At 49.2% G+C, this 142,230-nt stretch overlaps 4 protein-coding genes across 13 annotated transcripts in view; 1 reads left to right on the top strand and 3 right to left on the bottom strand.

Moving 5' to 3' along the window:
• H2AZ2 (H2A.Z variant histone 2) overlaps positions 1-6,949 on the top strand; it is a 9,925-nt gene extending 2,976 nt beyond the window's left edge. Inside the window, exons 2-5 of the mRNA XM_082632856.1 lie at positions 920-997; positions 3,160-3,273; positions 5,353-5,482; positions 6,617-6,949. Coding sequence (XP_082488982.1) covers positions 920-997; positions 3,160-3,273; positions 5,353-5,482; positions 6,617-6,678 — 384 coding nt within the window. The 3' untranslated portion in view covers positions 6,679-6,949. The remainder of the gene's footprint in view (positions 1-919; positions 998-3,159; positions 3,274-5,352; positions 5,483-6,616) is intronic.
• Positions 6,950-15,675: 8,726 nt separating this feature from the next.
• On the bottom strand, positions 15,676-19,503 carry PPIA (peptidylprolyl isomerase A). The gene is made up of 5 exons (XM_082632855.1): positions 19,373-19,503; positions 17,262-17,292; positions 17,083-17,171; positions 16,547-16,719; positions 15,676-16,018 (listed from the first exon to the last, which is right to left on the bottom strand). The coding sequence occupies exons 1-5, from the start codon at positions 19,439-19,441 to the stop codon at positions 15,886-15,888; spliced, it is 495 nt and encodes a 164-aa protein (XP_082488981.1). The 5' UTR covers positions 19,442-19,503; the 3' UTR covers positions 15,676-15,885.
• Positions 19,504-34,702: 15,199 nt separating this feature from the next.
• ZMIZ2 (zinc finger MIZ-type containing 2) lies at positions 34,703-50,905 on the bottom strand. 10 transcript variants are annotated; one of them, XM_082631650.1, is made up of 19 exons: positions 50,465-50,594; positions 44,308-44,442; positions 44,034-44,148; positions 43,513-43,715; positions 43,047-43,272; positions 42,549-42,812; positions 42,217-42,393; positions 41,472-41,549; positions 41,106-41,274; positions 40,339-40,483; positions 40,053-40,263; positions 39,305-39,410; positions 38,954-39,111; positions 38,224-38,291; positions 37,907-37,975; positions 37,401-37,645; positions 36,722-36,891; positions 36,398-36,637; positions 34,703-35,687 (listed from the first exon to the last, which is right to left on the bottom strand). In XM_082631650.1, exons 2-19 carry the CDS (start codon positions 44,355-44,357, stop codon positions 35,580-35,582), a joined length of 2,802 nt encoding a protein of 933 aa, XP_082487776.1. In that variant the 5' UTR covers positions 44,358-44,442; positions 50,465-50,594; the 3' UTR covers positions 34,703-35,579. The 10 variants fall into 10 exon arrangements, with proteins under 10 accessions (XP_082487776.1, XP_082487778.1, XP_082487772.1 ...); XM_082631652.1 differs by having other exon boundaries at positions 43,080-43,272; XM_082631646.1 differs by lacking the exon at positions 41,472-41,549 and having other exon boundaries at positions 43,080-43,272.
• An 11,076-nt stretch (positions 50,906-61,981) lies between these two features.
• Positions 61,982-136,753, bottom strand: OGDH (oxoglutarate dehydrogenase). Its single transcript, XM_082632844.1, has 23 exons — positions 136,656-136,753; positions 121,889-122,137; positions 106,803-106,994; positions 104,924-105,026; positions 89,970-90,085; positions 86,654-86,808; positions 86,368-86,514; positions 85,751-85,841; positions 85,195-85,374; positions 80,909-81,037; positions 72,008-72,187; positions 71,516-71,668; positions 70,686-70,788; positions 70,383-70,511; positions 69,884-70,034; positions 69,516-69,643; positions 69,169-69,347; positions 68,625-68,696; positions 67,910-68,038; positions 67,228-67,300; positions 63,528-63,691; positions 63,175-63,329; positions 61,982-63,077 (listed from the first exon to the last, which is right to left on the bottom strand). The coding sequence occupies exons 2-23, from the start codon at positions 122,108-122,110 to the stop codon at positions 62,957-62,959; spliced, it is 3,072 nt and encodes a 1,023-aa protein (XP_082488970.1). The 5' UTR covers positions 122,111-122,137; positions 136,656-136,753; the 3' UTR covers positions 61,982-62,956.
• Between the last annotated feature and the right edge of the window lie 5,477 nt (positions 136,754-142,230).

Here is a 142,230-nt window from a genome sequence, read left to right as displayed (position 1 = left end):
TAATTGCTAGATCATAGAGTAATTCTCTGTTTAATTTTTTTAAGATGCTTTTTTTCTCCCCATAGAGCTAAGTTCTGAATATTTCTGTGGAAATGATACACACTGACATTTTTTAAAATTATTTTATTATGAAATACTTCTAGCATGAGTTATATTGACTTGATGAAGATTCTTCAGTCTGAAATTTGAAAAATATGTTCAAATTTTTAGAAATCTCATTTTTAAAAAGAATTTAAGGTTTGACCTTGTCTCTTTATAAATTAATAAATGGTGGACTTCCCTGATGGTCCAGTGGTTAAGACTCCCCGCTTCCACTGCAGGGGGTGCAGGTTCAATCCCTGGTCGAGGAAGTTCCACATGCCGCAAGGTGCAGCCCAAAAAAAAATGAACATCATCAGTTGTGGGACAAATAAAATTATTTAAAAATAAAATAAATGGTGATATAAATCAACACATGTATATTTAAAATTGAAGATCACCTAGATTTTTTAACTACCTAAAGTAAAATTAGAAGAAATTTTATTTCCTAAGTTTAATTTTTTTTAAAATTTTTATTGGGGTATAGTTGATTTACAATGTTGTGTTAGTTTCAGGTGTACAGCAAAGTGAATCTGCTATTCATATACATATATCCACTCTTTTTTAGATTGTTTTCCCATATAGGCCATTACAGAGTACTGAGTAGAGTTTTCTGTGCTATATAGTAGGTCCTTATTAATTCTCTGTTTTATATATAATAGTGTGTATATGTCAATCCCAATCCTCCAATTTATCCCTCCCCCCGCCTTACCCCCTGGGACCATAAGTTTATTTTCTACATCTGTAACTCTACTTCTGTTTTGTAGGTAAGTTTATTTGTAGTCCTATTAGTTTTGAAATAGCATTTTCGATTCTTCATCTGGAACTTTTTTCCACGTAGGCTGGAGGCAAAGCTGGAAAGGACAGTGGGAAGGCCAAGGCTAAGGCAGTGTCTCGCTCACAGAGAGCTGGGTTACAGGTAACATCCATGCTGTTGTAATTCATTATTATTTTCTTTACTGTTATAATTCATGACTCATAGATGTTTCTTTAATTACAAAAGTGTACTTGTACTACTGACCTTTGATAATGAGATTAATTGGTCAAAATATAAACCACAAAGCAACTGCCTTATTTATTTGTTTGTTTGTTTGGCTGCTCTGGGTCTTAGTTGCGGCACACGGGATCTTTTTTAGTTGTGGTATGCAAACTCTTAGTTGCCGCATGTGGGATCCAGTATGTGGGATCCAGTTCCCTGACGAAGGATTGAACCCCGGGCCCCCTGCATTGAGAGTGCAGAGCCTTAGCCACTGGACCACCAGGGAAGTCCTGCAACTCCCTTTTATATAATTTGTATTCTCTTCTTCTAAACAAGGACAAGTTATGAAAAGATCTTAAATGAATTTGGTGATTTTGCTCTCTTAAAATCTATTATTTCTAGATTATAATTATGTTCCTAGTTCTTTTATAAATTGTATCAGATTGAAGTGAGTATGCTGTGGCTTTTATTTTAAAGAGTGTTTGTCGTGGTACATCGGCTTTCAGGATGAGAGAATAATGAACTGTCCACTAGTCCTGTGAATCTTTCCCCGATACCTTCAAGTGTAGACTCAGTGATATACTCAAAGGCCTAAATGGTTTCAAATTTCGTATATTTAAATTGTTGCAGCTTTAATCCACAAACTCAAAATTTTCTGGATGAGTAAGAATTATTCCCTACATTTAAGAGATACTTTTTAAACAGGAAAGTTTGAAGTCCAGACTGTAAGGTTAGGATTTTTATCTTCTTGGCAGTAGTGAGCCATTGAAAGTTTTCGAGGAAGAGGATGACATGATCTGGATGGTACTGAAGGAAGGGGGGGCGAGAACTTGTATTTGGTGGGTACGTTCTGTATTTTAGTACATCATGCAAATCTCAATTAGAATTTATTTGAAGTGTCCTTACCTTGAAGTGGGAGATGGAAGACAGATACAGGCTATTGCAGTGGTTTAGGAATAAGGTAATAACATACTTGAACTTGAGTGGGATGGAAAAGAATAGAAGGCTTGTGTATGCTCCCCCAAAATGGGAGGAGGGGTATGGGATTGAGAGGATGGTCAAAGAGAAGTTTCTCTAAGGCTTAGACCCTCAGGAGCAGAAGAGTTTGTAGTAGGGGCAAGTTATCAAATAATAAATTTAAGTGCAGCCGTTTTGAAGTTCCACCAAAACATCCATATGAAAATGTCCAAAAGTTGTAGATCTGAGTCTAGCTTTCCAAGAGAGGTGATCAAAAGAATTAGAAATTTAAGGTCACTTACGTAAAATTGGTAGCTTGTGCTGTGGGTAAGTTTCCTAAGTAGAGCATGAGAAAGATCAAAAGGGCATTGGTGGACCCCTCACCATATTTGATATGGTATTTGAGTCAAAGAATGAAAAGACTGAGGAGTAGTCAGAGTTCGTATTAGAACTATGTAATTGCTTCAGCCTAAGAAGAAATGGTTTTTGAGGTCCTCTGTATCAGATGACATAACATGCCGGTTACTGAGGATGCAAAAGGGTGTAAGACATGGATCCTGGTCTCAGGGAGCTTAGAATTAGGGAAGGATGTAAACAAAACAATCATGCCTTTTCTCTTTAAGGATGCAATCTGGAAGTGGCTAGTAGATTTTGGTAGTTAAAATGTTACTGCTCGTCTTTCAGAATGGTGTTTAACAGAAGCCAAGGTTGGATTGGGAGAAAATGGGTGACAAGAAAGGGGTTTCAGGGTTTGCTTTTAAATCTTGCCTTTGGAAAGGAGACGTCTAGACTGTAACTGGAGGCAGTTGCTGTAGACACGTGGAGAAGTTTTAAGTGAAGTGTGCAGAAGGAAAGGAGCCAGCAAAAAGGAAGCAATTGGAGCTGTTGAATGATGGAGCAGTAACAGGGTAAGGAAGGTCCTTAAGAAAGTTGGGAGTGGGGTTAGTCAGAGGCACAGACAAGTGGGATTCGGGAACTTTGCAGATAAGAAAGTGCCTATTCTCAGAAAGTAGAAAGAAAGGGTCACAGTGAGAGAATGGTGTTTGTTTTTAGTTCATGCTTTACTCATATTATGCAGCCTTTGATTACATTCAGTAGTGTGATGTTAAGACTTCAGTGCTTCCCATTTGGATGGTCTCTTTCAGTTTCCCGTGGGCCGTATCCACAGACATTTGAAGACTCGCACCACAAGTCACGGAAGGGTCGGTGCCACTGCTGCAGTGTACAGTGCCGCAATTCTGGAGTACCTCACTGCTGAGGTTAGTGGGGGAAATGTGTTATATATGGGAATCCTAGAGGTGTCCTGGACATAAATGGCTAAAACCCATGGAATATTGGTTTGAAATAAAAAAGACACACTCCTGTTAGTTTATTTTAATAACGGTTTTAGATGTATCTTACCAGCCTATTACCTAGTACCAGTGTGAAATAGAACTTTGGTGTGCTCTTTTTTAAAGTTAAGTAAGGGTCAATAATCCATATTTTTAAGTGACATGACAAACAAGTGTAAAATAATTTAAATACCATACTACTAATTAAATGAACTCTGAAATACGTATATAATCGACAGGTGATATTCATGAAGTTACCGCATAACTTTTTTTTTTTTTTTTTTTTTTACAGCATAACTCTTAGTTAATAAAGATTTGAAGTGGGGCAAAGTCTTGGCAGTGTGATGATACATATTTTTTAAATATCACAACTATATTATGATGATAACAAAATTTGGTAAAAGACCTAAGCAACCTTCTGGTTCTGTGCATGGTTGTATGCATAAAATGCTGTATCTTACTCAGTTTAACTTTTCAGGAAGATAAGTTAATTGGGCAAGAGTTCTTAATTCTTAGGTCATGGACTACCACTTCCTCCATTCTAATCCCTCCTAAGGAAAACAAAAGGGAAGCCATGAAACTCCTTCAACTACATTCCAAGCAAGGGAAGTAAGTTGAGTAGCAAGCAAGTCAACTGATAGAGATAGCCAATCTAATAGAAACGGGGAAGCTTCCTACTTGGCAAAGATGTGGTTGGGAGCTAGGTTGTAAGATTTAGCTTTAACCTGTGTGTTAATTATCACTGCTGTCATTTCATTAACCTTACCAAGTCATTTATTTTCCTATTGGAGATTTAACATTGATAGTTTCAACTTCACTGTCACAAGCAGGGATTTTGTGTTGGTAATGTTTTTGTATTGGTGCTAGTTAAGAGCCTTTCTGCTTTATCACTCTTATACCAGTTTTTATTTGTTTACCTGCAGACTTTTCAGAAAGGTATGCATTTTGTTCACTCATGTAGAGGCATAGGCTTCTGGTTCAGAATTTCCAAGTCCCATCTAAACTCCCATTATCTTTATTCTTAGGAACTTTATGGTTTTTTAGTTTAAGATTAAATAATCATATACATACATACATACATATGCAGTCAATGTGTATTTTCCAAATATTTAATTTTGGGGTTTTAGTCAATAATAGAGGTAAAGAAATACTGAAATCTAAGTTTAGGGGTAATCACTTTTCAACGTTGGCTTCACACTAGGATCACTTATGAAGCTTTCAAAAGATACTGGTGCCAGGCCTCACCCCAGACCAGTGAAGGTTGCAAGGGAGAATGGAGTAGAGAGTACTGGTGGTTTTTAAAGCACGCTGATTGCTTCGATGTACACTGAGGCTTTCCACCACTCTGTTTAAGTGAGGAGGTTCTGTGGAGTTATTTTTACGTTACTTCCATCAAAGGTTTTATAATGCCAGTACAGTCTATGGAGGCAAAAAAAAAAAAAAAGAAAAATGCAATTTTATGGCCAACTGGGACTTTGAAATTTCTCTAGTTGAAAATTGCCCTTATAGAATAAAGGGCTTCTGGCTTATAGCCTACAGATTATAGGGCCCAGTGATGTTTAAAACTCTGAATAAGAAATTATTTTTAATTATATTTTAAAATTTTTCTACAAGTGCTAAGCAATAAATTTCAGCTGTTAAGGGCCATGAAAAAAATAGACTACATGTGTATATTAAAATATATTTCTAGATGTTCACATTTATTGAATAGATTCTTGGCTAAGGGATATTATCCCTTGTCTTTATTTCTTTCTATAGGAGTAGATTTTTGCTCAAGTTTCTAGTTCTCTTGCAGAGAATGAATATAAAAGGACCAAATGGAGTAATAAGAGTTCTATAAAAGCATTATAGAAATTTGGAAAAAATTTAGTGTTGGTTTATATATGTATCTTGTGTGTTTTGTGTGTAGATGCTGTAGTGATCTTTTTAGCTATAATTGCAGACCTAAACTGAATCCTTAAACACTTCACCCTTGTTTGATGTGCTATCTCAACGGATGCTTTGTAGGTGCTGGAGCTGGCAGGTAATGCTTCCAAGGATCTCAAAGTTAAGCGGATCACTCCGCGCCACTTGCAACTTGCAATCCGTGGTGATGAAGAGTTGGATTCTCTTATCAAGGCTACCATAGCTGGGGGTGGTATGTATTATTTCCTCTTCAGCCTAGATTGTTAACTGGCCTAACTAATAGATAATTCAGATAGATGATCCAATACATTTGTATCACCAACTAGAGAACATAGAAACTTAAGTTCCAAAAGTGTTAAGTCTGACAATTCTAGACTTCTTCTCATTATGATCTGAATAAATATTTCTTCTCCTTGTAGCCATATACAATGCTATTTTTATTTTAGCAAGTTCTTCATCTAAATTTCATATGTGAGACTTAAAACCTGGTGTTTAAAATATTTCGCATATCCTTTAAACTGTGTTTGAGAAATTGCTTAATATGATGCTCTTGAAAGTCAGGGCTGAGATAATTGAATGAGTCAGGATCAGTGACAGTGAGATATAAATTGGTGGTTCTTAATACTTTTTGGATCACATTTGGAGAACCTCTTGAAAGCTGTGGTTACTCTTCTCTAAAAAAAGCACATAAAATCACACCATTTTACGTACAGTTTTAGAGGGAGGTTCCCAGACCCCAAGATGGGGACCCCTTGGTATAGATACTTTAACAGAATCAGAATGTGAAAGGGGACTTAAGTAAATTTCATTCTTTTTTAAAAGCCTTTTTGTTTGTTTGTTTTTTTAATTAATTAATTAATTTTTGGCTGCATTTAGTCTTTGTTGCTGCTTGTGGGCTTTCTCTAGTTGCAGCAAGCGGGGGCTACTCTTCGTTGCGGTGCGCAGGCTTCTCATTGCAGTGGCTTCTCTTGTTGCGGAGCACAGGCTCTAGGGTGCAGGCTCAGTAGTTGTGGTGCACGGGCTTAGTTGCTCTGCGGCATGTGGGATCTTCCCAGATCAGGGCTTGAACCCGTGTCCCCTGCATTGGCAGGCGGATGCTTAACCACTGTGCCACCAGGGAAGTCCTCATTCTTTATATAATTGCTTTTTGGGGTTGAAGCCCTAAAGTGGTAAGATATAGCCAGTTTAGGGACTTCTCTGGCAGTCCAGTGGTTAAGACTCCACGCTTCCAGGGGGCACGGGTTCAATCCCTGCTTGGGGAACTAAAGATCCCATGTGCCTCTCAGCACAGCCAAAAATATATATATATATATATAGCCAGCTTAAAGTTTTTCTACTAATGCTGTTTCTTTTCATTTCATTCTAGGTGTGATCCCTCACATCCACAAGTCTCTGATTGGAAAGAAGGGACAGCAGAAAACTGCTTAGAGACTTGTTCTAACCAAGCCTCTTCCTCCCCGTCATTGTACTGTAACTGGGACAGAAGAAATAATGGGGATATGTGGAATTTTTAAAACAGTTAAGTGGAAAAGCATAGACAATTGCTGTAGACATGAAAAAGAAACATTTGTATGTTCTTAGACTCGAAGTTGGATAAAAATATCTTTTCATGTGGCAACAGTTGTGTGTTGATTGGCTAGGTTTCTCCCATGTGTTTTATACAAAAATGGAATTGATAAACCATTTTTTAAAAAAATAATTTGTCTCAAAACCGTTCTGTTTGTGCTGTGTTGAAAATATTTTGCTCATACTTCAAAATTTTTTAAATTTCAAATTGGTTATATATTCAGAAAAATCTTAAAACAGAAATTGGGAATCTACTTCTATCATGATTGATACCATATTATATTGAATCTTAGCTGCTACCTGTTAGTAGTAGGCACCAATTATTTTACATACCACTAAAGAAAAACACTGCCAATTAAACCATAATATGCCATCAATTATGAGATGCATCCCAATTTCAGAGATGTTAAGAGTATGAAAACATGCATTTAGAATTGATGAAATAGGATAGTGGAATTATTTGAATTATTAATGAGCACTTACTATGTGGCGAGCCCTGTACTAAGCGCTTTATTGATGAAGAAATTTTATTACCCCCATTTTAAAGATGTAGAACCTGAGGCTCACAGAAATTAAATGGCTTGCCAGAAAACATTTATCTAATAGATAGAAAAGGGCAGAACTAGGATATAAACCTAGATTTGGCTGACTCCAGAGCCCACACCCTTACCTAGAATTGAAGTTAAGGTTATCAAAGTTGTCTGCTTTTGGCTTAAAATTCCAGCTTTTAGTGATCTTTTATTGATACAGTAACATTCAGTAATTTGTACAATATTTTAAAAATTATTTTTCTTTGTCAGTTTCTAAGTAACTTGTAAGATTTAAGTTAATGTATCAGTTAACAGTCCATCAGAAAATTATATTTTTCTGGAAGTCTGGAAGTCTTCATTAAAAATGGAAATTCTTTAATGTTTTATAATACAACAGTATCAAAACAAAACTCTCATTTTTAAAAACTTATTTTATTATGGAAATTTTCAAAAATAAAGAGAATAGTATAATGAACCCCTGTGTACTCATCCTGCAACTTCAGCAGTTATCCTGTGGTCAGTTTTGTTTTACCTGTATCCCCAACCTGAACCCTCATCCCAGTTGATTGGTTTGAATCCCATTCCAGGCATGATTTATTTTCATGTCCACATACTTAAGCATGTGTCTCTAAAGATGGGGTACTTTTTAGACCATAACCACAATACCATTGTCTTAAGACAGCTAACACATTTTATAATAACAGATATCCAGTCAGTATTCAGATTTCTCTGATTGTTTCATAATTTTACAGTTGGTTTGTTTGAATCAGGATCCAGCCACTATGTCTTACATTTTACTGATAGCTCTTAAATTTCTTTTTAATCTGTAGGTTTCTTTATTATTATTATTATTATTTAATTTTTGAAGAAACTGAGTTGTTTGTCCTATAGGATTGTCTCTAAGTATGGATTTTACTGAATCTTGGCACATATTTTGAAGAAGCTTCTATATTGAAAGGATCTACAATTATCCATGTGTGAAGTTTTAGTAGTTTTTAGAAACCAAAGAAGCAATAGAAAAGAAGGCAAAATAACCTCTCAGAGAATAGGGTCTTTTACTAGAGTTTTCTAGATAATTGCTTCAAATATCTGTTTCCTTTTGGTAGTGTAATTATTTGCTTCCTACTGTGTTCCCAGGATTGTATTTTTGTTTTCTGATGGAAAAAAAATAGAACAACTGGGCCATGTGCTCTGAGGCCTCACCTCCACATTTGGTCGACCTTGCTTCACCTATACACCCCTTCCTCCCGCTGGCTTTTTTTAAAGCATGTCCCAGCCGTCATATTGCACCTGTAATACCTTAATAGGTAACTCTAAAAGAAAGCTTTAAAAAGAAGACGTTTTATATTTTTAAAAAGACAGTACCTCATTGTGGTTTTGACCTGCATTTCCCTGATGATTAGTGATGTTGAGCATCATTCCATGTACCTGTTGTCCATCTGTATGTCTTTGAACAAATGTCTATTCAGATCCTCTGTCCATTTTTTTTTTTATAAATTTATTTACTTATTTTTGGCTGCGTTGGGTCTTCGTTGCTGCGCGCGGGCTTTCTCTAGTTACGGTGAGCGGGGTGCTACTCTTCTCTGCGGTGCACAGGCTTCTCATTGCGGTGACTTCTTTTGTTACGGAGCACGTGCTCTAGGCACTTAGGCTTCAGTAGTTGTGGTGCACAAGCTTAGTTGCTCCGCGGCATGTGGGATCTTCCCAGACCAGGGCTCGAAGCCATGTCTCCTGCGTTGGCAGGCGGATTCTTAACCACTGCACCACCAGGGAAGCCCTCTGTCCATTTTTAATTGGGTTCTTTTTTTGCTACTGAGTCATATGAGTTATTTTTTTATATTTTGGATATTAACCCCCTATGAGATACATGATTTTCAAATATTTTCTCCCACTCCGTAGGTTGCCTTTTTTTCTTCTTTTTTAGTTATTTGTTTGGCTTCATCAGGTCTGTTTTTTTTTTTAAAGATTTTGTATTTTATTTTATTTATGTATTTATTCATTTATTTATTCGGCTGCGTTGGGTCTTCGTTGCTACACACGGGCTTTCTCTAGTTCCAGCGAGCAGGGGCTACTCTTCGTTGTGGTGCACGGGCTTCTCATTGTGGCGGCTTCTCTTGTTGCGGAGCACGGGCTCTAGGCGCGCGGGCTTCAGTAGTTGTGGCACACAGGCTCAGTAGTTGTGGCTCGCGGGCTCTAGAGCACAGGCTCAGTAGTTGTGGCGCACGGGCTTAGTTGCTCCACGACATGTGGGATCTTCCCGGACCAGGGCTCGAACCCGTGTCCCCTGCATTAGCAGGCGGATTCTTAACCACTGCACCACGAGGGAAGCCCACAAATTCCTTTTTAAGAAATGAGTTGCTGAGGCAGCTATAAAACATCTGGCAGAAGGTAGTTAGTATTCTGCATTATATGAAAGGCAACCCGGACATGAAGGAGACATGGTCTTACAAGAAAACAATAGACAAATCAGAGAGTCTTTTCTAAGGGAAAATAATACGCTTGAGATATATATGTGTCAGAATTATTTTTTTAATATTTATTTATATTTATATTTATTTATTTACTTACTTATTTATTTTGGCTGTGCCAGGTCTTAGTTGTAGCACTCGGGATCTTAGCTGAAGCATGGGGACTTCTTAGTTGCAGCATGCGAACTCAGTTGCAGCATGCATGCGGGATCTAGTTCCCAGACCAGGGATCGAAACTGGGCTCCCTGCATGGGGGGCACAGAGTCTCTTACCCACTGGATCACCAGGGAAGTCCCCCAGATTATTTTTAACCAATACTTTTCAATTCATCACCTTCAATCCTGACTGCCAGGAGAGACTTCTGCTGTATAAACGGGTAGACAGTCACCCCTCTGCAGACAACTTAACATCTGATTGAAAGGTTGACCAACATGAACAAGAAGGTAAATGAAGGGAATTGCCTGGCAGTCCAGTGGTTAGGACTCCGCGCTTCTACTGCAGGGTGCACGCGTTCAATCTGAATCCTGCAGGCCACGCAGTGCTGCCAAAAGAAAAAAAAGTATGTCTTATTTTACCCACATAATCAGGAAAGATTTCTAGCTTTTGTTTTAGAAAAAGTCTAATTTTTTGAGCAATATTGTTATTTTTTATTGTATTTTGTTATTCTCTACTAAATTTTATATATTTTAAATTTTTATTGAAATATTGTTGATTTACAATTTTGTGTCAGTTTCAGGTTTACAGAAAAGAGATTGTTATTTATATATATATATATATATGTATTTTTTTTTAAGATTCTTTTCCATTATAAATTATTACAAGATATTGGAAACAGTAAGTTCTTGTTGGTTATCTACTCCATATATAGTAGTGTGTATATTACAATCCCAAACTCCTAATTTATCCCTCTCCTACCCTTTCCCCTTCCGTAACCAGAAGTTTGTTTTCTATGTCTGTGAGTCTATTTCTGTTTTGTAAATAAGTTCATTTGTATCCGTTTTTACATTCTACATATAAGTGATATCATGTGATATCTTTCTTTCTCTGACTTACTTCACTCCATATGATCATCTATAGGTCCATCCACGTTGCTGCAAATGGCATTATTTCATTCTTTTTATGGCTGAGTAGTATTCCACTGTGTATATTATACCACATCTTCTTTATATATTAATCTGTCGATGGACACTTAGGTACTATCTTTTTTCTTTTAAAGTAAAGTGTTTTATTTTATTTATTCATTTTTTTGGCCGCACCGTGCAGCATGCGGGACGTTAGTTCCCTGACCAGGGATCGAACCCATGCACCCTGCATTGGGAGCATGGAGTCTTAACCACTGGACCGCCAGGGAAGTCCCAATATCTTTCTTATATTAAGCATTTTGAAGTGAGCCAAATACAGTCATCCCTCAGAATCCATGGGGGATTTGTTCCAGGACCCCTTGGATACCCAAATCCGCAGGGTGCTCAGGTCCTTTGTACAAAATGGTGTAGCATTTGCACACAACTTTGGAACATACTCCCAGATACTTTAACTCATCTCTATATTACTTATGATACATTATACAATGTAAATGCTATGTATATAGCTGCAGAAACAATGTAAATGCTGTGTGAATAGTTGCCCGTGCATGGCAAATTCAAGTTTTGCTTTCCGGAAATTTCTGGAATTTTTTTTCCCCAGTTTTTTTTTTTTTTTTTTTTTTTTTTTTGCGGTAGGCGGGCCTCTCACTGTTGTGGTCTCTCCCCTTGCGGAGCACAGGCTCCGGACGCGCAGGCTCAGCGGCCATGGCTCACGGGCCTAGCCGCTCTGCAGCATGTGGGATCTTCCCAGACCGGGGCACGAACCCGTGTCCCCTGCATCGGCAGGCGGACTCTCAACCACTGCGCCATCAGGGAAGCCCTCCCCAGTATTTTTGATCCATGGTTGGCTGAATCTGTGGAGGCAGAACCTGTGGATATGGAGGACCAACTGTACCATTGATTCATTTTAGAATGTATGTTTTTGAAATTTTAAATATTTAATACAGGTAAAAAGGACGTGTGGTGACAAAGTCCTCTCCGTCCACAGGCCTTCATCCCTCTACCCAGAGACACCCACTGGGAAACGTTTCTCTGTATCCTTCCAAGGGCATGTACAAGCACAAAGATACATTTCATTCTGCTTTTTACAAAAACTGTAGCATGTGTTACGTTGTGTTCTACTGCTCTTTGTTGTTTTCACATAAAAGTCTAGCTGAGGCTATTTTGGAGATGCACTACCTTGTTCTTTTAAATTTATTTATTTATTTATTTTCGGCTACATTGAGTCTTCGTTGCTGCGCGCGGGCTTTCTCTAGCTGCGGCGAGTGGGGGCCACTCTTCGTTGCAGTGCACGGGCTTCTCATTGCCGTGGCTTCTCTTGTTGCAGAGCACAGGCTCTGGGCTCAGGGACTTCAGTAGTTGTGGCACGCAGGCTCAGTAGTTGTGAGGGGGGGGCCCAGGTTCGATCCCTGGTCTGGGAACTAGATCCCGCATGCATGCTGCTACTGAGTTCGCATGCTGCAACTAATTAGTCCCCATGCTTCAGCTAAGATCCCGAGTGCTGCAACTAAGACCCGGCACAGCCAAAATAAATAAATAAATAAATATTAAAAAAAATAATTCTGACACATATATATCTTAAGCATATTACTATCCCTTAGAAAAGACTCTCCGATTTGTCTATTGTTTTCCTGTAAGGCCATGTCTCCTTCATGTCTGAGTTGGCTTTCACATAATGCAGAATACTACCTTCTGCCAGATGTTTTATAGCTGCCTCAGCAACTCATTTTTTAATTTCTTCCCACTGTGCCACCAGGAAACTCCCTACTTTGTTCTTTTAACAGCTGCATCCTATCTCATTACGTCAGTGACTTTTAGCCAGGAGGCACTTTGGAAATTTGTGGGCCTCTGATGGGGGCAATGCTGGACATATTATAATGCCTGAGACTGCCCCACTGACTTCCAAACGTCTGGCCAGATGTTAGTGTATGTGAAAAACTCATTTTTAATTATGTAAGTCTAAACTCCATTTTACATATTAACATGAAGGGTTTGGTTTTGGGTTGCTGAAAAATTTGAATATCCCTGGCACTTCCGAGGCCTCCAACTGCTGTGTAATGGAAGGGAAGCATGAACTTCAGAAGGGCTTAAAGCCTACTGGAATCATGTCAAAGAGCCACAGAGATCAACTTAGAGGGGCTTGTACTAGCCAAATTTGGGATGATTTGAGCATCAAAAAAAATGAGTGCAGGGACTTCCCTGGTGGTCCAGTGATTAAGACTACAAGCTCCCAATGCAGGGGGCCCGGGTTCGATCCCTGGTCAGGGAGCTAGATCCCACATGCTGCAACTAAGACCCAGCACAGCCAAATAAATAAATATAAAAAATAATGAGTGCAATTGTTTGTAACACGTTTAATGAAAATCCATGAGTCCATAGTGGTAGGAGGAGGGAGAGAGAGATTAGAAGATTACTCGTTTTCGAGACTACAGAATAACTGACTCAGGGCAATTCCCTGGTGGTCCAGTGGTTAGGACTCCTCACTCACGGGTTCAGTCCTTGATCAAGGAACTTGGATCCTGTAAGCCACGTGGCATGGCCAAAATAATTTTTAAATAATTGATTCAGGTGAAGATCATTAATTGATGCTAAAAGAAAACAATCAGGTGAAAGGTCTGGGAGCAGGGTCTTCACACAAAGGCAAAGTATCATCCCACAGGTAACCTACTCAGCAGAAAGAATCAAAGTACCTTTCCAGTGGGGCAGTCTGAGATCATATGCTATCTGACAGGAGGCAGGATTAAGTGCATATAGCCATCACCTACAATGCCTTCCTGCATAAAATGTTGAACATGTGTCCATTCAAGCTTCTCTGCCTAATTCCCAGTTTACAGAAAACACAAGAGCCAGAGGAACAAGCAAGTAACACGAAATGGAGACCTTAGGCAGCTCCAAAATCAGGGACATTCGACGAAGTCAATGTCCTGGACTGTTTGAGTTGTCCAAAAAAAAAAAAAAAAAAAAGCAAGAGGCCAAGACCACACAGTGTAGGACTCAATTTATATGAAATGTCCAGAAAAGGTAAATCTAGAGACAGAAAGCCAACTTGTAATTGCCAGGGGCTGGGAGTGAAAGCAGGAGGGACTGCAAATGGGCACAGGGTCTTCCTGGTGTGGTGGATTATGGTGATGGTTGCACAACTCAGTAAATTCACTGAAATTATTGTACTCTTAAAATGGGTGAATTTTATGGTGTATAAATTATCTCAATAGGCTTTTTAACATTAATAAATAGAAATTACAGTATGTTAAAAAGTGGAAGGACTGTTCTAGATTGAAAGAGACAAAAAGAGACCTAACAAAGTGTGAACCTAGGTTGGATCCTTGGGGGCGGTGGGGTGTGCATGTGGGCGGGAGAGAACGTTATTAAACACATCAATTGTATGTAAATTATACCTTAATAAAGCTGATTTTAAAAACACCTCTAGGGACTTCCCTGGTGGCACAGCGGTTAAGAATCTGCCTGCCAATGCAGGGGGCCACGGGTCTGAGCCCTGGGCCGGTAAGATCCCACATGCCACGGAGCAGCTAAGCCCGCGCACCTAGAGCCCATGCTCCACAAGAGAGGCCACTGCAATGAGAAGCCTGTGCACACTGCAAGATCCAACGCAGCCAAAAATAAAACCGCCTCCAGAACCAGTGGGGGAAATCTGAATAAGGACCATACACTGCAGGTTGTATGGATTTTTCTTGTTTTCTGAGGTGTGCTAAAGGAACTTGGTGAGCCCTACCTTATTGGATGAATGGCTGGCCGACTTCTCTGGAAGTAGCAGCTCTTGTGCTCAGGGAAGCTGAAGCCACACTGTAATCGATTCTGCTCACTTTGCCTTGTCCTGGAGGCCTTCATAATGTAGCAGCCGCTTACCCTTTCAAAACTAAACAGTATGTTTTTAGGGACACACGTGATAGATTGATAAACACTAAATCAGGGTAACCTCAAAAAAAAAATTAATGGCCCTCTAGTGAGGGATAGAGTATGCAACTGGGGAGAACTCCCAAGGGGAGTTCTTGATCTTAAAGGAAACCATGTTCATGAACATAAAGGCCTCATCTGGACCAGATTATGGCTCAAGACTACCATTCCATTGTGCAACTCTGCACAATGGAATGAGTACAAGACCTCAAATGACCATGAGGGCCTCTACAACTAGCCAGGGAGAAGTTCCCTATAGTTACCTGGTCACCAATTGGTCTGGGGCAAGCCAGAGCCAGATGCCTTCCGCAGGTAGACTGCACCACACCCCGTCTGCCTGCCTTTCTCTAGCAGACTGAACTTCACAATTGAGCTGTCATAAACCCTGTACTCTGCATTTACATTCTCAAACAGCTACAGATATCCCAAGAACATGGTCCAAAGACGCTTCCCCACAGAGGCTAAAGCTTAACATATTTCCCTCAAGGAGGGCCACCACAGAAAAAGCTCACATTAAGCTTTGTTACAGTTAGCTATGATTTTCAATGTTATAGTAATTTTGATGGATAACCCTAAATGTGCCAAGTGAGAATTTTCCACTGTCACCCTTAAAGGAGTACTGCTCCAACATGGTCACAATCTTGAAGTTCCACCTTGTTTTTTCCCTGCCCGAGCCTACATCTTCATTATTCCAGTCACAGCTTGCCCTTGGGATACTCAATCAGCAAAACTTAATTCTTGGATCAGGGAAGCAAAAAACAAAGATACTCTTTCAAACAAACACAGCAACTATTGTCTTAGAAGTAACGTGTTGCTGCTTAAAATGAAATCTACATCAATACCCTAACCCAAACAAGGACAGACAACAGTTGTTTAGTTTTTATTTCATAACCATAAACTTAACTTTGCAATTCAGCTAAACTTGGAGGGGAATAAGGAAAATATGGAACCCAAAGAAGTGCAATGAGAGCACAAAGATTATAGTATATTTTCAGCAGATGGGGATGAAGGGGTGCTCTCCTGAGCTACAGAAGGAATGGTCTGGTGGTTAAGATAAAACACAAGTCAAATTTATTATTAGATTTGTCCACAGTCAGCAATGGTGATCTTCTTGCTGGTCTTGCCATTCCTGGACCCAAAGCGCTCCATGGCTTCCACAATATTCATGCCCTCTTTCACCTTGCCAAAGACCACATGCTTGCCATCCAACCTGGAAACAGAAGAATAAACATTACGACCTGCGACCTGCAGGTAGTAATGAAATAAGAGAGAAATAAGCAGCCTGCATTGTGCATTGAGATAAGAACAGTGGCCCACAAATCAATATAGCATACCCAAGCAAGAGAAGACCAGAAGAGTGGTTTGTCCAGCTTTTAGTACTAGCTAATGTCGACTAGTTAAATACCGGTAACATTTTATCCTTTTACCTAAAAAAAAAAAAGTGTCAACACCAGATTTCTTTAAGCCAGTCTAAAAAAGGTGGTCTCCAAGAGTCTCTAATCACTGTTAAGAATCCTAATTTTAGAATGGACCCCTAAAAAAGAGCCAACAAATCACATGCTAATTAGATGAAAGCACCACTCTTAAATTCAACTACTCAACAAAGTGCCCTGTTTTGCCATTAGAGTATCTCACTTTCTATAGCGCACTATCTAAACTTGTGACTATTCATGCCCTTCTACTACTTTAGAGCAGGAAACAGCAGGGAAAGGTTGCCTTTGCTATGCTCTGCTCTTACCACTCAGTCTTGGCAGTGCAGATGAAAAACTGGGAACCGTTTGTGTTGGGGCCAGCGTTTGCCATGGACAAGATGCCAGGACCCGTATGCTTCAGGAGGAAATTCTCATCATCAAATTTCTCCCCATAAATGGACTTGCCACCAGTGCCATTATGGCGTGTGAAGTCACCACCCTGTGAACATAAAAGAGGAACCTGTCACTTTTGGCAACACAGTTGGAAAACATGCCAAGTCTGCAAGGTTCAAACTTTAAAACTCAAGTTTAAACTAATTAAAAGGGTCAAGTGGAACCAAAATGGTAGAATTAACATTTTAGTTCATATATGCACTTAAAAAAAAAAAAGAACATTTATTACAGACCACAGCAATTTAGATGGCATGGTATCAGTGCAAAATTGTCAAACAGACAAATATAACAGAAAACAAAGTATAAAAGTAGACGCACCAATGCAGACAGACCATATGTGCACATTCTGAAGTGTTCTGGCTCAATCCCAAATTAAGAGAACCCAAATCAGTATCAGTAAACTTCATACCTGGCACATAAATCCCGGAATTATTCTGTGAAAGCAGGAACCTTTATAACCAAAGCCTTTCTCCCCAGTGCTCAGAGCACGGAAGTTTTCTGTTAAAATAAAGTGTATATGTATATAGACACAACAGTTAAAATCAGAATACCTTTGTTAAACATTTAAAAGATAAATAAAAAACTAACCTGCTGTCTTTGGAACTTTGTCTGCAAACAGCTGTAAGAGAAAATGACAGTTAATGAAAAACATCTGCTTACATATTTTGTTGCTTAGTACCCTTGTCTTTAGGGGCCTCTGAATCATAAATTCATTTTCTCACTAGAAGAGAATGCTTCTTCAGTAATTACTTTGAATCCCAAATAAGAACGGCTCCTGACAGCCTTAAGGTCCTGCGGGGTTGGGTTAGCAACATGACACCCAAAGACATGCCAAAACTCCAGAACCAGGAATGACTCAGAAAGTGTGAGGCTTCTCAAAAGTGACTTAGAACTTTTATGTGTATCACACCTATTCTGAACAGATATATGGTCTCTCAAAGGTACATCACCCCCCCCAACTTCAACTTGAACCTAAAGACAAGGACTTTCAAGAATAGCAAGTACTCCTGCACGATCAGGGAGTCAATGGCTGTAATTTTAGTCACTGGTAATGAAAATGCTACTACCTCCAATCTGTTAACATAGCTTTATGGACTGGATGAGCAGTCACTTCTTGGTTTCCAGGTCCCTTACCTAGTAGTGGGGTAAAAAATAAAGATTGGTTTCTAGTACAACTGCTTCGAACCTTTCCTGCATATATCAAACATTTTGGCTAAAAAAGCTTAAATACCATAGAAAACGCAAGCCCTTGCATAAAGACAGTTTAAAGTACTGAATGAACTATTCCACAGACCTGTGACTTAAATCATCTACTGAAATCCCTGGATGTTTCTTAGAAGACTTGCTAGCTAGCTTCCATGTACTGTACATAAAACGTACGGTTTTAAGTATTAACGTGTCTCCAACCCTTGTACTAACTCGTTTCCCTTTTAGACCTTTACTAAAGTTAAAGCTCGCGGTGGCACTTCCACCTCCGTTCTCACCAAGGGATCTGTCAGAGCGCCTATCTCATTTCCATTAAGCCCTCTGGCTAACCTGAGACACACAAGCTACAAAGGGTTAGGCTCACGCCAAGTTTCCACGTGGCCCCTGGCCAATTATCAGCTGACTTCAGATAAAGGTGGAGTATACATCTACTGGATGTAATATTTCTCCCGAGTTTTTACGTCAGCGCAAGTTTCCACATGGGCCCTTATCAATTCTTAGCTCTGACTACAGTGAGAGTGGGCTACAGACTGATCTGCATGGGGGCGCTATCTAAACTTGGACTAAGATCCTACAACCTGATCACTGGCGGCTCTTTGAGAAGTGGTAAAAGAGGATAAAACCACTTAGGGCTACACCCCAAGACCTACCATGTTGGGTTAACTGGAACGGAATCCCATTTACCGTTTGAAGAGCCCGCCCAGTTACTTAGCTACCCTGCTGTGATTACCAACTGATTAAGAAGTACCCATAACACGCCTGAACTAATTAGGAAACCACCGGAGAAGGCCTGCCGCGCTGCCGGTCTCGACTAGCCCGTTCTGCGCGGGGACAACCGGGAGGGGCCCGGGCGCCTCCCACCCGCCGTCACCGCAGCGGAAGGCGGGCCTCGGCGCCAGCGGAGGGAAGGCGGCCGGCACATTTCCGCTCGGGGTGGGGGCGGGGAGGGGCCTCTTTCTACATCAACCTCGCAATTTTAAGACACCCGGGGAAGCCCTCGAGCCGGCCGACCCCGCACCCTTGTAACCCAACCCTGAACTAGCAAGCGTTCTTCGGGACAAGGGATGGGCTGCTATCCCCACCGGCCCTTGGCGCGCCCGGCGCGGGAAAAGGCAGCCTTCAGGTGCGGCCGCCGCGTCGGCTCGAAGGAAGCGGCTTCCGAGTCCTCGAGGGCGGCCCCGGGAAGGTCGCGGCTGGCCGGGGCCGGCGCCCGCCTTCCGCTTGGGGCGTTGCCGACCCTCAGGGCCCCGCGGTCCCACGCGGCGGCCAACGGCTCGCGGCCCGAGCACGTGCGCGGCCGGAAGGGCGCGGCCGCGCCTCCCCCGCCCGCCCCGCCTTTGTCTGCCCGCCGCCCCCAGCCTCCCAAAATGGCCCCTCGTCAGGAAATGGCGCCGCGCCGCCCGCGTTCCTCAGGCGGGGCGCCCGCACCCAGCCCCTCGGCCTCCCCCCGCCGCCCGCTCAGGCCCACCCGGCGCGCCGCCGCCCGCCCCAACCTCGAAGGAGACGCGGCCCAAGGGCTCGCCGTCGACGGCGATGTCAAAGAACACGGTAGGGTTGACCATGGTTGAGCTGGGCGGGAGATCCCGATGTGGCGGCGTCTGCAAAGCAGCACGAGCCCCACCGCCCGCCTCTTTTATAGCCGGTTCAGGCCCCGCCCATGGCCGGTCGCGCGCCTCATCTCTGGCCAATCGCGACCACGGGTCAGTCGAAGTGACGGTGTGCCTGGGCCTATGGGTGGAGATGGCGCCGGAGAGGAGGGACGGAAGACGCGCGTGCGCGCTGGCAGATGCAGCCAGGTTCCCGCCCGCCGCTTCGGTCTCCGCGTTGCGGTGCGGGGTCGCGCGCAGGCGACTGGGTTGGGGATGGGGCTTGAAGACCGCCCTGGTGGGCCGGTTGGGTCGGTGGGAGCCCGAGAGACATGCACCTGCCTGGGCCCGCGGCCAGGACGTCTTCCCATCGCGCAGAGGGGCAACTGAGGCAAACGCAGGCCTCAAGGTCGCGCCGCCCGCCAAGGTCGCTCGGGGTCCAGGGCCCGTGCCGCTCTGGGAGGCCAGGTGGCTTTGGGCATCACCATTTTCCCACTGCAGATGAGGATGAGGCGCAGCCGCCGCCCTCTCTCCCTTCCCCCTTTCTCCCCTAGTCTGAAAGGTTATGAAATGCTTCCAAAATACCCTACTTTCCGAAAATATCTTGCACACTCTGCTTGAATTTTCTCCAGGAGGAAGACGTTAAAACAAGAGCCTGTCACTTCCCTGGTAGCGCAGTGGTTAAGAATCGCCTGCCAATGTGGCGACATGGGTTTGAGCCCTGGTCCGGGACGATCCCACATGCTGTGGAGCACCTAAGCCCTTGCGCCACAACTACTGAGCCTGTGCTCTAGAGCCCACGAGCCACAACTACTGAGCCAGCATGCCACAACTACTGAAGCCCGGGTGCCTAGAGCCCGTGCTCCGCAGCAAGAGAAGCCACTGCAATGAGAAGCCCGCGCGCTGCATCAAAGACCCAACGCAGCCAAAAATAAATACATTTATTTAAAAAAGAAAAGAAAAGCGAATTCCCTTAGGCAAATATATTAATAATACTTTTATTACTAGTACTAAATGCACTTATATGGCCCTGGTCTTTTGTTCGGAAAACCTTGAAAAGAAAATTTATATATCCTCTGACATTCAGAATGTTACTTAGTATCTCCAAAACCAGGATAGGGTTGTGAGAAGCAAATGAGAGTCCTTATGAAAGATGAAATCCAGTGTCTGGCATCATGCCATCGTTATTAATAATGGCATTGTGAGCCTACATCTGCTCAGAATTTATAGAGAGTGCGGTTTTGTTCTCACAACCACCCCAGAATCCCCATTTACAGATGCGGAAAGTGAGCATCCTTCATGTTAAGTAGCTTGCTCAGAGTAACCAACATAGGAGTATTAGCGAAGCCAGAACTGGCAACTGCGTTTTTGCCCATTCCCCAGCACCGGTGCTTTGTGACCTTGAGGAAGCTGCTTGTCCTTATCTGACACTGAAAAAATGACCCGAGGCCCTCAGGCATAAACTCCCTCACCTTCTCTCTCCTCCACCCTGAACCTTAAAGCAGTTAGGAACCCCTCCTAAGAAATAAATGAATGGATAATAAGGTCATCACTTATGACTTCCCTCACTTTACTATTCAGAGCCCTCCCTTCTCTTCACCCATCATCATAGTCCTCTCACTTACTTCTTCTACCAAGAACTCAGAGGGGAACCCTCCACCTGCGAGGGCTAGAGGCAGTGAGGGGAAGCCAGGCTGTGTCCTGTGCAGGCCCCAAAGACGGGGGTCTCTGTGGCAGGCACACAGGCGTGGCCAAAAGGATCTTGTCTGCAGCCAGGCCAGCCTGGGCATTACTGACCTGAGTTAGGTGGTAAAATGTGCAGTAGTTTTTTGTTTTGTTTTGTTTTTCTCTCTCTCTGTCTCTTTGACTTATGTATGCATTTCTTTTTCTTGCTGCACTGTGCGGCATGCGGGGATCTTAGTTCCCCAAACAGGGATCGAACCCTCGTCCTAGGCAGTGAAAACATGGAGCCCTTAACTACTGGACTGCCAGGGAATTCCCTGCATTTTCTTTTTTAACAGCTTTTAACAAGTGAATTTCATGGTATGGAAGCTTTATTGAGATGTAGTTTACATACCATGAAATTCACTTGTTTTTTTTGTTTTTTTTTTTTTTTGCGATACGTGGGCCTCTCACTGTTGTGGCCTCTCCCACTGCGGAGCACAGGCTCCAGATGCGCAGGCTCAGCGGCCATGGCTCACGGGCCCAGCCTCTCCGCGGCATGTGGGATCTTCCCAGACTGGGGCACGAACCCGTGTCCCCTGCATCGGCAGGCGGACTCTCAACCACTGCGCCACCAGGGAAGCCCAAAATTCACTTGTTTTAAGCATACAATTCAGTGACTTTTTAGCAAATTCAGAGCAGAGCAGATATCACCACAATCTAATTTTGGAACATTTCCCTCACCCAGAAAGAACTTTGTGCCCATTTTTAGTAACTCCCTGTTTCCACCCAATAACTGCTTTTAAAATTGTGTAGTTAAAAATTGATTTAGACTTGCGGTTTCAACTGGAAATATTAAAGTTTATATATTGCATTTTTTTTTCTTTTTGGCTGCATTGGGTCTTCATTGCTGCACGCAGGTTTTCTCTAGTTGTGGCGAGCGGGGGCTACTCTTCGTTGTGGTGCATGGGCTTCTCATTGTGGTGGCTTCTCTTGTTGCAGAGCATGGGCACTAGGCGCATGGGCTTCAGTAGTTGTGGCACAAGGGCTCAGTAGTTGTGGCTCATAGGTCCTAGAGTGCAGGCTCAGTAGTTGTGGCACACAGGCTTAGTTGCTCTGCAGCATGTGGGATCTTCTCGGACCAGGGATCCAACCCATCTCCCCTGCATTGGCAGACGGATCCTTAACCACTGGGCCACCAGGGAAGTCCCTACATATTGCATTTTAACATTTAAGAGAACTTTAGGTTCAACCTATTTAAAAGTTTATCAGAATTGTTTAATGCCCAGGGAGGTTTTTTCATTGTTAATTTGGACAATGAAGTACATTAAAAGGAAACCAAATGTCTTACATCTATAAATGCAGTTTAAATGTTTGAAGATATATTAAAAGAGTTCAAATCTGCCATACCTATAAAGAGACAAATATGATGTGTAAGCTGAAGAACTATGTTTTAAATTGTAGTTTAATAATTTAAATATCAGTTGTTAAAATATAACAAAATAACTCCTGAGTAGTCTTGCTACATAAGAAAAGATGCAGGACTCCAATTCTCACGTCAGGGAACCCAGGGGACTTTACTCCTCACCCCACCACCCCGTCCTCAGCTCCAGCCCCATCACTTCACAGCTTCACAGGTGCCACCACCTCCCTTCCCCTCCTGCATCCCCCAAGTTCATGTTCAAGATCGTCTGGCTGCCGCAAAGACTAAGGAAGGGGGAGAAAAGGAAAAGGGCAGAAGGCTCGGGAGTGGTGCCATCACGGTCTTGTTTGCAAAGCTTTCCCAGGAGCCCCACCCAGCGGCTTTCACCCTTGGCAGCAGGAATCCAGGAAGATGAATATTTTGATCTGGGCACATTGCCACCTGAGCCACCCGGCTTCTGATAGTAAGGAGGAAGGCAAGATGGCTGCTTTGGGAAGACAGCAGGCAGCATCCGAGGCAACAACTATCGCTGACCCAGCAGAAAAGGGATGGACTGGGAGGGACCGGGAGTTCTCAGCCCTTAGGAAACCTGCACATCAGGGCACAGGGAGAAACCCACCTCAGCCTGGCCTGGGGGAGGACCCCCCCCCAAACGTTGGATTTGATGGCAGGGCGGGACCGGGGTGGGGCTGCATCTGCTTAGTGAAGCCCAGATCATTCCTGATCTCCCTGGATCACCCCCAGATCACCAGAGGCTGGGAAAGGTGGTGTCTGGTGTTCTCACATAGGGTGGGGAATTTCCCTAACACAGAAAGGGGCACAGTAACCAAAAAAGGGGGAAATGAGGCCTAAGTTAGTTAATTCAAGATTCCAGAAAATATCGGGTGCCATTATTACGATCATTATTTAATTCTCATAGCAGTCCTTTGAAGTAGATACTATTATTTTGGGGTTTTTTTTTTTTTTTTTTTGGCAGCGCTGAACGGCCCAGCATGCAGGAATCCTGACCAGGGATGGAATCCGTGCCCCCTGCAGTGGAAGCATGGAGTCCTAACCACTGGACCGCCAGGGAATTCCCTATTTTTCCTATTTTTCACAAGAGGAGACAGAAGCTCAGAGAAGTTGAGTAACTTCCTCAAGGTCACACAGCAGCTAAGAGGTAGAGCCAGATGTCCACTCTACCTGGTTTTGGGCCCTGTGTTCCTCACCACTATGCCACATCCTGAAATTTTTTAAAATTATGGTAAAATATACATAACATAAAGTTTACCATTTTCACTATCAAGTGTACCATTCACAGGCATTAAGTACATTCCTATTATTGTGCAGCATTCCCACCATCCATTCCAGAACTTTTTCATCTTCCCAAACTGAAACTCTGTCCCCACTGAACACTAACTCCCCATCCCCTCCCCCAGCTCCTGACACCCACCATTCTTCTGCTTTCTGTCTCTACAAATTTGCTTGTTCTAGGAACTCCATGTGAGTGGAATCATACAATATTTGTCCTTCTGTGACTGGCTTATTTCACTTAGCATAATGTCCTCAAGGTCCATCCATGTTGTAGCATGTGTCAAAATTTCCTTTCTTTTTGTAGCAGAATAATATTCCATTGTTTATCCATCCTTCCATCAATGGACACTTGGGTTGCCTCCATCTTTTGGCCATCACGACAAATGCTGCCGTGAACATGGGTGAGTCCTTTCTTTCAATCTTTTTGTGTATATACTGTGAAGTGGAATTGCTGAATCAGGCAATAATATTGTTTTGATTTTTTAAAGAACTGCCATACTGTTTTTTAAATTTATTTATTTATTTTTGGCTGCATTGGGTCTTTGTTGCTGTGCGTGGGCTTTCTCTAGTTGCGGTGAGTGGGGGCTACTCTTCTTTGCGGTGCAAGGGCTTCTCATTGCGGTGGCTTCTTTTGTTGCGGAGCACGGGCTCTAGGTGCGTGGACTTCAGTAGTTGCGGCACACGAGCTCAGTAGTTGTGGCTCATGGGCTCTAGAGCGCAGGCTCAGTAGTTGTGTTACACGGGCTTAGTTGCTCCGCGACATGTGGGATCTTCCTGGACCAGGGCTCGAACCCGTGTCCCCTGCCTTGGCAGGCAGATTCTTAACCACTGAGCCACCAGGGAAGCCTGCCATACTGTTTTTCACAGCAGCGGCACCATTTTACATTCATACCAGCCATGCACAACGGTTCCAGTTTCTCCACATCCTCACCAACACATGTTATATTTTCTGTTTGTTTGTTTTTATAATAGCCGTCCTAATGGGTGTGAGGCAGTACTTCATTGTGGTTTTGACTTGCGTTTCCCTAATGATTAGTGATGCTAAGCATCTTTTCTTGTGTTTTTGGCCATTTGTGTGTCTTCTTTGAACAGAGAAACATCTATTCAAGTCTTACCTATTTTTCAATTGGGTTGTTGGCTTTTTGTTGTTGAGTTTTAGGAATACTTTACATATTCTTGATATTAATCCCTTACCGTATATATGATTTGCATATATGTTCTCCCATTCGGTGGGTTGCCTTTTCATTCTGTTGATAGTGTCATGATTTTTTTTTTTTGAGTGCCCAGGTTGTATCCATTGGCTGGATCTCAGCTTTGGCTACATGATAACTCACACTCAGTTTTGACGTGTGTATGGGTCCGACCACCAAGGGAAGGTCAATATTACTCACAAAGCTCAGTTCTCCAAATTCCTGGGGAGATTTCAGCAAAGTTCCTGTGGTGACCATCCTGGCCTCCTCCTCTAATGCTGAAGGTGGAACTACAGCAGGTGAAGACAGAGCCAGGAGGGGAAACTGAGGCAGGGACCATTCAGTCCTCTGTCCAAGATCAGCTACATCATGTATAGAGCCCATAGCAAAATGAAATGTGGGGCCCCTTATTCAAAAATGGTCAAGGATGGCAGAGCATTAAACCAAGCACAGGGCCCTTCTGAGCATGGAGCCCTGTGTGGCTGCATGGGTCACATGCCCCTGATGCTGGCCCTGCCACTGCCTTTGGTGGCAAACCGTCAATCCCTGGGAGCCCTAGACACAGGGGACTTTACACACACACCCCTGGCTCTTTTCCAAGAGTCATCACCAAGTGCTCATGAGGAAGACGGGAGGCTGGTCCAGGAGATGGAGAAGACTCGCTGAGGCTCTGGGGGAGGAGCAGGGGTCCTGAGAGACCCTCCAAGGACAGGGGCTCTGCAGTAAGCACCTGGGAGTGACTGTCTGCCCTGGGGGATCATGAGTAAGACCTGGCCCTGAGGGTCAGGCACGTGGCGCTACTGGAGGCTGAGGGTGGATGTGCCAGGCCCTACACCATGTACCAGTGGGAGTGTGTCAGGAGAGCTGAGACCTCCTGAAGGACAGGCACATGGGGCCTCTGAGAGCAGGGGTGTCAAGAGAAACACTACAGGTGTCCCCAGGCCACACCGACTGCCAGGCAATGGCCGTCTACCACTGAGGAGGTGAAAGAGCAGAGTGAGACCACCCGCCAAGGTGCAGGGGCACAGGGCCTGCTGCAACAGACCCCCACACACTCAGATGCCAGCGCTGCCAAAGGAAGGTCTGAACCTGCTGCCTGTGGTGAGCTGAACCTAAAGCAGCAACAAAGTCCAGACTCAGCTCACCCACAGGCCAGATGGGCTGAGCCCCGCACCAACAGCCAACACAGAAGGATGTGCCGTTTCCTGGGCATCCAACTCTTTACTTCAGCCTCTGCTGTTCTTTACAGACATTGTGCTTGGTATTCAGTGACAAACCCCTCCTGCCTGCCTGCCTTTGAACTGCGGCACTGGCTCTTTCCTGTCTTTGGACTGGAACTTACACCATTGGTCCTCCTGGGTCTTCAGCTTGCTGACTCACCCCACAGATCTTGGGGCTTGTCAGCCTCCATAATCAGGTGAGCTAATTCCTCATAATAAACAAACAAACAAACACATATATCTCCTATTGGTTCTGTTTCTCTGGAGAACTCTGACTAAATGTAGACACCAAAAACAAAAACAAAAACAAACTCCAAGATAACGTGACCCATCATCTAGAAAGGCAACAATCAATAGAACCAGACCCAGAGATAGCCTGTGTTATAAGACAAGAGACTCTAACCATGGTAAATGTGTAACAGGATATACTGCAAAGGGTGGATGATGTCACGACAGGTGGGATTTTCAACAGAGAGATAGAAACAATAAAGAAGCACCAGGGCTTCCCTGGTGGCGCAGTGGTTGAGAGTCCGCCTGCCGATGCGGGGGGCACGGGTTCGTGCCCCGGTCCAGGAGGATCCCACATGCCGCGGAGCGGCTGGGCCCGTGAGCCATGGCCACTGAGCCTGCGCGTCCAGAGCCTGGAGAAGGAGAAGCCTTCAACAGTGAGGAGAAGCCTGACTGAGGAGAAGCCACAACAGTGAGAGGCCCGCGTACAAAAAAAAAAAAAAAAAAAAAATCATGTTGTGTGTACAATCTTATTGCCTAGCTTTCAACTTAATCCTATAACGTGAGCATTTAGTTTGGTTCCAACCTCCTCAATATGCCTTATCCAATGTTGGGCAAAGTTCCATGCAGTGGAAGTTCCATAATCTGCTTCGCTCCTTTATTACTAAGCACTTCTCTCTCCTGAGCTCTTTTTTATCGTTATAATAAGTATGTGGTTTTCCCATGCAAGGAAACCAGGGACCACTGGGAAAATGCCCGACCAAAGGTCAGAGGCAGGGAGAGGGCTGAGCCCTGAACAGCTTGGGCCAGAAAGCAAGAGCATTCAAGTCCAAATGGGTCGAGGAACCAGGGTATCACCTGTCAAACTCGGGTCAATTTAAGTATCAAGAAGAATAATGACAGTAGGTACGACACATTGGACAGAAACAAATCCAAGTCCACAGTGATTCTAAATAACAAAAGTGTATGTATGGGGGGGTCACTCTTCTTCACAGAATTCCAGGCAATGCATATAGAAGGAAAGATCAAAGGAGGAAAATCACCTTGCAGTGCAATCATGGGCATCGTCAAGGACCCTCAGTGGAGGCTAAAACCATGTTGAAATGATGCTGAATGTCCTTACTCTGCAGGCCACTTACAAATACAGTAGGGGAGAGGCCCCTTCACCAAGGGAGGCTGCTGGTTACCACTGAAAATAGCCAGTGATGAGACAGCTGACCTTACAATGCAACGAGGCCACTTGGGCAGGACTCCAGACTCTGAGGGGCCCTAGACACAGCAGATGTCTTCCTGGACTCCATGCACACAGAGGACTTCTGACAGACCGTATAGGGGTCCTTCCTGCTTTCAACCTGTTTAGGCTGTTTGTTTCTTTTAAAGTCAGTAACAATAATTAAGAATCGTATTTACAAATAATGTGTAAGATACCAATTGTTTAACAGACTTTTTAAAAAGAAACTTTTTTAAGAACAGTTTTAGGCTCGTAGGGAAATTGAGGAGAAAGTACAGATATTTCCCATATATCCCCTGTTCCCCACCCCAGCCCCTGGCCAACCTCCCCCATTATCATCATCCCCCACCAGAGTGGTGCATTTGTTACAATCGATGAAACGACGCTGACACATTATAGCCACCCAAACCCGCCGTTTACATTAGGGTTCTCTCTCAGTGTTGTATTGATACATTCTATAGGTTTTGACAAATGTATAATGACATGTACCCACCATTACAGTATCACACAGAGTATTTTCACTGCCCTAAAAATCCTTTGTGCTCCACCCGTTATCTTTCAGCCCCCAACTCCTGGCAACCACTGATCTTTTTACTGTCTCCATAGTTTTGCCTTTTCCAGAATGTCATATAGTTAGAATTATACAGTATGTATTCTTTTCAGATTGGCTTCTTTCACCTAGTACTATGCATTTAAGGTTCCTCTATGTCTTTTTAAGTTTTTTTATTGAAGCATAATTGATGTACAATATAACAAAAGTTACTGGTGTACAACAGACAGCTCATTTCTTTTTAGTGCTGAATAATATTACATTGTCTGGTTGTACCAGTTTATTTATCTCTTCACCTATTGAAGGGCATCTTGGTGGCTTCCAGATTTTGGCAATTATAAATAAAGCTGCTATAAACATCTGTGTGCAGATTTTTGTGTGGACATAAATTTTCCACTCCTTTGTGTAAATACCAAGGAGCCCGGTGTCTTCCTTGGCAGTCCAATGGTTAAGACTCCGTGCTTCCACTGCAGGGGGCACAGGTTCAATCCCTGGTTGGGGAACTAAGATCCCATGTGCCATGTGGCCAAAAAATTAAAAAAAAACAACAACAGGGAGCCCAGCTGCTGGATTGTATGGTAAGAGTATGTTGAGTTTTATAAGAAACCACCAAACTGTCTTCCAGAGTGGATGGACCATTTTGCATTCGCACCAGCAATGAATGAGGGTTCCTGTCGCTTTCGTGTTTTATTTTTTTATCATGAGTGTGTATTGACTGTACAAAAGCAGTGTTTCCTGCTCATGTTGCAAGGAAGTCAAGCAGACGGTGACACTGTTGGCAGGTGACGGCTGCTCCACCGAGGCCTCTGCTGTCTTGGGCTCCTGCGGAGAGGGTGGGGGAGAAAAGAGCAGACACCAGCCGCCAGAAACCTCGGGCTCTGTGGTCCTGTGCGGGCTCAGTCAGGAGTTTTGGCTACAGACAGAAAATACCACACAACGCTGGCTCCGGCCACATGGACCTGCTTTGACATCAGCAGGGTTGGTTCTCCAGTCCAGCTGGCGTTACCAGAGCTTGCTCCACCCCGCTCCACCTCGTGGTCAAATCCTGACCGCCATCCACATCCAGCCACAGGAAGGAAGAGCAGTATGGAGAAGGTGGCCCCCTCGCAGCCACCCAGTGTCCCAGCACCCAAAGGGGGCCACGAGGAGCTGCAGAGGAGCTGGGAAGGGAGCCGCTTCTGGGGGCGGGGCAGGGGTCCAGCTAGAAAGCAGGGTCACTGTGCCCGGGTCTCACTCCGCCACCAGCCATCGAAGCAGATGGCCGAACTCTTCCTCAGTCAAACCAATAAATGCTCCCTGGACACCTGCTGAGTGTCCTAGAGTGGCCCTGCAGGGCACAGTCCCTAGCAGGGGACAGTCACAGGCTGAGTGGAGAAGATGCCAGCAGGAGCTCTGCGTGCTTGCGAGGCGCTTGGCGGTGGGCAGACGCGGCGGCCCTCGGGGAGAATGGGCCAGGCCGCATGCACCTCCGGAAGACAGCTTTGCATCCACCCCATTCGTTCCTGCCTTAATCTCTTCGACAAATGTTTTGGGCACCGGAATAATCCAGGACACAGGAGAGATCTGCTCCCTGTCCTCATGGAGTTCACTGTCTCATGGGGAAAACAGATTAAAAAATTATATGATCTCCTCTGACCAAGAATGTTTAACCACGCTCTAGACTTCCCTTGTAGGTGACAGGACACACAGGGGATAAAGGAGAAAGTGAACAATGCCAGGAGGGAACAACCAGGTGAATGTGGGACATTCTATAAGGTGGCTTGACTGAATTGTTAAAAAAAAAAAAAAAGAAAATCAATGTAAGGGGGAAAAAAAGGCCAAAGACTGTTCTAGATTGAATGAGATGAATAACCAGTTGCAAAAGTGAACCTTGATTGAATCCCAGTTTGCAAAAAAAAAAAAAAAAAAAAAAAAAGTGATAAAAGGCATTTTAGGACAAATGGGACCTTTGAATATAATAGGTAAAGCTATGGAATTACTGTTCGTTTTCTTAGGTGTGATAATGGTAACGTGTTTATAACAGAGAACGGTCTTGTTTTTCCAAGATGTGTGCTGAAGTATTTAGAGATGAAGTGTGGGGACTTCCCTGGTGGTCCACTGGTTAGGACTCTGTGCTTCCACTGCAGGGGCCGTGGGTTTGATCTCTGGTAGGGGAACTAAGATCCTGCATGCTGCATGATGCGGTCAAAAAAAAAAAAAGTAGGGGGCTTCCCTGGTGGCGCAGTGGTTGAGAGTCCGCCTGCCGATGCAGGGGACACAGGTTCGTGCCCCGGTCCGGGAAGATCCCACATGCCGCGGAGTGGCTGGGCCCGTGAGCCATGGCCGCTGAGCCTGCGCGTCCGGAGCCTGTGCCCCGCAACGGGAGAGGCCACAGCAGTGAGAGGCCCGTGTACTGTAAAAAAAAAAAAAAAAAAGTAGGGATGAAGTGTCTCTCTGCAACTTACTTTCTGAAGCTGGCAACAAAAAAAGCGAGTGTGTGTATTAAAAAATACAGATATATGGAGGGAGGGAGAACAGTAAAGCAACAGGGCAAAATGTTGACAGTTGGTGAATCCAAAGGTTGTGTGGATGTTCACTGTACTATTTTTTAACTTCACAAAGATAAACTATTTGTCTGTAATTGATCAGCTACAATGGGGACCATGACAGCAACCCACAGGTGAACCATGGCCAGAGCAAGAGGCTCCGACTCATTCTGGAAACAGAGAGCTCCCTGTGGAAGGGGCAGTTAAACCAAAGCCTGAGCTAGGGTAAGACACTGAGAAACCTGGAAATCTTCAGACGGGGTGGGGTGTGGGGAGGCAGAGGTGCTGGTCTCTGTGGCTGGGAAGCCTGGCTGGAGGAGGTGAGGCCAGGCTGGGCTGGCTTTGGGCTAAGGAATGTGGACCTCATCCTGGGGCGTCTGGGGGCCACCTGCACCCCCTTCTGAAAACTGACCCCTCTCTCAGGAAGCGCTCATGATCCCACTCTAGTCACAGGGGCCCCCCTAGCTGAGCGAACCAGAGCCAGACTGGAAAGCAAACAGACGGTCAGTGCCTTTCTGTGGTGAGTCAACTTGAGCCAGGCTTGGAAGCTCAGGTCTGGAGAACAAACCTTTCAGAAAGGGGAGAAATGCCATCCTGGGGTGTGCCTGCCCATGTCCAGCTGTCCCTGATACTGACCAGGGTTCTTGGCCTTCCCCAATTAATAGAAATTGACCAGAGGCCAGACAAGAAATTCAGGCAAAGCTTTACTGGGGCCCCTGCTGCAGCAGGGGGGAGAGAGAACAAGAGGTTCCCTTGCTTGCTCCCCCAGGCGGGGCCAAGCTGGTTCCTTATATGGGGTGAGGGTAGGGGTGTGTCCAGGGGTCAAGCTTAGGTGGTTTGCCCACCCCTTTGGTGGTGCTGTGCGCAGGGGGCGTGCACAGTACCCTGCTTTCGCTTCTGACACCGTTTTTGCTCCTGGCTCTTCAGAAGTGGCAGTTGGATTTTTTTTTGGTCTTTTTGTCCATAATTTGCCCCAAGATGGTTCCGAGTGGGTCATGGTCACTTTCAACCTGGGTCGTGGCTAACACCCCATGGAGAGGGTTTCAGTAGAGGAGCACCCTGGCCAGAAAGAGTTGGGTGTCGGAGGCTGGGGAGCAGTGTTAATCACTGTTAGTCGTAACTAGGAACAACTTACAGTTAAATGAAAATAAAAACATGAGCTTTAAGGGTCAGTTAACCAAGGGGTGCAGACCTATGATTCACTTATATCAGGTTCAAGACCAGGCTAAATTCATCTCTGGTGATAGGGGCCAGAACAGCAATAGCTGAGGGGGTGGGGGGAATGGTGGAAACAGCTGTCTTCACCTGGACAGTAGTTCCACAGGTGTATGACCTTAGAGAACTCAGTTCTGTATGTCAACTTAAAAAAAAGTGGATCAGGCCAGTGGCCAATGACTCCCAACACAAAAGGTAAACGGTAAAAAAAAGAAAAGAAAAAAGGCTTCAGCAGTCCCTGGGCCCATGAAACCCTCCCTTGATCCTGTCTAGAGACTTCTCCCTCCAACCATTGCCCTGACGTCCTTGCTTCTCTCGTAGAACCCGTGGCAGGCAGGATGAATGGTCTCAGGGGTCACCCAAGCTTGAAAGGTTAAGGAGGACAGGGCTGCAGGGGGTAGAGCTAAGGGGGCAGGGGTGGCAGCCCCTTGCTGCAGGGAGAGGACACAGGCCACCGAGCCTGGAGCGAGAGGCCAGGAACATGGCAGTGCTGCTGGCAGGGAACTGCCGAGAAGAAACACTCAGGAAGCATTCCCTCCTCTGCAGTGTTTACAAGGGCGGGATAAAGATTAGTATAAGCCTTTAAATGGTAGGATTCACCCATGAAGGCATCTGGACCCAGACTTTTCTGTGTTGGGGGAGGTTTGATTATTGATTCAATCTCCTTACTTGTAGGTCTGTTCATATTTTCCGTTTCTTGGTGGGTCAGTTTTGGTAATTTGTGTTTCTCGGAATTAGTCCATTTCACCTAAGTTATCTAATTTGTTGGTGCACGATTGTTCATAGTATTCTCTTATCCTTTTAAGGTAAGGTCAGTAGTAATTTCCCCAAGTTTCATTTCAGATTTTAGTCATTTGTTTCTTTTCCTTTAGTCAATCTAGCTAAAGGTTTGTTCATTCTGCTGCTTTTCAAAGAAAGAACTTTTGCTTACGTTGATTCTCTATTGTCTTCCTATTCCCTCTGTTCTAATAGTTATTTCTTTCCTTCTGCAAGCTCTCGATTTAGTTTCTTTTTTCTACTGCCTTCAGTCCTAGTTAGGTTAACTGAGTTCTTTTTTGTTTTTTTTGTAGTATTCATTCATTCGGCTGTGCTGGGTCTTAGTTGCCACATGCAGAATCTTTACTTGGGCATGTGAACTCCCAGCCACAGCACATGGGATCTAGTTCCCTGACCAGGGATCGAACCTGAGCCACCTGCACTGGGAGCATGGAGTCCTTGCCACTGGACCACCAGGGAAGTCCCTCTTTCTAAATGTAGACGTTTACAGCTATAAATTTCCCTCTTTACCACTGCTTTCATTGTGTTTTAGATTTTGGTGTGTAGTGTTTTATCTTGTAATTATTTGTGATTCTCCTTTGACCCTCTGACTGTTCAAGAGTGTTCATTTACACACATTTGTGAGTTTTCGTTTCCCTTCTCTTATCTAGCTTCATTCCACTGTGGTCAGAGTAGGTACTTTGTATGATTTCAACCTTTGTAATTTATTGAGGCTTGTTTTGCGGCCTAACGTGTGGTCTCTCCTGGAGAACGTCCCACGTACACTTAAAAATAACGTGTACTCTGCTGTTGTTGGGTGTTGTGTGTGTGTGTCAGGCCTAGTTAGCTTTTTAAGTTGCATATCTGGTACGTTCGTAAGGACATATAACACGAAGCATGAGGTGAAAACCCGTGAAACCACTGCTCCCCTTGAGGGTCAGAGCACCACTGACACTCTCCCCAGACGCACCCCTGTGCTATCCCCACAGGGAGCACTGTGGCCACACCGTGTTGACCGTCTTGCTCTCCTTCCTGTTGCACGTGTGCAGATCCCATGAAATGTAGACCTGGTGTCACGCTTTATAAAAACGGCATCACACTGCGTGAACTCCCACACCTTGCTTTCATCCCGTGCTGTTTGAGAAGAGGTGGCCATGGTGACGTCGGGGCTGGGGCGCCCCTCAGACCTTTCCCCACCTCTCTGTGGGTGGAGTCCGAGCAGCCCATCTCCCGATCTCTCCACTCCACCCAGCACGTCACAGGCCAAGGGTGCAGAGCTGCCCCCCCAACAGTGGGACAGCGCTTCCAGCTGTGCCTAATAATATCCCCCAGAAAGGAGCCCCCCACCCCCGGGGGTGGGCTCTGCTGGGTCCGGGCTTCTGGGCAAACCCCGGGGCCTCTTGGCTCCCTGCAGCACTGGGGCTGCTGGTCCCCTCTCAGCCTCTCCCCGCTTCCGTCCCCTCGGCCAGAAAAGCCAGAAGCAAGACTGCAGAGGGACAGGAAGGCCCACATCTGGGGTTCCAAAATGTCACCGGGCAACGTGAAGCCCGCCCACACCAGACGCTCCCCCCACGGCAGGTGTCCGGGGGCGCCCTCCCTCCTCCCCCACGGGACGCGTAAGCCTTTTCGGCTGGACAGGAAGGCCCTCGGGGAGGCGCGGGCAGCTAGCACCCAGACAAAGGCACTCGGTCCGGCCCCTCCTGAGGCCTCTGGCCCCATAGCTGGCTCCCTGCCTGAGGCAAGCCCACACAGTGACGTGGTGGCAGATGCGTCTCCCAGCCCTGGTGACACTTCACCAAACAGCTCTCCTGCCAAAGCCAACTTGGGAAATTCCAGGGACAAGGAAATTTACCCGGGGTTGCAAACAGCTGGGCCTTGGCTTGGAGCAGGGAGCCCCGCCCGGGCGCGGGACGCAGGTGGAGCAGGAAGGAGAGACTCGCCAGGTCCACCACGAGGGAGTCCTTTAATAGAGACGGGCGGACAGGGGACACAGCTCGGCCCTGCACCTGCAGTACGGTGGCTCCTCCCCAACCTGGCGTGGCCCCAGGGTGGACATGGCAGAGGTGTGGTTTTAAAAAACATAGCGAGACCAAAGAGAAGGGGAATGTGGGGGGGCCGAATCCGAGCCCCGCCTCCAGCAGGAGGGAGCTTGCTGCCGCCCACCCCTCCCCGTCTGCACACGGCGAGGGCAGGAGCCCCCGGCTGCAAAGGGGCCCAGCCACCCTACATCTGTCAGCGTTTCTACGCTATGTACGCTGTTGTGTAGAGGCCCCACCCCCAGCGTCAGCCTGAAGCCTCGGGTGGGAGGAGGGAACCCCCCCCCCCGGCCCCTGCCACAGGAGGCTGGGCGAGACGGAGCCCCGGGACAGAGCAGCCCCGCTCCTCACCGGCCCAGGGCCAAGGGGTCATTTAAGTACAAAGGTCAACGCTGGACAAGATGCAGGCTGGTGAGAGCAGGCAGGGGTCGGGGGGCCTGGGGCGAGGCTGAGGGGCCAGGGGCGGCAGGTGTGCATGAACCAGGCAGGGCTGGACAAGCATGGGTGGGGTGCCGATGGGGCCTGGGCAGGGACAAGGGTGGGGCTGGGGAATCTCATCAAAAACAGTTCTGCAGCTGCAAACTGGGCCAGCGAGCACCACCGGCCAGGGGTCCCCTCCCAGCCAGTGCAGGGCCGCCTCCAGCCTCCAGGGCCAGGCGTCGGGACGCGTCCCGGCTCCAGGTGTACGTGTGGGGAGGGCCGCTGGTGTCGGGGCGGGGCCGGGCTGGAGAGGAGGGTGTGTGACATCTGCAGGCATGTCCCCGTCGGCCAGGTGGTCGACAGGATCAGTTGTTCTCGAAGAGAGCGAGCAGGTCGTCATTGCTGTTTGAGGGGAGGTCGGGGGGGCCCAGGTAGGACAGCAGCTCGTCAGGGTTAGTCAGCTCTGGGAGCAGCTGAGGACAAAGCAAACCCACCAGCTTTGGGCCTGGGTCCCCAGCCGGGGCCCCGGGCCCAGCAGGGATGCGGAGCACCCCTCACCCCAACACAGGCTGGCACTGGAGCCCCTCAGCCTGCTCTGCACAGGGGCTCTTCCAGCAAACAACTGCTCTGTGACCAGGAATCACTTGTGACAAGCTGTCCAAGGACAACATGGGACACCCAGGACCGTCAGGGGTCCCTAACGTGAACAGGGCGAATGCAGAAGGTGGGATCCCGCTCCCTGGGATTTTCTGCTTTGAGCTGTGCTTTCTACATTTTTTCACGTTGAACTTTGTATTCATTTATCATGGTCAAGGGACAGTCACCTGTCTTTTATGCCCTGATTCTGGCTCACATACCACCTGTGAGTCAGACAGGTCAAATCAGACCCTAAGGCCAGGGTCACCAGCTACAAGCCAAGTCTTCTCGGGGACTCTGCCCATGCCACGGTGGCACCCAGGTCCCCAGGGCCAGATGTCTGGACACAATCACCCCACGGCTACTCTGGATACCTCACACTCGTCAACAAAAGCGCTGACATCACCCGACCAGCTCTCCCTGCGTCTGGAAGTCACGGTGGTATCACTGTCCTCCCTTCTAGGAAGCATGTGGACCCTGGGATGACAGATAAGCCACACCCCAGCCCCGGCTCCAAGTGCTCCCCAGCACGGGGCCCAGTACTCACGTCCAGGCCCGGTTCCGGGGCCTCCCCTGCCCCAGACACGGGGGGCCCCATCATGCCTGTGGCAGCACTGAAGGCCAGCTCACCGATGGGACCCGAATTCACTGGGCCCAGGGGCTGCCGGGATGCCGGGGGAGGGTTTGGATGGTGCAGCTGGGGCCCTGGGGGGCCTCCAAGGTTGGGGGCGTGCAGCCCCGGAGGCCCAGGGTTATGGGCCGGGTCCAGGTGACCCGCTGGTGCCATCTGAAGGAGGAGAGAAGAACCTAGTAAAATGGCCCAAGGGCTCTCTGGGTGTACAGCTCCTCAGCCCCCCGACTTGGCACTGACCTGGCCTGGGAGGCAGGGGGCAGATTTCTCCGGTGTCAGGAGGCTGCTGGGAATGTCGGATTGATAGGAGACAGGGGGTGGCCCCGGGGTGAACTCAGTAAGGGTCGGGGTGCTGGGTGTGGTGGGCGGGAAGGAGTCGGGGAACGTCCCGGGTCCCAGGAAGCTGGAACCTGAGAGAGGAGAGCCAGGTCCAGGTGAGGGCAGGGGGCTCATGTCGGTAGAGCACGGAAACAGGCCAGCCACAGCGTGGGCAGGACTCACTGAGCTCACCCAGATAACGTCTGACTTTATGGAAGTTGCTATTCGGCAAAGGGCATTTCTTCTCATTGCTGCTGGGGGAACTGGCTGATGACACTGCCAGGAGGCTGCGAGGGGACAGGAATGGGACCCACCACACCCAGACACTCCCACACGCGTGGTCGGACGGGGCCGGTCCATGGAAGTGTGCCGGCACAGACCTTTGTTCCAGACTACTGGGGAGGTGCGTGCAGCTGCAGCCAGAGGCCCTGCTGCCCACCCCCGCCGGCTCGGCCGAGGCTGCGCCTATGCCACCAAGTCCCCAACCAGGCCCCCAGGCTCGTGGCCCTCGGAGTGACACGTCACAGGCAGCAGACTGGTGGGAGAGGACGCATCATTTGCCCAGGGCCGTCTGTTTCTAGGGCGAGCACCCTGTACTCACCCTGGCTGGGGTAATCGCTGGCGGCCGGGGCTGAGGGGGGCTGGAGGGGGGCGAAGGGCGCGGCCCCAGGGCCCAGGGCAGCGATCATCTCCATCACGCTGGGCATGAGCACGTGGGCGGGGCTCACGGTGCGGCAGCGCTTCAGCGCCGGCCCGTCCGGCTCCTCCTTGACGTGCACGTCAGGCTTCACAGGCACCGGCTTCCAGCTGCACGTGGGGTCGATGGTGATCTCCTCATAGTCAGAGCTGGGCGGGGACATGCGGGGCTGGTCACCACCGGTCCCACTGCCTCTCCTGGCCCTGGGCCATTTTTAGGCAGACCTCCCGCTCAAATGCTCAAGGCCACCCAGCACGTTCCACGTGCAGGCCTGGGTTGGATGTGGATTCTGTCCACGGCCTGGAGCCGAGCCCCGCTCCACGCTGGATCAGCATGGGGTGTCTCCCCGCCTGTCCCAGGGCTGCCCTCTGCTGGCCAAAGACACTGGGGTTGCAGGAAAGGAGACTCACTTCTGAATGTAAGTGAGGATGCCCAGCATGTACTGGTCCACCTCCAGGCCCTCCAGCAATGCCGTCTTGCTGTAGAAAACCAAGGGGACACACAGTTCAGAGGACTGGCCCAACCTCCTCCCGGGCACAGGCCCTGTCACGTCTCAGCCCCCGGTGTGAGGTAACCCTGTGTGACGTCGCTGCCCTGAGCCACTCCATCCCTCCTAGCCTGTGCTGTGAGCCCCACACCTGGCTTGTGGAAGGAAACGCCCATTAACAGCCTCAGAGGAAGTGCCACCGGCTCCCAGAGCCGTGGGGACCGTCTCTGACACACTCACTTGCACACGGGGCACCTCCAGGTCCCTCGCTCACAGTTGAGCTGTAAATAGGACTCCAGGTCGAAGCACTGCAGAGAAAGGTCGAGACAGTTCCTCACACTGGGACTGGGGCAACCCGGCCATGCCCTGTGGTTTCAGGAACTTGGGGCTTATTTACTGCACGTGTGAGAAGGCTTGGCTCCCAGGCTTTTACCATGGCATCATCCTAACAGATGTAAGAGACGGGACAGCCTACGCAGCCCTCCCTGGGAACGACGTGTGGCCAAAGCAAGAACTGGGCAGCTGTGATGACAGGGAATGACCTCCAGGACGTGGTGTGGAGGAAAAACATGGCGCAGAGCGATGTTTACCGCTTATGTAACCAAAAGGTGGGCGGGGGTGGTGGTGGTGGTGGAGGGTGTGTGTGCACGTACTTGTCTGCACTCAGAGCATTTCTGCAGACAAACAAAGGCGCTGCTCCTGGGGGCAGGGCGGGGAGAGGACAGCACCCTGCATCCGGGATGCGTTTAAAATCGGAGCCCCGAGAACGCAGTAAAACGGCTATTATACTTAGAATAATATTAGAAGAAACAAAAGCTCAGTCTGAGGGGAGAAGGCAGGGGAGCCAGGCCACCTGCCCACTGGCCGGCCTGTCCTGTCACCTGCCAGCCAAGGTGCTCAGAGGCCACACCCGCTGAAGGCAGTTAAAGGGCAACGGAAGTTCTGGCAAAGCTCTGCAGTGGCCACCTACCTGAATGTGGCGACAGTCGTGGCCTCGGGCAGGGAGCTGGATCCTGCGGAAGGTGATGGGGCATTTGAGAGACACCTTGATGGCCGTCTGCTCCACCCCGTCCTCTCCGTTGGGCCCAGGGGTGCCAGGGATGGTGCCGCTGCTGAAGTTCCGCTTTACTGACATCGACAGGGGAAAGGAGGACGTGGGTGAGGGTCGCCAAGCGGGACCCGGCCACTGCTGTCTCGGCACCTCCGAGGGGCGTCCCAGGGCTGACTGCCGCTCCCTGCACGCAGCCCCCGCCCCAGAGGAGGCGGCCTTGTCTGTCACGGGGCCGGCTGCCTGGGGCCACGGAGAGCAAGGGCCACTTACTCTTGGTGATGCAGTGCTCGGCAGGCAGGAGGCGCTTCTTGAGGAGACCCTGCAGCACCGAGCGGACGGCCGGCCGGTGCACCAGCTGCAGCACGAAGAGGTGGGACTGCGACAGGCGGATGCGGTCAGCGGGGCGCGGCCGGGGAGGCGCCGCGCAGACCCGTTCTCCTCTTCCGGCTAATGCACAGGCAGGCCACCTGCTGCCCCTCCCCGGGGAGCCCAGGGGACGAGGCCCACACCTATCTGGAAAGCTCACCGTGTGTCTGCACCAACCACGGCCGCTCTGTCGAAACACAAGTACCTGAGAGGCCCCTGAATGTGCCCTGCCTACAGCATCCACCTTTGTCTACGCTGGTCCAAGTGAAAACATCCCAGAACTGCATCGGGGCTGCCCCACCTCTGCGCCCCCCAACCGGGCAGATGAGTGCTGTGCAGCTAAGTGCATCCTGCCTCTTCTAGTCCTGGATCCGGAGCCTGCTGGAACCTGAGTGACTCCTTAACAAAGACTCAGGGTCAGCTGGGATCAGGACCCTGTGAGCTTCCTCCAGGAAAGAGACAGGCTCAGCTAGTTTCTCTTACATAATTAACATGAGCATCAAATTTAGTCACTGAACCTAACCCGAAAGCGGCGAGGGCATTTCTTCTATTTGAGACCCTTTACTTACAAGGCCCAGGGTGGGAAGGAGGAGAGCAGTGCCTTTTTCTCTAGCCATGACGCCCCCAACCCAGCCCCGTGGAGGGCACTCACGCAGCAGCAGGCCGTGACGGTGATCTGGATGGTGTTGCGGCCCGGCTGGCACACGTGCTTCAGGTAGAGGGGCTTGTGGGAGGTCTTGTTGTCGCCGCGCTCGATGGTGAGCGGGGTGGCGTTGACGCTGACCTGCACCGAGGCCGGCCAGTTGGTGTTCATCTGCCGGTCCTCGTGGTGGTAGCACTTGAACTGCAGCTCCAGGTCCGGCCTACACGGGGAGGATGGATGCTGAGAGCGAGGGGGCGGTGCGAGGGGCTGCGAGCCGGGGCAGGCGCCCGCTCACCTCAGCATTAGGGTCTTGTAGACGGAGTCACGGAGCTGGAAGGCGTGATTGCTCACGGCCAGGTTGTGCTGCAGGCGGAAGGGCTCCAGGACCACCCCGTCCCGCACAGGGAAGGTCAGCCGCAGCTCGTCACAGGGGCCGCTGCCTGGAAGCAGGTCATGCCGGTGTGAGCAGGCCACCTGCGGGACGGCCACCGGGCCAAGTGGCCTGCCCCCGCCCCATCGCAGGGGCCATGGCCCCGCCTCCCCTTCCATGGGGCTGGGGCTTGGGCAGCATCTCTCCTGGGACCCTGGGCTCGGCCTCCACCTCCAACGGGAACAGATCTTGGTGTCCCGCCATCCTGTCCTGCTTCAGTAGGAGCCCCGAGAATGATCCCTGAATCGTGACCGGAGAACATGCCCCACCAACCCAGAAAGATGGCGCCTCTGGTGCTTTCAGAGGGGGTAGGAGGCAGAAGAGGTGTGAACGGGCCACCTCCCGTCACCCTAGTGCTCAAGCTAGGGTTTTAGGACCCCCAACTGCTGCTGCAGTGGTCTCCCGGAAAGCAGGAGTTCTTAACTAGTAGTGGGCTTCAGGGGGCCCCTGAAACCATACACAAAACTTTGTGCACATGGCTATTTTTCTACAGAGAAGATGGATGCCTCAAATGGATTTGCAAAGAGCTCCATTAATAGAAAATGAAGGTGAAGGCCCCCCACCCCTGGCCAAGGTCCCTGCAGGACTCTCTGGAGCCCTGCCCATCTGCCCTGAGAGCAGACCTCACTCACCGGGTGGTGACGGGTGCAAGCTGCTTACGCTGGGCTTGAGGTCGGGCAGGAAGGGCGACTTGACCTCCTGGCTGGTGGACATGTAGGGGATGCTGCTGCCGGGGGTCATGGGCGGCGTGGGGCTCCCTGGCAGTGGGGAGCTGGGGTAGCCGGGGATGGAACGGGCGGGCTGTGGGGTTGAGCAAACAGTCAAGGTGGAGTGGTGTAGGGGTGGAGTTTGTTCTTGGAGCGCCCAATGGGAACGGTCAGACCAGGAACGGGCAGGGAGTCCACGCTTCCTCCTGCCTGGGCGCCCTCTCTCCAGGCACCCACCCCATGAGTCTCCCGCCCGCCTGCCCGCCTGCCCGCCTGCCCCGCCGCCCATACCCCACTCAGGCTGGGCTGGCTGTAGCTGACGCTCCCCCCGTTGAAGCTGGCACCCTGCCCGCTGAACTGCTCTGCGGGCTGCAGGAGAGAAAACCGTGTGCCTGGGACTGCCGCCTGCCCCTGAGCCAGGGTCCTGGACTTGACCCTAGGAGAGGGCTGGGGACGGGGGGCCCACCACACGCACAGGTGTTGGCTTCTTTCTTCTTTATACACTTTTTGTGTCTTCTAAATAATCTCACAGGGAGCACGTGCTGATTTCATAATTTTAAGAATGACCACTACAGAAAAAGAGCTGACCCCACGCATCAGAGGGGTTTACGAGGAAGCCACAGAAAGGCCGAAAGGACACAGGTACACACACCTCTTCTCCGCCCTCCAGCGGCACTCTCATCGCTCGGGCCCCTCCCCTCATGAGCTCCTGGCCCCTCTGGCCTGTGCCCTCGCTGGGCTTCTCTGCAGCAAGCAGAGGGGATGGGGACATTGTCCCTAAAGGACACTCAGGTGGCATGGGTGCCTGCCTGCTGCTCCGTACACCGAATCTCACAGAGGGGCCTTTCGTACCTGGACTCCCCTCCTGGGAGCTGCCCTACGCTGATCAGGGCCCCCAGGAAGCTCCTGGCTGCTCGGCCACCCAAGCACACGCGAGCCCACTCGCCAGCCCCGGCTGCCTCAAGGTCTGCCTGTGTCCCGCAGGGCTTGGCGTGGGCCAACAGGGGCTGCAGAGGCCTGGGAGGAGCGGCCCTACCTTGTAGTGCAGTCCCGCGGGGCTGGGGGTGGACAGGGACTGGCCCGCACCCTGCTGCAGGGGCAGCCTGTGCCCAGGGTAGGAGGACGGGGCGGGTGGCTGCCCGGGGCCAGGTGCGTACTGGGTGGCGGCGGGCGTGTACTGGCCTCCTGGCAGGTACTGCTGCCCGGGATACACCTGAAGGAGGAAAGAGGCAAAATGGCCAGGAGAAGAGGCGTTGGGGAAGCCCATTCCCGGGGAGGGATGGCGGTACCCACGCTGTCAGGCACAGCCGGTTCTCCCTCCACACAACAGCTCTGAGGGCACTCGGGGTGGGGGGCCTGACCACTCACCTCACTGGAGTAGGCTCTCTTGACGCCCTGTCGGGGCAGGGGCTGGGCCTGGGGGGGCCCAGGGTACCCGTGCTGGGGCAGGCGCTGCCCTGCATACAGGGGTGCCAGACCCGCTGCCCGGGTGGGGTTCATGCCCATGGGGCTCATGCCGGAGGGGCCCATCAGCCCTCCCACGCTGGCAGGGTTCATGCTGCTGGGGACACTGGGCCCCCGGGGACCGCCATGCTGCAGGAACTGGCTGTTAAAAGACTGTCCGGCCCCCATCTGGGAAGAGAAGAGAGGAACCATCCAGGCCTTACCCACCGCTGTGGGCGCCAGCCTTGTGCCCATCCCCTGCAGGCAGGCTCCCCCTAGCCCCCCACCCCGGCCCGGGTCCTCTCCCCTCAGCTCCCCACTCCTTTCCCGCCTCATCTTCATCGGCCCCGGCACACAGAGTGCGTGTCCCCAAGGTCTCAATCCTGGCTGCCTGACAAGTCCCTGCCTTCTGGACCAACGCACACGGGCCACACAGGAGGAGCTGCGGGGCCTCACCGCTCCGTACTGGCTCAGCTCCTGGCTCTGCTTCTCCTGGAGGGCGGCCACGGTGGCCGTGGCCGTGGCCGTGGCCGTGGCGGCAGCAGCAGCCACGGCAGCAGCCGCTGCTGCTTGAGTGAAGTCGGTGGAGGGCCGTGCGGCGTGTGAGGGGAGGCCCAGGCCCCCCGGCCCCCCTGGGCCGCCCGCATACCTGTAACAGACAGACGGCTTGGCTCAGAGGCGCTCCCCTGCCATCTCCTGGGGGGTACACACCCGAGGGGAGCCCCATTCTTTCCCACACACCCCCCTCCTCAGCTCGGGAGCCGGCAGGAGCCGCAGAGATGCAACGTTCAACACATCAGTGTCACACAGCTCCCAGGCGCCCAGCAAGTTAGCAGCGTCGACCCCAGAGGGCTCCTAGCACGCCTGCCAGGGGAGGGGTCCTGCTTACCCAGTGGTGAAGCCAGGGCCCCCGGGGTAGCCCCCGCGGCCGTACACCCCTTGCTGCACGTAGCCCTTGTTGGCACCGCCCTCACCGAACGCCTGCTGTCCCAGGCACTGTGGGGAGTTCAGGGCAGAGCTGCCGCCTGCCATGCCGGGCATCATGGAGCTGCCGGGGGGGCTCCCTGCGGGGCCCATAGGGTTCCCCAAAACCTACAAGGAAGCAAGAATCACCAAAGGACACCATCCAAACAACTTGCTTCGTGCCGTGGTTCTAAAGTGCTGGAAAGGAGAAGCTGGGCAGGTGAGGAGGTGGAGGTGGGGGCAGAGGGGAGGGTGGTCCAATGGGGGGGCAGCTGCTCACAGGTGGGGTGTGGAGGCCAGGTGAAGACAGGAGGAGGAGATCCCACGCCACGTGTGGAAGAACTGGTCTCTGAGGACGTGGGAGACTCAGGAAGCCCTGGCTCCACTTCTCTGAGATCTGAGGGGGGCTCTGGTGCCCCTCAGGGCGGGGCCCAGGTGTGGGCTCACCTGGCTCTGCGCCGCGTTGCCGACTCCCCACACTGTTGTGACCACGGACAGCGATCCTGCTGGCTGAGTGGCACTCTGTTGCCAAGGCACCGCCTCATAAGCAAATGGACCATCACTGCAAGGACAGGGGCAGGCGGGGAGGCTCGGTCAGGAGGCCGCAGGTGCCTGGAACCCCGCCTGGGAAGAAGCAAGGGCTGGGAGCAGAGGGGTCCCACTCCACCCCCCACCCGTGTCCTGGGGCCCGAGAGGGGGGGCAGCAGGAGACCCCACTCACCCGGGTGGCGCGGGGGGCAGGGCAGGTTTCATGGGGTTCATGGGGTTCATTGGCTTGGGAGCAGCCTAAAGGCCAGGTCTGTGGGTGGCAGGAAGCAGCCCTCACTGGCGCTTATGTGGGACTCAGATGCTCTGGCTGCTGGGACAGGAGGGAAGGAAGTCAGTGGAGATGCCGCCGGGAGACCCCTATCAGCACCAAGCCCCGTCCTTCCTCTGCTCCAACAGATGAAGGGTAGGGCAGGTGAGACCGGGACCCAGGGGCCCGCTCAGGGGGCTCAGGGCAGCCCGGCATTGGCCCTACCCACACCGCCTACCCTGGCAGATCTCTGACCTCCCCAGCCCCAGCCCGGAAGCCAGCACTGACCCCTTCTGGCCGGGCCCTGCCACTTGGGGACCCCGGAACGGTTCTGGAAGCAGGCTTTCTGATCCCCCAAACTTTCCACATTCTCCCTCCCCCACACGAAAGCCTGGATACGCATAAAAGCTAAGGGACATCCAGGACCCAGCTGCCAGAATCCCCCGCCTCCACCCCACCTGAGGCCCTGGGGCGGAGGACAAGGCCAGAGGCCTACGGAGGGCCAGCCAGCAGGAGTCACCTGCTCAGGGTCTGGGGCCTGCCCACCATGGGGAGGGGCCTCTGCATGCGGTGGCGGGTAGGGGCGGGCAGGTCAGCTAACCTGCAGCCTGGGGCCGGGCGGGGGGTGCGGGACGCCTGCCGGAACTAGGTGTGGAGCCAGCAGCCCATCCCTGGCTGGCAGCCCCCCAGCCGCAGGGCTTCTCCCCAGGGCAACAGAAGGGCAGTGTGCGCATAGGGGCAAGGCGGGAAGACTGACCCCCACAGATCGCGGTGACACGCACGGTGAGCTCCCAACAAGGCGGGGACGCACACACAGCGCAAAGGGCGGAGGGTTGGTGGGCACCCAACGGACGTGGCAAGGGGCCAGTGGGGACACAGCAGCCGTGGCCGGGGGACACGCATGGAACCTGTGTGCCCGTGCTGGGATGGGGCACCGCTTCCTCCCATCCTGTGGGGCTGGCTCTCTTCCCCTTAGCACCTCAGCAAACGGGCGAGGCAGCGGCCAGCTGCTCCTCCCGGCTGCCAACGCCTCTGACGCCTCCACAAGCAAACCCTTCACCAACCAGGCCCAGGGCCCTTGCTGGCGCTACCAGGGCCACCTCTCACGCGCACCTGCACCCAGCCTAACCGCAGAGGCAGGCTGGCTGTGGTTCTCTGGGGGTCTCCGCGGAGGCCCCTGTCTGCCTTCTTTGGGTCGAGGTTCCACCCTAGAGCACCACTGCCTTTTAAGGGCTGCACGGCCTCACGCGCCCGCACACACCACCTGGGCAAGCTGACTTCTGGGGGCCCAATCCCGCTGCCTCGGCACTCACCCAACCCCAAGGCTCGCATTCCTGAGCGCTGACCGGGACCTCACCGTCAGGGCAGCCCAAGCGAGGCAGGATTATATCATCATGTCCTCTGCAAATACAGTCCTGAAGGCGGCCCGCGGGGGACGAGTCCCTGACTAGGGCCCCAGCGCAGGTGAGGGATACAGTGGGGCCCAAGGCCTCCAACAGAGCACTGGGGTGAGTGGTTGCCAGAATCGCAGCAGAGACAGGGCTGGGAGGGAAGGTGACGGACCGGTCAGACAAGAGGAGGAGTGAGGCAGCTGGCGTGCCTGCCCACCTCACGCCTGGCCCTGCTCTCCTTCCTGACGCCCCTCCCAGAGGAGTTGGGCCCCAGACCACATGCCAACCAGGAAGCAAAGGCCAAAAAAGCAGGAGGCCGGTGGCTCCAGAGGGCTCAGGGGCCCCTGGACTCAGCCCTCGGAGCCAGAATCACCGAGCCAGGCAAGGGAAGGCTGGCTGTCCCCAGCGAGGACAACCACCAGGATGGTGACACTGCAGTGGGAGGCTGGGGGCGGGGAGCACTGCCAACAGCCAGAAACGCCCCCTAAACCTGCTGAGTGGGGCCTGGAGCAACACGCAGCGTTTTCAGGACTTAGAATATAGGTGGGCTACTCTAGACTGTGGTATTGGCAGAGGGACAGACACATAGGTCAATGGGACAAACTACAGAACCCAAGACAGACCCAGACAGAGTTTCTGACAAAGGTGCAAAAAGTATGCACTGGGGGAAGGACAGCATTTTCACCAAATGTGCTGGAGCTATTGGACATTCACAAGCAAAAGACAAAAACAAAACAAAAACCCCCTAAACTTCACATCTTATACAGAAACTAACTCAAAGTGGGTCACAGATTTAAATGTACAGCACAAAACCATAAGAACTTTCTTAGATTTGACACCAAAAGCATGATCCATAAAAAGAAAAACTGAGAACTTTTGTTCTGTGAAAGACCCTGCTAAGAGGATGAAAAGACAAGCTACAGACTGGAAGAAATATCTGCAAGCCACATATCTGACAAAAGACTAGTATCTAGAGTATATAAAGAATTCTCAAAACGCGAAAGTTAAAAAAAATTAGAAAACAGGCAAAAGACACGAAAAGACATTTCACCAAAAAAGAAATACAGACGGCAAATAAGCACATGAAAAGATGTTCAATGTCACTGGCCATCAGAGAAACGCAAATTAAAACCACATCAAGGTATCACTACACACCTATCACTATGGCTAAAATAAGAAATAGTGAGATACCACCAAATGCTGGCTAGGAGAAATTGGATCTCTCATGCATGGCTGGCGGGAATATAAAATGGTACAACCACTCTGAAAAACGATTCGGTAGTTTCTTATAAAACTAAGCATGCAGCTACTATACAACCCAGCAACTGCACTTCGGAACATGTATCTCTGAGAAGTGTAAACTTATGTTCACATAAAAATCTGTATGTGAATGTTTACAGCAGATTTATTCCTAACAGCCAAGGAATGGAAACCCAGATGTCCCTCAGCGGTGAAGAGTTAACCAACTGTGAGCCTGGAGGCATAAAAAGGAAGAGCTACTGATACAGGCACCAACCTGCAGGAATCTCCAGAGAATCATGCTGTGTGGAAAAAGCCAGTCCCCAAAGGTTACACACTGTATGATTCCCTTTATATAACATCCTTGAAATGACGAAATTATAGAAATGAAGAGCACACTGGTAGTTGCCAGGGGTTAAACGTGGGGAGAAGGGAAGCGAGTGGGAATATAAGAAGGTGCGGATGGAAATACATGTATCTCAACTGTATTGATGGAGTTAGTACCCTCCTGTGATACTGTGGTACAGTTTTGCAAGATGTTACCACTAGGGAAAGCCAGTAAAGGATACAGAGCTCTCTGTGTTATTTCTTATAATTGCTTATAAATCTATAATTCTCTCAAAATAAAAATTTATTTAATGTACAACCATGACCAGCTCTCTCTCCCCACAGGGCAATCCTTTCCCAAAGCTGGTTGGATTGGCCAGGCCCACTCTGCTGTCCCAGAAGCAAAGGACAGGGAAAAGCAGGAGGAAGACGGGAAGACAGGCCCCCTGGCCTGGGTCAGAGCCTCAGGGCAGGTGGTGCAGCCGGAATCTGGGACTGCTCAGCCCCACTGTGAGTTCGCAGGGTGGGGTGGGGCCTAAGGCGCGCATTTCTAACAAGTCTGCAGATGCTGCCGCTGCTGGTACTGGGACCACAGTCTGAGAGCCCTGGGGAGCTGGGGAGGAGGGGGACAGGGCAGGTGCAGGGCAGGGGGGCCCCGTGGAGGGTGCTGGCCTGGGGCCCAGGGCAGCTTCCTACATCACGTGACTCTGGGGAATTCCACCCCCACGACTTCTCTGCTGTGGACGAGACCACAGACATTTCCAGTTCCTCCTGAGCTTTCTGTGCGGGGGCAGTGACTTCCTGACTTCCTGCCAAGCTCCTGAACCAAGTCTGGTCTCCTCCCTGAGAAGCCCCAAACTCCCCAGGTCAGGGACCCCGTGACCCTCTGCTCCTGACAAAGGGAGAGGCGTGCTGTGAGCACAGACCCTCCTCCCACCTCCTGGCCTCAGAGGCAGAGAGGTAAGAAAGAGCTTGGGTGTGTGTGCTTCCTGCCGGCTGGGGGCTCTCCCTGTACATGGACACTCGCTGGAAGCCAGGACCTCGGCAGAACGTCCTGGCTTGAGGTCAGTCTAGAAGGCCACAGGGTTTTCTGGGGGTCAGATTACATCTTCCTCCCGAAAAAGAGCTACAGACAGCTCACTACCCAGACCCTTCTTCCCCAGGACTTCATAGCGCCTGCACCGCAGTCTCCAAAGGCAGACATTAACATGGGTCCGCCCTCTTCTACCTCCGCTCCATTACCCCGGCCTAGTCACCCGGGAGCAGCAGGCCCCGCGACACACCACCCGACCCCAGGAGGGCAGGGACTCGCTGCCTCCCCGCGCGGCGGGGGGCCCACAGTTCCCAAGGTTCCAGTGACGGGCCCCAGCCAGAGGAACACCGGACACGCTCAGAGAATGGAGAATGACAGCTCGAGCATCGCAGGACACAAAGTGGGGGTTCACGTGCTCCAGTGGCTCAAAGTCCTGCCCCTCTACTTGGGAAGCCACACACTGACTGGCGTAAGTGTTAAGAGTTCATCCAGGGGCTTCCCTGGTGGCGCAGTGGTTGAGAATCCTCCTGTCAACGCAGGGGACACGGGTCGAGCCCTGGTCCGGGAAGATCCCACATGCCGCAGAGCAATGAAGCCCGTGCGCCACAACTACTGAGCCCGAATGTTGCAACTACTGAAGCTGGCGCACCTAGAGCCCGTGCTCCACAGCGAGAGAAGCCACCGCAATGAGAAGCCCGCATACTGCAATGAAGAGTAGCCCCCGCTTGCTACAACGAGAGAAAGCCCGTGCGCAGCAACGAAGACCCAACACAGCCAAAATAAATAAATTAAATAAATAAAATTTAAAAAAAGAGTTCATCCAAAATGCCCAGGAATGAGCATTTCTGAATGGCCCAGGTGTGGGTCATTTCCGAGAACAGTTGAAGGGTTGCACTCTTCTGGGCCTCAGTTTACAATGTGTAAAATAGGTACGTGGTGGCCACTCTAGGACTAGGAAAAGGGAGAACACGTGATCACCTTTAAGTCATCAGCCCCGGCTCCCATCCTGGACCCAAGCGCTAGTGGACACTCCACGGGGAGGCCTGGCTGCCCTTGGCGATCAATCCAATGCTCAGGAATCCTCCCCAGGCATACCCTACCAGTCTTTCACGAGTGGCTCTGAATCTGTCATTCATCATCTCACCTTTCTCTTCCCAGCCAGGAGCCACCCTCTGGGTGTGACAAGTCCCCAAGGCCAGTACTCACTGGGTGAGGCTGAGATTCCTTCACTTATCCTGTTACCTCTCTCAAGCTTCTTCAAGGGAAGCTCTCTGGTTCTAGTATGACAGGATTTGGTGGGTGAGTCTGTGTTCGCCCTATCAACTGTCTTACAGATCGAGTCACATGTTCTGTGTATTTCCCCGTGAAATCTTCTGAGATAATATTATACGAAGGACTTAAAGACATCACCATGGATATTCTGCAACTACCGGGAAGAGCGTATGGGGAGCAGGCTGTAGGGGAGCAGGTCAGGGGGGAGGTGGGGAAGGTCCGGAGGAGCAGGGCAGGGGTAGCAGGGTCGGGGGTACAGGGCAGCGGGGAACAGATGCGGGAGGCTAGGGCAAGACACGCCGGGGGGGCAGGACACCCTCCCGCCTGAGCTTCAATATGTCCTGTTGGGAACAGGGTTATCTCGACCAAAAGCACGGCTGGGGGCTGGAAGGTCAGGGTCGCCAGCCCCAGAGCATATCTCCGCGGACCTTACATCCGCGTGCCGGCGGCGCGCACGGCCCGGAGGGGCCCGAAAGGTGAGCCTTCAGGCCACAGCGCGGAGAAGAGACAGCGGGACCAGCTTGGGCGAGGGCCCGGGTCAGCCTCCTGCCCCAGACCCCTCGGGCGCTCGGCCGGATTCCGGCCAGCCCCAACAAAGGCTCAGGTGAAGGGTCGCCTCGGCGCGCACGGGGCCAGTCGGCCCAGGACCACGACGCACGCGCGGCAGGTGCGGCAGGTGGGCGGCAGGGCCGGCTCCAGCCCCGCCGGGGCCCCGCCGAGGCGCTGCAGAGCCGGGCCCGGGGACGCCGCACCTGCCGCCGCCCGCACCTGCCGCACCTGCCGCCTCCGCCGCCCGCACCTGCCCGCCCGGTCCGCTCACCTCCAAGCGGTCCGGCCCGGCCCCTCGCCGCCGCGGGCCCCGGTCCGCGCCGCTCCATGCGCTCAGCCCGCCCTCAGAGCCGCCCGCCGCCCCGGGGCCGCCGCGGTCCGCGCCATCTCGCCGCCGCCCGCTCCGAGGGCACAATGGAGCCGCCGCGCTGCTCATGCATATGCATGACGCCGCGCGCCGGCCCCGCCCCCAGGCCAGAGCAGTAGAGCCCCGAGCCAGCGCTCAGGAGCGAGTGGCCGCGGGCCTGCGCAGGCCAGGGCGGCGGGCCGGGCGGCGGGCCGGGCGGCGGGCCGGGCGGGGGCGGGGCGGGGAGGGAGGGCGGGTTGGGGGCGACCTGTGCTCCCCGCCCCCTTCACACCTTTCCAAACGCGGCGTCTGCAGAGTCACCCGCGCTTCCTCTTCGCTCTCCGCCGGGGCGGGGCGGAGGAGGCGGGTCCAGGAAGAGGGCGGGTCCAGGAGGAGGGGTGGGACGGGGCGGGGCCTAGAAGAGGGCGGAGCCTACGGAGGTGACCCGGTGTCAACCGGCCACTTCTGGGAGGGGTCTTGTAAGGAAAACCACGCGGAACCAAACAAGTCGCTTTCCTCGCTGTTCTTCCCTCTTCCCAGAGGGCGGCCCTGTTGAAGCATTCTTAAAGTCACTCGAGTTCTAGCCAGATGAAGCAACCTCTGATCAGTTGGCATCTTCATATGCTACTAGCAGCCTTTATTTGCAACTATTTTCTACCCTTCCTTTAGGAAGACCACATTCTCCCGATTACCCACAATTTTTTTATTGTGGTAAAATACAATATCAAAGTTTACCATCTTAACCAGTTTTAAGTGTACAGTGGCATTAAGCACATTTCCCACTGTTGTGTATCCATCACCACCATCCATCTCCATAGCTTTTTCATCTCCTAAAACTGACACTCTGTACTCATCAAACAATAATTCCTCATCCCCCTCCCACCCACAATTTTACTTTCTGTCTCTGAATTTGACTACTCTAGGGACCCGTTAGAAGTGGAATCATGCAATATTTGTTTGTGACTGGCTCATGCCCTGAAGTTTCATCCATGTTGCAGCTGGCATAATTTCCTTCCTTTTGAAGGCTGAATAATACTTCATTGTGTGTGTATACCACATTTTGTTTATCCATTCCTCTATCAATGGATGCCTCACAATTAACTTTTTAAAAAATTTTTATTTATTTGGCTGTGCCGCGTCTTAGTTGTGGCATATAGGATCTTTGTTGTGCTGTGGGGGAACTTTAGTTGAGGCATGTGGGATCTAGTTCCCTGACCAGGGATCCAACCCGGCCTCCTGCATTGGGAGTGCAGAGCCTTAGTTACTGAACCACCAAGGAAGTCCCACAATTAACTTTTTTTTTTTAAAACAATTCTTCATTTATTTATTTATTTATTTATTTAATTTGGCTGTGTTGGGTCTTTGTTGCTGAGCGGGGGCTTTCTCTACTTGCGGCCAGTGGGGGCTTCTCTTGTTGCGGAGCACGGGCTCTAGGCACGTGGGCTTCAGTAGTTGTGGCTTGTCCCACAATTAACTTTTAATATTGCTGAAATTTCTTCCCTCCAGGCTACCTGGACCCTGTGCTCTGTATCCTTTGAGAACCATTACTTCATTGAACAAATATGGCCGGCCTGCTGTGTGCCAGTCACTGGTCTGTGCTCTGAACGCCCCAGTGACCACGTTTGAAAGTCCTCTCTGGCCCCACTAGAAGGGACAAAGAGAAGGAAATGACTCACCAGGTAACAATGTTTCCATCAGGGCAAGGGTTAGGAAGAAAAATAAAGCAAGACCGGAGGATGGGAATGCTGGGAAATGGGAGGGGGGAATTCTCTAGAGAGCTGGCCCAGAGAAGAGACAGCGTGAAGGGGGAGGCAGGCCCCATGGAAACTGACCATCTTCTGCCTCCAAGAGGCTGTGAGTTTGGGGGAGTTGCAGGCAGGTTCCTGGAAGAGGCCAGCAGTGGCCACACCAGGGTGCTGCATTTGAGCTCTGCAGTCAGCTCTGTTACCTCCTGCCAGTGCCACCGGGAGATGCTGTTTGATGCTCACTCCCATCTTTGATTATGTGGATTGTTAGAAGAGTCTCCCTTAGGGGACTTCGCTGGAGGTCCAGTGGTTAAGACTCCACTCTTCCAGGACTTCCCTGTGGCGCAGTGATTAGAATTTGCCTGACAATGCAGGGGACACGGATTCGATCCCTGGGCCGGGAAGATCCGCGGAGCAACTAACCCTGTGCGCCACAACTACGGAGCCTGCGCTCTAGAGCCCGTGTGCCACAACTACGGAGCCCACGTACCACAACGACTGAAGCCCGCGCACCTAGAGCCCATGCTCTGCAACAAGAGAAGCCACTGCAATGAGAAGCCCGCGCACCGCAATGAAGAGTAGCCCCTGCTGGCCGCAACTAGAGAAAGCCTGCATGTAGCAACAAGACCCAACGCAGCCAAAAATAAATAATAAATAAATATGAAAGACTCTGCTCTTACACTGCAGGGGTCGCAGGTTCAATCCCTGGTCAGGGAACTAAGATCCTGAAAGCCATGCAGCCAAAAAAAAAAAAAAAAAAAAGTCTCCCCTAAAATCTCCCTTCTACAACTGTATAAAATGAGAATCCTCATTTTGGTATCTGACAGCTCTTCAGGTATTAGAAGAAACTTACTCCCTTGGAATCTGCTGTTGGAAGACAAACACGCCCAGTTCTTTAAGTGTTAACAGCCACAGGATTTCCAGACCCCATACGGATTAGCCACTCTCCTTCAACTGCACTCTCCTTCTAACTGCACCACAGTTAGATAGTATCCTTTTAAAAGTGACACCGAGGGACATCCCCTGTGGTCCAGTGGTAAAGAATCCACCTTCCGGGACATCCCTGGTGGTCCAGTGGCTAAGACTCCGCGCTCCCAATGCAGGAGGCCTGGGTTCGATCTTTGGTCAGGGAACTAGATTCCACATGCTGCAACTAAGAGTTCGCATGCTGCAACTAAGATCCGGCACAGCCAAATAAATACATAAATTAGAAAAAAAAAAAAAAAGAATCCACCTTCCAATGCAGGGGACGCAGGTTGGAACCCTGGTCGGGGAACTAAGATCCCACTAAGCTGGCGTGCCACAACTACTGAGCCCAAGCACTCTGGAGCCCGCCCGTCACAACTAGAGAGAGAAAAACCTACATGCCACAAGTAGAGAGAAGCCCACACACCACAACGAAGAGCCCACATGCTACAAAGAAAGAGCCTGCGTGCTGCAATGAAGGTCCCGCGTGCCACAACTAAGACCTAATGCAGCCAAAAATAATTTTAAAAAGTAAAAATTAAAAAAAAAAGACACCGAGAAGGGAACACAATATTCTAAATGTGGCCCGCCTAGCACAGCCTGGGGGCTTCTGGGGGCCTGCTCTTTCTTGCAGTTAATGTGGCCTAAACCTGAATTTGGTTTTTAACCAGGACCTTCAGTTATTATGAATGGCTCTTAAGCACAATAGTTTGATGTGTTCTCGGCTTGCAAAGCGAACTTTTATTTTTTTATTTTTTAAATTTTTTTTTGCGGTCGGACCCGCAGGCCCAGCAGCCATGGCTCACGGGCCCAGCCGCTCCGTGGCATGTGGGATTTTCCCGGCCCAGGGCATGAACCCACGTCCCCTGCATCAGCAGGCGGACTCTCAACCACTGCGCCACCGGGGAAGCCCCCAAAAGCGAACTTTTAAAAGAAAAAACTGCTACTTTTTTTGCAACATATTCTAATTGTAGAGAATACAGAAAAATGTTCATAACAAATCAAAACCTTCCACCGTCGAAATGTTGAGAGAGAATCCTTGTTATTTTGGTCTATTTTATCTCTGATGGTTCACTCTGCATATCTGTGTGGTTTGGAGATTATAGCCTTTATGTGGTTTTGCATACTTATTTTTTCACTCTATTAACAAACATTTCCCTTCTTATTATCATTATCTGTGATCCTCATAAAATAAACGCTGCAAAGATTTATATAAAAGGATGTTTGCTGTGGCATTATCTATGATATTGAAAAATTAGACACAAGCTGTATTCATTCATTCAACAAACTTTTGTTGAGCTTCTATTTGCCAGACACTGTTCTCATTGCTGGAAATGTGGCAGCTAGTAAAACAGACAAAAATCCCACTGTTGTGGAGCATTCATTAGTAAGCCAATAGTTCAATTCTCCTAGGTAATAGTTTAGTAAAACACCCCCATAGGCTGGAATTTATGCAGCACCCAAAATCACATTTTTGAAATATTTAAAGGTATGAGAGGGACTTCCCTGGTGGTCCGGTGGTTAAGACTCCACACTTCCACTGCAGGGGTCATGGGTTCTATCCCTGGTCAGGGAACTAAGATCCCACATGCCGTGGGATCATGGCCGAAAGAAAGAAAGAAGGAAAGAAAGAAAGAAAGAAAGAAAAGAAAAGAAAAATAGGATACAAAGTTGTAAGATGCTAGCTGATAAAAAAAATTTATGGAGCAGACAGTCTTCCACAAGCCACTAATCATTATGAGTAGAGAAAGGTACCTTTACAATAAAGACATGGATCAGACACTACCTTAACCAAGTCAGCATCACCAAGTATGGGACCAGCTGACATCCTATGCCCTTGGTGTGATGCTCGGTGTTGACACAGAAAACTGCATTTGGAAGTTCCAGCCAGAAAGGTTCAGCCTGAATTGAATCATGAGAAAACCACTGGTCTAGTCTGTACAGGGGTCAGCCTCCAGAACTGACCTGGACTCTTAAGAAATGTCAGGTCTGGAGAAATGGTCTAGGTCAGAGGATGTTGTTGAACCCAAGTTCTTGTGCCCAACGCACAGTGAGGCGGAACAAACCGAAAAGTCAGAGTTTGGAGCAAAGTTTATTGCAAAAAACATGCAAGCTGAGTTTTTCTAGGCAAAATTTGGGGGGGAGGGCTGAAGGGTGTGTGACTTTCTTCTAATTGGTTAGTGGTGAGGTAGCTGGGTGGTGTTCCAGGAATCTGAAACATCAGCCTTCTGGTTCCAACCAGTCTGGGGTCTATGTACTTGTGCTCAGCCTGAAGTTACCATCCTCCGCCAGGGTGTGGGCCCGAGCTCCAGTAGAAGAACTCAAGAGATTTGTATCAGATTGCTAGGCACATCGCCCCTCCCTCTACCCCAGGAGGAGCCGGGACTCTCCCCCATGGCTGCACTAGTTTTTCTTGACTGCTTTTCCTTTGTTTCTGCATTCATTCACTCCTGTAATTAGTAACTATTTGAATCTGCCCTTTGGAACTCAGGGAAGGTCTAGGAGGCTGAAGGCTTTTTCCTATAAATAAGAAACGGGGGACACGCAAAGGCTTTTGTACCCTAGAGGGCCCCACGGGGTCCTGTTCTATTTCAAGGACACCAGAAAGACCAAGAAGTAAAGGCAGTGCCATGATCCTTGATTGGACTCTGGATGGAGGAAAAAGACATTACTGGGGGGCTTCCCTGGTGGCACAGTGGTTAAGAATCCACCTGCCAATGCAGGGTACATGGGTTCGAGCCCTGGTCCGGGAAGATCCCACATGCCGCGGAGCAGCTAAGCCTGTGCACCACAACTACTGAACCTGTGCTCTAAACCCTGCGAGCCACAACTACTGGAGCCCGCGCACCTAGAGCCCGTGCTTCACAACAAGAGAAGCCACCGCAACGAGAAGCCTGTGCACCGCAACGAAGAGTAGCCCCTGCTCTCTGCAACTAGAGAAAGCCCACACGCAGCAACGAAGACCCAACACAGCCAAAAATAAATAGATTTTTAAAAAGAGAGAAAAGCGTAAAAAAAAAAAAAAGACATTATTGGGACAGTTAGGGAAATTTGAATAAGGGCCAGAGGTGAGATAATAGCAGTGAATGGATATGAAATTCCCCGAGAGCGATGGCTGCCTCGTGGGCCTGGAAAATGCCTTTCTTCTTAGGAGACTGTCAAGGAGAAATGTTTAAGGTGAAGGGTCATGAGGTCAGCAACCAAAGCTCACATGATTAAACCAAAACAGCTAAGCGTGTGTAGATAGAAATAAAGGAATGTGTCAAAGCCTTAGCTGGGAAATCTTAAAAAAGTATTTTTAAAGGCATTAAAAAATGATAGGGGGCTTCCCTGGGGGCACAGTGGTTGAGAGTCCGCCTGCCGATGCAGGGGACACGGGTTCGTGCCCCGGTCCGGGAAGATCCCACATGCCGCGGAGCGGCTGGGCCCGTGAGCCATGGCCGCTAAGCCTGAGCGTCTGGAGCCTGTGCTCCGCAACGGGAGAGGCCACAATAGTGAGAGGCCCACATACCGCAAAAAAAAAAAAAAAAAAAAAAATGATAGGAAGGAATGAGCCAAACTGTGAGTAAGGATGGATGCATTATTTGTAGATTTGGTAAAAACTATTGAAAATTCTTTAAAATACTCTTGATGGGGCTTCCCTGGTGGCGCAGTGGTTGAGAGTCCGCCTGCCGATGCAGGGGACACGGGTTCGTGCCCCGATCTGGGAGGATCCCACATGCCGCGGAGCGGCTGGGCCCGTGAGCCATGGCCGCTGGGCCTGCGCGTCCGGAGCCTGTGCTCCGCAACGGGAGAGGCCACAGCAGTGAGAGGCCCGCGTACCTCAAAATAAACAAAACAAAACAAAAAAAATACTCTTGATGACTGCCTACTTTATTTGATAGGCGTTTCATGATTTTCCTTATAGGCAATAGGAAAGTGAAACCAATCAAGCAGGATAGAGCACAAATATCGTGTTTTGAGAGTTCTGACTCATCGGTTGAGGGGAGACCACAGCCAGGATCTACTGTCAGACTCTCCACGTAAGCAGATAGGTTAGGGCGTCCCAGAGGAAGAGAACTAGGCACGGCTTTCTTTTTTTTGTGTGTGGTACGCGGACCTCTCACTGTTGTGGCCTCTCCCGTTGCGGAGCACAGGCTCCGGACGCGCAGGCTCAGCGGCCGCGGCTCACGGACCCAGCCGCTCCGCGGCATGTGGGATCTTCCCGGACCGGGGCACGAACCCGTGTCCCCTGCATCGGCAGGCGGACTCTCAACCACTGCGCCACCAGGGAAGCCCAGGCATGGCTTTCTTGACATAAGAGAAGACGTTTCTGGTCTAAGCCATTTTGTGATCTAAGCCAGACTAGAATGCTTGGTTTTGAACAGGTCTCAGTAATTAAAAATCTTAAGGATAGTGAGGGAGTGTAGGAACAAGGGAGAAGCAATCAAGAAACAATAGTTCAGTGATAAAAAACAAAGTCCTGGTTCCTCCTCAAGGAATATATATGTGGGGCTACATCCCACAGGCCTGCGAGGCCTGTACCTGTTCAGCTTCAAGACCTGAGAAAGGGCCCAGAGTCAGCCACAGAGACATCAATGGTTTAACGGACGGGGGAGCTTACAGTTCTAGAGCAAGGTCCTGGAGCGACTCCCCCCCTACCCCCGGGCCTGCTGGACTTGGCGGAAGTCGACGCTCTGGAGGTGGACGGGGGCGGGGGAGGTTGCCAGTTACAGGGGGAATTGATGAGTCAGATTGGCTCATCGGTTACCAGGGAAACCAGCAGAGGGGCACGCCCCTCACAGCCCCTTTGATTAGAACAATCATTAGCTGGGGTTTGGAGCAAGTAGGGTCAGTCCTGTAGCAGCATGTAGGTGAAGCAGGCACTGGTCGAGCAGCGGATGGACAGAGAGCAAGAGAACAGCCACCCTGAGTGGCTTGACCATACACAGTTTCTCCCCGAAAAGCAAAACTGGGGAAGTTTTAAGCGAAGAGTACATGCATGTTCATGTAGCGGCTTGGGTAGTGGAGAGAGTACAAGCTTTACTTGATTGAAGTCACGAGGGTCAGAAGACGTCAACGTCATCATTAACCTTAGGGTCCTGTTGATCTAGTGGTTGAGCACCTGAGGGGGGCTTAAATTCTGCAAAATGGCTCAAGAAGGGCTTCCCTGGTGGCGCAGTGGTTGAGAGTCTGCCTGCCGATGCGGGAGACACAGGTTCGTGCCCCGGTCCGGGAAGATCCCACATGCCGCGGAGCGGCTGGGCCCGTGAGCCATGGCCGCTGAGCCTGCGCGTCCGGAGCCTGTGCTCTGCAATGGGAGAGGCCACAACAGTGAGAGGCCCGCGTATCGCAAAAAAAAATTTAAAAATCCCAAAATGGCTCAAGAAGGTGCTTTAGGCCAGTCTTTACTAAAGAAGCAGAACCGGGAGTCTGGATAACAGGTGATTTGTTATCTTTGCTATTGTTACTTCTCTTGCCTGATAACAGTTTGATCTTTTTTTCCCTTAAGATCATTATTACTGAGAAGTGTTTAAGGGCAAGCTCTGTGGCCAGGCTTAGATCACAAAATGGCTAAAGTAAAAAAAATTGCTTCTCTTATGTCAAGAAAGCCATGCCTGGCTCTTTTTTTTTTTTTTTTTTAATGTTTAATGTATTTATTTATTTATTTTTGGCTGCATTGAGTCCTCATTGCTGCACGCGGGATTTCTCTAGTTGCAGCGAGCGGGGACTACTCTTCGGTGTGCTGCACAGACTTCTCATTGCGGTGGCCTCTCTTGTTGCGGAGCACGGACTCTAGGCATGTGGGCTTCAGTAATTGTGGCTCACGGCCTCAGTAGTTGTGGCTCACGGGCTCAGTAGTTGTGGCTCGCAGGCTCTAGAGCACAGGCTCAGTACTTGTGGCGCACGGGCTTAGTTGCTCCATGGCATGTGGGATCTTCCTGGACCAGGGCTCGAACCTTTGTCCCCGGCATCGGCAGGCGATTCTTAACCACTACGCCACCAGGGAAGTCCAATGCCTGGTTCTTTTTCTCCAGGACCCCCTACCTCATCTGCTTATCGTACCCCCTTCTTGTCCTTGGATGTAGCTCCATGCAGTGGGTGGAATGGTGGCCCCCAAAGACACGTCAACATCCTAGTCCCTGTGAATACCACCTCATATGGCAATAGGTGTAAGTTGCGAGAGAAGTATATCCTGCATTAGCCAGGTGATCCCTGAAAGCATCAGAGAGAGGCCGGGGGAGTTTAGAGACAGAGACACAGACAGCAATGTGACCACAGAGCTGAGACTGGAGTCATGAGGCCACCAACCTGGAAGCTGAAAATCTTGCCTTAGAGCCTCCAGAGGTAGTGCAGCCCTGCCAGCACATTGCTTTCAGACTTTGCCTTCCAGAATGTGAGACACTGAGCTCCTGTTTTTCCCTGCCCTGGTTTGTGGTACGATAAGTCCCCTACATACGAATGAGTTGTGTTCCAAGAGCACGTTTGTTAAGTCCAATCTGTTCGTAAGTCCAAGAAAGTTAGCCTAGGTACCCAACTAACACAATCGGCTATACAGTACTGTACTACGTTCATAATACTTTTCACACAAATTATATGTACATAAAAAACAAACAGGGGCTTCCCTGGTGGTGCAGTGGTTGAGAGTCTGCCTGCCGATGCAGGCGACATGGGTTCGTACCCCAGTCCGGGAAGATCCCACGTGCCGCGGAGCGGCTGGGCCCGTGAGCCATGGCCACTGAGCCTGCGCGTCTGGAGCCTGTGCTCCGCAGCGGGAGGGGCCACAACAGTGAGAGGCCCACGTACTGCAAAAAAAAAAAGGGCCAAGAGGGAGTTGAGATCCTGGGGGGAGGTGATGGGGCTGCGGGGAAGGGGTCTGCCCTGGTGGGAGTGAGGCTCTGGGGGAGGGTAGACTACAGTGCAGGGGTGAAGTCCTGGGGGTGAGGCTGCACGGGGAGGGGCAGAGCAGCCCTGCTGGAGGGGACCTGGACCCCATTCCTTTCGGGATGCCATGAGCTGGGTGTGGCAGCTGGGACTCCCAGGGCACAAGAGAGCTGGGGGAAATCTGAGAGGTGTGGTTAGCTCTGTAGTCTGGTCCCAGGTGAATACTACCCTACTGGGCAGCTCACTGCCCCACCTAATTGAGGGCAGAAATAGGTTTGACACTGATTCCAACTCCATTTCCACTGGAGATAAAATCACCCCAGTGGGTGGACACTTGCCACATCAAGGGTGAACTATGGGTAAGGCCTCAGCCTCACCTGTGCCTCATCCCGAGCCCCTCCTCCCCCCCCAGCACCCCCCAGGCCCACCTGTCCTGGGGGCTGCTCCCGGGGAGAGCCCCTCCTGTGCGGCAGGCTGACCCTCTTCCTACACTTTCACAGGTGCGGCTGTCAGATGGGCCTTTAATATCCAGAAAGGCCAGGAATCCACGTCAGGTGGCCCAGGCACTCTCGTGCACACACACACACACATGCACGCTCTCACACACTGGTCCAGGTCCTCTGGAAGTCTAAGCATATAGGCTGCTGTCCTAGACTGTGAGGCTTCTTCCTTCTCACCATTGCTCTTTTCCAGTTTTAGGAAAGGGGCGACTGAGAACCGTAGCAGAACAGAGCTGACCAGAGAAGCGTTTGTCTAGCGGGTGGCCCAGCGTGGCCTGACTGCCCCTCATCTGCAGACCCACGCAGAGCTGTGGGAGTGGGAGAGGCCCGAGTCCCTCGCCCTGTCCCTTGCCTCGGCTCCTGCAGATGGGCCAGTGGTGGTGGCTCCTGGGAGCCCTGGACTCCCTCAGGTACCCCACCAGGAAGTGCCCAGACCCCCCTGGGCTCTTGGCTCCCCTGTACCCACCGACCAGATTAGAAGCAGCAAGAGGCGAGGGCCCAGCTGCCATCTCGTGTCTCACCCCTCTGTGCTGTGCCTCGGGGTAGGAGTGGAAGCCTAACTCACCACACGGAGTGCAGGACGGGGACAGCTGCCCCCTTAGAGCACCAGCATTCTCTCCAGGGAAAGGGGCTCCTGACTCATTGTTTGCCTTTTAGCTCTAATCTGCCTGGCTGACCGCATCAGACACGGGGGACAGGGTGCTGGTTTTGGAGCACACACAGAAGCACAGGGGCAGGTGACAGCCTTTCCCCTGCCACTACCTGCCAAGGCATGCCAGGCCCGGAAGACTCTTGGGCAAGCCACAGGACAAAATGAAGACATTCTGAAAAGCCTTCAAGGACAAGGGACCCGGGTGTGGCCCAAAGGATGGGGTGAACAGCAGGGGGCCCCACTGCTGGAGGGTACCCCCATGTCCACACCCAGGCCTTTCCCTGAGCTCTTTTTCAGTGCTGGGACCTCTCCACGCCCCCAGAAAACCAAGGCTGGTGTGCTGTGGGCTGAAGGCAGTGGTGCTCTTGTCAAGAGGGGACACGGCCTCATAAGGGCTCAGCTGGCACGGCCGGCTCCCCTCCAGAGGTCCAATGAGCTGCTTGGGCTTCTGGAGGCTGCTAACAACGACCCAGGGCGAGCCCACCACGCACGCTGGCTGAAGCACAAACTGCACAGTACTTTTTTAGGTGGAGTGTTGGGGGACCTGGGAGCAGGGGACACTCAGAAACCAGGGTGTGTCCAACACAGTCTGCAACAATGATGACGGCGAGGCCAGGCCAGAGGGAGGACAGCGGCTCCGCCACCCCTGTGCTGCCCTGCGCACGCAGGGCGGAGACGCCTGGGGCGGAGCAGAAAGAATGACACCACACAGGCCCAAGGATAACTTAGTTTATGGGTCAAGCCAAATGCAATGCAGTTGTTTTCGTTATTTTTTTTTTAACCAAAATAAATAAATCAGATCTGTCCCTGTGACAGGTCAGGGGAGCTGGCCCCCCGCCCAGTGCCGCCCCTCACTCCTGCCCCTCCTCTCCCCCTTCGGACCAGCTTTGGCACAGCAGAGAGAAGGATGCTTCGGAGTCTCCATCGTGTAGAAGGAAAGAGGAAAGGAGGTGGAACTGGAGGTTAAGGGAGGGCAGGACCCAGATGAGCAGCCTGCGCCCTGGCCCTAGAGCCCCGAGTGGCGCTTCCCGCCACGCACACCCCACGGACCCGGGTGCCACCCAGCCCCAGGCGGGTGGAGTGTGCACGGCCCCTGTGCACGGCCAGGGACCCTCTCGCGGGGAGGAAGTAGACGCTGAAGAGAGCGGACCCGCCCTCTCTGTGCAGGTCAGTCTCGGGCCGTCTCCCACCAGCCAGCCCTCGGCAGCGCCCTCTGCTCACTGCACGGTGAGGGTCCTGACACAGCCCTCCCACCCCACAACGCCTCTGACAGTGGTGGCTCCTCCGAGGGGCCTGGGGCTCAGCCTGAAGAGAGGAAGCCACCCTGCTGGGTGACAAGGACTGCCAGCACAAGGGTGTGCCACATGGGGTGGGCCCTGGGGGTGATCCGGGGGGGAGGGCAGATGTGACCCTCCCAGGACTCCTGCAGGGGCTGCCTCTCCTCCCCCCACTCTCCACTGCCTCCCTGAAGGCTGCTCAGCTGGACAGAGGTCACAGAGCCTGGGGAGCACCTGGCCTGGGGGGCAGCTGAGCACGTGGTGGGGGGGAGCAGCCTAATTCCTACGTGAGCGAGGGGGCGTGTGTGGTGCAGGGACGAGCACTGGTGTGGGCAGCGCGGAGCACTATTCTTTAGTGGAGAAGCAAGGGGTGGTCGTGAGGTGGAGGGCGGCCTGAGCAGCCCAGGCAGCATCTACGAGAACTTCTTGAAGGCATCCAGGTCGAAGGCCGTGTCCAGGAGGCGCTGCAGCTCCGTGAGGTGGGTCTTCTTGTTGCCGGTGGCTGGAGCCGCCGCTGGGTCCCGGCCGGCGTACCTGAGGGGAGCGACAGTGAGCACTGATGGCGAAGGCCACCGAGGGGCCCGGGCCTCCCTGCCCTCCCCGGGCCCCCGCCGACTGCCCGCGGCCTTACCACACAGGCTTGGCGCGGTTGATGGTGGTCCGCAGCCTGGGCTTCACGTAGTCGTAGTAGCCTTGGTTCTTGTGCTCCTCCTGGCACCAGGCCAGCTCGGCGCTGGGGTACTTCTGCACCTCCTGCAGCAGGAGGTCGAAGGGGAAGGGCGACAGCTGGGGAGAGAGAGAGGCGCTCCCGTCAGGAGAAGGTGCTCAGAGTACCGGGCGAGGCTGGTGTCCTAGAGGGGCTGGTGTCCCAGGTGAGGAGCTCAGCGACCCCTAAAGGATGTTCTGGAAACTCTGGGAAAGCTCTGGGGTCCAGACACCCAGAGGAGGAACGCCAGGACCGGCCTGGGCACCACCTGCCCTCACCTGCTCGATCCTCGTGATGGCCACTTGCTCTGCCATATCCCGCGCTTTGCGCTCTCGGGTAAGATCATAGTACACTTTGCCAGTACAGAAGAGAAGTCTCTTGACGTTTTCTGGGTTTTGGGCTGCAGGGCCATCTTCTGGGATCACCCGCTGGAAGTGGGTACCTACAAGAGAATCCCCACAGCTGGGGGTTTGCTCAGGGCTTAGCTGAGGGTGTCCAGGGCCCTCCCTCCACGAGGTGGGGCTGTGCCACAACTGACACCAGAACATTTAGTTTCTGAGGGTTAGGGCTCTCCCCCTCTCGCCAGCCTGTGATGCCCTTGCATTCATCCACACTGAGAGAGCCTAAAAGGCACAGTAGGCAAGGCCAGCCTTGGAGAGCAAGTGACATCAGTTCATTCTTCAGAACGACCTGTCTCAGACTTCAGGGACAACTAGGTCTAGAAGACCATCCCATGACCACTCTGCTCAGACTCCTCATGAGTTTACAAATACTAAAACTTTCCACACTGGAAACTAGAGCAAATACTCAGATGCTCACGGCCGGAACCATTCCCCTGCGAACAAGGCCGACTTCAGGAACCCCTCATTCAAAATGAGGGGTTCCCTTAGTGACACATAAGCAACACACAACATGCTCACGTTCACGTACACACACAAATGCTAGGATTAGAAGGAAACTACCTTCACGTGAGAAAGGCCAGGTATGAGAAACCCACCGCGAACATCATACTCAATGGTGAAAGACCAAAAGCATTTTCCTAAGACACAAACAAGGCAAGGATGTCCGTTCTAACCACTTCTATTCAACATAGCACTGGAATTTCTAGCCAGAGCAATTAGGCAAAAAAAAAAACCAACAACAAAAAAACTAAGAAGTATCTAAATTGGAAAGGAACAAATAAAATAATCTGTTTGTTTTACATGTAGAAAACCCTAAAGATTCCACATACAAAAAAACCCTGTTATAACTAATAAATGAATTCAGCAAAGTTACAGGATAGAAAATCAACACTCAGAATTCAGTTGTATTTCTATGAACAATCTGAAAGTTAAGGAAAAAAAATCCCATTCAAAACAGCATCAAATAAATAAAATTACTTAGGAATAAACTTAACCAAGAAAATGAAAGACTTGTACACTGAAAACTACAGAACATTACTGAGAGAAATTAAAGAAGGTACCAATAAATGGAAAGTCATCCATGTTCATGGATTGGGAGACTTAATGTTGCCATGATGTTAACATCATCAAAGCAATCTACAGATTCAACGCAATCCTTACCAAAATCCCAATGACAGGGACTTCCCTGGTGGCACAGTGGCTAAGAATCTGCCTGCCAATGCAGGGGACAGGGGTTTGATCCCTGGAAGATTCCACATGCTGCGGACCAACTAAGCCCATGTGCCACAACTACTGAGCCTGCGCTCTAGAACCCGTGCGTCGCAACTATTAAGCCCATGCGCCACAACTACTGAAGCCCATGTACCTAAAGCCTGTGCTCTACAATAAGAGAAGCCACCACAATGAGAAGCCCACGCACCACAACGAAGAGTAGCCCCCGCTCGCTGCAACTAGAGAAAGTCTGCGCGCAGCAACGAAGACCCAATGCAGCCAAAACTAAATAAATAAATCAATTTATTAAAAAAAAAAAAAAAGCTTCATGACATTGAATTTGGCAGTGATTTCTTAGATGTGACTCCAAAGGCACAGACAACAACAAAAAAAAGAGAAAAAGTGGACTTCATGAAAATTTAAAAATTTTGTGCATCCAAAGAAAACACACAGGGACTTCCCTGGTGGTCCAGTGGTTAAGACTCCACACTCCCAATGCATGGGGCACGGGTTCGATCCCTGGTTGGGGAACCAGGATTCCACATGCCGTGCAGTGCAGCAAACAAATAAACAAACAAACAAACAGGCCTGGAAAAAAAAGACTATACACAGTTGGAAGAAAATAGTTGCAAGTCACATATCTGATAAGGTATCGATATCCAGTAAATAAGAGAGAAATCTTACAACCCAACAACAGAGCCAACAACCCAATTAAAAAATGGGCAAGGGCTTAAACATTTTTCCAAAGATAACATACAGATGGCCAATAAGCACATGAAAAGATGCTCAACATCACTAATCATTAGGTTAGCAAAAATCAAAACTGCGATGAGGGGCTTCCCTGGTGGTGCAGTGGTAGAGAGTCCGCCTGCCGATGCAGGGGACACTGGTTCATGCCCCGGTCCGGGAAGATCCTGCATGCCGCGGAGCGGCTGGGCCCGTGAGCCATGGCCGCTGAGCCTGTGCGTCCGGAGCCTGTGCTCCGCAACGGGAGAGGCCACAGCAGTGAGAGGCCCGCGTACCGCAAAAAAAAAAAAAAAAAAAAAAAAAAAAAGGAAAAAAAAAACTGCGATGAGATACTACTTCATGGTCACTAGGATGGCTATTATGAAACAAAAACAAAAACCAAGAAAACAAAAACAGAAAACAGTAGTGTTGGCAAGAATGTAGAGGAACTGGAACCCTTGTGTATTGCTGTGAACCACTATGGAAAATGGTATGGTATGCCTGAAGAATTACCATATGACCCAGCAATCTGCTTCTTGGTATATACCCAAAGGAATTGAAAGCAGGGTCTTGAAGAGAGATTTGTACACCCATGTTCATAGCAGCATTATTCCCAATGGCTAAAACGTGGAGGTAACCCAAGTGTCCACTGACAGATGAATAGATAAACAAAAAGTGGTATATAAATACAACAGAACATTATTCAGCCTTAGAAAAGAAGGAAATTCTGACACCTGCTACAACATGGATGAACCTTGAGGATACTGTGCTGAGTGAAATAAGCCTGTCACATAAAGACACATACTGTATGATCCCACTCACATGCAGTTCCTAGAGGAGCCAAACCCACAGAGACAGAAAGCAGAACGGTGGGTGCCAGGGGCTGGGGAAGGAGTGGTGATGGGGGAGTTCTTCAATGGGTGCAGAGTTTGTTTGGGAAGGTGAAAAAAGTTCTGGAGATGGATGGGGTTGATGGTTGCACAATGACGTGAATGTGTTTATTAATGCCACTGAACTGTACACTTAAAAATGGCTAAGATGGTAAATTTTATATTATGTATATTTCACCATAATAAAAAAATATGGGAAAAAAAACAAAGAAGGGATTTACCTTGACTGAAGATTAAAGGGGGCTCCATGGCTGGGAGCAAGTGGGCTCCCCTGGCCCTGTAAGCCCGGGGATGTGCGCGGCCACTGTGTGCTGTGTCAGCCACCTGATGTCTGCTGTCCAGAGGGAAATCTCAATGCTGTGGGCCTCACCTCACACCACTAAGCTGCCATGTTATGTGGCAGGCCCTACCCACCGCTGCTTCTCCTCTATTCCTGGCAGTGAGCTGCCATCAGCCCCCCAGGAACAGTGCCCAGGCAGCAGCATGAACTCTAACCTCAGACTCACTTCACTGCCTCTGAAAGAGTCCTGGGGGGGTGCACCCAGGCAGAGGCCACAGACCCAGTGGGACGCGAGACATGCTGTTTGACCAATTTGCACATGAGCTCTGACATCCAGGCTGTTGTGTTCAGTGGTCTTTACCCAACAACCAAAAAATGTGGCAAGGACCAGAGTGAGACTGACAAGTATAAGCCCCCCACAGAGTAGCAGTGAAGACCCCCTCCAAATGCCCACCCCCCTCAAGCCTACCTGGAAGCATCTCATCAAAGCTGGATCTGGCCTCAGGGTGCCGCAGCAGGGACTTGGGGGTGAAGATGATTAACTGAAACACAGAAGCACAGGCTCAGGTTCTAAGGATTCCAGAAGGAGGGCCGATAGCAAGGGGCTGCCCAGGCATCGTCTTCAGAACAGGCATCTAGTGCTGCCCTCCCAGCTCTACGGTCAGGGGGATCCGCAGGTTAGAGGTGAAAAGAGAAGGAAAACAGGATGATGCGGCTTCCCCTTGTCCCCTCTCCTCTGCCCTGAGACAATGGGCATCCACTCCTCCAGGGTCTGTCCCAGCCTGCTCGGAGCCCTGGGTGCCCCCTACGCTATACCTGGGGAAGACCCCTGAGCCTTTCCTGGACATCCTTGCCTGTGGCCAGGGCTGTCCTGTCCCGTGGGCCTGCCTGGCCCTGCACTGTGACCAGCAGCAGCAGGGGGCATTCTCCCCTTGGACCCTTCACTCACACTCCTACTCACCCTTCAATACCTCACCAAGGAGACTGCTTCTTGGGGACTCTCTGCTCCCTTGGCCCCTGCGGGGGCTCAGCTCTCCTCCAAGCTCAACGCACCATCTACGACCACCCGCCCACAAGTCCATCCTCCCACTGGGCTGGGGCCCTGGAGCTCTCAGGCCAGGCCTCTCTGAGCTGGGACACCCCCAACTGACCGGCTTCCGGAAGGGCAGGAGAATCTGGCGACGCAGCACATGGAAGAAGTTGCCAGGGGTGGAGCAGTTGACGACAACCCAGTTGCAATCATACAGCTGATTTATGTCAAAGTTGGTTTCCTTAAGGTCCTGGAGCAAGGAGGGAAAGGGCCAGAGGCCAGGTGGCACTGAGCACCCTGTCGCAGGGGGCATCAAGGCAGAGGGCCTCACGGCCGCAGCCTTAGGGTGCCACAGCTCCTCCAGAGATGCACACACAGGAGACACTGACGAGAGATCAGCCAGCCAGCCCCACGCTCTGAATGGGATTCTCAGTCCCATGTAATCCCTATTTCTCTGAAAACTACTGCCTGGCCTGGGACAGACACAGGTTCTACTGAAAACCAATTCTGATGTTCCTTAGAAACAGAACCCCCCAAATTTCCTTTTAGCTCTTAAAGTTTCACTAGAATCACCCCAGAGTTCTTTCCTCTCAACTGTTTGCCTGAATCAAAGTACAGGCAGTATCACTCCTAGAAGCTTCTGCTGTAGCTTTCAGCGCCTCTGCTTTCTACGGCAGCAGGGACAACAGGAGGCAGCCCAGCACTGTCTTCTGTGCTCTAAAAAGGCCTCTCACTTTGTGGAGACCAGCAGGCTCAGGGCCCACCTGCGACTCCTGAGAGGCACAGAGCAGTCGTGCCTTCAGAGTTGCCCACAGACGCCCAGGTGCGCCACTCACCGGCAGCACGTCTGGGTCATCATTGCACATCTGCAGGAACCGCTCCGGCCTGGCGGAGGAATGTTCCGGACCCTGGAACCAGACACACAAGTTACAGATCAGGAGCTTCCCCCATGCTGACCGTTGCATTCAGTACATCTCTTCCTTAACCAACTTGCTCATTTTGGTCTGAAAAACACCAAACTGTCTTTTACTGCTGGCAGTTTAATTCCTTCTCCTCCTGCACATGGAGCGTGGAGGGGGCATTTCCACATCAGGACAGGGCCCAGCACTCCTGGTTCCTCCTGGTTTCCAAACCCGATTCTTAAGCAAGCCCCCCACAGGGCCTGGCGGAGGAGGAGGGAAGAGAACAGGGAACACCGGAGCGTGGGAGGTCCCCGTCCGCACCGCCACTTCTCATCAGTAACGGAGCAGGACCTGCCTCTGGCCTTCCAAGGGAGATGGGGAACACCAGCAGAGCCCATACGGTGCCAATTTCGGGGTCAGGGTCCTAGGCAGGCCCTTCCCACGTTCTAGGTCTGCCGGGAAGGGGCAGGGGCCTCACCATGCCCTCCATGCCGTGGGGCAGCAGCAGCACGATGCCGTTCTGCCGCACCCACTTGGCTTGTCCCGGGCAGATGAACTGGTCGATGATGCACTGGGCCGTGTTGTGGAAGTCACCAAACTGGGCCTCCCAGAGGACCAGGGCGTTAGGACTGGCCATGGCAAAACCCAGCTCAAAGCCTGCAGGGCAGGAGGGAAGGAGAAGACCGGACAGGAGTCAGCTGGTGGGCAGGAAGGGGGCTGTGGGGGTCAGTGGGGGAGTGGGGCAGAGGGGAGGAGGGGGAAGGGGTGGCAGGGGAAGCAGGGGGAGGTGGCAGGGAGGAGGGCCTCGCAGGCTGGGGTGCTCACCCAGGACCCCGTACTCAGACAGCGAGCTGTTGCACACGGTGTAGGGGGCCTGGTTGGGCCAGAGGTGGTTCATGGGGATGCAGGTTCTCTTGTCCACATTCTGGTCATGCAGCACGTGGTGGCGATGGCTGAGGGAGAACAGCACAGATTAGCAGCAGAAGCCAGCCCCGTGCACTGCCGCGGGAGCACAAAGCCCCGTTCTTAACAGAAGCGTCTAATCAGAGCAGGGAAAGGGTGCTTCTGGGTCTGAGCAATGGGATCTAATGACTGTCTCCTGGCAGGGATTTTCTTCTGGGAGAGGAACTCCAGAGCCCTTCCTTTCCAACTCCCATGCTTTGAAGGGCCCACAAGAACACAGAGACCATTACCTAAAAGTGCCCCGCTCCACATCCTGGCCGCTCAGCCGGATATGGATGCCCTCCTTCAGGAGGGAGCCAAAAGCCATGTACTCTGCCAGAGCCCAGTCCACGGTCCTGTTCTTCACCAGCTCCCCACGGGTCTTCAGGATCCGGCTCAGCCCTGCAGAGACAGGGTGCTCACCAGCCGCCCAGCACACCCTCTCGGGCCAAGAGCTGAGCTTCCTTCGGTCCCAGCTTTTGGGAGTCCTGACTCACCGGGAGAGTGGGGAAGGGAGCTGAGTGGAGACCAGGTCAGAGAGGCTGTGACATCCCGTCCCTTCCTCCACTGCTCCGCTGGCTGAGGACCTCGCCAGGGCAGGGGTGAGGTGAGGCGAGGGCTTCCCTCATCCAGCCACCCCGGCCTTGAACTAAGCAGGGACCTAAGGTGGGCGAGGACTGGTCTCATGCTGGGACACAGTTGGCACTGGACTCGGCCCAACACTTCCAAAGGTCCGGGTGGCGCCCTTACCTCCGTGAATGGTGAAGTTCTCCACAGGCACGGAGCTGGCCACGTTCCCAATGTGCGTGAGAATATCCTCCGTCAGGCCCGTGGAGGGGCAGGTCATGCTCCTGGGCTGCCCGTCCAGGGTGAAGAAGCCTAGCAGAGAAGGGGCAAGCTGACACACAGGTGCCACTTCTTAAGGAGCCGTGGACAGGCGAGATGCTGTGGAGCGGTGGCCAGGACCGAGAGCCAAAGTCAGGGGTCTGAGTCCAGGGCCCACAGGGTATTGTGGAGTGGGGACGGGGCTCACTGGTGGCGTTCCTCACTCACCAGGCCAGGGGGAGTCCAGCCAGTGCTTGATGTGCAAGATCTTCTCGTCCTTGGACCTGGTGAAGGCCTCCTCACAGATCTTGTCATACTTGGAGATCTCCTCCTGGAGGGTCGGGCCCGACACAGCCATCAGGGCTGCTCTGCACAGGGCACGCCAGCCACACGGCCAGTGCGCGCCTGCGCTTCCTGAGTGCAGAGTCCCTCAGACTCCACTGGCCTCCAAGCCTTGTCCTCCCAACATGCATCAGCCCTGAGGTCCGCGGGAAGCTTCTGTTTTATTGTTTTCATTCCCGTAGCTGCTTCTCCACAGTTGCTGGCTGCAGATCCTGCTCTAAGTTGGAGCCCTGTCCCTGCCCACCCTCTCGCCATATTCTTTCTGACGAGCTCTCATGGCTCCGAGCACAGCCCCTGATCCTCCAATACTTCTGACTCAGCTTGCTCATACGCAGCCCTGCTCCGCTCTCTCCGTCACCCTGCACGGGCCTTCGCACTCATAACCAGCCAGAACTGACCAGGGCACAGCAGGCCCTTTATGAGTTGGATACCTCATCAGCCTCTCGTCCTCTCACCCCTGTGCACTGGACTCTGTAAGCCAAGGAGGCCACTGCCTTGTGCCAAAGTGCCCTCAGGTCCCACCTCCCTCACACAACTCCTCAGTAGCCTGGACTCTCCAAGAAGTTATGCACCGAAATGCTGTAGTTGTAAATATTTCACATGTTCTCACTTGGATCCTAATTACTCTGCAAAAGTGAGCATTTGCCCTGTGGTGGGCCTTCTCTATCCCTCCTTGGCTCTGGAAAGGCCCACTGGGACCAGAGCCGGGGACGCACCTCATACTCAGGCTGGTTGACCACACCCTGCGACACCAGCACCTCGGCATACTTCTGCAGCACAGGCTTTTGCTTGCGGATCTGCTTGTACATGAGCGGCTGTGTGAACATGGGCTCGTCCATCTCGTTGTGGCCATTGCGTCGGTAACACACCTGAACACAGCCAGAAGATGCCAGCATCACGGACCATGTTGGCCGGGACCCAGGACCCACGAGGACCTGCCCCATTTCTCCTCTGTGACACCTCAGTTTACCTCCTCTAGAATTAGGGTCCTGTCTCTCTCTCCTTCACTCGCTAGAATTGCATTGACTGTCACATGAGATGAAACGAGGGTGACCTGGGACTATCTCGGGACAGGATCCCAACTACCTTCTTCCCCAAGTCAGGTCACCCAGGCCGAAGATGCAGGAGCCCTCAGGAGGGGCAGTGAGGTGCCCTGGCTCTAGGGAGCCCTGAGCCCTCTCTTCAGGACACGGGCTAAGGTCACTCACCAGGTCCACCACCACGTCCTTGTGGAAGGTGCTCCTCCACTCGGCTGCCACCTTGCACACATACATGACTGCCTCCGGGTCATCCGCGTTCACGTGGAAAATGGGGGCATTCACGACTCGGGCCACATCGGTGGGGTAGGGTGAGGAGCGGGCCATGCGTGGGTCGGTGGTGAAGCCGATCTGCAAGGGACAGGCAGCTTGGCCAGGGGGCTTGGGCATGCTGCTGAGCATGGGCGGGGCAGAGTTGGGGCGGGCCAGAGCAGGCCCACCCTCCAGGCCAATGGGAGGGTGGAACCAGGACAGGGGGTGGAGCCGAGGGTGGGGCAGGAATGTATGTGTCTGAGGGTGAGGGCGGGGCTAGGCAGGCAGGGTGGAGCCTGAAGTCCACTTGCTGGAGGTCACTTGGCTGCCCTTGGCCTACTCTAAGACAGTTCCCAAAGGCTATTTTTTTTTAATTGTTTTTTTTTTCCTATTCTGGTAACAAAATTCATACATGTTCAACAGAGTTTGGAAGACAGTTTAATGAAAAATTAAACAAAGTCACTATATTCTACCAGGTTCAGTGTAAATATTTTGATGTTTTCCTTTCCAGATGATTTTCTTTGCATGCATACACATGAAATATAAATATAAAATTTCAGATCCTATCATTTCTGTAGTTTCGCACTTTGGTCACTTAACATTAGCATTTTTTTCTTTGAAAAGAAAATTTAAATGCCTCACCACTTAGATGTACTAAAACTTAATCATACATTCGTAATTTTATAACCTGCATTTAACATTTATTTTCCTGGGGACTTCCCTGGTGGTCCAGTGGTAAAGAATCCGCCTTCCAGTGCAGGGGATGCAGGTTCGTTCCCTGGTCGGGGAACTAAGATCCCATGTGCCACGGGGCAACTAAGCCCCCGAGCCACAACTACTGAGCTCGCGCGCCTCAGCGAGAGAGCCTGCGTGCCACAAACTACAGATCCCACGCGCCACAACTAGAGAGAGAAAACCCGCACGCCACAACTAGAGAGGGGCCTGCGTGCCACAATGAAGAGCCCACACACTGCAACAAAAGATCCCACATGCCACAGCTAAGACCTGACGCAACCAAAAAAATAAAAAAGAAAATAAAGAAAACAAATACCTAAAATTTATTTTTATGAACTACTTCAAACATATAGAAAGTATGATAATACTATAATGATCACCCATGAACTCACAAGCCAAAATGAGCAAATCTTAACAGTTTCAGGACTTTTTATACATTTCTGCTACAGCTGGCCCACACACAGGGAGCACGGCCCTGAAAGTGGAGGACATAGTTTCTACGTGTTGCAATATGTATTCCATGTGTCCATAAACAATATATAGTATCTTCTTAGGCTTACTGTTCACTAAAATTTTGATATCATTCAGATTTATGGAAAAGTTGAAAGCATACAGAGAACTCCCACACAGTCTTTACTCAGATTCACCAACTGTTGCCATTTTGCCCCTTTTCTTATTCATGCTCTTTCCATTACACACGCACGTACACACACACATTTTTCCTAAACCATTTGCAGGTAAGTAGGAGACGTCCCTATTCCCTAAAACATGGACATTTCATTACCAGCCAGAGTGCAGTTCTCGGCCCAAGCAATTTAATATTACAGAATACCATTATCTGACCCTCGGTAGACACATTCCACCAATTGTCCTAACGATATCTAGTCTTTCTTGCCTCAGTCCCGTATCCAATCCAGCACATCACCCTGCATTAGTTGTCACCTCTCTCTAGTCCCCTTTAATCTTGAAGGCTTCTTGCTTTTCTTGGTTTTTCATAGCACTGACATTTTGGAAGAGTATTTCCATGTCTTTTAAACCATAGAGATATATAGTCTATGCACCTTACATATGGTGTCATACTCTATATGCTGTGCAAATCCTTTGCAACTTGCTTTCTGTTCAGTATTTATATTCATGGTTCGTCCAGGTTGAAACATGTACCTCTACTTCCTGTAGTAGAGCTTAGTGAAATCTAAGTACTGAATAGTATATACCACAGTTCACTTATCCATTCTCCTGTTGTTGGACATTTAGTTGTTTCCAACTTGTGGTTAATACACTGTTACTGTACACATTCTTACAGAGGTTTTCTCCAGCAAGCACTGAGTTTCTCTGCAGTACTCCTAAGAAGGGGAAACTAAGCCACAGGGTCAGAACATTTCACCTAAATACCATCGAGTGCTCTCCAAAGTGGTTGTACCACTCACCCTCCTACTAGCAGCGTGAGTAACCTGCATTTCCACTCACCATGTTGCGATCATTTCCCCAGGATATTAAATATTTTAACGATTATATAATACTGCTTCCTACGGCTTTGCCAAAATTTATACGAAGACTCTCTGGTTTTGATAAACTTTTTTTTTTTCCTAAACATTTCCCTGAAAAATCTTTTCTTAAAAAAATAAATTTAGGGCTTCCCTGGTGGCGCAGTGGTTGAGAGTCCGCCTGCCGATGCAGGGGACGCGGGTTTGTGCCCCGGTCTGGGAAGATCCCACATGCCGTGGAGCGGCTGGGCCCGTGAGCCATGGCCGCTGGGCCTGCGCGTCCGGAGCCTGTGCTCCGCAACGGGAGAGGCCACAACAGTGAGAGGCCCGCGTACCACAAAAAAATAAATAAGTAAATAATAAATAAATAAATAAATTTATTTTTGGCTGCATCAGGTCTTCGTTGCTGTGCACAGGCTTCCTTTAGTTGCGTCGAGTAGGGGCTACCCTTCATTATACTGCACTGGCTTCTCATTGCGGCAGCTTCTCTTGTTGCAGAGCATGGGCTCTAGGTGCATGGGCTTCAGTAGTTGTGGCCCGTGGGCTCTAGAGCGCAGGCTCAGTAGTTGTGGCGCACGGGCTTAGTTGCTCTGTGGCATGTGGGATCTTCCCAGACCGGGGCTCCAACCTGTGTCCCCTGCATTGGCAGGCAGATTCTTAACCACTGTGCCACCAGGAAAGCCCGATAAACATTTTTTTTTTAGTAAGTTTTTTTGTTTTTTGTTTTTAAAATTTATTTTATGTATTTTTATTTTTGGCCGCGTTGGGTCTTCGTTGCTGCGTCCCGGCTTTCTTTAGTTGCGGTGAGTGGGGTCCACTCTTCATTGTGGTACGTAGGCTTTTTGTTGCGGTGGCTTATCTTGCTGTGGAGCACAGGCTCTAGGCACACGGGCTTCAGTAGTTGTGGCACACAGGCTCAGTAGTTGTGGCTCGTGGGCTCTAGAGCGCAGGCTCAGCAGTTGTTGCACACAGGCTTAGTTGCTCTGCGGCATGTGGGATCTTCCCGGACCAGGGCTTGAACCCACGTCCCCTGCATTGGCAGGCGGATTCTTAACCACTGCGCCACCAGGGAAGCCCCCCCACCGCGCCCATAAACATTCTTATACAAAAGCATTTAGCAACTGATGGCTTCCTTAGAAGAAAAATTCAGAAGAGGAAATCCTACATATGTCCTTAGAGAAACAAGAGCCTCAGCAAAGCACGTCTTTCCTTTCCTGCTACAGATCTTACTGGCCCCATGTCATGACTGATGTTATCAAAAACAGTAAAAAGATTTAAGAACACATTAGCAAAACTGTAGTTTTTACAGAAGTCTGAGAATTCTTTCTTTATTTATTTATGATGAATTGCTTTTACATAAACTCCTTTATTACAATGACTAAAGAAAAGATTAGAAATAGTCACAAACTGATGAGAACATTAAAAAAAGATGTACCAGGGAGAATTCTGATGAGCACTTACAGAGAACCTTGATCAATCCCATGGTCTTTCTGGGTCTGGGTCTCCCCATAGGGAAATGAGGGTAGGGACCAGGTAAGACAGTGACCATAATATGCACATTACAGCTAGAACATCACAGAAAGTGAATTGCTTCGAAGTTTTGAGACCTCAGTCCCCCAGCTGCCCTCCCCAATATCCACCACTGTTACTGACTTCATCTTTTTTATTATATTTTTTAAAAATATTTATTTATTTATTCGGCTGCGCCGGGTCTTAGTTGTGGCGTGCGGGATCTAGTTCCCTGACTAGGGATTGAACCTGGGCCCCCTGCACTGGGAGCTCGGAGTCTTAATCACTGGACCATCAAGGAAGTCCCTGACTTCTTCATCTTTAAACACACATGGTGGGTGTACGCATACCCACCCACTCACACACACACACGGAGATGGAGCTATACTCCACATTCTGCTCTGCACTTTTTTCCCCCACTTACTGTATCTTATAGTTCATTTCAACAGTATATATAGATCCTACTCTCTCAAATGGTTTTATTACACTGCGGTTGCAGTTAACTTACATTAGTGCTTATTTACGGGCCAGGCACTATTCTGAGCACTTTATGTATATTAATTTATATGTATTAATTCATTTAAGCCTTTTAACACGTGGATGGATATATCATAAATTATTTAACCAGCTCCCTACTGATGTAGGGGTAGAAATTCTGGTTTCTAGTATTGATGCAGCAGTGATAGCTTCCCCACAGTGCCCCTCCATATTTACTTATTTCAGCTTTGTACATTTATTTTTCCTTCCAGTTTTATTAAGATATTAATTGTGCAGCAGTGACATATATAATGTACATATAATATATATTATATATATATATGTATATATGTATATATATATATATATATATATATATATATATACATATATACATATATATATATATATATATTTGGCAGGGGGGGGCCACACTGCGTGTCTTGCAGGATCTTAGTTCCCTGACCAGGAATCAAACCCGGGCCCCGGCAGTGAAAGCACCGAGTCCTAACCACTGGACAGCCACGGAATTCCCCAAGTGATATCTTTAAAGAAATCTCTCAGTAGACATTTGGGAGTGAGTGTACTAGTAGGAAAACCCCACAAAGTGGAACTGCTGGGTTTGAAAGCCAGATGGGACCCTAGAGCCAAATGGTCTATCCTGGTTGGAGTCCTGTTTCCTTCAACCCTGCAGCTCTGTCCCTGGCTGCTCCCATCCACGCCATTACCCCTGCTCCCACATGGGCCGGGCGCTCTGCAGCTTTCAGGGCTACCGCATCAACCTGCAGATGCAGCTGGGTGGGCCTGAAGGCCCCAGATTCGGCTAACTAAGGCCCTCACCCAACCCGGACCCTGCACCTTCTTCCCTGTCTCCTGTTTTCAGTGTCTTCCCCACCCTATTAAATTTTATCCGGTGCAAAAAAAAAAAGGAACAGGGGGCTTCCCTGGTGGCGCAGTGGTTGAGAGTCCACCTGCCGATGCAGGGGACACGGGTTCGTGCCCCGGTCCGGGAAGGTCCCACATGCCGCGGAGCGGCTGGGCCCGTGAGCCATGGCCGCTGAGCCTGCGTGTCCAGAGCCTGTGCTCCACAACGGGAGAGGCCACAACAGTGAGAGGCCCGCGTACCGCAAAAAAAAAAAAAAAAAAAAAAAAAAAAGGAACAGGTCTGACTGTTGGAAGTTCTTTTCATTCAGCTGAAATCTGCTGCTTCCTGGTAATTGCTATGCATTGGTGCAGACTCTGCCCATTATATTCCTTGCTTTGTGAAGCATTCATTTATTTGAAAACAGCTCTTATGCTTCTAGGAGTCTTCCATCTTCTGGGCTATGTGGTCACGGCTTCCTTTTAGGGTAATTTTCCAGACACTATGCCATCCTAAGACTCTCTCCTCTGGACACAGTCTCACTTAAGTTCAACTAAAATGCTTAACCTTCTGTCATAAGAAGTTTGATAAACCAAAGGCTTACCTGTACTGTATTTGTGTAATGTGGTTCTTTTTTTTTCTTTTTTTGGTGGTACGCGGGCCTCTCACTGTTGTGCCCTCTCCTGTTGCGGAGCACAGGCTCTGGACACGCAGGCTCAGCAGGCTCAGCAGCCATGGCTCACAGACCCAGCTTGGGCTTGAACCCACGTCCCTTGCATCGGCAGGTGGACTCTCAACCACTGTGCCACCAGGGAAGCCCATGTAATGTGATTCTTAAATTGAAATACTGTTAAATGTTTATATTGCCAAGAAGGAAGGTTTCAAGTCAATAAATAAGACATAAGAAACTAGAAAGAGAAGACTAAATTAAACCCAAAGCAAGTAGAAGGAAAGAAATTACAAAGAGCAGAAACCAATGAAATAGAAAACAGGAAAACAACAGAGAAAATACAATGCAATCAAAGCTGTTCCTTTGACACCAACAACAAATCTATATAACCGAGAAAAAGAGAAAACATGCAAATTACCAATATTAGGAATGAAAGAAGGGATAAAACAACAGACCCTGATAGAGAACATTGCAAACTTTATGCTCATAAATCTTTCAACTTAAATGAAATGAAAAAATTCCATGGAAGACAGAAGTAACCAGAGCTCACTCAAGAAGAAACAGATAACCTGAATAGTCTTATATTTACTAAAGAAATGGAATTTACACTTTAAAAAAAGTGCTCATAGGGACTTCCACTTCTGGAAGATGGAGGAGATGTACCTCGCCCTCCTTCTCCTGCTAATAAGTACAATTAAAAACCCAAGGCATTATATATATAAAACAAACACTGAAGGTAGACAGAAGCAAGCAGATCAGCTGGGGACCTCAGGTCCCGAGGAATGACTTGTGATCATTCCCAGGGCTACCTTTTTGCCTCATATAGGCCAAATTTAGGGCTAGAGAAGCAGGCAACTCAGAAACGCCAACAGGCATAGCAAAAAGGAAGTTTCAAGGAAAGTGGCTCTCTCTGGCCAGAAGACCAGGAACAGGCCGCCTAGCAGTACAGAAGATTTTTAGACAATCACCACCCTGTTGCAGCCAACCCCACAGAAAACACTGTGGCCACCCCCACTTGCCCCAGCAAAGGCCCGGTGTCCCCAGCAGTCCCCCTAGGCTGTTGGTAATTAGGCAACCACTCCATCCCTGGTGTCAGTGGAGGCCACTTGGGAAGCAGTAACAAAGCACCCTTGTCCCACCCTCCGTCCCCTCCCTTCCCTGGGTATCAACAGACCTGGGGTGGGGAACCTGGACCTGTACCCCACCTGGCAGTAACAAGTGTCCCCCCACCCTGATCCGAAATGTCCAGAGGACACCTGCTATAACAGGAGATTTAAATAAGATTCTGAGTTTCATAACATATCCTCAAAATGTCTGGTTTCATCAGAAATCACTTGTTATACCAAAAACCAGAAAAATCTTAGCTTGAATGAGAAAAAGCAATCATTAAAAGCCAACACTGAGATGACGGATTTTAGAATTACCTGACAAAGACTTCATAAAATTAAAATTCATAAAATTCAAAGCAAACTTCATAAAAATACCTCAATAAAAATTATGGGGCTTCCCTGGTGGCGCAGTGGTTGAGAGTCCGCCTGCCGATGCAGGGGACACGGGTTCGTGCCCTGGTCTGGGAAGATCCCACGTGCTGCGGAGCGGCTGGGCCCGTGTGCCATGGCCGCTGAGCCTGCGCATCCGGAGCCTGTGCTCCGCAACGGGAGAGGCCACAACAGTGAGAGGCCCACGTACCACAAAAAAAAAAAAAAAAAAAAAAAAAAAAAAAAAAAATATGAACATGCCTGAAATACATGAAAAAATAGAAACTCAGCAAAGAAACAGAAGATACGAAAAGAACCAAGTGGAAACTTTAGAGTTGAATAAACAAAAACAAACAAACAAACAAAAGCCCCCGGGGGTGGGTGGAAATCAGGGAAAAAAACCCCAAACCTGAATGGAGGTGCTCTATAGCAGAATGGAAGGGAGAAAGGAAAGAGTCAGAGAACTTAAAGATGGAACAGAAATTACCCAATCTAAACAAATGGAGAGGGACTTCCCTCGTGGCGCAGCGGTTAAGAATCCGCCTGCCAATGCAAGGGACACAGGTTCGAGCCCTGGTCTGGGATGATGCCACATGCCACAGAGCAACTAAGCCCATGTGCCACAACTACTGAGCCTGCGCTCTAGAGTCCGCACGCCACAACTACTGAGCCCACATGCCACAACTACTGAAGCCCGTGCGCCTAGAGCCCGTGCTCCACAGCAAGAGCAGCCACTGCAATGAGAAGCCCATGCACCGCAACAAAGAGTAGCCCCAACTAGAGAAAGCCCACGCGCAGCAATGAAGACCCAACGCAGCCAAAAATAAATTAAAAAAAAAAAAAAAAAAAGAATAAATAATCAAAAAAAAAAAAAAAAACAACCCACCAAAAAAACCCAACCAATCAACCAAACAAAAAACTCCTGGGATGGAATTCACCTGACTCTGGAGACTACTCATGGAAAAACTTTCTTCTTTAAAAAAAAAAAAATCCCCCTGTGTTTTGGGCTTCCAATTCCTGTGAATGATCTTTGCTGTACTCTGTCCAGATTGAAGACCATTCCTGTTAGCATCTCAGCCCCTACCCAAAAAGCAGTAAAGACTCTCTGTGTTTGGTCATCTGTTTAAAACACAGTTCAGAGATAGGTTGTTTTTAGACATTTCTCTTTCCTTGGCACCTTTTCACTATCTATTTTATAAAACAACCTATAATGAATATTTCCATTAAAATTAATATTTTAAGAATATATAATGCCATGAGAAAATACTGTGGTAAAAAAGAAGTGGATATAAAACTGTGTGTATAGAACCCAGTTTCTTAAAAGAGGAAAGCCATCTATATGCTTGTGGGTATGGAAGAAAATATTCTGAAACAACACCATGATCTTAAACACTGTAATTAAAATCTCTCCACTTTAAAGAAAGTTTCCTGTTTGTCCAAGTTTATTAATCAGAAAACAACAAATGTATTAAATGATGAAAACATGTCATTCTAAGTAAGGCTGATGTGAGTGTAGAAGCCTCAGGAGAAAGTCTAATTGATGCTGTGGCCTCCACAGCCTTCTCTGCTGAAAAGACCCCAGAGCCCGCCTGGAGTCCAAGTTACCTGGTTGTTGACGACCACGTGGACAGTGCCGTGAGTCGTGTAGGACGGCAGGTCACTCAGGTGGAAGGTCTCGTACACGATGCCCTGGCCGGCAAATGCAGCATCCCCGTGCAGAAGGATGGACATGACCTGCAGACATGCAAAGGAGACCCCAAATGTGACATGGTCCGGACCACCACGTCCACAAGGCACACTGGAGATTCAGTCACAATCCACTTTTCAAAAAATGATATATTTTGAGATAATTTCGAACTTAGAAAGAAAATGGTAGGAAGGCACAAAGACCCCCAGGACCCCCCCGGCACCCCCTTACCCCTGAGGATGTGCCCCACGAGGGTGCCCTCCATGTCTGCACACCAGCCATCCTGCCATCATTTGCTGCAGAGCCAATGCCCACCACCCCTGAACCCACCACGCAGGAACCTCTCATCAGGAAAGCAATGCTGGCCCAGACCCCACGTGGACGTGCTCTTAGGGCCACGCCTCTTTAGCCTCTCGACCTGGAGCAGCCCATTGTGTCTCCCATCTCCACGTTGCAGACAGGTCTTGGGCTCCGATGGTCCTGTGTGACCAGACTCAGGAACGGTGCATTCCGTACCAGGGGACGCCGGAGCTGGCCTACCCCATGTGGATGAAGTTGACTTGGATCACCTGGACAGGTAGCTATCTCTCCCTTTTTTTTTTTTTGGTCACGCCGCGCGGCATGTGGGATCCTAGTTCCTCAACCAGGGATCGAACCTGCACCCCCTGCAGTGGAAGTGCAGAGTCTTAACCACTGGACTGCCAGCAAGTCCCTGTTTCTCCCTTTAAACTCGCCATTTCTCCTCGGCAACGAGAACAGTGAGGAGAACTTCTAGATCTTCCTCCTCCTCACACCTCCACCCACCCAGCAGCCTGAGCGGCACCCCTGGGATGCTGCCAGGTGTCACTCCTACCTTCACGCGCTGGCATTCCATAAGAGCTTTCTCTTCTCGACTTTTTTATTTATTTGTATTAATACGTGCTCACGGATTCCTGTTTTATTCAACTGGCTGTAACTGACTAGTATCTGTAGTTGTTTGGACGCTCACACCGTCCCAAACTTGGCGTGGGGGTCCCGTGGCACCTGGACAGGCCCCATGGCTCATGGGGGCCTCCTTGCTTTCTGGCACAACAGAGATTTCAGCTCCCTGCTGCACTGTTCCTGCCCAGCCCTGGAATCAGACACTTCTCTAAGGAGCCTGGTTCCTTCGGCGGAGGACGGCACTGAAGACTAGTATGCGTGTGCTCATTACCTCTAGAACATCACGCTTCTAGGCTGTTTCAGCGCAGAGCCAAAAGCCAGATGTACAGGTTCACGCACACAGAGATTTCTAAATCTGTACACTGTACAACTACAATATCTCCAATTCCAAGCCTTTTTCTGGGCCTTCCTCCTTCCGCATTTATAAACACCTCCTACACCGTGAGACACTGTTCCCACTGTCCTCAACACATTACCTGCTTGTTTGGTACAGCCCCACGGCCCTGCCACCCCTGCTCCTTGACGCCCTCTTGCTGTGTTTCCTCAGCTCCTGTCACCTCCTGTCACCTCCCTGGTCCACAGCACCAGGAAGGGAAGGTCCACGTGCTCTTCAGGGACAAAAATCTAGATTTTTTTTTAGCAGAACCCCATGTGTCCTGCCCTGAGGGACACAGGGACGCTGTCTGGGACAGGTGGATGTGGACACAAGTGTCGGGTCTGTGCAGGGACCTCCTCAGAGGATTGCAGCCTTGCCAGGGCCCAAACGACCAGGGGCCATGGCGCCTCTTCCTGCTCGCCAGGACGCGCGTTTCTCTGCAGAGCCTTCTCTGTACAACCTCGGCCTTCTGCCGTAGGGCACCTCAGGGTCAACCTCCCCTCTCCTCACGCTGTTTCTCTTGATCCTCTGGAGAAGCTGTATTGTGCCCCTTGCTAGGCTGCACTCAGTCCCTTGTGTTCCCTCAGCGCAGCGCTGCTTGCTAAAATCACACACCCTGGCGGCCCGATCTGGACCCAGGTAGGAGCAGGCCTCCGTCCGTGGCAGGCCACCCGCGGCGCTAGGGAGCTGCTTTCCCACACGAATGTCCCAAGGGCCACATCAGCCCTGAGCCAAGCTGGGTCAGGCTCAGTCTTGCACCAGGTTATAGAAGAACCTTGGCCACATTTATAGAAATTACATAGTTTTTTTTTCTGAAACACTGAAGGTTATGTAACAAATACTCCAGCTCCCTGGATTCTGGGTTTAACAGAAATCAGATAATTGCCTAAGGGTTTGGGAAGAGTAGCAAGGAGAGCAGGTGTGAAGGGCTGGTGGGGTCTGGTCTAGACCCGCCCGCTGAGCACGGGCAAGGGTGGGCTCAGATAGAGGGGCGGGGGCAGGGGCCTGGAGGGATGGGCCGTCCACACCAGGCAGGGTACTCCCACGGACAGGGCACTCCCTCAGACAAGTGCCTGGTGACCACACAGGGCTAATCAGCCTCTCCCGGCCTCACAGGATGGATTGCTGTGATCATCGGAAGCATGTTAGATACCCTCCACATTCCTTTTCAGGATGTTTCCAGCATTCTAAGCAAGCGATGCTGGAGTGGTTTTTGTCTGTAATTTATCAATGTGAATGTCACAAAATTTTCTGCAATCTTGTTCCCTTCCCTGGCCCCGAATGCCTGGGCAAGGGTCCCAGCCACAGACAGCGGAAATGCTGGAGGCACTGGTCACCGATGCTGGTTTCCTCCCTATCCCGTCACCGGACACTGTGTCACTGGTGGTCTCGGGGGCTGCACGGGAAGCCACTTTTTACCCGCTTGGAGTTTCTGAGGCACCGTCCAGGCCCCCAAGCTCAGCAAAGTAACTCTCATGTCCCGACACCCTCCCCACGGGCCACACTCTTTGTGGTGCAGGAACCACTTCTGGTTCCCAATGCCACCTCTGGCCGGGATCCCGTTACCCTCTAACCATCCAAACACAGTACGAGTAGATTCACAGTGTTTTAAATGACAGAACCTAGTAAACTAATGCTTGGTTCCACCTCTAAAAAGTCTGACCCCTCTCCAGGGCATCCCTGGGCCAGCTCCTTCCTCCCTGCTCTGCCCACAGCACAACCCCACCTCCATCCTCGTCCTTCTTTCATCTCCAGAGAATGTCCTTTTCTTCCCGTCTACCTAAATCCTGCTGTTTCTTTAATTAAATATGACAACTACCTGCTCTATCGATGAGAGGGTTTGACTGCCTTTCATTCCACTTCCTTCCACACCCATATAGCTCTCTTCTGAAGCTCTTTACCAGTGAGCCTGCAGCTTTACATCACATTGTGTATGTTCTGTTAGCTTCCTCACATATGATCCTATTTCTAGGAAGAACAAGAGATGCTTGAGAGTAGGGTGGTGATGCTGACTTTGAACATGCCCCAGAATGCACACGCAGACACTACAAAAACTTGATTTTTCTTATTGCTTGGCTTTGAGGTTATCATTAAGTAATAAGAACTGTACAATTTGTTACAGACAGACTTCTACTTTGAGATTAAACAAGGACAAGGAGTTAAAATCCACCGGGGATTTCTATACATAAGTAGGCTGGCCAACCAACATTAAGCATTCAGCATCACACACCTGGAAAATGCCGGTACCAGGGCCCCCCGGAACTCGAGCTGCTCTCCATCTCTAAATGGTGCCACCCTGCTACAAACTCGACCTCTCCTCCCATCTGTCAGGGCTTTTTTGGGTTTTTTTGTGGTACGCGGGCCTCTCACTGTTGTGGCCTCTCCCGCTGCGGAGCACAGGCTCCGGACGCGCAGGCTCAGCGGCCACGGCTCACGCGTCCAGCCTCTCCGCGGCATGTGGGATCTTCCCGGACCGGGGCACGAACCCATGTCCCCTGCATCGGCAGGCGGACTCTCAACCACTGCGCCACCAGGGAAGCCCCCCCATCTGTCAGTTTTACAATTCTTCCTTTAGGCTCACCCACATCTTTTCCTTAAGACTCTCTCCTCCTGTTCAGTGACAAAGCCTCTTTGTCCACCATGATATTGTACAAGACTAGCTTCTCCACAGGCGTGGTGACAATGAAAGCAATCTACTCCCCACCTAGCTCTGGTGGTCACAACTTGGAAGGAAGTATTATCTGTAACTGGGATTAATTTATTAATACTATGGCTACTCTTTCAAGATCCATTCAGAATATTTTGTTAAATTCCAGAAATATGAGGTCTGGGACGTGCCTAAGGCTGTGAGCCAGTCCGGGACCATCTGGCCTCAGGGCTGCCCCTGGCCGGCCCCCGTGGCCTTACCTTCTTTCCCTCGGTGTCCCCGCAGTAAAACTGCTCAGCTTTAGTCTTGCCCATCACCACGGGATCGGCAGCCTCCAGGTGGGAAGGGTTCGCCACCAGCGACAGGGTGATGTTCCTGTCGGTCACTCGGTTGATCCGCCGGTGATACATGCCCAGGTGGTACTTCACGTCTCCAGAACCCTGAAGGTACAAACAGTCGGTCTTTATCCTGGGCATGGAGATGCTTACTCTTCACAACAGCCCTGTCCTGTGTTATTTCTCCTCCCAGAACCCCCATTCCTGGAAGGATGGAAAGCCCTTCCCCAGAATGGCTCTACCTAGGGCACAGGGAGAAGGTCCCTCAACCAGAGGCGCACGTCCCAAACCCCAGCGGGGAGGACTGTGGGGGCTGCCAGGCCTCTGATCTCTCTTTTCTCCAGGAGGTCGGCCACCAGCCACCTCCTTTGCTAGTGGTATGGAGGATCCCAGGCCCAGGTGCTTCCACAGGAACAAGTGGAACCAGGGTCTGGTGTGGGTCGGAGCTATGCTAGTTTCTAAAAGAAATCAGGTGTCTCACCTCATCAGCTGCCTCCAGCTTTGAGTCGAACTGACAGAAAATCTGCTCCAGCTCCTTCCTGATGACGTTTGCAAGCACGTTCAGCCGCCCTCTGGTACACAGAGGAGCGAGCAGGGCCTGAGCTGTGTTCCGGGCAGCAGGCAATGCTGTTCTAGCCCCTTCCTCCCCCGATGGACAGGCAGTGCCTCGGTTTGCAGCCCGAGAGGAGCTGAGAGCAGAGCTGATGTGGGACACTCAGCCTCTGCTTGCCCGGCACCCAGGGCCACGATGAGGTGGGAGGAAGAAAGGTAGAAAACGGAGAAACACTGCCAGCCTGCGGCGAACGCTCCACCCTCAGCCTCCGCTGCCGCCTCAAGCTGAGGTCTCCGCTCCACGTCACCGAGCAGCCTTCCCTCTAGGTTAACCTCCCTCAGTGGAGATCCCGACAAGGGCATGAGGCCAAGATGCCTGCCTAAAACCACTATGGCCTTGAGTGTGACAGTGGCTACCGAGGGAGGGGGATACTGTGGCGATGGCTGTCCCGGGGCAGGGGTGCAAGTACGTTCCAGGCGAGCCAGCCTCCTTGCTTGCCTAGTGCCCCACCCCGTGCTCTGGAAGCATGAGGGGCAGCCAGGTACCTGTGCGGCATCCCCATGATCACGTAGTCCACTCCGTTCTCACTTGACTTGTCAATGATGGTCTTGAGGGCAGGAATCAGCACCTCACAGCCTTCGAGACCAAAGCGCTTCTCAGATGACCACTTCCGCTGCAGGAACTCCTCAAACCTGGACGGGAACCAAGCCACTCTGAAGAGCCAAGTCACCAGGGCCAACCTTGCTCTCGTGGGGCTGTGGCCACACTCCAAACCCACCCACCCCTGTCAACAGGCTGTGCCACACTGACGGGACCAGTGCAGCCCCGTACCTGGTGGAGCGCACGAGCCGGGCCAGGAGGGTCCGCTTCTCCTCGCTGGTGAACTGCATGACCCCAGGCGTCTCAAATTTCTGCCGGATCCACTGGCACTGCTCCAGGTCATTGATGAACATGAACTCCACCCCAATGTGCCGGCAGTACGCCATCTGGTGTTCACACACACACACGGGATCAAGGGGGTGTCCCCCCAGCTGTGTTGACTGCCCACTCAGCCAGAAGGCTGGCAGGCACAGGTGGCCCTCCCTTTCAAATGCAACAGAGCCAGCTGTGACCTGGGGCACCAAGTCTGAGCCCACAACCTCCTCTCACTCCGAACCTGGCCATGAAATACTTCCTCCACAGAGTACAGGGCCCAATAGGCACGGAGGGGACAGTGAGAACCACTAAGCCAAGACATGCTCCCTTCATGGCGGGAGGACAGAAGCACCAGCCCAGGGACGGGGAAGCTCCTGGGGAAGACAGGTTCTCTGACCTCAAGGTCAGACTGTGCCCACCACCCTGGGAAAGAAAGGCCCTGTGCTGCCGGTGGATATCACAGCTCAGTGGCCACTTAAGTTAAGAAGGCTTTTATTGATTTATTTTTAAAAATTAATTAATTAATTAATTTATGGCTGTGTTGGGTCTTCGTTGTTGCACGTGGGCTTTCTCTAGCTGAGGCGAGCTGGGGCTACTCTTCGTTGCAGTGTGCGGGCTTCTCGTTGTGGTGGCTTCCCTTGTTGCGGAGCACGGGCTCTGGGCACGCGGGCTCAGTAGTTGTGGCTCACGGGCTCTAGAGCACAGGCTCAGTAGTTGTGGCGCATGGGCTTAGCTGCTCTGCAGCATGTGGGATCTTCCCGGACCAGGGCTCAAACCCATGTCCCCTGCATTGGCAGGTGGATTCTCAACCACTGCTTTTAGGAATTTAAAAAGCAATGCCCTGGTGTGACAATAATTTTTTAAAATCAATTTATATATATATATGTATATGTGTATGTATATGTATGTATATATATATATATATATATATATATATAAAGGCCACGCTGCACATCTTATGGGATCTCAGTTCCCTGACCAGGGATCAAACCTGGGCCATGGTAGTGATACCGCTGAATCCTAACCACTAGGACACCAGGGAACTCCCGACAATAAGTTTTAGAGCCCACAAATGCCTTTCAACGTCTTCGCAGCAGCCATGCTGACCAAGCACTTAGAAGGCCAGGTTCTGCTTGGTGGTTCTGTCTGTGACCCCCTTTGGTTTTCACAACAGACATGGAAACTGGCTGGCACAGTGCAGGGTGAGGATGCACCTGGGATCCCAGTGGTGGGTCCAGATGTGACACCAGAGCAGGGTGGGCACCTCTGCATGTTAATTCTATGATAATGACACAAAGGGACATTTGTCTGAACTCAAAATAATGGCCAACCACAACGCGCTCGCTATCATCCTAGCCAAGAGGAGGAAAACCTTGCCTAGGGACAAAAAGAGGAAATGGAGCTGGGAAAGACCTTGGTGTTTAAGGTATTTTCATTAACTCCAAAACTATATTTCCCTGATGACACCTCATGTGATAAACTGGGAACTTTTAAACTGGATGCACAAGAAGCCCAGGGATGGGGGGTGCTGGCCTGCCTTCCCTGACTTCAGAGCCAGCACGAGTCACCACTTCCACCGGAGCTGTACAGTGACAGTGTCCTGATCTGCTGAGCCACAGAAGAAAGTGTATTTCTGCACAAACACATTTGAGAAAACATGGCCCAGCCACAGCGTCTGTTAACATGAACCTTGAACCTTCCTCCCTCAGCTTAAAAAAGGGTGCATCTTCCCTGGGACCCAAAGTCTGAGTTGTAAGCCTAGCAGAGAGGAGAGGAAGGGGTGGGGAGAGAGGGGAGGGGAAGGGGAGAGGGGAGGGGAGGGGAAGAGAATGAAGGAAGGGAAAGGGGGAGAGGAGGGGGAGAGGAGGGGGAGGGAGGAAGTGGGGCAGGAGGAGGAGGGGAGGGGGAGGGGCTCCCTCCTTGAGCTGTGGAGGCAGGAGAACACGCCCGGGCTCCTTATGTCCATTACTGAACAATTAAAGGCTCAAAGGAAACAATCAGGTCAAAAACAGTATGTCTCCATTATTATCAGCATGAATTTAGCTATTAACTTGGACACATAGTTACTGGGCCCCTGGATCATAGTTTGTTTTTCCTGTTCTTGGCTCAATCCCCAGGAGAAAAGGGCAGGGGGTTTTAGGTGCCGATTCTTAGCTTCTCTCTCTAGTGAGCCGTTAGGAAGCCAAGAAATTGCACTCGCTCTAAGTATTCAAAGAATTTCAAGTTGATTATTATGTCACGGGACCAAGAACATACTTAAATTCTGTCAGCTCACACAGCCGCCCAGTGCATGCACACGTCACATGTAAACATACCTAACCCACCATCATCGGGTGAGTTTACACAAATATCTGTAAACAACGAGAAGGGGAATTCCGAACTGGGACAAGTCAGAATCGTAGGCTCTCTTGGAAGAGCCCTGGACGTGGGGCCCTCTGGGGACAGGAGGCGCTATGGCTGGGACCCCTGGAGTCCAGGTCCAAGTGTCCACAACAGCCCAACTCCTGGGTTCTGGCACTGGATGAAATGAGATCCGTGCACGGCTCTCTGCCCCTTTCAAATGCTGGATCAGTACAACCTGGGGCTCGAGCAGTCGCTTGCAAACACAGCTGCGTATCCCTATCTCTGGGAGATTTGTAAAAATGCACACTTCCAGGCTCCAAAACCAGAGCTGACTCAGTTGGTCGTAGGTGGGCCAGGAATCTCCCCAGGCGCTCCTATTCAAGTTGGCTTGGGAATGACACCCTTTATTTACCAAATGCTTTAGGACACATTTTTAAAAGTTGGAAGCAGAGCCTACATTTTGTTATGGTTGATTGTAAAAATAAAAAAACATGGATTTTCATCAACAAAATAGCAAAAAACAAAACAATTCCCTTTCCCTTATGTTAAAAAAAAAAAATAGGGGGCCTCCCTGGTGGCGCAGTGGTTGAGAGTCCGCCTGCCGATGCAGGGGATACGGGTTCGTGCCCCGGTCTGGGAGGATCCCATATGCCGCGGGGTGGCTGGGCCCGTGAGCCATGGCCGCTGGGCCTGCGCATCCGGAGCCTGTGCTCCGCAGCGGGAGAGGCCACAACAGTGAGAGGCCCGCATACCGCAAAAAGAAAAAAAAAAAAAAAAAAAAAAAAAAAATAGGATCAAGAGAAAAACAACCTAGTCTGGAGGCCTCCTGCCAACACAAGTTTTTAGCAAGTCCACTGGAGTTTTCTGGAAACGACTTGTGTTTTCTTACCTCCAGGCGCCGGATGATCTCCCGCAGTGGAAGGGCCGACTCCTGTCCGCCGATGAACGTGGTGGTGGGCAGGTGGAAGACCTTGTCCAGGTCAGACTCGTCCAGGCCGTAGAACCCTACGGGGGTGAGGAGAGACGGGCACAGCCATACGGGGGCCACAGTTTAGGAAAAGGGGGAGGGACTCCCCAGGGGAGAGAAAAAAGAAGAACAAAATCATAAAAACCTCTGTTATGTACAAAAATAAACACTATATTACAGCCAGAAACACAAACTTTAGCAACAAACAGAAGCTGAGTATATTACTGGCATCACAGGTAAAGGAGAATAAATTCACATGAGGCATATATTAGTCCAGTGCACCAATTATTCATAATTTAGAGAAAAATGTATTTCAAGGTCCCACAGACACAAAGCAATTTAGGTTTGAAAAGGCACTGGGTAAGTCAATCAGAAAGCAAATGAAAAATAGTTAAGGAGAGAATTCAAGTAGAAAATGAGGAACTGGACTAGACTAGGTCACATATGTCTTAATGGTGATGGCATTTGTATGTGGTGAGTGGAAGCTAGGAGACTGAGAAGTGAGGGACAGTCACCAAGAAGCCCAGTGGCCTGCGGGAGAGCTGCCAGGCAGCAGGGCAGAGGCTTCCACAGCCACCTCTGATGAAGGACGGCACCGTCTCCTGGAAGACCTCCAACTGCACATAAAGACCCATCCTCCAGACAACGCTCGTAAGTCACAGATCTGATTATTGCTCTCCCCAGTCCAATACCGACACGTATTTACTGACTAATTGCTAAGGAACCGACTATCACTGACTCATCACTGCCATTTGCTGAGCACCACGTGCAAGGTGCCTCCTCATCTGAAAGCGTATTTCAAACTGACAAACACGTGATGGAGTGGAGGGGCTCTTTCCAGGGCATTATGCGCTTGTTTCATGTTGCAGTAATTATCAAAGGGGAAGGGACTTGGAGGAAAACTGTCCAGTGACACTCTAAGTTAGGCTCCCACCCACAAGATATTGGTTGGAGTGAGGCAAGGTGCAGTTCACAATCTCAGACGCCAGGATGAAATGTGAAACGAGCACCCACAGTCTCTAACACCTGACTGTGCAAGATCAGACAGTCTCCCATTTCCTGGCCTAATTAAGTGTAAATAAGAGAGGGCCCAGTAAGGGACCCAAGCAGTTGCTCGCAAACACAGCTGTGTATCCAAATCTCTAGGGAATTTGGGAGATTTGTAAAATGCACATTTCCAGGCTCCAATGCCAGGACTTGACTCAACTGGTCACGGATGGGCCATGAACATCCCTGGAAGATCCTATTCAAGCTGGCTTGGGAACGACAGCTTTTATTTATCTAATGCTCTAGGATACTTTTTTTTTTTAAGTTTTAAAAGCATATGGTTTTTCAACCTCTTTTTGTTTTATTAAAACAAAAGCAACCTGGCTTTTTTTCACCGTGGGGTGGTGGTGGTGATGGTAGAGTGGCTTGGTTAAGCTATGCACCCGTTTCCTGCTGTTGTTCTATCAAGGATGAGGATGGGCCATCACGTGGGCCTGATAAAGCATGGTTCTGGCCCTTCACAGCCCAGCTCTCAGTGTTTATGGAGGAAAACCAGAGTTATCTGGGGGACACTTTTCCTAGTTCATGGGAACACTCAGCAGTGGGGGCTCAGGGAACCGGGGTATCCAAAGAGTGCACACTCTGTTGGGAACAGTTTGAACATTTTGATTGTGGAGTTAACCAATGACCTGTGTGTCCCAGAGGAGAATGTGGGCTTGTCATGACCTTTCAGCATGAAGAGCCCTTGGCCTCACCATATGTGTGATTTTTCATTTCCATCACCAGGAACTGATCATTCTTGGGCTCTACTACTGAACTTCAAAACTGCTGGCCTGGCTTCTTAGTTCTTCACAGTCATTTGAGAACTTAAATCTACAGACGCCTGGGAAGGTAGTATAGACATATTCCTACCTATTCCCCCACCAAGTGCAACTAAAAACCCCAGATATCATATATAAAACAAATGTAAGATGACGCCAAAGGGTGGAGAAAAAAGCCAACCAGCCAAGGAGGTCCCTGGGTTTCCTTTTGGGCTCCCATATCCCAGACTTGGAGCAAAGAATGTGGAAACTTCTACAGGTGTAGACAGAAAAAGCCCCAACAAAAGCTGCTCTCTTTAAAGGACCAGGAGAAAGGCAGCCTCGCAGGACAGAAAACTTTTAGACTGTAACTGCTTTGCTCCACCCAAACATACGGAACACACTGCAGCCCCATCAACACCCTTGTCAGGCTGCAGTGCACTCTGACCTCTGACCCCACCCAAAGGTTTCAAAGTAGGCCCAAGAGGAAGCCCAAACTTTCATTCTCTCTGGGAGGTAATGCACTAGCCCACTCCCCCACCCTAATGTCAACAGAGACTTTGGGGCCCAGAATGTCCATCTCCACCGGGGAGTAACTAGGTGGGCCCCTCCCTACCAGAGCAATGTTCAGAGGAGCCTTGCTATAACAAAGATTTCAACGAGATCCCATCTCACAATACCCAAAACCCTGGTTTCAATATAAAGAAAAATAAAAAATAAAAAATATATATAATATAAAATATAAAAAAAAGAAAATATTAAAAAAAGGAAAAATCACTTATAACAAGAACTAGGAATACGTCAGATTGAACGAGAAAAGATAATCAATAGACACTAACACCAAAATGACACAGATAGGGCTTCTCTGGTGGCGCAGTGGTTGAGAGTCCGCCTGCCAATGCAGGGGATGCGGGTTCGTGCCCCGGTCCGGGAGGATCCCACATGTTGCGGAGCGGCTGGGCCCGTGAGCCATGGCTGCTGGGCCTGCACGTCTGGAGCCTGTGCTCCGCAACGGGAGAGGCCACAACAGTGAGAGGCCCACGTACCGCAAAAAAAAAAAAAAAAAAAATGACACAGATGTTAGAATTACCTAAGATTCTCAAGAAGCCATTATCAAATGATTTCAGTGAGCAATTAAAACATGAGAGAGACATGAAAAAAAAAATTAAGTCTCAGCAAAGACATAGAAAGTCTCTGCAAAAAATTAAGATACAAAGAAGCACCACATGGGAAATTTTGAAACTGCAAAATATAATAACCCAAATTAAAACTTAGTAAATGGGCTCAATGGCACTATCAGAGGACAGAGGATCAGTGAACTTAAAGGGAGAACAACAGAGATAAACCAACCTGAAGAATACAGAGAAAACAGGTTGGGGGGAAAAAAGGGAAGGGGCTTCCCTGGTGGCACAGTGGTTGAGAATCTGCCTGCTAATGCAGGGGACACGGGTTCGAGCTATGGTCTGGGAAGATCCCACATGCCGCAGAGCAACTAGGCCCGTAAGCCACAACTACTGAGCCTGCGTGTCTGGAGCCTGTGCTCCGCAACAAGAGAGGCCACGACAGTGAGAGGCCTGCGCACCACGATGAAGAGTGGCCCCCGCTTGCCACAACTAGAGAAAGCCCTTGCACAGAAACGAAGACCCAACACAGCCAAAAATAAAAATAAATAAATTAAAAGAAGGCTCAACATTTAAAAAAAAAAAGGGGAAGAAAGTCCTAGGGACATGTGATGCTGTAACAAAAGATCTCACAGTTGTATTGATGAATCCCGGAGGGAGAAAAGAAAGCGGGAGGCTGGAAACTTCCCAAATATGGCAAAAGACTTACCCCACAGACTCAAGAAGCTCAGTGAACTCACAGAATAAAGCCAAAGAAATCCATGTCAAAATACGTTACAATTAAACTTCTGAATTTAAAGAGAGAAAAAATCTTGAAAGCAGCCAGAATATAGTGACACTTTGCCTAGAGGGCAAAACAACTCAAATAACAGTGGATTTCTCAACAGAGGACAAAACAACTCAAATAATAGTGGATTTCTCAACAGAAGCCATGGAGACCAGAAGGAAGTAGCACCACACTTACCAAGAGCTGAAAGAAAAGAACTGTTTCCCCAGAATCCTATATACAGTGATAATATCCTATAGGAATGGAGGAGAAATCAAAACATTTTCAGATGAAGAGAACTAAGAGAATCTGTCACCCTAAATGAATGGCTAAAAGAAGTTGTAAACAGAAAGGAAATGATACCAGAAGGAATCAGACAGGAGGAAGGAAGAAAGAACATGAAACTAAAAAATACAGGTAAATAAAAGACTTTCCTTCTCCTCGTGGGTCTTCTAAATTATGTTTGATGATCGAAGCAAAATTTGTAATATTTATCTGATGCAGTTCTAAACATATGTAGAGGAAATATTTAAGATAATTATATATTTTACATGGAGAGAATGAAGGGATGTAAAGGGAGGTAAGTACACTTCACTTGAACTGATAAAATGATGACACCATTAGATTGTGATAAATTATGTAGTGACATAACACCTAAACAGCCACTAAAAAGGCTAAAAACCACGAAAAACACAAAGAGAGATGATCAAAATGACTATATATAAATAAAAATGGAATTTTAAAGTATAGGTTTAAAAACCTAGAGGAAGTCAGGAAAAAGAAAGCAGAGAAATGAATAGGGACAAACAAAATGAAGGATAAAATGGTAGACTTAAGCCCTAACATATCAATAGTTACATTAAATATAAATGGTCTAAATATACTATTTAAATGACAGAGATGGATGGAGTGGATTAAAAAAGCAGGACCCAACTATATGCTTGACTTCAAATACAGTGATTTAGGCAGATTGAAAGTAAAAGGATGGAAGAAGATATGTCACGTAAAACATGTCCAACAAAAGCAGGAGTAGCTATATTATCATCAGATAAAGTATACATTAGAGCAAAGAAAATTACTAGAGACAGAGAGGGACATTGTATGATAAAAAGATCAATCCACCCAGAAGACATAGCAATCCTAAATGTGTGTGCACCAAACAACAGAGATGCAAAATTTGTGAAAAAAACACAACAACCGAGGACTGAAAAGAAAAATAGACAAACCCACAGTTTGTCTGGAGACTTCAAAGCCCTTCACTCAATAATTGACTAAAAAAGTAGATAGAAAGTTGCCAAAGATATACAAAGACTCTACAACTGACAGGATCTAATGGACATTTATAGAACACTTCACCAAACAACAGCAGAGTATGCATTCTTTCCAAATGTCCATGGAACATATGCCAATTCAGACAATATAGTGGGCCATAAAAACACCTCAACTAATTTAGCAGAACTGAGGGACTTCCCTGGTGGTCCAGTGGTTAAGCATCTGCCTTCCAATTCAGGGGATGTGGGTTCGGTCCCTGGTTGCGGAACTAGGATCCCACATGCCATGGGGCAACTAAGCCCGCATGCCGCAACTAGAGAGAAGCCAGTGCGATGCAACTGGAGAAGCCCACGCACTGTAACAAAAGACCCCGCGTGCTGCGACTAAGGCTCGACGAAGCCAAAAACAAAAAAATTTAGCAGAACTGAAATTATATGGAGTACCTTCTCCAACAACAATGGAATCAAACTAGAAATCAATAAGAGAAATATAAAAGGAAAATCTCCAAATTCTTGGAAACTAAACACCTTCTAAATAATCCATGAGTCAAAGAAATATTAAGGGGTATCAAAAAATACACTGAACTGAATGGAAACGAAAATACAATATGTCAAAGTTTGTAGGACAGTTAAAGCAGTTCTGAGAGGGAAATTTACAGCAGTAAATGCAAACATTAGAGAAGAGGAAAAGGCTCTAATCAGTAATCTATAAGATCTTACCACAAGAATCTAGAAAAAGAAGGAAAAAAAAACCAATACAAAGAAACCAGAAGTAAGGAAATAAAGATAAGAACAGAAATCAATGAAATTGAAAACAGCAAAACAGAAAAATCAATGAAACAGCTGGTTCTTTGGAAAGATCAGTAACATTGACAAACTTCTAACAGGACTACCAAAGAAAAAGAGAAGACACAAATTACCAATATCAGGAATAAAAGGGGCTATCAATACAGACCCTGCAGATATCAAAAAGATACTAAGGGAATACTATGAACAAAATACACTTGACAACTCAGATGTAAACAAACCATTCCTAGAACAGCACAAACTGCTGTTACCCACCCACTATGAAACAGATAATCTGAATAGCTCTAACTTTTAAAGAAATCGAATTCATAAATAAAAAGCTTCTGAAAAAGAAATCCAAACCCATGTGGTTTTGCTGGGGAATTCTACTGGATGTTTAAAGAAGAATTAACACCAACTCTACACAGTCTCTTTCAGGAATTAGAGTAGGAAGAAAACTTCTCAGCTTATTTTACAAAGCTAGAATCACCCTGATACCAAGAGCAGACAAAGACAGTCAGAAAAAAAAAATTACAGACCGATATTCCCTACGAATACAGATGCAAATACATATATATAGATGCAGCAATATGCAAAAAGAATTATATACCATGACCAACTGAGGTTTATTCCAGCAGTACATGTAAGTTTGGTTCAATATTTGAAAATCAATCGATGTAATCCACCATTGATCAGGAACAAAGCAAGGATGTTCATTCTTATGCCTCTTAGTCAACATGGTACTGGAAGGTCCAACCAGGGCAATTGGGCAAGAAAAGGAAATAAAAGGCAAACAGATTGGAAACGAAGAAATAATTGTTCCTATTTTCAAGTGAGATGACTGTCTATCCAAAAAATTCTAAAGAATCTACTAAAAAAAAAAAGTCCTAGAATAAATGAGCTCAGCAAGGTCACAAGACACAACATAAAAACAATCAATTGTACTTCTAGATATTAGTAATGAATAGATGGACACTAAATTTTATTTAAAAAAGGAAGTACTGACATGTAAATCTAACAAAACATGTACAGAATTTGTATGCTGAAAACTACAAAAAGCTGATGAAGGAAATCAAAGATCTAAATAAGTGAGACATACTATGTTCATGGATTGAAGGGCAACATAGTAAAGATGTCAATTCTCCTTAAATTGATCTATAGGTTTAACACAATTCCTACCAAAATGTCAGCAAGAGTTTTTGTAAATGTAGACAAGCTTATTCTAAAATTTACATGGAAAGAGGCCCTAGAACAGCCAAAGCAATTCTGGAAAAGGAAAATAAAGTTCAGCAGCTACAGTTATCAAGACAGTGTGGTACTGGTGGAGAGACACACCTATTAAAAGAATAGAGAACCCAGAAACAGACCCACTGCATAAGTCCAACTGATTTTTGATAAAAGTGTATAAAAGCAATTCAATGATAAGAAAGACAAACTTTTCAGTTAATGGTGCTGGAGTGATTGACATCCACAGGCCAAAAATAAACAAACCTTGATCTAAACTTCATATCCTATACAGAAATGAACTCAAAATGGATCACAGAGTTAAATGTTAAAGGCAAAACTATAAAACCTTTAGAAAAATACAGGAGAAAATCTTCAGGATCTAGAGCTAAGAAAAGAGTTCTTAAACTTGATACCCAAAACATGATCCACAAAAGGGAAAATTGATACACTGGACTATAGAGTTTAAAACTTTTGCTCTGTAAAAGACCCGATTAACCAAAGAACAGAAACAACACAAAGGTCCTTCAGTGAGTAAATGGTTAAAACAATTCTGGGACATCTATGGCAAGGAATGCTACTCAGCAATTAAGAAGGAAAAAATTAGTGTTAGAAAAGCATGCTGATTGAAAAATGCCAATCCCAAATGTTACATATTGTGATTTGCAAAACATTCTTGAAATGACAAAATTATAGAAATGGAGAACAGAACAGTGGTTGCCAGGGGTCAAACAGGGGGGTGGGGAAGAAGGGGAGTAAGTGTGGCTACAGAGGGGCAGCAGGAATGACCGCTGGGGTGATGTAGACTTCGGTGGCTCGACTGCTGTCAGTGTCACCCTGGTGTGATGTACTATGGTTTACAAGATGGTACCACTGAGGGAACTGGCTGAAAGGCATACGAGATGTCTCTGTTATTTTTCGTAACTGCATACAATTATTTCAAAATGAAAAGTTTAATCAAAACTAGAGTCTCACAGACATTATAAGATGGAGGAAAAAGAGAACTTCTGAGTGACACCGGGCATGGAAGGAAGACTGGCCACTGGGGTGAGTGACAGCAGGCAGATGACCCCCGGCACCCACTCTGGATTCTTCAAAGGTGCTCTGCCCAGAACCAAGGGTCATTAAGGATTCCTTACTTCATTAACTTTTTATCAGTACTTCAAACATGGGAAGATCAAAAGGGAAAAAATGCCCTGGAAGCAGAATCTGAAAGAATCCAGAGTCCAGTCAAAGGCACAGTGCAGGATGTGGAGGAAACGATGTGCCAACATGCAGAATGTAGTGTGGCCTCGGGCCCCCGCTGGCTGCAGCAGGAGCTAGAGACAGCCTACGCTAAAGACGGAAGCCCAGCCAAGCGATGGTGAGACACATGTGGAGGTGAAAATGCTCTTCAGAACACAAATGGACAGAAGCTAATATGACATGGTTAAGTAGCTCTACCTGTTGGATAACAGCTATATGACAGGAAAAACATATCTCAAGACAATTAACAAACTTCAAAACACTCGACACAGTTGTGTCAACTTTCCCCAAATTGCATGCTGGGGAAAGCCGCACATCCTGTTCAAATGAAGTCCTCAGCTCCAGAAAAGTTAAAGGCTTGTTATTTTCATACCTCCTACTGTTAGCATTCGAAGTCGTTCCTTGAAAACTGCAAGATCTGAGAGGCAGAGTGGGATAGCATGGGTGAGTGCAGAGGGAAAAAGACAGGTGAGAGTTAGTTTACAAAAACCCGAAACACCCAAAACCCTACACCATTACCGCAGGAACAGGTAGCACAAACACTGTCACACAGACATAGACACTGAAGGAGAACAAGGGAGGGCGGATATGTGGTCTGAGAGCTACTTGGATAAACATGGAAACGGTTCATGAACAGCTGGAATAAGGTGAATCTGAAGGAGGGAAAGGCCGCTCCCTGAGAGCAAGAAGCCACCGTGTGGTGGCAGCTGAGACCTCCTCACTTCCCCATCCTGAACAAGTGGCCGACACAGAGCTCTCCTGGGAAGTCAAATCCACCCAGTCCAGACTGCTTTGGGATGAAAAAACTGGGGAAATGAAAATGAAAAAGCCTAATATTTGAGTCCCATTCCTCAGAACTGGAGCATCAGGCAGCAGACTAGACCCAAAACCTCAAGCTCCTGCTGGATTCTAAAGAGTAGAAGGTAGGTCCTTGGTCTCCCCTCTTGAGAAGGTAGAACCAGGATGGAGGAACTCAGCTGCTGAGGACACAGGCTGAGAGCCACACACGTGCATAGCTGCACACACTCCTGCCCCACAGCTGGAAGCTTGCCTGGCGCTAGTGAAAATCAAGATGTTGATCTGGACACACAAAATACCTCCTGACGCTTGCTCCCTGGGAGGGTGGGCCTGATGACTGAGGGGTCAGAGCATGGTCACTGGCACTGTGGCTGCTCCCTGCCCTGGGAGTAGAGAGGAAGGCCAGCCAATGCATCCTTGGATGCTGATGGCAAGAGCTCTGGCTCAGAGAGGACGGAGACGCCTGCTCTGAGTGGGTAAAGCTCTCCTCCTCGCCCTCGAGGACGGCAGCACCTACCAAAGACCTCGGAGCCAGCGGCTCTCAAGACAATGGAACGTCCAGGTCCTGCACAAAAGCGTGGATGCTTTGCTTAAGGCAAGGATGAAGACTCTTCATTTTTTTCCTTCAATCCTCATAATCAAGACATAGGACCATGCCAAGGAGCCGTAAGCGTTGCCTGTGGGACTGTCTCCCCACCTCCTCCGCCACCTCCCCACCTGCCGTCGGCCTCAAAGGGAACTGCAAACGTGCATCTGTTAAAAAAAATCTAGGGACTTCCCTGGTGGCGCAGTGGTTAAGAATCTGCCTGCCAATGCACGGGATACGGGTTCGAGCCCTGGTCCGGAAAGATCCCACATGCCACGGAGCAACTAAGCCCGTGCACCACGAATACTGAGCCTGCGCTCTAGAGCCCGCGAGCCACAACTAATGAGCCCACGTGCCACAACTACTGAAGCCCACACACCTAGAGCCCGTGCTCTGCAACGAGAAGACACCGCAATGAGAAGCCCACGCACTGCAACGAAGAGTAGACTGCACGCAGCAACAAAGACCCAACGCAGCCAAAAAATAATGAAAAAAAAAATCTAAAGGCAATATGGTAAAATGTTTATATTTGTTCACTCTGGGTACTGGAAATGTGGATGCTTTTATTTTTATCTGCACTTTTTGGATATTTTTAAAATAAAATACAAAGAAAAGACACAAACCGAAGGAGAGTGGAAAGAGAATAGATATTCTGGTTGTCATTTACAGAAAGCGCAAGGGATTCCCAGCACCTGAGCACTTTAAAACATTTAAAAAAATTACTTCTTGATGAGCACAACATGCTCTGCTGGAGAGACAGAGAACGGCTGAGATTTGGCCGTGTTGTTTCTAAGCGAAGCATAGCCGGCAAGAAGCAGGGATGTGCCTTGGTCTGCCAGTTTCTGGGCATCCAGGAGGGAGGACACCTCTGCAGGGGGATGTACCCACAATGACCTTAGCTTGGCCTGCCCTCCTGAGTCACTTGGGGAACCTGATCCCAACTCTTCACTCAGTGGTCTGGTGGCACCACACACTCACTGCACACAGCAGCCAATAAATGCTAAGTAAACTGCTCTCTATTGTTCTGAAATTATGAAAGCAGATTAAAATTCAACTCTATTTTTAGTTCATTCTTCCCAGCCATCAAGGGGGCAAAATTCAACCAGAAAGAACGCTCTGGAAGGTCAGAAGGGTGGGGAGACTTCATGTCCTGCTGTGCTGGACATGGAGTAGCTAAAATGTTGCCATAATTTGGACTTTTGAATTGCCCTTTTAACTATTTAACTCAAGTTCATTTCCTAAGACTGACAATTTGCAAACACTACTGGTAAACAGAAGTTTCACGCCTTCCTTTTATTTACAGAATTTGTTTTGAGTTCTCCTTTAATTATGTTTAAGTCTCACATTTAAGTAAATTTCAATCATTTTTGTCACTGTGAATAGTTATACTATAGAATTTATACAGAAACCACAGACGATGGCATTTTTAAGCTGGAATCTAACTCAAATGCTGCACCTGGAAGAGAAGAGAAAATGGAGGGCAAGAGCTAATGAGAACTTTCTCCACGTCCCCACCCAGCCAAGGGCAGCTCTGCTGCGGCCAGAAACAAGACTGCCCCAAGCCCCGTCCTCACCCCAGCGAAGCAAGGACTGGATGCCAGCACAGGACTGCAGCCTGGAGGGGAAAGAGCGCACAGGCTGTCTGGAGTTGATTTGTTTCTACTTAAGGTGGCAACAACCCCGACTTCAAGGGACTCGCTGTCAAAAGCTGCACGCTGACCCTTCTTTAGGGCCAACCAGGAGAGGCCTCGCTAGGAAACCTGATCCCATCTGGAAGCTTCCCACCTCTCCCTAGGGAGGAACATGGAATGTGTGCCCAGGCATCTCAGGTTGGAGCTCAACTCTCCTCCACCCAAGACGTGTGGTCGACATAAATCAAGATGCGCTTCTGGGGGACACCTGGAACCTGGCTCCTAACATAACACATGCTGGGAAAAGGCCCCCCTTTCCTAAGCAGTCACTGCACAATTCTAGAACATAACCCACACCTAACTGAGAAACCGTTCTAACATTAATTTTTAAATTTTAATCAAAATAATCGATAACCCCACCATCTCAATGATATTTCTGTTGCATTCACAGTATGTTGTGTGTGCACGTGTCTCATGGTGACCCTGACGTGCTGGGACCATCCAGGAGCCGGAGCATGTCGGCCAAGTCTGCTGTCTACCTGTTAACACTCTCTCTACCCGTGACTGCAGGGGCCATGAGTATTTCTAGGATGTTAGCATAGGGAACCTAGGCCAGCGTTTCCCAACCTTCTCAGAATTAGTCAGAAAAGGGCAAGAACTCAGTGGAAACTTTTCATATTTTCCACCTTATTAAAAAAATGTTGAGGGGACATCAGCCCCGCTCGCCCTGCAGACCTGCACTGGCTAGCGCTGCCCTTGGGAACGGCTTCCTGAGGTCACCCACGGCTCGCAGCTGCTCCTCCAGCCCTCGTGCTGCTCCAGCCACAGCACAATGCTCAGATACATGGGGGGTGATCACCGCCTGGGCCTCGGCTTCCCCACAAGAGGATGGAGAAACCGTGCCACATCCACCAGGAGAAAGGAAGAGCAGCTCAGAGGTGGTATGAGTGGGACGCAAGCTTGGGGAAGGCTTCTGTGCAACACAGGACACCGCTGCAGTCACTCACTTACCCCAGACCAACACGTGGGCCACGCTGACCCACCCACCCCGCTTTGCTCCCTGCACCGGAGCTACGCTGCTTCCTCAGCACTCAGGTTGCAGCCCAGTCCTTACGACTACCAACTCCTGTGGGACCGACTCTGGATTATTTGCTCCATTTCTTGGTTTCTAAATATATATCTTTACCAGAGAGACCAGCAGCTACTTATCTCAAAAGATTGTTAATAATCACAGTAGCTCACACCTTCATGGAGCTTAGTAAGCTCCAGGCACTACTCTAAGGAGTTTATTTAATTCTGAAACAACCTAACAGATGAGGAGACAGAGACAGAGGCACACAGCTAGTCCTGGCAGAGCCGGGCTTCCACATAGGGAGCTGGCTCGAACCCAGGCCCTGAGGTTCGGATAAGATGGTGGGCAGGAAAGTGCTCTAGGGACTGTCCAGTGTCCCTCAACAGAGCAGTCACGTTGGACCAGCTGTTTTCATAAAGACCTACATACGTCAAGGGTGAGATAGTTCAAGACTAACCTTCCTACACTAATCCCATTGATCATGACCTTTATGTCACACTACTTTGAATTCTCAGGATGCAATGACCTTTTCTCCTGCACAGGAGGGGGCTGCTGCCCAACTTTCTCCTGGTGTTTCTGAAGGGCTCCCAGCAGGAGGATGCCCAGTCTTCCTCAAATGAGCTCAGGAAGTTCTGGGTCACCTCTGTGTGTCTCTGGCTTATAACCCTCACCATGCTGACGCAGAACCTCACAGAGGCACACTCGGGGCACTATTCCAGAGTAGAATGTAAGGCAAGGCCGAGATGGCGAAGAAAGAACTAGAAAGAAGGACAGAGGTCCTGCCTCTGCCCCTGCCCCTGATGAGAGCTGTGAACTGAGGAGCCAGGCAGCATCAACAGGCCTGGGGGCTCCCACCCTTCACAGACTCCTAGGCTGGGATGGCCTGGGGGGCACTTCCAAGAAAGCTCCGCCTGTGCCTGTGGGCTGTGGCGGGCACCATCCCACCCTGACCAGTCTCGCGTGGGACAGAGAAGAGCTCCAGGCTCCCCAGGCAGTGCTGATGAGCTGGGAACCGCCGAAAAAGGTCTGTTTTGATACCAAGAAACTAGCAACCAGGGATGGCACAAGGAACAGGGGAGATGCAGTTTCAGACGGGAGAAGGAGACCCCACCTCCCCTGTGCCTTTCTTGTTTAAATGCTTGACTGTGCATGGGAACACCAGCCTCTGTGGCCTGTGCCGGGCTGGCTCTGCAGTCATCCTTTTCTGGAGAGACAGCTCCAGGGCACAGGGCCTTGAGCTCTCATCAGGCAGCTGGTGCCCTGGGGCTCGCAGGCCTCTCACGTAGGGGGGCTGCTCTGCCCTGTACCTGTAGGGGACTCACGGTGCTGAGGGGGCTTCAGCGCTGGTGAGCACAGGTTGGGTCGGGCCTGGGTGCTGCGGGGACTAAGTGGTGAGGAAGAGGAAAGGGGCTCCAAGTGTCCTGGGGGACACTGCAAAGTGAAGCTCACTGCTGGGGTGCACAGTTGTCACCACTCAATAAAGTAGCAGGATTAAGCTCACGTCCTACCGACAATCTGAACTGGCCCTATTTAATCATATTCAGGAGGGCTTCTCTAATCTTTCTTCCAAAAACTGCTAAAGTGCAGGTACAAAGTAGAGGACACCCTGTATTACCTAGGAGTGTTTCTGAAATGAAGACAGAGCAGAGACAAACCTCTAACAGCAATCCCGGGGCCAACATTGTTTGAAATCCAGCCTTACCTAACTAGCGCCTGACCCCCCACGTCACAACTCGGACACGCCTCTAAGGGCATGTGGGCACCACAAGGCGTTAGTGACTGTTATTCAGGAGGCAATTTCATCCCCTCCCAAAGAGCAGCGTTAGGCAGGAAGGTAATCATCAGTTTTATTAGCATGCACAGTGTTTCTCGAAAACAACCTGGCCATTTAAAAATTAGTCACGTCGTCATTTCTGTAGCACAGGTTAGCAGCACGGTGACTTAGAGCAGGTTAACTTGAGAAAGCAACCGCAGGTGTGAGCCCAGCCACGCCCCTCTGCTCAAGACAGAGGGGGCCCAGTGAGCGGGACTACAAGCGCCTGCGCGCCGCGTGCGCCTCCCTGCACGCGGGGACGCCTTCCAAAGTTTCCTCAGTATGATCACCGGCATTTGAGAATCGAGACACCCAAACTGCACCACCTGCTCTGGAATTCGCCCTGTCAAAGGCAGACCACACCATGCTTCAGAGCAGACAGTGTGTGACAAGGGTCCTGAGCAGTGCCCGGTCTGGGGCAGCACTGCCCTGAGATCTGGAAACCGAAGCCAGACGAGCTGGTCTCTGGAATATCTTCTGACCCGCCTGCCTGGGTGGGTCATCTTTTTCTCTGTGCCACAAAACTTTTCTGCCCCCAAATTTTACTTTCCAATTTTGAGAATCAGACAATTGAGCTCATACGATCTGGCTGAAAAGCTGAGATAAAAATAACTTGCCCAAAACACACTAAGGCTACATGACATAAATGTCAAGTGATCAGAACGAAGGAAACTTAAGAGTCTTTCCCTTCCGCCTGTGGACGTCCTGGCTGCCACAGGCTGGGACACAGAGAGAGGAGCCACGCAGCGCAGCGCTGGCCGCTCTCAGACCCTCACCAAGTTTGTCTGTGGATGAGATAATATCAGCGGGCACGGAGGAGTCCAGATCAGCATCCAAAATTCCCAGGGGGTCCAGCTGTGCTACATGGTGCCCTCGTATCTACGAATGGGCCAGCGATGGAGAGGGAAGGACACACACAAAAGGACAGGAGAAAAAAAAGAGGGAAGGGGTAAAAAAAAAAAAAAAAAAGTAAAATTACATTAAAATTAGTGTTTACAGATTAATTCTCACCCACGTTTGAAGAAACAGTTACTGGAGCATCATCAAAATTTACACAACTAATTCCGAGAGGATCAAGTTTTGCAATGTGGTGACCCCTGACCTGGAAGCAATAATACAAGCAGTCATTAAGCAGGTCCTGTGGGCTGTGGCGAGGGGTAAAAGTTGCACTTGGTCAAACCTTTCCCTGAGAGCGCCAGTGAACCCAAACAACAAAGTCAGTTTGTAAAAAGCCTTACAATAGTTTGTTTTAAAGCACTATTGTACATAAATGCACTTTTATAAAAAGAGGATAAGATCCTCAGGTTTTGATAAACCTGGCAGTCTAAAAGGACCCATTTCTCGGGATCCTTACACAGTTTTCCTGGATAAACAGAAATGGGATATGCTGGGGACTTTAGCTCCAGTGCGAAGACCACTCAGCTTAGTACACGCAGAAGTCCCTAAGGAAGGTGTGGGTGTGGCCCTGCTGCGTGGGTCAGGGCACAGCGGGCACAACAGCAGACAGCTACAACAGGGACCTCAGTGCCTGATCTGAACCGTTTAAAAGCAAAAAGACACGGAAAATCCCTTCCAATTTTGTTTAAGTCTTGGATACTTTATCCACTGTTTCTTGCTAACAATTTGGGAAGGGGAGCAGCTGCTGAGAAGTCACTTAAAGACCAACAGAAATGACTGAGGCTGAATGAGTCAGGCAGTGGTCAGCACACACGTTCCTCTTTCTGCAGAAACGCCCACTGTGAACGGCGTGCGTCTCGTCATTTGCCCTGGGGAGAGAGCCCGACTTGCCAGGCTCCAACAGGACAGACCCATCCTGTGCTACCCGTCCTGACACCTGTGGCAACTGGCCCCGTGGGCGGAGGGGAATGGTCCATAAGGCCGTTTCCAGGAAGGAGAACGTTGGAGAGAGAACTCTGTGGTGTGACACCCTGCTACGTTGCAGCAATGCCAGAAGAGGCAGCAGGGGAGCCCCGGTCCTGGGAGCTCCCAGAAGGGCCCCCCCGGGCCCGATTTCTCCTCCTTTCCTCCTGAGAACTACTCACAGACCAGGTGGTAAGGTCTGAATTCTGGGCTCTTCTCCACGCCAGGCGGATATCCTGGAAGGGGCTTCTGGGCTCTGAGAAAGGCCATGGGAGCCCTTGGTTCTGCATGAGCCTCCTCCAACGGGGCTGACCACTGACCGGAATGCTCCTGGAGAGGTGGCCCCTCTGCAGGCTCAGCTGTCCCTCACCTGCCTCTCCCTGCTTCCATGGGCTCTGCTTCTGTCCCCAAACCCTACAGGTTCGTTTTCTCTTATTGCATTTGGGCCCTAGCAACTGAGAAGGGGAGCAGCACACGCCTCCCGGTCCCTGCTCCCTCCTGGGGATCGGCACTTCCCCTGACGCCCGGGCACTGACTGCGTTTCCCTGCTTACAAATCCTTCTTGCCAACCTATGGGGAGAAATAAGGGCAGGTGCTAAAGGTGGCAGAGGACCTGCTCAAACAGGGTGAGACTGCCTGCGCTCCTTTCCTCTTGTCATATGTCATTTTGGCCTCCCTCCAGCCCAGAGCAGGGAGAGAGAGCGCCCAGTGTGTGGTGGCGGTGAAAGTTAAGCGACAACCCTCACGGGGTCAGCGGGGCACCCTGTCACGGATGGCTGGCCGCTGCCACCTTACCTGGTAGGCCCTGATGAGAGACTGCACTGCCAGGTGATCCTCCACCAGCTTGTCCACGTTGGGCCGAACCTCCACCAGGGGCTGCGCTCCAGCCACAGCTGACAGGGAGCCCAGGCTCAGGGGGAGTGGGCTCTGGTAGGCGGTGCCCGGGGGCGCTCCGGCGTTGGTGTTTCGGAAAAAAATGTCCCACGACTGAAGACAAAGAAGGAACACACATGTCACTCCGTTGCTCCCCTAAGGCCTAGGAGTCATTTTTAGCCAAAAAGAGAACTGCTCTTGGCAGGTAAGTCTCAATTATGCCCATCTACCAGTAGCCCGGTTGGGTCAACTTCTTCCTACTCTGGACAGCCTGCTTCTGCCCCCAGAGGGTGGCTCTCTCAGAGGCTGGGCCCCTGCTTCCATCATTCCCTCAGATGCGTCTCCTCACCCCAACCCTACGACGCAGATGCCCTCCCACCAAAACCCCCAAGGCCCAAGGCCGAGCAGCTCTGCCTGGCTTGTGTCTGCCAACTGCTTCCATGGCAGGCAGCCCAGGAGGCAGGTGAACAGAGGCCTTCCTGTCCCATCTGTTCCCTGCCTAGTCATCCGGAGACCAATGCTCGTGGCCCTCCTGCCTGTAGGGCTGTAGCTGCCCCAGGCCCTCAAACCCCAACTGGGCCTCCTGAGGGGAACTGAGTGCATTTAGATCCGCTTTCCAGACCCCAGACGTGTGGCACAGCTTTTGAAGCCCAGGCCTGCCTGCTTGTGCTTTCTCTCCGGACACGAAACAGAATCAGGGGGACTTCCCTGGTGGCACAGTGGCTAAGACTCCATGCCCTCAACGCAGGGGGCCCAGGTTTGAGCCCTGGTTGGGGAACTAGATCCCAACACGCATGCTGCAACTGAGAGTTTGCATGCCGCAACTAAGGAGCCCATGCGCCGTAGCTGAGGAGCTGGCAAGCCGCAACTAAGGAGCCCACCTGCTGCAACTAAGACCCGGTGCAACCAAATAAGTAAATAAATGTTAAGAACAAAACCAAAAAAACCCCAAACAGAATCAGGGACTTTATGTAAGAGGCAGCCCGGAGCTCGGACCTGTGAAGCCTGAAGCATCCCCACTGACCCCTACAGAAATAGTCTTGTCACTTAAGGGCTCAGGATGTGCAGTCAGAGGCAGAACCTCAAATCTGAGCTCTGAGATCTTAGCAAATAACCTAAATTTCTGTGCTCAGTTTTTTCATCCGTAAGATGAGGACAAAAAAAAATCTATATATTCTTCATAGGTTTTTTTTTTGTAAAGACTAAAGGCATTTAGCACACAATCTGGTAGGCAGTTGGCATTACTGGTAGTAACTGGTATTACTACTGGTTTCAACTTCCTTTGTGCTAATGTGAACTAACTCCTCTTCCTATTATTTTTGGCTACTTTGTATTTGATTCAATTTTTTCTTTTCTTTTTTTTTGGCCATGTTGTGCGGCTTGTGGGATCTCAGTTTCCCGACCAGGGATTGAAACTGTGCCCCCTGCAGTGGAAGTTCGGAGTCCTAACCACTGGAGCGCCAGGGAATTCCCTGATTCAATTTATAATCTGCATAGACACTGTGAACTATAATAGTTTATCTCATACAAAGACGTGAAGCTTAAAATAAAATTTTAGAGGTCAGAGAAACTAAGAATAAAATTCCATTGCCAAAAAATATATATTAAAACTCAGAGAGTTTAGAAACGTGAAAACATTGTCTTTCTTCTCTGCCATGCATTTTCCAGTTTCTAAGATTCTTCTGTCAATAAACTCTGGTTAGACTTCTTGAAAAATCTGGAGAGGAGAAACTTCACTAGATTTTTGTTCGCCCTCCCAGTTAAGTGCTACCAAGATGTTGTCCAGATGGGCTCGTCTGGGAGCTTGGGCAGATATCGAATGGGTCTATCTATGTCTGGGCAGAAACCTTGAGACTGGTCCTGAAGCCTGAAGGTCTTCTGGCTTTTTCAGGCAGGCTCTTTATGACATGTAGACGTACTGACTTGGACGGTCCAGGGGAGGGCTGCATGCTGCCGCCAGTCATGAACCCCTGGGATGTGCACAGGCCTGGAGCATCACACAGGGCAGCCCGGCCTCTCACTAAAAGTGTTTCTGAGGGGAGCTTTCCAGAATGTTTATATCGTTCTACAATAAGAACATAGTCCTTTCGTATTCAAAAAGATTAATTAAAAAAATCAAACTATTAGGGAGATGATAGTATAACACGGTGAATATACTAAAGACCAGAATTGTACAATCTTTACATGTGAATTCTGTCTCAATAACCATTTTTAAATGTTTTAACGTATCTCACTATTCAAGGTTTTACTGTCTTTACCTTTCTGGTTAATTTTCAGCATGTCAGCGGATGGTAGAAGGGAGCTCTGGGGTTCTCTTTTGGCAAAGGCCGTAACACCGACTGCAGAGTACCTCGCATCACGTGACCTGACAACCAGGGGCAAGCTACATCCAGGGCTTGGAACACCAAGACCATTCTCTCCCTCTGAGTCCTCTAACGGGGGTAAAAGCAGTATGCCCACCAGAGAAAGCAACTGACTTACTCTTGTGAGAGAAAGGAGCGGATGCCTCAGTATCAGCAGCCTTGGGCAAGGTAAGGCTGCCCCAAGCTCGGCACCACCTGGTTTCTTACAAAGGCCTAAGGAGCAGACACGCTGGACACCCCCAAACATTTCTGACTCTGTGAGCTTGTACAGCAGGCCATGCAAGCTCCACGCATTCTGGGAGCAGCTCTGGCCCAGGGCTCTCCCTGGCCCCCACCCATACCTCCAGTAACCGAGGGCCTGGACTAAAAGGAGCCCCGCTGATAGGGCAGGGGATGCGGCAGGAGTCAGCCCAGCCCTGCAGGGCAAGAACCAGCAGCACGCTGTTCCTGCCTTGTAAAACCTGATCTAGTTTCTGCTTTGCCCCCAGCGGGCTCTAGCACTGGCGTCCCCACCCTTACGTGTGTCCACGCCAAGTCCTGCTCTGGACACATACCCTGGGGCTGCAGGGGGGCTGAAGGCCAGGGCATGACCCGGAAACCAAGTAGTCTCTGGAGAGCAGCACACAGGATCCCAACTTTCTTCAAGCCTTAAACACTGTCTTCTTCCCCACAGAACTCATGAAGAAATGTGTAGAAATGCAGCGGCTGTCGCCCAACGACGAGACCTTGGATCGAGGGGGTCCCCTGGCTGCACGCCGACCCCTCACCCTGACGGGCACCAGCGGCTGACAGACCCAGAGCCAAAAGGCATCGCAAAAAACACAAGTTCACCTCTCTTTAGAAAAATCAGCTTTGAATAACAAGAACAGTAGTGGCAGCCACAGAGGTAGGAGTAGTTACCACACTGATGTGCCAAGCACCTGGAATGCCAACTACAGCCTCCTGGGGAGAGGTTCGGGCAGGCAGGATTGACACAGAGTGGTCACCAGGCAGGGATAACAGGTTAAGTAAGACAGAACAACCCTTACATAAACAGCATCTCTCAGGCTGGCTTACCCTTGCCAAAGCCAGCAAACAATAAAATCAAAGGATTTCCAGGGCTGACACCCAGAGGGCACGGGCGCGGGCCAGGCCCCTGGCTGGCGGTGGGGTGGGGAGGGAAATCGCAGTCATCGGGCCTCCTCTCTCTGACCTTCTTTTGTGCTTGGGATAAAACTCCAGGTGATTTTCAATTGGCTGAGGACAGCAACACAGACTGAAATTCTGCTCAAGCTGGAGGCGGTCAGAAAAAACTGGTTCCTACCAGTATTGCAGAGAGCTGGGAACCACTGGGAAAGAATATGCCAGGAATGCAGCTTCCTCCTGTCCCGTAATTCACCCCCGCTGCGCACACCGCAGCTTAGCTTCCCTGCAGCTCCGGTAGGCCCTCCCCCGCACGCTCTGGGCAGGTGTGGGTACCTGCACTCAGATGAGGGCCCGGCCAAGGAGCCCACCCCAACATACAGCAAGCCCCCTTCCACCAGATCCGATCAGTTTGCACACGTGGGTGACAGAAAGTTCCTGGCAGCATACACTTTGCAAAACCCTCACACCGCAGCTTAAAACTGGTAAATTTTCATGTAAGTCAGACCTCAAAAAAAAGTTGATTTAAAAAAAAAGGCTGTGAAAATGAAGGTCATTTTTTTTGGCTTGCAGGTTTCACCGCCCTTCAGAGGCCGAGCTTCTCTCCCTCCAGCATCTTCTCCAAGATGCCTCTTCCACCCCTCCCCTCGCGACACCTGAACTGGCTTCCGCCTTCTGGAGTTAGCCTGCACCTCCCCCACTCCTGCTGCCTGGGGCGCTCATCCCCTCTCCACACACTGACCCGTGTCATCTTCAAACTGTGGCTCTGTCACTATCTGGAGAGGGTTCCCCTTCTGATAATCGAAGCCCTCATTTGCACACATCTGAACCTGAGGCTTTGTTTACCCGTATGTCTACCTGCTGCCAGTTCTGGTTCTCTCCCCAGCAGCAGCTTCCCTGCTGCCAGAACCAAGTGTCTGCAGACCCGCTGCAGGGACAGGTGACCACGAGGCTGAAGTGACTGGTCAGTGGGCCCTTTCCCAAATGAAGAGAAAACTTCAAGAAGAGGACGCCTGTGCGGTCCCACAAGCCCCCTGCACGTGGAGCTTCGCGGCCTCCGTGCCATAGAGGCAAGCGGCCCTGGCCCATCAACGGAGGTGCAGGCCGGCCACCCACCTCCCATGAATGGGTTTAAGGTCATCAACTTGTTGCTGAAATGACTTAAACCAAAACATGATAGATTTCAAGTACAAATAAGTATAACATTCTGGGTGAAGTGAAACCAGAATTCTTACATTTAATTTTAGATAACTAAAAGCGTTTAACTGGGGCTTCCCTGGTGGCGCATTGGTTGAGAGTCCGCCTGCCGATGCAGGGGACACGGGTTCGTGCCCCGGTCTGGGAAGATCCCACATGCCGCGGAGCGGCTTGGCCCATGAGCCATGGCCGTTGAGCCTGGGTGTCCGGAGCCTGTGCTCCGCAATGGGAGAGGCCACAACAGTGAGAGGCCCACATACCGCAAAAAAAACAAACAAAAAAAAGCATTTAACTGTAGTATATGAAGGTCTGTTTTCAAAAGCCATCAGCTCCTATGCTCCCCCATACACCTCCCAGACTTCTCACAGCCCCAACGGGCTCTCCCTGCCGCCGCCAGTTAGAGGGAGCTCTTCAAAACTGCAAACACATCCCTTCTCCTCTGTAACGTCTAAGGAAGCTGGTCCGGTGCTTTGCACATAGTAAGTGCTCAACACACCTGCTGAGTTCAGTTCAGACAGGTCAGACTCCTTCAGAGGCGGACACCTTGACGGGTGTGGTGTCAGATGCAATGTCAGGTGCAGTGGTGGGGCTGATGTCAGGTGTGATGCTAGGTGCTGTGCTCCCTGGGATGTCCAATGTGGTGCTGGGGGGTGTTAGCTGTGGTTCTAGGGGTGGTATCGGATGCAGTGTTAGGTGTGATGTGAGGTGGGTGCCAGGTGCTCGGTCTGGCGTGGTCCTAGGTATGGTGTCAGGTGTGGTGCCAAGTGCTGTGCTAGGCAGGGTGTCAGGTGCAGCAGTGGGTGCGGTGACAGCTGTAAGACCGTGGACCGTCCAGAGTCCTCATCTCAGATAAGGCACTGACCTTGGTGGGTGTGGGAGTGCTAACCAGGGGACGCGGGTGTCAGTGGTCCAGGGAGGAAAGCAGACTTTACCCTGTTGATTGTCAGCAGATCGCAAGAGTCTCAGGGCCAAGTTCCTGACTGTGAAGGTCGTGACAGAGACTTATTCACGAAGGGTTTGGCTTTGGAGGGGTCGCAAACCTGCTACCAAGCGCCCTTCCCCACCCCGTCTCAAAGTCCCCTGATGTGTGTCAGATACAATCGTGTGACCTACCAGGGCCACGCACAGGCTGAGCTCACCAGAGTGGGCCTGCCTGCTGCCTGCCTGCTCCTGGGGGTTGGGAGCCCCAGTCCTGACCCCCACAGGCTGGGCAAGGGCCAGGGAAGTCGCTTCAGCTCTCTGTGCCTCACTCCTTGCCTATAAAAGTAGGGAGCACTTACTTAGGACACCCCTATACTTGTGTAGCTTTTTACACCTTAAAAAGCACATGTAGTAGGGCTTCCCTGGTGGCGCAGTGGTTGAGAGTCCGCCTGCCGATGCAGGGGACACGGGTTCGTGCCCCGGTCTGGGAAGATCCCACATGCCGCGGAGCAGCTGGGCCCGTGAGCCATGGCCGCTGAGCCTGCGCGTCTGGAGCCTGTGCTCCGCAATGGGAGAGGCCACAACAGTGAGAGGCCCGTGTACCGCAAAAAAAAAAAAAAAAAAGCACCTGTAGGTATACTCATATTTGTTCAAGAAGCTGATGATCAAAGCTTAACCCTAGGGTTACTCATGCTTATTCTAGCTGCTCAGTTCTATGACTCCGGGTTCTGGACTGGCCAGACCACCTTCTCTCGTCCAAAGTCCCCTTCAGATGCCCTGCTGTTTCGTCTCCACCTCAGCTATGGAACAAACCCCACCCACCCGCATTATGCACCCTGGTCTAGAACATGATGTCACCTGCTAGCCACCACCACCCTCTGCTGGGCGCCCTGCCAAGGACCCTGATGCAAAACACCACGCGGGGGAGGGGGTGGGGCAGCCTCTGGCCACCTCTTGAATGGACCAAACCCCAGGCTCAAAGGCCATCACAGTTGATAAACTAATGACTGCCAGGGCTGGACGTCAGATGCCAGCACCGTCACAACCATATCATTATGTTCTGATACTGACAATGCTTTTTAACTGCCACAAACGTGAAATTCAAGGGAACAAGTGACCAAGGAAAACACATGCATGGCCAAACAAGGGTTTGGCGGGTTCAGGCTAATTCAGTCAAATAAATGGACAGGCAACAGCTCCCTGAGCCAAGGATGGTCACCTGTGACTCGCGGCCGACAGCGCCAGCTGTCGTTGAGGAGGTGCTGCTCCTCAAGGACCCCAGTGCCCTGGAGGGAGCTGGCACTGCTCTGAGGCTGCACGTCTCCCTACTCACCCTGCACAGGGGCTCTTCCAGCTTAGAAAGTGTGCTGGCAAATTCTGCAATTATTTCCTAAGCGCCTAGCTTTCTGTGCACACCAGCCCAGCTATGGCGTGGAGCTGAGTGATTCATGTCTGTGCTGTGTATGAAAAGCCTGCATAGGGCAGTGTCTACAACCCTCCTGGTGTGCCCTGTCTGTGCCAACTGCTGGGCTCCATGCCTTTCCTGAAAACACCGTGTGGGACTGTCCAAATGTCCCGACGAGACAATGCCCGGGGTGAGGGGGCGAGAAGACCCGTGGTGGACAGCCACAGCCCTGCACAAAAGGTTCCTGCTTCAGGGCTAGGCAGTCTCGAAAGACATGCATAGTGCTGGGCTGCAGACCCCTCCAACCACAGGCAGGGCCTTGCTCAAACTGTCCCCAGCTGAGGACGGGCGGGGCCATGTCCCGACCCAGCTCACTGCCCACCACCACGTCTAGGAGGCACCAGGATCTGGGCCTGCCTGACCTGTCACCACAGACCTATTTATACTGGGAGCAGTTAAACTTGGGCGTTCTGCTTGGGGATGCCTCAGCCAGAGAAGCCAAATGAATTGTGCTCGATTAGAGCGATGCTGTTATTTTTAAAGCACAGTGTAGTACAGGTGAGAGAACATCTCCAGGCAAGTTCTACTGTCTTCTCTCTGTATGGGTGTGCAGGTAAAATGTCAATAAACACACGAGATTAGCAAAGAAAAGCTGACTCAGCTCTGCTCTAAGGAATCTACTGATAGAGGAATGATACGCCCTGGGTTTCTGCCCTAGACTAAAGGCAGTGGCCCCATCAGATCATTATAGAAAGGACTGTGGTAGGCTGCCCAGTGGCCACACGTCCTCCCAGGTCCACAAAAGGCCCCCTGAAGTGGCCATGTGGCTCCTCCACTGGAGGTGAGCCCTTGGGGGCTGGCCTGAGACTTGCTTTGACCAAGGCCATGGGTGGGAGCGGCAGAGTTCTGGGTGGGGCATCCAACGCCTGCAGCCTCTCCTCCCTTCTCCTCCTGGAGCTACCCTGAGGACTTGTGAGGGAGTCTCTCTGGTCCCCTGGCTGATGGCAGGGCCTGCTGGGTAGCTAGCACCAAGCACCAGATGTGAGGGGGTCCTTTGCGGGGCTGCAGCCTGGCCAAACCTCAGCTACATGGAAGCTGGGAACCATGAGAAAGACTTCACTGGTGGTGTTTCGAGTTGCCAAGTTTTGGGGTGGTTTATTACACAAACGCTCATAGAAACCAGACTTTTACTGCATGAAAATATTATATGCAGGACGCCTGTGACGGCTCTCATGCACAGTTTTTCTGGCATTCCTCAGGAAGTGAGAGCCCTTGCCCTCTGTCTGGCTGTCCGCACCCAACAGTGCATTCTGTCAACCGAGAATTGCAACTCTCAAGGGTGGCTGTGCGGGACCACAGTGGGCATCTGGTCCCCATGCGCCTAGTGGATGGCCCCACCTGGAGGACCTAGCCCAGCTGAGCCAAGCCTCAGGCTCCGAGAGAATTCTGGCTCTGCGAGTCGAGACCACTTAAGAGAGAAGGCCCTAAACTCACAACCTGCCCACGGGCGGCAGAGCCCAGAGCCCAGCAGACCTTCAGACCCCTCGTGGGGGTCTGGCACAGGCGGAGTCGGGGAGTGAGTGGCCTAGAGGCTCTGGGCTGACAATGTGATCACCACCACAGCCCCTTTCTGGGAAAGGCCCCAAAGAACACCTCCGGCTGACAACGCGCTCCTTCTTTCTTTCCCCAGAGAGGAGGCGCCAGGCAGGCGGCTGGGGCAGAGCTCGCTGCGCCCTTCTCAAGGGCTGCCCCAGGGACTTCCCCGGTGGTGCAGTGGATAAGACTCTGCGATCCCAACGCAGGGGGCCGGGGTTCAATCCCTGGTCAGGGAACCAGATCCCACATGCATGCCACAACTAAGAGTTCACATGCCACAACTAAAGAGTCCACCTGCCACAACTAAAACCTGGTGCGACCAAAAAAAAAAAAAAAAAAAAAAGGAGCTGCCCCGGCCCCGAGGTTGACTCGCTCCTTTCTTGCTCTTGGTGTCCACCTTCCCCTTGAGGTCGCTCTGGATCTCTCTCTCCGGTTATCACTGACATTTAAAAACCCACGATTCTTGCTTAAAATACAGTACAAAAGGATAGTCATTAAAAAATCATGCTCCCAAAGATGCAGCACGCCTTTACTCCCAGCCCGCCCTCCGGCCACCGCAGGCTGTTAGCTCTCCATCAGTGCCTGACACCCTCACTTTCTGCCAACTGCTCAGGGGTCCACACTCCCACAGCGTTTCGCAAACTAAGCCAACACCCTTCGGCTTGATCTCGGGGCCTCTCCACATATGTCGCAGCTCAAACTGCTGGTCTTCGCTTTGCTGCCTTGGGCTCCTGGCACCGAGCCTCCCAAGAGCTTCTGTAAGTGCTCGCTGAGTGCCCCCCGACCCTTCCCGAGCCCCTGCAGCCCTCTGCCTTCACACGTGCCTCTTCTGGGTACAGCCACCCTGTCCCTGGCCAGGCCCCTTCCTTACCCTTCAAAACTCAGAACAACTGGCGTGTCCCTGCAGAAGCCGGTGGGGTTTACTCTGTATTCTAACTGTGCTCAGCTTACTGAAGTCCCCACGGGCCCGCGAGCTAGCGGGCCCTGCACACTCATACCTCCTGGCAGCCAGTCGACTCAGTCCTCCAATAAAACTATCACGAGCTGCGAACTGCTACACACATAAGGTGAAGGCACTGCTTCAGGACCCTTACACTTTCCAAAGGTGTCAATTTTATGTCCCTGACGGTATAAACACAAATCCTTTAAGAGTAAAATACTACACTGAAGATAGAGAAGGTGCTCTTAGTTGGTTTAGTCGATTTAACACAAAAGGTCACCAGGGTTGAGATTCATCCTGATTTAGGAAGCTGAGTATGGAGGGGGAACTTCAAAGTGAGGTTTAACAGCCTCGATCACTGAAAGCCCATGAAGTATATACCACATGTGTGCTTTTCCCCAAGGCCGGCAAAGAACTGGGGCGAACCGCGGCTGAGTTTTTAAAGTGCAGCCAAGGCAGTTTCAAAGCTGCAGAATGAAAAGGAACGGTGCCACCCCATACTGGGGACAACGTGTGTCTGTTTCTGCTCTGCTTGTCTGGATCAATTACAGAAAATAACAGCACTGTGTTTCATGAGCATGGAAGGAAGAAGCAGAAGTGCCCAGCCCAGAAGGGTGGCATGGCCGAGCACAGAGAGGTGGGACCGAGAGTGCGCCACACAGAGCTCTTGTGGTGACCACACTGGACCAGAGAGCTGTTACTACACGTGTGAGCTGGCCCGCAGAAGGCAGGAGAGGAAATGGACGCAGTCAGCAAGACGAGGAAGACGGGCTTTTAGGAAGTGGGCAGAGGTCACTCAGAAGGCCCAGGCAGGGGAAGGAAGCTCCGATGCACCAAGCATGGCCGTGGTGGCCCAGTGAGCAGGGGCACAAAGGGCACCACAGGGTGGAGAGGGCACAGGGCCCGACCCTGGGTCCTCCCCGCAGGGCTGACACCACGCTGTGACTGTGGCGGGGGTGGATGTGAGGGCGGGCACCTGTCTCTGCTGCACAGGAGGGGCCAGGTGAGGGCTCAGCCAACTCTCAATTACCTGCCTGTATGAAACACTAAGAAGGGCAATCTGACTTTGACTCTGTTTTTAAGACATAAATAAAAATAAGATGCCACCATCTGACTCGTCCCCAACATGGCCAAGAGCTTAATGAGGGAGGGCTTCGCATGCTGACAGAACAGGCCCTGGCTGATGGTCCTAGGGGGGCAAGGGGCGAGCTACACTTGACAAGGTGTTTAAGACTGGAGCGCAGAGGCCGGACTGGAGAGAATGATGGGGAAGAGATGGCTGTCTAGGACAGGACCACGCCAAGGGACGAAGAGCAGAGGGACGGCGAGACAGGGTGCAAAGGCAGACCCTGGGCCAGCCAGGTAACTGGGCGCAGATGCAGGGGGAGCGCTTGGGGGCTTGCACCCCTGAACTGCTTGATTACTCTACCACAAACATAACATTCACCATTAAACATTTAGAAATAAAAGTTTTCTTTTTTTTTTGCTGTACGCGGGCTTCTCACCGCTGCAGCCCCTCCCGTTGCGGAGCACAGGCTCCGGACGCGCAGGCTCAGCGGCCACGGCTCACGGGCCCAGCCGCTCCGCAGCATGTGGGATCTTCCCGGACTGGGGCACGAACCCGTGTCCCCTGCATCGGCAGGCGGACTCTCAACCACTGTGCCACCAGGGAAGCCCTAAAAGTTTTCTTTAAAAATAGGGATACGACAAAATTATAAAGTAAATTATAAAGTCAAACGTGAAAGGGCAGCTTTAAGATAATCACAAACAGCTGAATGTAGACTGAGAATGAGATTATAGTATTAGAGAAGTATCTTGTTAATTTTGTTAGGTGTGGTGAAGAAACCATTCCCTTGACAGAGACACTCAGATACATTTATGACAGAAAGTAAGTGGGGAAGGAATAGATTTCTAAAGACTGGCAAACTGCAGAGAGCTAGTGAAGTTGCATGATGGGTCTCCTCACAGAGGTTCATTTCACACTCCTGTCAACTGGGGGAAGAAAAAAAAAGCACAACGTGAGAGTTGTGAGTTAAGTTTTATTTGGGGCAAAATGAGGACTAGAGCTCGGGAGACAGCATTTCAGATAGCTCTGAGAAACTGCTCTAAAGAGGTGGGGGGGAAGGTCAGTGTATTTGTGATTTTGGTGAAGGGGGAGTCCATGCGATCGAGCACAGAGTTTTTGCAGAAGGTTTCTGCTAGTCTCGAGGAGCAGACGGCACCATGAAGGATTTTAGTGCTTCTCCAGATACAGGGAGATGACAGAATTGGGCTCATAAAATCTTCTCCTGAAAATATCTATCTGAAGACCTGTTCTCCCAGCTTTTCCCAGAGCACAGAGTGCTTCATTCCTGATCTCCACCCCCTGAACTCCTTTCAGGGGGTGTTGGAGGTCGGCAGCTGCAGAGCTCATAATCTGATCCTTGTAGAGGTAGATGCTAAGTGTCAATTTGTAATGGACACTCCTATTGTATGTTTGAAAACATCATAAAAAGTTTAAAAAATAATAGGAAAGCAGAGTATAGAAGGGCAGGGAGGGGGAGATGCTAAATTTGTGCTGTTTCTGCTGGACACAAAAAAATTCAGTCCTAGCAGTTCCTCATAAGCCCTCTGCAAAGGGAGGGAAGAGAATGATGACGGAACCAACTCTCAGGACAAGGAATTTGACATCCCTTATCTGATGCAGAAATGAGAGATCAGAAAGATGATCAATCTAAATCTTAAAACCTAATTTTCTTTATCTCTCCCTAAACTATTTTTTCTAACACAGAGCACAAAGCATTCTTAATAAAGCCAACGATTTCCAAGGCCTTCCGTGGGTCACAAATGCCTTTGAAAATCTGATGAAAGCTCTGGATCCTGTCCCTCAAAAAATGAGCATACAATAGGTATTGGTCCTAATTCAACTTGGAGAGGTGATCAAGTCCACTTTGCTGGGATGGCCGCGGAGGGACACTGCTATTGTAAATGTCCACTGATTTACACCATCCTGTCCCTCTCCCTCAAGGAGACGCTGTGCCCTGGAGAATCCTGACAACAGAAACCAGCACATAAAATCTGGCCCAAAGACGCCAACCTGCATGTATTCTCGTATTAAACTGAAAAGTCCTTTTTTGAGATCCTTTACCCATATCCCCCGCAGAATCTCTCAAAGAGGTGCTAAAGAGATGCTTGCTCTGACCTGCGGAGCCCAGGGACCCAATCCTCACTCTGCATTCTTCCTCAGCAGGCTGCCTCTGTGCCTGTCAGTACTCTCACTGTGCTGTCCTCATCCCTGGGACAGATGGACATGGTGACCCTCCCATGAAGCCAAAGAACCCCCAAGTGTTACCTTCCTCGACACCATGTGATAAAAATCCTTTTCAAGAATAGGTGGAGCGGGCTTCCCTGGTGGCACAGTGGTTGAGAGTCCACCTGCCGATGCAGGGGACACGGGTTCGTGCCCCGGTCCAGGAAGATACCACATGCCGCAGAGCGGCTGGGCCCGTGAGCCATGGCCGCTGAGCCTGCGCATCCGGAGCCTGTGCTCCGCAATGGGAGAGGCCACAACAGTGAGAGGCCCGAATACCGCAAAAAAAAAAAAAAAAAAGAATAGGCGGAGCACAGAGCATTTTTAGGGCAGTGGAAATACTCTCTATGATACATAATGGTGATACATGGCATTATATATTTGTCCAAAACCACAGAACACACGCCATCAAGAGTGAACCCTAATGTAGACTATGGGCTTTGGGTGATGATGACACGTCAATGTAGGTTCATCAATTATAACAAATGTTGTAACTCTGGTGGGGGATGTTGATGGCGGGGAGACTGCATGTGGGGGGCAGGGGGTACATGGCAAATCTCTGTACCTTCCCCTCAATTTTGCTATAAACCTAAAACTGCTCTACAGAATAAGTGTTTTAAACAATTTTTTTAAGCAATAACGATAACGATATTAATACAAATACTAATAATGGTAACAGCCACTGTGATGCTTTCAGCCCCACTTTCCAGAGCTCTGCACCACAGAGCCACAGTGTGCCTCTCCACTGCAACCCATTCCCGCGACACCAGGCATTCACACACGGACGTTCCCCGACCTAGATCCCTGTTAACTCGCAATAGCTCACTCACGTGCTATTCTCCCCAAAACCAAATATAACTTAAGAAGACTTGGTTGGTTCCATAAAGAGGTTACGTCTGAGAAAAGGAAGGCAAGGGACAGCCTGGACACAAGATGAAAGTCTGATTCTGAAACCTCTCAGCTAGGTTTATTTGAGCGATAACCTTGTAGCAACTGTCTTCAGAAACCACTAATATCTGACATCACAGGCAGAGGCACTTCTTTCCGGGCAGTGCATTTGTCTACAGTCTTGGGAAACACACCGCAGATCTCCTCCCATAGGAAACCAGGTCTCATCTTGCTCATGGAGCAATGCAGCTTCCAGGTTGCCATGGAAACCTTGCTGGGCAAGGAGGTTCAGACCCAGAGGCGGCATTCCTGATGAAACGGGGCTGCTGGCTCCCGCAGTCAAACGTACCCAATCTAAATGTCACTAGTGCTTCAGGGTAAAAGGGTAAAGCTCACGCTCAAGGGCCCAATGGAAGCAGGCCGCCTTTAGATAACAAGTCCCCAAAATTCACAAGGAAAGAGCCAGATCAACAGTGACGACAGCCAGCCTCCGGTGGGCCCTTCCTCTGCGCAGACCCTGAGCACCTCACACATACTGTCTCCTTCACACACCCCGCCATGGGGCACAAGGGGTCTGAGCAACTTGGGGATCTACCCTCCAGCTTCTGCTGGGCCAGCTGCCTGACCTGAAAACCAAGGAACAGTCATCAAAACCCATAAATATCACTGGCCAAAATGCTGTGAAGAAGTTCTCCCACTAGGCACGCTCTGTATCAAGTAAACGTGTGAAGAGAGAGGCTCTAAGGAAGAGCCTCACCGGTTAACACAGAGAATTTAGAAGGAAGCCTTCACAGAATTGACTTTCAAATACAAGAGAACAACGTGAACATACTGATCTAAAATGTCATTTATACAGAAATCACATGAACTGGTTTTCAGGTGTTCCGAGGACAGTGGGACAGAGGAGCTTCCTGCGGGGCCTTTCCTTCCGTGGGCTTCCTTCCTGCAGCATCACCATCCTGCAGCAGCCTTGGTGAGAGCCTGGGAGTGGTGCAAGCGCTTCTCCACATCCTTGCCGGTTTAACACGTTGGCTGTTCCAGGGAGCAAGGCCTTGAGCACGCCGCGCTCGGAAAGAGGGACACGCCCCTCCAGAGAAGGCGGTTCCGGTTGGGCCTGGTGTGACGGCCGAGCTGGGCTGACGCAGAGAACTCGGGTCGGTGGGGCTTCCAGCCACCTGCCTGCCTTCCTTCTCGACGGTCCTCAGAACACATGCACTTACCTGGACGGCCAGCCACCATGGGCCAAGACTCCAAACATAAGAAGACACCTGCTCCTCTGGGCCTTACCTTGTGTACACTTTTGGGGTTTTCCAACCAAGCATAGTACATTTCCTCCACATAGTTCGAACTAGTCCCGCTGAGGAAGGGCTCCGCAGCAACGGGGGCAGTATAGCACCGGACCTGCCCAAACGTCCTAGCTGCTGCTGGTCTGTTTTGTGAAAATGTCTTCACAGTCTGGGAAGCCGTCAACGGCCTCAACTTAGCAGCACAAGTCCTTAAGTGAAACATTCTTGTCCGGAAGTCTCTCACGACTGTCTGCACCAAAAAAAGAAAGAAAAGTTAGAAAGAGCATTGTAGCAGACAAGGCTACAGGGGGAAAACCTCGCAGACTGTGGCTGGAGGAGAAAGACCCTATAAATGCATTTGTGGCCGCGTGCCCCGCTTCAGAGAGCACGACACAGCATGAGGTAGTCAAACTGACCAACCTCCTATGTACAGGGTCTGTGCTCGACGTGGGGAGGAGAGAACACGGCTGCAGAGGTTATGGTCTTCGCCTGCAAGTTTCAATGTAGTGTGAGGGATACGATATATCATGATAAATATGTGACGCCCTGTAAGTTTATACGTTGTATAAAACAATTATAGGAAAAGGCAACAAAGATTAATTAATGATTAGATTAATATTAATTGTAAAATGAGAAAGATACTTTCTAATCTATCCGGAGACTACCGAGTACCCGCTGGACTCATGGTATTCTGGAGAACACGGAGACATTGGAAAAATATTTTGCTCACCCTCAAATAATTTATCTTTGAGCAGCAGAAAAAAAAATTAAAAATCACAGCGACAGCACTGAGCGCTTGAGAGGCACAGAAAATGCCAACAAAACTCCATGGGAGAACCCGCTCCTCCCAGGTGCTCCTGTCCAGCGGCTGGCAAAGCTTGGGGAAGGGCGTGGAGGACAGGGAGGATTTCGCTCTGGAGAGGCGGGAACGGCAGGCATTCTAAACATAAGAATCAGGAGGAGGAAAGACAGAGAGGCGGAAAGGTGTGCAGAACACAGGGGATGAGCAAGGATCGTCTTGTCTGGCAGGAGAGGTGGACTAGCTGGACAGCCAGGGGTCCTGAGCCCCGCTTCCTGGGACTGGGAGCGGGAGGAGGGCTGACGAGCAAGGTAGTGGGCTCTGCAGGAGGAAGCACGGGCAGCAGTGACTACACAAGTGTCTACCTACCTTGGGGCGCTCTGTGGTCATCAACTTGACATGTTAGGACTCTTCACGAACCCCACCAACTCCCTAGAAGGCAGGCGCTAGCTCTTCTGTTTTACAGGTCACCTTTCTGAGTTTAAGTTTTCCCCAAGGTTGAATGGACCTTGAGTTTGAGGATTGTAATTTTACTAAATCTAGTATGTAACTCCATCTACACTAGCCATTTTACAAAAGCAGCTGATGCACCCACCAGACCATGAAAGAGTTTAGACCGTCCCCGGAGGGGTCTTGAACCACTTCCAAGCATGCGTCAGAATCCAGATGCCTCCGGGAAGGGACCCAGTCAGGAAGGGATATGGACACTGTGCAGTTCCTCTCCCCATAAAAATCCCGGCACCTTCCAGTCAGAGCGAAAGAGGCTGTGGGAAGGGAGCCCCAGGGCAGGGATGAGACTCACCACGGCCCTCTGCCCTGAGATACGGCGCCTGCTGGCCTAACACATGGTTGCCCTTAAATCTGCCTTAAAGCAAGTGCCCTGGCTGTAAAGTTGGAATTACACCCCACCTCCACTCCTGCCTGAAGGAAATCCAAGCTCTGAGACATGCTGAGAATTACCCAGAAATAAATGTTACATAAACTATCCTCTACACAGTTTATAAGAACCCTTCCTCTTAAGCCAAATATGATCAGAATACGCATAAAGGACACTGACAGAGAGTGTCTGGCCTGTTCTGCTCAGAAAAGACAGGTCAGCAAAAGGGAAAAGCAGAACAGGTACTTTAAAAACAAACTGAACAACAAACAAAAACTTGCTCCTTAAATATTAAAGATGAACAAGCCTATATTTTGCTACAGAACGCAATCTGAACTCCTTTTCTTTTTAACGTTAAGTAACTTCAGTAGTTCTTCCTCCCTCCAGCTAAACTCCCATTTTCTCTAACAGGCAGACAAAGAAAGACACTGATGGCAAAAATACTACCTCTGCTGCTTTCCACGTTAATTTAAAAAAAAATTCAGGTCCCAAGAAAAACTCATTTTTTCCCTCCAATGTCATTATTATCTAGGCAGCTTGAAACACTCGATGGCCTCTGAGTTGGGGTTTTCTCCTAGAACACAGCAGCAGCATCACCTCCATTAGTATCATCACCGCCATTAACTGTCATTATTCAGTTGCTGCGAAAACCAATTAACAGGCACCACACTGACAAGCACACAACTGCTCATTTCATGTGCTCTTGCCAATGCAGTCCTCCCAATATGATACTAGAAACAGACCACGTTACCTGTCACCAAATCTGACAGATAGCTCAGTGCTGCCGAGCACTGTTACAGCAGTTTTCAAACTTCCCTTAAGATGACTCATCGGAAAACCTGCCCTTCAGCAGATGGCTCAACATCCCCGGCCTCCACCCTGGGAAGACCAGGAACAGCTGTTCTCTATCCACGATCTGATGGACCCGCAGAGCAGACAGCAGGTATATACATTTCAGAGTTTGGTAGGTTCAGATTCCATCCTTCCAATTCCAGAGTCGACATTACGAAGAGTGCACCATTTTTGGTAGAAACACTGAGTTGTTCAAACACTTTCATGAAAGCTTCGGGTCGTCCAAAAAGTCCAAGTGTTCTGACTTGTGGTTTAGAACAATATTTCTACTTGACGAGGGGGCCAAAAATTCTCAATGGGGAAAGAATAGTCTTTTCAACAGACGGTGCTGGGGCAACTGGAGATGCACATGTGAAAAAATGAAGTTTGGACCCCTGTCTCACACCATATACAAAATTAACTCAAAATGGATCAAAGACCTAAATGTCAGAGCTAAAACTGTAAGACTCTTAGAAGTTTTATAACTTCCACGTTAAAATGGAATAAATCTTCATAGCCTTGAGACAAACAACGTGTCTTAGTTAGGACACCAGAAGGACAAACAACAAAAAAAACAGACAAACTGGACTTCACCAAAATAAAAACTTTCGTGCTTCAAAGGACACCATCAAAAAAGAGAAGACAGTCTAAGAGTAAAAGGAATATTTGCAAATCATACAGCTGATAAGAACTCTTACAACTCAATAATGAAAATAAAAATAAACCCAATCAAAAAATTGCTAAAAGTGGGGCTTCCCTGGTGGCGCAGTGGTTGAGAGTCCGCCTGCCAATGCAGGGCACACTGGTTCGAGCCCCGGTCTGGGAAGATCCCACATGCCGCGGAGCAACTGGGCCCGTGAGCCACAACTACTGAGCCTGCGCGTCTGGAGCTTGTGCCCTGCAACAAGAGAGGCCGCGACAGTGAGAGGCTGGCGCACCGCGATGAAGAGTGACCCCCGCTTGCCACAACTAGAGAAAGCCCTCGCACAGAAACGAAGACCCAACACAGCCAAAAATAAATAAATTAAAAAATAAAATAAAAATAAAATTGCCAAAAGTGACTTCCCTGGTGGCGCAGTGGTTAAGACTCCACGCTCCCAATGCAGGGGGCCCAGGTTCGATCCCTGGTCAGGGAACTAGACCCCACATGACGCAACTAAGAGTTTGCATGCCACAACTAAAGATCCTGCATGCCACAGAGAAGACCCTGCATGCAGCACAACTAAGAGCCCTCGTGCCACAACTAGGACCCGACGCAGCCAAATAAATAAACTGATTAATTTTTTAAAAATTGCCAAAGGATACGAACATTTTTCCAAAGAAGACACACAAATGACCAATAAGCACATTAAAAGATAGATACTCAACATTATTAGTCATTAGGGAAAAAAATGCAAATCAAAACCACAACAAGATACCACTTCATGCCCACTAGATTAGATACAATCAACACAAGCAAGTATTGGAGAGAACATGAAGAATTTAGAACCCTCATACAATTCTGGTGGGAATCTAAGCTGGTGCAGTCACTTTGGAAAACAGTTTGGCAGTTCCTCAAAAAGTTAAACATAGAATTACCATATGACTCAGCAACTCCACTCCTAGGTATACAACCAAGAAAAACAAAAACATACGTCCACACAAGACCTATACACGGATGTTCACTGCAGCGTTATACGAGCCAAAAAGTGGAAACAACTCAAATGTCCATCAACTGATCAATGGGTATACAGAATGTGGTATAGCCACACCACGTAATAGTATTAGGCAATGTAAAGGAATGAAGTGTTGATATCTCTTGCAACATAGATGAACTGTGAAACTTTTAAGTGAAAACAGTCATTCACACACAAAAAACACATGTTGTATGACTTCATATAAAATATATATGAACATGTTCAAAAGAGGCAAACTGGGGCTTCCCTGGTGGTGCAGTGGTTGAGAGTCCGCCTGCCGATGCAGGGGACGCGGGTTCGTGCCCCGGTCCGGGAAGATCCCACATGCTGTGGAGTGGCTGGGCCCATGAGCCATGGCCACTGAGCCTGTGCATCCAGAGCCTGTGCTCCGCAATGGGAGAGGCCACAACTGTGAGAGGTCCGCATACCGCAAAATAAAGAAAGAAAGAAAGAAAAGAGGCAAACTGATACAGACAGAAAGCCCAGGACTGGGGGTAGCAAGGATAAGACATGACAACTAATGGGTATGGGGTTTTTTTTGGGGGGGGGGTGGGGAATGAAAATGTTCTAAAACTATTGATAGATAATGCTGATGGTTTCACAACCTTCTGATATACTGTAAAATGTTAAATTGTACAATTTAAATGGGTCAATTGTATGCTATATGAATTATACCGCAATAAAGGTTTTTGTTTTTAAATGTTTGTGAACAGATTTGCCCAAACCTAAACTTTATTATTTATTTTTTTTGCCACACTGTGCGGCATACAGGATCCTAGTTCCCCAACCAGGGATAGAACCCACGCCCCCCTGCAGTGGAAGCATGGAGTCCCAACCACTGGACCACCAGGGAAGCCCCTCAGTAAGGTTGTTTTTAAAAAAGTCTAAGAAGAAACATAAACGAGCCTATCCCTATCAATAAAGTACACAAAGTGACACTATCTGTAACCCATTAATTTCAAGATGCAAGTATAAATCTATACATTTGAGAAAAACAACATTAAAAAAAACCCCAAAACCAAAGCAAAATTTGTTTTTAAGGGTTCAGCGCTCTGCCCTTAGGAAAATAAAACAGAACTTTATCTGTGCCTGGACATTCCCCAGTCAGGCAGCACACACCTTACCCAAGGCCACCTCCCCATTCACAGGATGAGGAGATAAACTGACTTCCGAGGTCTACCACCCTCATGCTGGCTAGGCAGAGGAGTAATTAAAGAGGAAAAAACAGCCTGGGCAATTTCTCAGGACATGAGTCTTTTAGGGAAAAGCACATGTATCATTAAATGATTGTTACCATTGTGTGTTGCCTAAGAACCATTAAAAAAAACCTTACCTTGAGAGGCTTTTTGTTTTTTGCTTTTCTTTGGTTTTGGACTCACTAAGATTTTCATGATGAATCAAGAAAACAATGCTTGCTACATACCTATCGCTGTTAATCCATTATTCTAGTTTTAGCAGTGATGCAAAGACATTATGTACAGAGAGGGCACAAGTACCAATTTTCTCTTACTGGCTGAGAATCTCAAGAGAATGCAACGTCTTTCACTTGTGATGCCTCATCAAACATAAACTGAGAGATTGAGAGGTAGTGCAGAGTACTCTTAAACTACAAAGGTATTTTGTCATTATTACACAGAAACGGTGGTTGAGCCTGCAGGGCAAACAGGCAGAGTGACTCTTCCTTGCTGTGTGAGCCCTAAATGTGTCACTGATCTATGTTCAGTTTCCTTTGCCATAAAGTGAAGGAAGCAATCACTTCTGCTCCCTCAATGTTTTTTGTAATTATGATGCAAACATGAAAGAACTTTGCACACTTTAAAAGTACTTTTATGGGACTTCCCTGGTGGCACAGTGGTTAAGAATCCACCTGCCAATGCAGGGGACACGGGTTCGAGCCCTCGTCTGGGAAGATCCCACACACTGTGTAGCAACTAAGCCCATGCGCCACAACTACTGAGCCTGCTCTCTAGAGCCTGTGAGCCACAACTACTGAGGCTGCATGCCACAACTCCTGAAGCCCGCGCACCTAGAGCCCGTGCTCCGCAACAAGAGAAGCCACCGCAATGAGAAGCCCATGCATCGCAACAAAGAGTAGCCCCCACTCACTGCAACTAGAGAAAGCCCGTGCACAGCAATAAAGAGCCAACACAGCCAAAAATAAATAAATTAATTTAAAAAAAAAGTATGTTTATGACTAAAGGACTACAACCTACCAGAAAAAAAAAAAAAACCCACCCCACAACTAATGATATGTCTTAAAAAGCTGAAGTTCCCAAGGTAAAACTAAACATAAGTAAATTTGGAGTGGGTAGCTGAACAGATTGCTGGGGGGCACTTCCACCTCTGAAGTGGGAACCCCAAACAAGCTTCAGTGCATGGGTCTGAAGACTGATCCATCCTTCCCAGACCAGCACTGTGTTACCAAAGGTGCCCTGAATGCAGTGGTGTATGGTATAGGTAAATAGGCACTTTTTAAAAGTGTTGGTTAAAGTAGAAATTATTAAATTGTTATGGAAAGCAAGGACACTTGTCAATATTTATTTAAAATATAAAAAGGGGCTTCCCTGGTGGCGCAGTGGTTGAGAGTCCGCCTGCCGATGCAGGGGACACGGGTTCCTGCCCCGGTCCAGGAAGATCCCACATGCCGCGGAGCGGCTGGGCCCGTGAGCCATGGCTGCTGAGCCTGCACGTCTGGAGCCTGTGCTCCGCAGCGGGAGAGGCCACAACAGTGAGAGGCCCGTGTACAGCACACACACACAAAAAAAATAAAAAATAAAAATAAAAAGCACATACAGGACTTCTGTTTCCCACTAAATGCAGCTAAAAACATGAGATGCTTCATTTAACACAAAACAAAACATAAGACTCTGAAAGGTGGAGAGGAGAGAGACTGGGAAGGGACCTTGGGGCCCAAAAAGACTGAGCATTGAGTTCTCTGTTTTCCTTTTGCCTCATATATTCCAGGCTAGGTGCTGAAGAAGCTGGCAACCCAGAAATACCAACTAATGTAGACCAAAAAAAAAAGCTGCAGTAAAATCTCTGGCCAAAGGACCAGGAATGGGGCAGCCTAGCAGAACAGAATGTTTTAGACAATAACAACTCTACTGCAACCAACCCCACAGAAACACTGTGGCCCACTCCCACTCCACCTGGTAGTGTCAGAGGAGATCAGGGACGTCTATCCCCACCAGGTGACAATGAGACACCATCCCCACCCCAACAATCTAGGAGGGAGCCTGGATTCTACTCTCGCCCAGCAGTAACAGGGCAGCATCTCTCCCTTCCCAGGCAGGGTGGAATCACAAAGGTGTAATTGGGAAATTACACCCACACAGCAGTAACAAGGAGTCCCTACCCACAGATACCAAGGAGGCCAGGTGAGGAGCCCCCACCTCCATAACCAGGCAGCACCTCCTACCCCCCCAGCAGTGTCAGAGGAAGCTCACCAACACCAAGATGACACAGATGTTAGAATTATCTGGCAAAGATTTTCAAAGAGCCAGCATCAAAACGCACCTAGGAACATGCTTGAAACAAATGAAAGTAGAAAGCCTCAGTAAAGAAAAAGAAAACATAAAGGAGAACCAAACGGAAACTTCAGAACTGAAAATTACAATAACCAGAAGAAAAAACCTGATGGAGAGGGTAAACTGAAGAAAGAAGAAACAGTGAACATGAACATGAACAAACATGAACAAAAGGAATTTCACAATCTGAACAGAGAAAACAGATTGGGGGGAAAAAAAAAAAAAGAACAGGACCTCAGGAACATGTGGGACTATAACAAAAGACCTAATGCTGAATATAAATGTCACCAGAATCTCAGGAGGAGCAGAAAGAGGAAGGGGCTGAAAACATATTCAAACAAATAATGGCTGAAAACTTCCCAAATTTGGCAAAAAGACATAAACCTATAGATTCAAGAAGCTGAGAGAACCCCAAACAAAATAAACCCAAAGAAATCCACTCCAAGACCCATCACAAGCTTTTGAAAACTACAAACAACTTGAATAGCATATTTCTCACCAGAAACTATGGAGGCCAGGAGAAAGTGGCATAACACTTTTCAAGTGTTGAAGGAAAATAACTGTTAATCCAGAATCCTATATCCAGCAAAAATATCCTTCAGGAACAAAAGGGGAATAAAGGTCTTCTTAGATGAAGAAAAACTAAAAAAATCTGCTGCCAGAAGACCTACCCAAAATGAATGGCTAGAGGAAATCCTGTAAACAGAAAGTAAATGATAAAAGGAATCTTGCAACATCATGAAGAAAGAAAGAACAACAGAAAGACAATATATGGGTAAATATAATTTCCTTTTCCTCTAGAAATCTTCTAAATGATGTGTGATTGATGAAGCAAAAATTTCAACACATCTGATGTGGTTCTAATGATATGTCTGTAAAGGAAATATTTAACACATTACTGACTGGGGGATTTTTGCAGAAACTAACGCCTGTGGCCATAATACGTCTCCAGTCAAAAATGTGTTAAAAGACAATTTTAAGTGGAGTAGGATAAAGTGATGTAAACAGAGATATGGTTTCTATACTTCATACTGATAAAATGATGACACCAGTATACTGTGATAAACTATGTCTACATAATACCTAGACAACCACTAAAAAAGCTACACAAACAGATATACTCAAAAACACTACATATAAATAAAAGCAGAATTTTAAAATGTGTTCAAGTAACCCACAAGAAGTCAAGATAAAGAAAGCAGAGGAACAAAAAACAAAAGAGGAAATAAAGGATAAAATGGCAGACTTAAGTCCTAATGTATCAATAATTACTTGATATGTTATGTAAGTGACCTAAATACAACCATTAGAAAACAGAGATTGGCAGACTGGATAAAACAACAGGATCCAATAATATAAGAAACTTCAAATGTAACAGTACAGGAAGGTTGGAAGTGAAAGGATGAAAAATTATATACCATGAAAACATTAATCAAAGGAAAGCAGAAGGACTATATTATTATCAGATAAAGTAGACATCAGAGCAAAGAAAATTACCAGACACAGAGATATTAATGACAAATGGTTAATCCACTAAGAGGATATAGCAATTCTAAATGTGTACACACCAAACAACATAATTGCAAAATATGTGAATCAAACCAATAAAAGAGAAAGGAGGGGCTTCCCTGGTGGCGCAGTGGTTGAGAGTCCGCCTGCCGATGCAGGGGACACGGGTTCGTGCCCCGGTCCGGGAGGATCCCACATGCCGCGGAGCGGCTGGGCCCGTGAGCCATGGCCGCTGAGCCTGTGCGTCCGGAGCCTGTGCTCCGCAACGGGAGAGGCCACAACAGTGAGAGTCCCGCATACCACAAAAAAAAAAAAAAAAAAAAAAAAGAGAGAAAGGAGAAAAAGACAAACCTACAATTATAGTTGGAAACTTCAACCCCCCTTTCAACAAGAGATGGAAAAGCTAGACATGAGGTCAGCAAGGATACAGAGAAACTCAATGAAAGTACAAACTACCACAACTGACCCAATTTGAAATAACTATTAAAGAAATTTCACATGTAATTTAAAAGCTCCTGAAAAAGTAATTTCCAGGGAATTCCCTGGCAGTCCAGTGGTTAGGACTCTGCACTTCCACTGCAGGGGGCACAGGTTCGATCCCTGGTTGGGAAACTAAGATCCTGCAAGCCACGCAGTGCAGAAAAAAAAAAAAAAAAAAGAAAACATTATTTCCAGGCCCTGATGGTTTCACTACAGAATTCTATCAAATGTTTAAAGATTAATTAACTCCAACCCTACACAATCTCTTCCAGAAAATACAAGGAGGAGAACTTACCAATTCATTTCATGAAGCTAGTATGTCCCTGAAATGAAATCCAGACAAAGATAGAAAAAAGAAAAAGGAAAAAAAAGCTTTAAACTCATATTCCTCATGAATACAGATGCAAATAAATAAATAAATACATAACCTTGACAAAATATTGCGAATAGAATTAAGCAATATATAAATATAATTATACACCATGACCCAACGGGGTTTTTTCCAGGGATGTAAGCTAGTTCAATATTCAAAAAGCAATGTAATCTACCATACTGACAGGCTAGAGAAGAAAAATCACATGCTCATATCAATAGATGCAGATAAACACTTGATAAAATTCAACACCCATGATAAAAACTCTCAGAAAAGTAGGAATAAAGGGGAACTTTAACTTAATATAAAGCATCCACAAAAGCCTACAGCAAACACATACTTAATGGTGAAAGACTGAACGCATCTTTTTAAAACTGGGAGCAATGAAAGGATGTCCACTCTCATCCCTACTACTCAGCGTAGCACTGAGAGTTGCAGCCAGAGCAATAAGGCAAGAAAAGGAACTAAAAAGCGTATGTATCAGAGAGTAAAAAATAAAACTACTATTTGTAGATGACATGAATATCTATGACAAAATCTCAAGGAATCTACAAAAACACTTATAGAACTAATAAGTGAATTCAGCAGGGTCACAGGATACAAGGTAAATATACAAAAAACAACTGTATTTCTACAAACTATCAACAGACACATGAAAACAAAAAGTTTTTTAAAGGAAATAGTATAAGTCTAACAAAACATGTTCAGGACTTGCATGCTAAAAACTAGAAAACACTGATGAAGGAAAGAAAAAACCTAAATAAATAGACATACCTTGTTTAAGGACTGGAAGATTGAACATAGTAAAGAAGTTATCTCCAAATTGATAAACAACTTTAACACAATTCCTATCAAAATCCCAGCAAGAATTTTTATAGATATAGGCAAGATTATGCTAAAATTTATATGGGAAGGCGAAGGAATTAGATCAGCTGAAACAATTTTGAAAAAGAATAATGAAGTGGGAAGAACCAATCTACTTAATTTCAAGATTTATTATGTAGCTGCAATAATCAAGACTTGTGGTACTGATGGTGAAATAGACAAAAAGACCAATGGAACAGAACAGAGAACTCTAGAACAGACCCATACAAGCACAACCAACTGATTTTTGACAAAAGAACAAAAGCAATTCAATGGAGAAAGAACAGTCTTTTCAACAAATGCTGCTGGTTGGATACCTATGGGGAGGGAAAAAAAAAAAGAAAGAATGAAAGGAAAAGAAAAGAAAGAAAACACTCAAACTAGACTTCACACCTTATATAGAAATCAACTCAAAATGGATTATAGATTTAAATGTACAACACAAAACTATAAAACTTTTTAAAAAGTATGTAAGAGAAACTAGAGCCAGGCAAAGAGTTCTTAACTTGACACTAAAAGCACAACAGGGCTTCCCTGGTGGCGCAGTTGTTGAGAGTCCGCCTGCCGATGCAGGGGACACGGGTTCATGCCCCGGTCAGGGAAGATCCCACATGCCACGGAACGGCTGGGCCCGTGAGCCATGGCCGCTGAGCCTGCGCGTCCGGAGCCTGTGCTCCGCAACGGGAGAGGCCACAACAGTGAGAGGCCCACATACGACAAAAAAAAAAAAAAAAAAAAAAAAAAGCACAACACATAAAAGACAAAATTCATCAACAGGACTTGATCAAAATTAAAAGTTTTTGCTCTGCAAAAGATACTGTTAAGAAGATGAAAAGACAAGCTACAGACTAGAGAAAATATCTGCAAACCACATATCCAGGAAAGGACTAGAATGTATAAGAAATTCTCAAAATGAAACATTAAAAAAGGCAAATGATCCAATTACAAAATGGGCAAAAGATATGAAGAGGTATTTCACTGAAGAGGATATACCCATGGCAAATAAACACATGAAAAGACATTCAATATCACTAGACATAAGGGAAATGCAAATTAAAACCACAATCACTACACATCTATTAGAAAGGCTAAAATTTTAGAAAATGATAACATCACCAAACGCTGGCAAGAATATGGAGAAACTGGGTCACAAATACATTACTGGTGGGAATGTAAAATGGTACAGTCACTCTGGAAAAGTTTGTCTATTTCTAAAAAAAAAAAAAAAAAAAAACTAAACGTGCAACCACCATATGACCTAGTGATTACACTCCTGGACATTTACCTCAGAGAAATGAAAACTTATGTTTACATAAAAGCCTGTACATAAATGTTTATAACAGCTTAATAGCCAAAGAACGGAAACAATCCAGACGTCCTTCAATGGTTGGAGAGTTAAATCAACTGTGGTATATCAATAGCCTGGACGCATAAAAAGGAACAAACTGCTGACACAGAAAACACCCTGCAATCATTTTCAGAGAATTACACTTAGTGAAAAAAGCCAACCCCAAAAGGTTACTTACTGTATGAGTCTCCTTATGTAACATTCCTGACACGCCAAAATTACAGAAATGGAAAACAGATTAGTGGTTGCCAGAAGCTAAGGAATTGGAAGCAGGATGGAAGTGGGTATGGCCATAAAAAGGTAACAGGAGGGATGCTTGTGGTGATAGAAATGTTCTTCATTTTGACTGCTATCAATGTCAATACCTGGTCGTGATATAATACTGTAGTTTTTGTAGAATGTTATCATTTGAGAAAAGTGGGTAAAGGGACACTGAGACCTCTCTGTACCATTTGTTATAACTGTATATAATAGATTTGCATGTACAATTTCTCAAAATTATACCATTCTAAAATAAATTTCTCAATAATTGTACAATTATCCCAAAATAAAACTACCTAAAAATTTTAATGGAGACGATACAGTACTTTCGTCAAATGGGGCAGTGAGGAGTAAGACTGATTAAAAGCAGATGTGAAACACATAGATGTATATGCAAGATATACATGTAATAAAAACGGTAAATATTTCACATTTAATAAACTGTGCATTCAAATTTAAATGAAATCAACAGAAATTCATATTTCTGAAATTAAAGTTAGTCTTTAAAAGTAATTGAATTTTGGGACTTTCCCAGAAGTCCAGTGGTTAAGACTCTGTGCTTCCACTGCAGGGGGCCCGGGGCTGGATCTCGGATCCCGCATGCTGAAATTTGGAGATGGCTGCATACTGTAAATACACTACAAACCACTGAACTGCATACTCGAAAGAGTGAATTGTATGATACATGAATTGTATCTCAATAAAGCTGTTAAGGAAAAAAAAAGTACTCGAAACTTGGAAACTGCTCTCAAAAATATAATCAGGATACTCTGATATTTCTCCAACTTTCAAGAGCTAGTCCTCAGCTAATATGCAAAGCTAGAATAGTATTATATATTTTTATACCGCGCAGGTCTTGCACAAAAATCTGTGCGGTTGGACTGCTGCACGTCCTGACACAGTGCAAACAAGGCTTCATCCCAGGTGATTCATCCTAAAGCTGCTCAGAGCAGTGTACGTGGAAGTGGGCCTCTAGTCCCTGCTTCAAAGCGCTGGACTGCAGAACAAGGCACAGAGAAACCCCAGGACAGAGTTCACACCTCAGGCCTGAGTCATCTGTTCTGGGCGAAAAGCAGAGAAAGCAGTTTCTTATCTACTCAGTCTCTCGCCACCGGTTTTCTAAGTCTCGGTACCCAAGGTACGCGGACATCAGGTAAAAGGGAAAAGGTACACTAGTGTGTTCCTCGAGGAAATGCACTTCATCTCAACAGGAGCTATCAAACCCCTGGAAGAAAGAGGAGTATGGTGGCGTACTGAGTACGGTAGGGTACTGCAGGGTATTCTACTCATAAAGGGTGTCACCCCAAAGAGCTCACAGAGAGGATGGGTACCGAGGGTGCTGAGTATGGAGGGATCCTGAGTATATAGGTACGGAGTACGGTAGGGTGCGGCAAAGTAATCCACTCATCAGGGGCGTCACGCTGAGGAGCACAGAGAGAATGGGTACGGTGCGTGCTGAGGACAGCAGAGATACTGAGGAAGGTAAATGCTGCGGGGTAATCCAATCCACTCAAGGGTTCACCCCAGGAGAGGATAGGGAGGATGGATACAGCGGGTACTGAACACAGAGGATACTGAGGGGTAATCCGCTCCTCAAGGGAGTCACCCCAAGGAACACAGGGAGGATTAGTACGGTGGGGTACTGAAGAAGTGGGGGTACTGCGAGGTAATCCGTTCCTCAAGGGTTCACCCCAGGAGCGAAGGATCAGCCCGGACAGAAGCCGACCAGCGTCTCCGCGCTCTGGAAAGGGAGGACTGCCCACAATTCGCAGCAGCTTCTTCAAGGGCGTGCCACCCTTCCAACCGTCCGGGTGGGGAGAGGACACTGCCGGGCGACTCCCACGTGACGCCTCCTCGACCTTGGGGGTCACCCGCGCCGCGGCGCCCATTCCCTCACATCCGCCGCGCGGCCCACCCCCTGTCCGCTACAGCCAATGGAGCGCCGCTCCGCGCCCCGCGCGACCTCTGCGCACGCCCGCACCCGCCAATCTCCGCCCGCCAGGAGGCACCCGCCGCGCCATTGGCTGCCACGCCCGTCTGTCAGGCCCCGTCCCACCCACCTCCCCCCGTCAGCCCCGCTCCAGCCAGCTTCACTCCTTGTCACCGGGGCGCCGGCCGCAACGAGGGCGCGGCGGCCTTGCTCCCTGCCGCGACCCCCGCCTCCTGCCCGACCGGCGCGGAGCCTCCCAAATCCGGCCGATCCCGGCTGCAGCCCGAGCCTACCTGTCTCCGGCTCAGCTCCACCCGAATGAGGCGCCGACACCCCACTCCGGGGCACCAAACTCTCGGCCCCGCCCCGGCGTGTGGCGTCAGCACGCCGCCCCGCCCTGGGAGGAGAGGGGCCGCCCCTAACTCGTGAGCGGGGTCTTGACGTCACAGAGTTGCGGCCTCGTTGCTCTTGGCGCGTTTTTGGGGGAGCAGTGCAGGTACCCAGGCTGCGGCTGGGAGTCGTCCGGCCGGTCCCTACCGGGATGCGTGACGGGTCTGAAAAGGGGGTCTGCACGTTGCTAAGTAGTGTCTCCTGCAGTGGGCTGTCAGGAGTTCTCTGATGGAGAGCTGACCTAGTCTGTGCTGACAGACAGAAAGGAACCTTGATCAGCCGTGCGCGCTCGAGGCGCAGCAGGTAGTGGCCCGGGGGAGTGAGAACCAGGAGACCCCAGCGCCGACACAACGGTTTCCCAAAGTGGGCAGCGGGATCGCGGGGGCCTTCACGTGGTGCATGGACGGTGTTATCATGCCATTTCATCGAATACAAATGGCCATCTGCTTTCAGAGGTTATTTTACTTACTGCTGAAAAAGAAAAAACAGTGTTACTAGGACACCTCGATTGTAAGATGCTGCTGTATTTCAAAATGTGGGGGAAAAACGGTCAGGTTTGATGAAATATGGTAAATTGTAGTCAATCACATACTGAGAAAGTCCTTGCAGTTCTTCTATCTTCATTACAGCAAGGAGAAAGCCTCATTTCGTGCTGCTGTATCATTAGCTCCACTTTTTCTTTCCCTTTTTTGCCAAAGAAAGATAAGAAATTAGGCTGAAAACTTTTGGTGGATAATAATATAGGTAGAACTTGTTACTTTGTCTTCCTTACTTGTGACAGTTTATCTTTGACATGTATGGCAAGTGATACTGGTTTTCTGATTTACAGTAATAAAAAGTTTTCTTTTGGGGGACTTACCTGGTGGTCCAGTGGTTAAGACTTCGCCTTGCAATGCGGGGGGTGCAGCTTCGATCCCTGGTCGGGGAGCTAAGATTCCCACATGCCTCAGGCAAAAAAAAAGCAAAACAAAACAAAAGCAGTATTGTAACAAATTCAATAAAGACTATAAAAATGGTCCACATCAAAAAAAATCTTTAGGGCCTCCCTGGTGGCGCAGTGGTTGAGAGTCCGCCTGCCGATGCAGGGGATACGGGTTCGTGCCCCGGTCTGGGAGGATCCCATATGCCGCGGAGCGGCTGGGCCCGTGAGCCATGGCCGCGGAGCCTGCGCATCCGGAGCCTGTGCTCCGCAACGGGGGAGGCCACAGCAGTGAGAGGCCCGCATACCGCAAAAAAAAAAAAAAAAAAAAGAAAAGAAAAAAAATCTTTAAAAAAAGAATATAATTTAAAAAGAAGTTTTCTTTTGTAATAAAATTTTCCATTTTAAGACTATATTAACTAGATAGTAGTATGGGAAGGTGGCATCCAAATGACTGACGTTAGGGAAACGCTGTTCCACCCTGTCTTGTTCTTCGGTGTTTATTCCCCAAAACTTGACAAGGGCTGTGTCATGTGGCATAGCCAGGGATACTGGGGTGACAAAGGCCAGCAACCTGACCATAGGGATCTGACCGTGAAAGCTCCATAGAGGACACAAGTGTCTGAATCTGGGCTGAAATTCAAACTGAGGACTTTGCCACCTGCTCACAGGTGTGATAGACTTAGAGCGATTTCTAAATTTCTAAAAGGGAAAGGCAAAGTAGGAGGTGTTTTTTTCTTTTTTGTTTTTTATGTAGGAAGTATAAGTGCTTGTAAGAACAAAATTGGGCTGATATGTGGGATAAGGATCTGGAGACAGAAAGTGAAGGAACCAAGGAACAAACTTCAGTATTTTTTTTCCTTTCTCTTTTTATTGTGGTAAAATATATAAAAGAAAAAATATTTGTCATTTTAAAGGACAATTTAGTGGCATTAATCACATTCACAATGTTGTGCAAGCATAACCACTGTCTATTTTACCACTCCAAAGAGAAACTCTGTAACCATTAAGTGATAACATCCCATTCCCCTCCCCTCTTCTTTCTTAGTAACCTCTACTATACTTTCTGTCCCTATAAATTTGATGACTCCACCTACCTCATATAAGTGAAATCATACAGTATTTATCTGTCCTTTTATGTCTTGCTTATTTCACTTAGCATGTTTTCAAGGTTCATCTATGCTGTAGCATGGGTCAGAATTTCCTTCCTTTTCATGGCTGAATAATATTCTGTTATAGTGCTATACTGCACCTTGTCTATCCATTCATTTGTTGATGGACACTTGGGTTGTTTCCCCCTTTTGGCTTTTATGAATAGTGCTACTGTTACTGAACCAAACTTGGGTCCGCTCACCTGACTGGCAGCAAAACTGGGTTGATACCAGGTTGTGGTGAAAGAAAATACAGCATTTATTGCAAGGGCAAGCAAGGAGGAAAGGCAGCTCATGCTCAAAAGACCAGAACTCGGGGGCTTTCAGGAAAGGGTTTTTAAAGGCAACGGTAGGGGAGAGGGTTGCAGGGTGCCTGGTCACCTCGTGGACATTCTTCTGATTGGTTGGTGGTGGAGTAACTAGGTGGTATTTCTTCGGGAGTCAGCAACATCAACCTGGTTCCAACTGGTCTGAGGTCTATGTGCTTGGGGTCAGCATGCAGTTAACTTCTTCCACCTAGTGGGGGTTTTCGTATCTGCAAAACAAGGAGATTGTTCAGAGTATTATCTGTGGCCCTTGAGGAGGAACTAAAGGTCCTTGCCTTTGTTTTATGGCTAAGCTATTATTATTTGGTCTTGTTTGACTGTTTTCCTTTGTTTCTGCATTTTCTCACTTCTCTGATTAAATTTGCTCTTTGAAACATGGGGCAGGCCTAGGAGACTAAAGCTTTTCTACAAACAAGAGGCAGGGGAGGGACTTCCCTGGTGGCACAGTGGTTAAGACTCCACACTCCCAATGCAGGGGGCCTGGGTTCGATCCCTGGTCAGGGAACTAGATCCCACATGCGTGCTGCAACTAAGAGTTCACATGCCACAACTAAGGAGCTCATGTGCCACAACTAAAGGAGCCTGCCTGCCGCAACTAAGACCTGGTGCAACCAAATAAATAAAATTAAATATGAAAAAAAAAAGAGGCAGGGGACACTGGGGTCTGTCCCTGGGAAGTTCCCACAGGGTCCTTCGTGGTTTCACTACAATGATCATTGGCTTACAAGTATCCGTCGAGTACTTGTTTACAATTCTTCTGTGTATTTCCTAGGAGTGTAAGTGGTTGGTCATTTGGTAATTCTATGTCTAGCTTTCTGAGGAAGTGCTAAACTGTTTCCTATAGTGGCCACACCATTTTACATTCCCACCAGCAATGCATGACACTTCCAATTTCTCCACATCCTCTTATTATTTTCTTTTAAAAATTGTATTATAGCCATCTTAGTATGTGTGAGGCGATCTCATTGTTGTCTTGTTTTGCATTTCCTTAATGACTAATGATGTCAAACATTTTTTTATGTGCTTATTTGCCATTTGTATATCTTCTTTGGAGAAAAGTTTATTTGAGTCATTTGCTCTTTTTTGCTTTAAAATTTTTTTATTCATTTATTTATTTTTTGGCTACATCGGGTCTTCCTTGCTGCACTTGGGCTTTCTCTGGTTGTGGCGAGCGGGGGCTACTCTTCGTTGTGGTGCGTGGGCTTCTCATTGTGGTGGCTTCTCTTGTTGTGGAGTATGGGCTCTAGGAGCGTGGGCTTCAGTAGCTGTGGCATGCAGGCTCAGTAGTTGTGGCTCACGGGCTCTAGAGCGCAGGCTCAGTAGTTGTGGTGCACGGGCTTAGTTGCTCCGCGGCATGTGGGATCTTCCCAGACCAGGGATCAAACCCATGGCCCCTGCATTGGCAGGTGGATTCTTAACCACTGTGCCACCAGGGAAGTCCCCTGCCCTTTTCTGAACTGGGTTTTTTGTCTCATTGTTGAGTTGGAGAAGTTCTTTATATATTAATCCCTTATCAGATATGTGAGTTGCAGATATTGTCTCCCATTCTGTAGGTTGTCTTTTACTTTCTTTATAATGTTCTTCATTAAAAATATATATATATATTTATTTATTTATTTGACTGTGCTGGGTCTTAGTTGCAGCACGCGAGATGTTCATGGCGGAATGTGGATCTTTTAGCTGTGGCATGTGGGATCCAGTTTCCTGACCAGGGATCAAACCCGGGCCCCCTGCATTGGGAGCACAGAGTCTTAACCATTGGACCACCAGTGAAGTCCCCTTTATAATGTTCTTTAATGAATAAAAGTTTTAAATTTTGAAGTCCATTTTATCCATGTTTGTTGTTGCTTAGTGTGTTATGTGTCACAGCCAAGAATCCATTGCTAAATCCAAGATCATGAAGATTTCCCCTTATGTTTTTGTTTTGTTTTGTTTTTGTTTTTGTTTTTTGCAGTACGCGGGCCTCTCACTGCTGTGGCCTCTCCCGTTGCAGAGCACAGGCTCTGGACGTGCAGGCTCGGCGGCCATGGCTCACGGGCCCAGCTGCTCCGCGGCATGTGGGATCTTCCCGGACCGGGGCACGAACCCGTGTCCCCTGCATCGGCAGGCGGACTCCCAACCACTGCGCCACCAGGGAAGCCCCTCCCCTTATGTTTTTTCTAAGAGTTTTATGGTTTTAGCTTTTATATTTAGGTTGTTTATCCATTTTGAGTTAATTTTTGTATATGATATGTGGTATGAGTCCAGCTTCATCTTTTTCCATGTGGAACTCCAGTGATCCCCATACTGTCTGTTGAAGAGATGATTTTTGCCCCATGGAATGGACTGGGCACCCTTTTGAAAATCAATGGATCATAAACGTTGGGTTTATTTCTGTATCCTCAATTCTATTCCATTGGTCTGTATGCTCTCTTTGTGCCATTACCACACTGTTTTGATTACTGTAACTTTGTAGTAAGTTTTGAAATCCAGAAATGTGATTTCTCCAGCTTTGTTCTTCTTTTTCAAGATTATTTTGGCTATTTGGAGCCCCTTACAAGTCCATATAAATTTGAGGATTGGCTTTTCCACTGCTGCAAAAAAGACTGTTAGAATTTTGATAGGGATTGTGTTGAATCTGTAGATCTCTTTGGGTAGTATTAACATTGAAACCAAGGGTAATCATCAGTTAGATCCATTAAACTTGTAAACTGCCTTCACTGATCAAGCTCGCTTTAATTGTTCCTATAAAAAAATTCTGGGGATTCCTTGGTGGTCCAGTGGGTAAGACTCTCTGCTCCCAATGCAGGGGGCCTGGGTTCGATCCCTAGTCAGGGAACTAGATATGCATTCGTGCCACAACTAAAGATTCCGCATGTCTCAAGGAAGATCCCACCTGCCACAACTAAGACCTGGTGCAGCCTAAATCAAATCGATCAATCACTCAGTCAATGTCCTCCAAGTGTCCTGCAGCCTAAACAATAAAATGTTTGCCCAAGTTGTTTTTCAGGAACTTGGAGTCAGCTATGTCCAGTTTGAGCTCATTAAGACTGGTTAAGACTACCAAGCAAGTGTCCACTTGATGACCTTTTGACGTCAGAGG

The sequence above is a fragment of the Mesoplodon mirus genome, assembly GCF_964341445.2.
Source record: "Mesoplodon mirus genome assembly, chromosome: 9".
Classification (NCBI taxonomy): Eukaryota; Metazoa; Chordata; class Mammalia; order Artiodactyla; family Ziphiidae; genus Mesoplodon; species Mesoplodon mirus.
Note: the sequence above shows the minus strand (reverse complement) of the source record. Positions and strands in the feature narration are given on the sequence as shown.

Excerpts from the sequence above, each read along its gene's own strand:
- PPIA (XM_082632855.1), bottom strand. The coding sequence starts at position 19,441 with ATGGTCAACCCTACCGTGTTCTTTGACATCGCCGTCGACGGCGAGCCC. Across the intron at positions 17,172-17,261 it reads CAAAGTTCCAAAGACAGCAG|AAAACTTCCGTGCTCTGAGC; the intron begins GTTAGTTTTTTA and ends TTATTTTAACAG. Across the intron at positions 16,720-17,082 it reads TTCCGGGATTTATGTGCCAG|GGTGGTGACTTCACACGCCA; the intron begins GTATGAAGTTTA and ends TTATGTTCACAG.
- ZMIZ2 (XM_082631647.1), bottom strand. The coding sequence starts at position 44,357 with ATGAACCCCATGAACCCCATGAAACCTGCCCTGCCCCCCGCGCCACCC. Across the intron at positions 44,149-44,307 it reads CTGCCCCCCGCGCCACCCGG|TGATGGTCCATTTGCTTATG; the intron begins GTGAGTGGGGTC and ends CTGTCCTTGCAG. Across the intron at positions 42,813-43,046 it reads GCTCCTCCTGTGTGGCCCGT|ATGGGGGCCGGACAGTCTTT; the intron begins GTGCGTTGGTCC and ends TTCTCTTCCCAG.
- OGDH (XM_082632844.1), bottom strand. The coding sequence starts at position 122,110 with ATGTTTCACTTAAGGACTTGTGCTGCTAAGTTGAGGCCGTTGACGGCT. Across the intron at positions 81,038-85,194 it reads GGGACACCGAGGGAAAGAAG|GTCATGTCCATCCTTCTGCA; the intron begins GTAAGGCCACGG and ends GCATGTCTGCAG. Across the intron at positions 68,039-68,624 it reads ATGACCCAGACGTGCTGCCG|GACCTTAAGGAAACCAACTT; the intron begins GTGAGTGGCGCA and ends TCCTTGCTCCAG.